At 38.2% G+C, this 144,179-nt stretch overlaps 1 protein-coding gene across 1 annotated transcript; it reads left to right on the forward strand.

Annotated features, from left to right (window-relative positions):
• The first annotated feature begins 18,412 nt into the window (after positions 1–18,412).
• Positions 18,413–110,074, forward strand: PCDH19 (protocadherin 19). The gene is made up of 3 exons (XM_066356561.1): positions 18,413–20,824; positions 79,212–79,384; positions 109,490–110,074. The coding sequence occupies exons 1-3, from the start codon at positions 18,606–18,608 to the stop codon at positions 110,065–110,067; spliced, it is 2,970 nt and encodes a 989-aa protein (XP_066212658.1). The 5' UTR covers positions 18,413–18,605; the 3' UTR covers positions 110,068–110,074.
• The last annotated feature ends 34,105 nt before the right edge of the window (positions 110,075–144,179 follow it).

Raw genomic sequence — 144,179 nt, forward strand, 5'->3', positions numbered from 1 at the left:
ATTTGAAGTCAGACAGACTGGGTTTGAGTCTTGGCTTTCATTTACTTCCTAGCTAAATGACCTTGGACAAGTTTCTTAATTAGTTTAGCTCAGTAATGGGATTCAGATAATTTAACAACTGGTTCTCTGCCCTAAATGACTGCTTTAAGTATAAAAAAGATATACCAAAAGGTAGTTTATTATTTATCCATTTAATACTCAAATAAGAACAATAAAGGAGGTACACAAAACTAGATTATGATATGAGTGTTAAAATATTAATAAAAATTAATTAACTAATACCTGGCAAAAAACAATACAACTGTTAAGATATTTTCATACTGCTTCTTGATTAACATCCTCACTCGCAATTTGTTTCATCCATGTACAGATGAACATTGCTACAGGTGCTTAGATTACACTGTTGCGCAGATGAACGTTAAAAAAGACTAAGAAATGCAAATTTGTGATTTCCACATTGGGTTGGGTGGTTGCCCAGGCACCCACCTTAGAGAGAACCTTTATTACAAGTGCCATTTTAACAACTGGTTTGCCGAACTCAACAAAAAGTTAGGTATCAGTTCTGTCGAACTGGTGCAAACTGGCTGAATCCCATCACTTCGGTTTCCTCATCTGTAAAATAATATTCTTTATATTATCTCACAGTATTGCTGGGAGTGTTACATGCAACCATGTATGTGAAAGTGTTTTATAACAATAAAATTCTTAAGAAATATAAGATTATAAAGAGATCATTATTATTTTTCTGCGATACTCAAGGAATTAGGTTTAGTCCTGATTACTTCCTTATGTCAATTTTGCTTGTGGTATTTCTGTATACCTTTCTTTTTTTAAACTAGGGAACAGGTCAATTTCCAAGAAAATAACATTCCTCCTTGGCATGAACTGTCTCTACTTTCTAAGTCAAGTCTGGAATAGCATATCTTTTGTGAGATGAGGATTTTTGGTAGTGAAGAAGAAAAAAAAATGGCATTTTAGCTCTTCTGTGGGTTCGACTTCACCTTACCACTTTGAGTAGGTCTTTTGGAAGACCGTACATTATTTTTTTTAACTTGAGAACTAAGGGTGGAAGAATGGAGCCCATTCAAGGATAAAGAGAACTGTTCCTTCTCTTTCTTCCATGTCTCCCCTTTCCCAGATTTCTATTTCTTCTGGGAGCACCATTTATTGCAACGGAAGTCTAAAAGAAAAGCAAAAAAAAATCTCTGGCTTTTCTAGGAGACATGAAATCATTGTTGGGTTTACTTAGTACAGGTATTCCTGCCATTGAATTTAAGGGCCTTGGAGAAGCTATGTTTGGATGAGAGTAGGGACAAGCTTGAAGGAACCTCAATTATAGCCCTACATCTACTTTAGTCTGACTTGATCACTGCTGGGACATTCCATTTCCCTTTTTACCTAGTTATTTGTTACTGCTGAGTTGCTCAAAGGCTTAGCATGAAAAGGTTGGCCTCAGCTTCCAGAGCCAGAGCTGTGATGCCACCATTTAAAGTTGGAGGAGATTTCAGCAACAATGATCCTCACTCCTAGTAGCCAGTCACCCAAGACAGAATGTTGAATTTACTCTCTTGCCTGAGAATCCTTTTCTCTGAAAGCTTCCTGGTTCCTGGGGAGATACTTGGTTATGGAATGGGTTTTGATATCTGGAGTGCTGAGTAAAATTTACAAGGCTGACAATCAAATCTTTAAACAGACTTCTTATACTCTTTACTAGCCAAAACTATCCATCTTGATTAATAAAACAGTGAATTAGTAATCTAGGTCTGACCAGTGCTAGGGCATGATTAATCTTGTGGCCCAACACTTTTTGTTAACTTCTTGCCTGAAGACATACAGTTATCAAGAGAGATTGAGGATCTTCCTGTTCATTACACTAGGAGCCCATAATCAGTGCTTTATAAGACCTGGAATGTATGGTAAAGCTGGCTGGCTCCTCTATCTTTCTATTATTAACATATTTTGAGAGTCTTGCCACTCCTCTCCTTGGTTCCACCTACACTGATGTTTGGGTGCCAACATTGTCAATTCTCATGGCAGACTTTAGTTATGAGTCTTGGCAGAAGATAAAAATGAACTTAAGTGCGTGATCTGTTACATTTTTTTGTGGTCAAGGAGAGAATGGAGGTTACTTTTCTATGGATAAGTGAAACCTTGTGCATTGTAGATAATTCTCACAGAAAGGAATGGTCCTCTGAACTTTAAGAGCTGGTTCACATGACAGGTCTATGGCAATCATGTGGATAACACCAAGAATGCTATGATTTTCTAGATTCATTCTCAAAGTCAGACTTGTTTTATGTTCACATGGAAGAAGATGGTTGTCAGAATTTGTCATCTGGATGTTCTTAGACACACTTAATTTTTATTATGCTAAGGCAAGGCCTAAAGAGAGTTGTCATAAACCTGGAACATACCATTCTTCTGGTGCTGTTACGAAATGTGACAGAGGTGAAAACTGGGAGTACATACAGTGTTCCAGTCCCTTTCATTCCCCAAGAGTATACAAACCATAGTAATACATGTTTCTACAGGTATACTGTCAGGATTCCCAGAATTAATAATTTTAATTTCTACTAGTAGGTTTTATATTAACCTCTTAGCTTTTTCTTATCCTTTTTTTTTTACCTTTAGGCAAATCTCTTACTGCTTTTGCTGAAACTTTCCTGGTCTAATCACTAATAAATATCTTGAAGGAAATCAAGTTTGCTTGACAAGCCATCTCTTGACAATTAGTGAATTATTATCAATCTAGACTGCCTTAGATGGTCATTAGATTTCATATGAAATGTTACTTTCTCAGACAGGCTTTTCTTGACCATCTGCTCTACAATTTGTTTCTCCAATCTCCTCTTTGGTACAGTAGTTAACAAAACATGCTCTAGAGCAGGGGTCCCCAAACTTTTTACACAAGGGGCCAGTTCACTGTCCCTCAGACCGTTGGAGGGCCAGACTATAAAAAAAATGAACAAATCCCTATGCACACTGCACATATCTTATTTTAAAGGAGAAAAAAAAACGGGAACAAATACAATATTTAAAATAAAGAACAAGTAAATTTAAATCAACAAATTGATCAGTATTTCAATGGGAACTATGGGACTGCTTTTGGCTAATGAAATGGTCAATGTGCTCCTCTCACTGACCACCAATGAAAGAGGTGCCCCTTCCGGAAGTGCGGCGGGGGCCGGATAAATGGCCTCAGGGGGCCACATGCGGCCCACAGGTTGTAGTTTGGGGACTCCTGCTTTAGAGCCAGGCAGATCCATTACCTGTCTCTGCCCAAGTCAAGTTACTTATCTACTCTCCATCTCAGTTTCCCAGTAAAATAGTAAATAATAGTATATACCTCAGAGGGTTGTCATGAGGATTAATGACAGTGCATAAAGCATGTAGAACAGTGTCTGGCTATCATCATCATCATTATCATTTCAGTCCATGTTTGTTGCTTTCATATTGCTTATTATAACTTGAAAATTTATAGGTCTAAGTTTACTTTAGACCTATTCAGTTTTTTTCCCCACTGTTCTGAAAGTTTTATGTGGACAAAAACCATGTTTGTGTTTGTCTTGTCCCTTCTTCTTTCCTCAGTAAGAGTTCAATAAATATTTGCCAAGTGAATGATTGATAATTTAAGAACATTTTTAAAACAATCTAAATATTGTTTATTTTCTCCAAACTCTTATTTACCATAAAATCTCTTTATAACTAAAAAGACTCCCAGATCTCAATTAATAGAATTTTTATTTCAAGGAACATCGCTACAAACAAAAGTCCAGGGCAACACATTCTAAACAGTATTTTCTGCCATCCGTTTGTTTTTACTATTGCCTTTGTCTTCTTTAGCTACTCACAACTAGGCTTAGTAATGGGACCCACCTCTAGGTCCAGGCCCAGAATCTAAGTCTCTATCATCCAAGCCATAACTGAGGCATAGTTATTGAAGTTTTAGTTTAGGGTACAAAAATTATGAAGGTGCAAACACATTAAACAACAAATGTATTGTGCAAACTGTAGTTACCTTACTCTAGCACGAAATGTGTTAGAGATGTACCTTGGGTGTCTTTGTAGCCTCCAAGTCATAGATCTTACCACTCTGTAACAAAAAGCTAGATCTCGTGGAACCAGCACAAGATTTCATTTGTGCTTACTATCTTGAATCTTCTGCCTTTTACATCCTGCCTTATTATTCTCTGAAATATTTGGAAACTTCATGAATTCCTTGAACACAATGCCTTGGACATCCAGCTGCCATTGCTGATGCCAGCTTTCTCTGAATTGGTCTCAGTGTTGCTACTCATTGTCAACAGCCCTAGCTCCTGAGCTTACTCTAGTTATACTGCCTTGGTATGTGTTGTACTGGAATTTGACTTGTATAAAAATTACTGAATTAACATAAAATGTAGGCAAACTCTATAGAGGAAAGTAAAGAAAACCATCTGATTTATTATTTACAAGTAAACCATTAATCATAAAAATTATATTTAGTTATTACCTTATTCAAAAGCCTTTGATAACACCACTGGTCTCCAATGTTGGCTCTGATTGTTCATTCTAGCAGTCAAGGCCCTATCTACCTTTCCAACTTTAACTACCATTACCCAGCTGTACAATGCTGTTGTGAGATCTTTCTTTTCTTTAGCCATAGCCTGGCACCTTAAATTGTATCTGGCATATTGTGGTGATCAGTAAATATAACAGCTATAAAGTATTAAGTTACTTACTTTGTTCTAGGCATGTAAAACATAAAGTGATTTATAGATATCATCTACAAGTATCATCTCATGCAATTTCCTAAATTTATGAAATAGATACCATATTGATGTGTGCAAGGTCACTCAACTAGGAAAATGGTAAAAATAGGATTTGAACCCAGATCTGTTTTGCACTAGAGCTTGTGCCATTAATAGCTATACCTGATCACTTCAGTGGTGTTTGTAGAATAAATAGCAATACTGTACTCTTCATTATTTTCCTAACACAATGAACTTATTGCAGCTTATGTGCCTTTACAAACATCCTTTCCCTTCCTAAAATATTTTCTCATAGCTTCTAGGGTCATCAGTCAATTCTTTGGGTTTAAGTTATATCAGTGCTGAGCACTTCTGCTCTGACACATTATAAATAGTTCCTTGCATTTATATATCTCCTTTTATAATATCCACAACTATGTTCTAAGCTCTTGGAGAACAGAATCCACATCTTACACTGTTGTGTATTGTCAGTCATAAGCATCAATTACACTGGGGAACAATTTTTTTTTTCATTTATATTGCATGAGGTTTTAGACCTGTTTCTATATATTTCTGCATTGCTGATTCCAAATCTGAAATCTTTTTTTGGTGCATGCTTTAGTTTTTATGCAATTTTAATTACTTTTTGTTACAGTTAATGGCATGCATTGGTTTTTAAATTGGAGTTAAAGGGCAACGACTCTTGGATTAAACATAACCACAAGGCAATTAATGTTTTGCAAACATCACTTTTACATAATTGTAGTTGTTTTTAAATGTAAAAAAATTATTATCTGATAAAAACACCCTCTTATTTTGTTTTAAGATTGAATCATGGCTTCTTCAAGTAGGCGTAAATGTAAGATAGTCCTGACACCTTCTGTTATATATGTGGCTATTACACACAATGTCAAAGGCACAATATTTCATCATTTGTGATATGTGCATATATTGCCTATTTTCAGCGGTTCCAATTGGTTATTCAACTCATCTGCGAGAAGATTATAATGACATAAAAATTGTCCTCGACTTTCTGAAGTATGAGGAGCATAACTGGATCATTTGTGTGGATCTTAAAGTGGTAAATTTTCTGCTAGGACAACAGAGAGGTTTCACAAAGTATTCTTTTTTTTCTGTATTTTTCTGAAGTTGGAAACGGGGAAGCAGTCAGACTCTCTCATGCGCCAGATGGGGATCCACCCGGCATGCCCACCAAGGGGTGATGCTCTGCCCATCTGGGGCATCGCTCTGTTGCAACCAGAGTCATTCTAGCACCTGAGGCAGAGGCCACAGAGCCATCCTCAGCGCCCGGGCAAACTTTGCTCTAATGGAGCCTTGGCTGTGGGAGAGGAAGAGAGAGACAGAGAGGAAGGAGAGGGGGAGGGGTGGAGAAGCAGATGGGTGCCTCTCCTGTATGCCTTAGCCGGGAATCGAACCCGAGACTCCTGCACGCCAGGCCGATGCTCTACCACTGAGCCGACCAGCCAGGGCCTCACAAAGTATTCTTGCTTTCTGTGTTTGTGGGATAGCCGAGCTCGGGAGAAACACTGGACACAGAAGGAATGGCCGAAATGTGAAGCTCTGGAAGTAGGAATTAAAATATTGTGAATGAACCTGTAGTTAATCAAGACAGGATAATTTTTCCCCCACTTCACATCAAACTTGGCTTAATGATGCAGTTTGTTCAGGCTTTGAATAGAGAAAGTGAATGCTTTCAACATATTATTTCTGCTTTTTCTGCCTTGTCTTTTGAGAAGATAAAAGCAGGTGTATTCTATGGACCTCAGATTTGAACCCTCATACGTGAGAAAGAATTTGCCAGGAAGATGAATAAGGAGGAGAAAGCAGCATGGCAGTCTTTTGTGGCAGTTACAAAGGACTTCTTTGGCAAGAAAAAAGCAGAAAACTGTGAACTTCTGGTTTAAAGGATGCTGTTGGCTTTCTGTAACATTAGATGTAACATGAGTGTTAAGATTCACTTCCTGAACAGTCATCTTGATAAGTTTCCCTAAAATCTTGGAGCTGTTAGTGATGAGGAGACTACTGGTGGAGCATCAAATGAGATTGTCCTCAACAAGTACACAAATGCAAATTTTTGCCTGAATAGAATTTAAATAAGTTTTGCTCAAATTTTATGATTAAAATAAGTGTTTTAATATGTTCTATTTTGAAATTGTAGGCAAATTCTTATGCAATCATATCTTTTAGTGTATTAGTGTATTTACTGCATTATATAAATTATTATATTTTCACAAAGATGATGCCAAAGAAGACATTCTACTTCATTATGTTAAACTAAATATTGAAAATTTTACAATAAGATGAAAATCTAAAATCTTTAATTGCAAAAAAACTGTAGCTTACAGAGAAAAACTAATGTCAGATTTGAGATCAGCACACTCAAGTTAAGTAAGAGCAAGTGTTTTTGTAGGTGCAACAAAAATTTTGTTCCCCAGTGTTATAGGTACTTGAATCTTCTAAGTAATGTTTCCTGATAGGGGTAGTTTAAATGGGGACAAAAAAACCCCCCAAAATTAGGTTCATGATTAATTGCAGTTGACAAGAGACATATATTACATAAAGATGTGTCAAAGCATGAAAGTCTTTTCATGTGCAAATATTAGTTACTAGGATGGAACTAGAATGAACAGGGAACAAATAATCATCATAACCATTATCTTTAGAAGTCAATCTGCTTTAGAGGTTGAATTATCCTGTTATGTCTACCATCTATTTTAGACTAATCTATGGGAACTTCCAGAAAAAAAAACAAACAAACATTAGTTACTTAGGTTGGATGTAAATATTTTTGAATTTATAGATTAATTTACATTTATAAAACTGCTTTGGGATAATTATAGTGTTCACAGGAGATCAAACTGGACTGAACTGGAAACCTGTGAGGATCTTCAAAGGCTTTCTGATGACCAGGGACTGCATATTGTAGAAAATCTTTCATTAAACTCTATGTAGATCTCTTTTTCTTTTTTTTTCTATAATCAGAGCTTTATTCAGAAAAATTGTATTTTCTGACAAAATATATCACAAACATACATTTTGAAAAACTCACACTGGGAAGCTGAAATTTGAGACTGAAATCTCTTCAAGAGATGAAATTTCTAACGGGTCTTTTGCAAAGACTGCAAGCAATGAAAAAAAAAAATTTGTGACTAAAAGCTGTAAGGAGTTTATCATTTTACCATAAAGACGGGGAGCTGGTTTTGAAGATGATGTGTTGGAGTAAAATTGTATAATTCTATTTTGCTAATTTGTAAAAACTAGCATAATTTTTCTTTAATGTGACCTTTTTTTACTGTCCTTTTTATTTCATGTTTTTGTTGACGTTCTCATCTACCTTCACATTATCATTTTTTTAATAAATAAATTTTTATTTTAATGAGGTGACATCAATAATTCAGGATACATATATTCAAAGAGATCTCTTTTTCTTGAGAGAGACACAGGTTTCATTGATGTCCATGTTCTAAAGCTGTTTGTGAACCCTGCTCTTCAGAATGTGTGACAGCTATTTATTTCTTAGAGAAAAGAGAACTAAATTAAGCATCTCTATTTTACTCTCCCTGGCTAGAAAAATCCAATGCTATATTGGAACAAGTTAATGGCCCACTAAGTAATATCCAGAGCCCTAAGTTATATAAGAAGAAAGTCCTATGAGTGAATCTTCTTAATGTACAAGAAAAGATGAGAAATTAAGTGTTATGGATTCTCTTCTGACTCTTGTAGGTGATTACCTGCACTGTGGTTTTAATCTGGTGGTTTAACACAGTGGTCTCCAACCCCTGGGCGGCGGAGCGGTACCGGTCTGTGGGCCATCTGGTATTGGTCTGCAGAGAAAGAATAAATAACTTACATTATTTCCGTTTTATTTATATTTAAGTCTGAACAATGTTTTATTTTTAATTAATTACCAGATTCCTTCTGTTACATCCGTCTAAGACTCACTCTTGACGCTTGTCTCGGTCACGTGATACATTTATCCGTCCCACCCTAAAGGCCAGTCTGTGAAAATATTTTCTGACATTAAACCGATCCGTGGCCCAAAAAAGGTTGGGGACCACTGGTTTAACAGACCATAAGATTAAGTATGCTGTGCTGTTTACACACACACACACACACACACACACACACACACACACACACGTTGACCTAATAGTTTATTCTCTTTATATTAGGAAGAGGAGTCTGTGCAAGATGTTATCATATACATTGACATTGAAGACAGACTATATATATTCCCTCCCCCTCCACCAGATAACCCTGATCTCTGTTATGGAGCATGCAGTTTGATTACCTTAGTAGTGTTCACTTACATTGAATGCCTAACAAAATTACTAATAGCTATAAAAATATTCAGGTCTTTAATGATGCGGCTATTATGCTTCTATCAATGGTCTCTCTCAGCAGCAAATTTTAGGCTGATTAGATATTACACACTGATTTTAATCTTAAATATATTTTCTACTAATTTAATTAAGCCTACTCTTGCTTTCTTGCAATGTCACCAAGAATCAGAAGGGCTTTCCTATCTGTCCCACCACATCCTCTATGGACGTAAGAAATCAGGCTTGACTTTTCTCACTTCTCATCTTCAGGCTGAGTCTGTCTTTTTTCACTTTACCATTTCTTTCGTAATGACCCTGCTCTTGACCCTGGGCGTGCAGTCTGAGAGCTGGAGGAGGATGTTCTGGAGCTCAGTAGATGGATCCCCAGAGCACAATGGCTTACCAACCCTCATGTGATTGTTGCCAAAACGCCTTCCTGTTTTCGAAAGTGTCTAGTCCCCTGCTCCTTTGTTTTGCTCTGCTAGGAGACTGTAGTTTTGATTTTGCTAGGAACCAAATCTTCTATTTCAAGAAAATGCAGCTGCTTACTTTGGTGGGTGGCTTAAAAAAGGGAAATTTTCTATTCCCCTCCCCAACCTCCTTTGTGCCCTACCCCCATGTGAACTCCATTGGCTGTCTCATCATCTCACAAAACATTGATTTTAGAAGCTGACTATTTGCTTTTGATTGTTTGGCTGGGGCTGCAGCGAAATCATTGATGGATCCCATTTTGAGCTATCATCCTGTCCACTCTTTTCCGTCAGCCTTCCAGAACTGATTGTCTGTTCCCCCAAATGAAACTGCACAGCCAGACAACGAGGCTTTCTCAAGTTCAACTGTTTCCCAGGGCTGAGAGCACATAGAGCTGCAAGTGCCTCTAACTGGGCCCATTCTCCTCTAAGATTGTTAGTTTTCTCACCAACCCATCATTAGGAGGAAGACTTAATTTGATCACTGCTGCCTAGGCTGCTATCCCTAAGTGGATATTGCCTGCTACTGATGTCACTGCATTCTGTGATCTTTGCTGAAAAAAAATAGCCAAGCTTAGCCCATCTGGTGTCTCCTATGATACAGACCACTCTATTTTCTTACCCTACCCAGCTTCCAGCTTCTGTAAAAAAAAAAAATATATATATATATATATATATATATATATATATATATATATGATAATGACTCATAGGCAATGAGCCAATATCCTAACTCTCAGACTCCAAATTGGCATGCCTTCTCAGCTGGCATTGTTTTCTTTTCAATCAAAAAAGGTGCATAAATTTTCTGCGGCTAAAATGATTTTTCTGTCACTCCTATATGTCCTCTTGCTAGTGCTCTCTCTGCCTCTTTCTGGAACCTCTTTTTTAAGTTTACTTGCCATTGCCTCAGGTCTTCTCAACTTGAACAAATATTATGCATTGTGCTGTGGGTGCCATATGTGGCATGCTTTTTGTGTTTACATTGCTAGTCCAAGTACTGTAACTGCACCTGTCAAACTAACAGTTCTTCATGTTTATCAATTTTCTTTCTTTTTTTCATAAGTTGACATTGACCAATTAATAAGTTTTTTAGTTCAGTGAAAAATCAGTCAGTGAAGCAGCTGGAACTCCCAGGCAGCTACCCATAAAAAGCTTCTCCTGAGTTCTATGAGAAGCTTTAGAGGAATCAAGAAAGAACTTAAGCCCAGCCTGGTCATCTAAAACTAAAGAACATACAATACACAAAGTCCTTAACTGAGATCATCTTTTGCCCAAGATACGTAGAGAAGAAAACCCACAGAGTTGGCTCATCAGGTTGACTTTTGTGTTTCTCTTCTCACCAGTTCTTTGGCTATTATTATCTAATTGAACTTAATGAAAAAAGAGTTCAATAACCTGAGTACACACACTTACCCCAGTTCCATAATCATATATCTTGAAGTATTGAAATATCTAGCTTGTTTTTTCCAGTCCTGTGGACATTTCCAAAAAGAACTCAACCTCCTGTAAAATAAGACAACCAGAAGGTGTTTTTGTTTGTTTGTTTGTTTTTGTTTTTTAATTTAGAAACCTGATCTTTAAGACTCATCCTATAGGGCTGATATTTTACTTAGAATTTTTTTAATACCCACACCCATTCCTCCCAGTGATATTTCTACTTCTTTTCCTGATCTACTTGAACTACTTTAGAAAGAGCAGAAGGGATTGTGTGAGAAGTCTAGGCTGGGAGTAAAAACCAAACCCCAGTTTGGAGCTTTAATCTGAGAAATTTACACATGGTATAAGGGTCTCTAAGATCCATTTACTAGATTTTAGCACAAGAGTTTGGGAGTAGCAATGCAAAGAAATTTCTTGGCCTAAAAGAGGACACCCCTGATCTTTAAATGTTTAATTGAGATCCTCTTTTTTTAGCATTTACTTCATATACAAATTGGTTTTTGAGGTCTTTTATTTGGTGTTAGTATTATTTTTTCCAAGTTGTCAGGAAGGCATTTTCTCTAGGGAGAATGAAATGTCACTGTTACACTGCTTTTTAGGAGAGAGGCAGAAAGGCGGCAGCAGGATGGTTGGGCATGATCTGATCAGAGTGTCTTTGAAGAGAGAGCTTTCTGTTTTCTGAAGTAGTGATGGTGGGGAACAATAAGAGTTGGTATGAGTCTGCACCTAGGAAAATAGTTTTGGGATCCACTTAGAGAGAAACTTATGTGAAAAGTTGAAGCTATAACATCCTGAGCCCAAGTGGTGTTGTCAGACATCACAGGTAGTCAATGCAGGTTAGTACAGAAGGTGTTAAAGAAGAGTGTCACTTATTGAAATGTATGTGCTGATTTAGCCTTTGCTAATTAAATGGTCCCCACAATGTGTATTTGCATAAAGACAGTTATGAGTTTTATGGCAGTATGGAATCTGACCTTGTAGGAGGTGTCATTCCTAAAGAGAGGAGATAAGCCTGGAGGGAGCTTGGGCATGATTTGTTTAAGGATGCTGGCTTTGTCAAAATGGGAAGGTGTTGGGTGATTAATCACTTTTTGTCTCTTTTTCACCACTATCTTCTACTTCTCTTGTGTTTCTTGAAAAAACAAGCATCAGGGCCATGGAGAATAATTTTATCACTTAAAGAACACTCTTTCTACCCTTTGTTTTTTGCTTCAGCTCCCCGGTTGTCACTGTTATCCTCAGTCACAGTATGGGAATGGGAAGGGAGGGGGTTGGAAGAAAGAGAAAGGAGAAAGTACAAGGGACCTCAAAGACCTTTCTTGGTCCCTTTCCTTAGTCTTCCTAGTAGTTCAGAAATGTCAGAAACAGCATCTAGACTAGTAAAAACTGCACCCACCCTTGCCCAGCAGGTCTGCAACCTTAGCTGTTGCTTTTAATGCCTTTTCTAGTGATGTCTGAGTGTGTGCATGTGTGTGTGAGGGGGAGGACTAATTAGAAATCGGGCAATCATTTTGTGTAGAAAGAAACAGAATTTCAAGAAGTTATCAGCCTGACCAGGTGGTGGCGCAGTGGATAGAGCGTAGACTGGGATGCAGAAGGACCCAGGTTTGAGACTTCGAGGTCATCAGCTCGAGCGCAGGCTCATCTGGCTTGGGCAAAAAGCTCACCCGCTTGGACCCAAGGTCGCTGACTCGAGCAAGGGGTTACTCGGTCTGCTGAAGGCCCGCGGTCAAGGCACATATGAGAAGGCAATCAATGAACAACGAAGGTGTCGGAACGAAAAACTGATGATTGATGCTTCTCATCTCTCTCCATTCCTGTCTGTCTGTCCCTGTCTATCCCTCTCTCTGACTCTCTCTCTGTCTCTGTAAAAAAAGAAAAAAGAAGAAGTTATCAGTATGATCTACCACTCTTATCATCCTGGTTGGTTCCTTCTCTAGCAAAATCTATAGTACACAAAATTATATACTGCTATTAAATTAATCATCTGAATTTAAAACTTCATAAGGGAGAGGACCATTTTTTAAAAAAGAAAAGATTTTTGGTCCCTAATACAATGCTGGGCACACAGCCAGCACTTGTTGATTTCACAAGGGAAATGGTTGAGTTTTATGTAATGAGGTCATCTTGGCAAATCATTAAACTTCTCTGCAGCTCTACTTCCACATCTGCAAAGTCTCTTTACCTTCCAGGGATATTGTAAAGATTAAATAAGATGATGGCTTTAATAATGACACTTCAGGTTTGTACTGTTTCTTCTGTTTCCATTCTCTTATTTTCTTTATTTAGGAATTGTAACCTGAATAGGGAAGTCAGACATGCAGGCTAGAAAAGTTTGACTTTGGTTATTTTTTAAAATCAAACTTCTCTAAGAGAATCTCATCAGGCAGCTGGTCAAAATTGGTTGCATATAATGGAATGCCAATGTAATGCAACAAAAGTCAAGCTATAACATGATCCACTTTTCTGTATCAAAGACAAATGGATGGAGTGTCAAGAAAGGGTTAACTGTGGAAGTTGGGGAGAGAGAATGAAGTTATTTGAAGTCTAATCTTATCAGAGCTTGAAGCAAACCTTTTATAGAACACATCTCAAGAAACCCCCTTAAACTTAAGTGCTACAGTCCTCATATTCTGGTATTTGCTTACCACCATCAGTTTTAACTTTTTGAACAAAGCTATTTACCCTATCCTGATCCTCATTTTGATCTTCCATTGCCACTCAGTGTTATTTCTGTGACATTGCTGAAAATTTAAAGACAAGAAAACCTCCTTACCAATTTTGATTCTGGACTTAGTGACTCAAAGATCTACTTTGGCCCAGAGACTTGGTTCTGACCTCACAGCACTGTAGAGCCTAGTGTTTCTCAGCAAGTGTTGGATCAAAAATACTAAGAATGGTCACTAGATGTCTCTCTTGTGTCTCTAAAGAGGCTGAGGAGGTGGGGCTCCTTTCAAAATTGAGGTAAAAGGAAGCTAAAATGAAACTTTTTTCGTTTTATTATCTATACGCAGAAAGGTTTTATTTAGTTAATTAACAAAATTTTTATCATGAAGGTGTTTTCGGTCACTTATTTACCCAATAACATTCGTGAAATATCTTGATCAAGTGTGCCTATTAGGAATAAAAAAAAAAATTCTGAGAGCAAACAGTAGTAGTAGGAATATCTGTAGAAATAAACTGGGGGGGGGCAGAAAAGCTGTATTTTAGAGAGGAGGTGTGCCTATCACTCTATCACTTTGAGAGTGGGGTGATGGTGGAGAAGGGAAGCAGAAGCTTCCGGAAAAGCGGTATGGTATAGCTGCAAGCACTTAGGATCTGCGTGGAAAGAAGGGGTGCCGCGAATGTGAACAGCAAGCAAGAAACAGGGAAACCGTTACCATCTCTTTAGCGAAGAGAACGTGTGTCTTTGCAAATGCTTTACATGTCTTTACAATGTGACTGCAATTACACAGGTAATGACATTGTACAGGAATTGAATTCTCCTATTTATCTTTAAAAAAAACAGCGGAATATAGACATTCTATTATCACTCCCCAGGTAAGAGGTCCGCAGTCTTATCTTGTGTGCATCTTTTCAGATGCCACGGCAATGTTAATCATTTTACCTGAGTAATTCTTCCATTTCTCGTTACCTGGGGGATTGTTAATGGCCGAGACTACTTCTCAGACTCTTTGCTCCCGCTCAATCAAGCCGTGGAGGCGCCAGTTTACTTTTATTGATCAGCGGGTTCCTGACAGCCTTCGCCACAAGGAAGCAGCATCATCCTTTTTTAACTTAAAGGGGAACAGATCGCCTTAAAGTTTACAGCTAAAAGCCTCTAAGGATAGCATGCAAACATTTTACCATGCTGCTAATTGTTCTGTTTAAATAGCCCAAACAATATTTTAGAAAGCTGTCAAATGCCGAACTCACATCCCGTGATCAGATAGCAAACGCATTTCAAATGCCTTTTTAGGTCTTTTTAATTAGACCAAAATGCACTTCATTCCCACTCGCTGACATCAAAGGTAAATAACTGTGATACATCAAATAGAGCCCTTCCCTTTGCGGAGCCCGCGACGTGCTCCCGCGCTGCCTGCCATGTTGTCACTCTCCTTCACTACTTTGCCCATTTTCTCAACAGAGACGGCAGAAAACCGGACGGGCCACAGGGCTTCCTCCAAACACAACTCTGCTGTCCAGCCGCATCTCTAAATGACCAAAATTAAATTATATTCATTGAGATGCTTCGATTTTCTCCGTGATGTTCTGGGCTGGATGGTATCTTAATAGAAAAGAATGAAACGACCTCCACGAGGAAAGAGGATAAGGTTTCTTGTGCTCCCCCAACCCGCTCCCTCCCGCCTCAGGTCTGGGATGCACTTTCAAGGGTGTCTCAACCTCACCCCTGACAATCTTTCTCTGTGGCAAGAAGCTGTCGCTTCCCTCGTCAAGGTAGAGGCTGCTAAACTAGCTCCTCTTGAACTGATTATTTTTTTTTTAAGCAGCTGGGGTGCTCTCTGCAAGAAGATGGCAGTTTTGAAAAAACCTATCATGTGTCTAAATGCTTTTTTCCTTTTCCTTTTTATTTTTTTTAAAGGGCAAAGTGAGTCTCATTTTAAGCCCCCAGGCTCGAGACAATGTCGCTGGGCTAATTATGAGTTTGCTCACGGAAGACTCCCAAACACATGAAAAGACTTACTCAGAAAGGTTGGTTTACCCTTCTAAGAAGTGTGAATTCAGAAGCCGGTCCACCCTTCTAAGAACTGTGAATTCAGAAGCCGGTCCCTTCCATCCCCAATTTATGATTTAAAAACAAACAAGTTGTTCAAATGGGTGTTTTGTTTTTTTGTTTTTTAATTTTTCCCACCGGTGACCTTAATTAAGAGCCTCAGAACCGGGCGCCTCTGTTCCCAGGGCGCCTTCAGTCCGGAAGGCAAGCAGAGTTTGATGTCAGCCCAGCCACGCCTGCCTTCCGCTTCCCAGCAGTGGCAAACCCTGCGTTCGCGGCCACCAACACCGCCTGAGTGGGGCTGGCAGCCCCCGGGACAGACGCCCCGCGGGAGAGCTCGGGAGCCTCGCCCGCCCGCGCCAAGTCCAGCTGCTGGCGACCCACACGTATTGCGCTCCAGCCCCGCAGCTCCCGCCAGGCTCGGGGCTCTACTGGTGTGGCGTGGCGGTGTCCGCTGCACCCGTCTTTCTCAAACGTGCCGCTTTATTAATAGGGAGCTAAATTTTCCAACCCGCGGGGTGAGACAGCGAAATGTGTCAGATACTCTTCAAGGCTCAGTTCCTGGGCCACCGATCCCATGTGATTAACAAGCGACAGACAAGAGCGAACCAAACCGGGCCACGGGCCCTGCTGGCACCGGGAAATGCTACAATTTCCCAGGGAGGAGGGATGGGGTTGACGGTCGGGGACGTGGGCTGCCGTAATTGTCAGTTGAAGTGAAGACACACCGGCCAACAGCCGGATGAGTGACTACCACGAGGGAGCTTCCCCTCTTTCTCCCTTTTTTTTTTTTTTTTGTCTTTCACTACTGCGAAAGAAAGGAGAGGAAGGCAGAGAAACAGGGCAATGAGACAAAGAAGGAGGGAGGAAGACTGCTGGGAAGGGGAAGAGAAGGATAGGGCGAGAGGGAGAAGGGAGAGAGAGAATATGAGTATGATCTTCAAGATATGAAGATTTGTGAGGGAGATAAACACGCTGAGAAAATTAAATCCTCCTCGCGTTTCCCGCAACCGCTGCATACACGGGAGCTGCGCAGTTCCCGGGAAGGTTCAGCAGCAACGCTAACACGCCCCGCTTCACTCTCCCCTCTTGACCGTGCTTGGCCTGCCCGCCAGGTTTCCACTGAGTCCCGCCTGGACTCTGCGGGGCGGAGGTACACTTGGTCCCGCCAGTGAGTAAGTTTCGGGCTGGCCCCGCCCCCCCCCCCCCCCAGGGCTCCTTGACCCCGCCCCAATCCGGAGCAAGCTGGGATGCGCGCTGATTGGTCAGAGCCTGGCATAGCCCTTCACGGCAGCTCTGGCTCCCTCCTGCTCTCTCTAGACTCTATCGTCAGTAGTTTGCGGCATCCGGAGCGGCAGCAGCAGCAGCAGTAGCAGCGGCAGTGGCGGGCGCGTGTAGCAGACAGACGAGCGGACTCAGACGGCAGTAAATCTCCTGCCCACCAAGCCCGGCTTGTCCGGGGGGGGCACTAGCACCTGCGTCCCTAGCCCAGTCCCGGCCCTTGGCGCAGTGCTCCCCGCGGCATTCCGACTGAGCGGATTCAAAGGAGATCGGACCCCTCCCACCGCGGCTTCCTCATACTCCACACTCATTATCTGTATATCACACACTCACTCTTTCCTTCTCTTCACACATTCACACACCAACTGAGACAGACAGAGAGAGCGTGACAGACCTTCCGAGCGCCAGAGCGCCCGAGAGGGCGGGAGCTCAACGCAGCGCGGCCAGCGCCTCTTTGGGAAGGTGGAATCAAGACGCTCCCGCAAGTAAACTTTGAAGGCGACAGAACCGTCGACCCTGGCGGCTGCTGAGACGGACCACAGCGACATACGACTGAGCTAGGAGGGCTTCCTGTGGCTGCGGCGGCGGCCCTTGGAGTGACACCCCAGCGCAGACCCAGGGAAGAGGAGAAGCCACGGGTACCAGCAACGGCGGCCCCGCCTCTCCTGGCCGGTACTGTTGTCGCTTCCTCTCTCCTCCTCCCCATACCCCATCCCCTCGGGCCATTGGAAGGACCAGGACTTGAATTTTTCTTGGACAAATTACGGACGCCCGGTTTTCACAACTTGACGTGAAAGCTCAGGCTGCATTAGTAACTTTGATTTCTGAGGCGAAACGCCCGTAGTTTAACTGCTCTAACTGCTCTTTCGGGGGGAGTCTGCACCGACCTCTGATCCTGGACAGACACGTCCCCCAAGCCCTTCCAGAGCCAACCGCGGTGAGAAGGAGCGTGATCTCCTCTGGGCTGCCTCTCTTCCACCTTCCTCTGCCGGCCCTGGGACTGCCATACGGCTCGGACAGATACCCGGCCGCCTGCGGCTCTAGACAGCAACTCAGTCTCCCAACTGAGATACCCTTTTCTTTCTAGCCAGCTTTAAAAAGGCCAGTGTGTCCCCCCTGTAACCCGGGGGAGGCATTCCAGGCGGGTCCCTCTCCGCAGTGAGCCAGTAACGCTGGGGGGAGGTCCTTGCGCATGCCAGGTGCTTATACATCGCTGAGCCTTTAGTGCCAGTGCGCTGCGGCTTGAGGGGCAGTGCCTGAGTTGCACCCACACTGCCTTCTGCGCTTTCTCCTCAAGTGCAGTACAGACTCAGCCACGCGTCAACTCAGCAGCTCAGACGCCGTCAGACCCGCAGCCCTGCGCGGCTGCGGTCAGTCTCTTCCCGCTAACTCTAAAGGGGGAAAGCTGAGTAGCTGGGTTGGAAAGATGTGGCTCGGGACTGTGCGGTCCTCCCTCAGCTTCTCGGAGCGCCGGAGATTCCTACAAATCCCAGCTAAGTCTGCTGAAACCTCAGCAGTAGTGCTGGCGCGGCTATCCTCCGCGCGCCGCCGGCTCATCCTGGGTGGGACACGTCCCAAGCCCTCCAGGGCCCCGGGGCGCGTGCAACAGGCAGCCCGAGTCAACCGGATGCTGAGGCGCCGTAGGCTTCGGCTTCGCAGAAATGTGGCGAGGCGAGGCTATGCAAAGCTCCGCAAAGGTAGGGAGCCTTTCCTGCTGCCGATTCTGCTGGTGTTCTCCATACTGTTCAAGGAAGCGAACGCCCTCGTTAGTTTGAAATACACTCTAGAAGAGGAGCAGCGATCCGGGACGGTGATTGCCAACGTGACCAAGGACGCCCGGGCGGCGGGCTTCGGGAAGGACGGACAGCACTCCTCTACCTACCGTGTGGTGTCCAACTCAGCTCCGCACCTGGTGGAATTCAACCCTAGCACGGGTCTTCTGATCACCAAACAGAAGATCGACCGCGACCAGCTGTGTCGCCACAACCTCAAATGCATCATTTCACTCGAGATTATGTCTAACTCAATGGAGATCTGTTTGGTTAAAGTGGAGATCACGGACCTGAACGACAACGGACCCACCTTCCCCGTGGCACGGATCGACGTGGAGATTTCAGAGGCGGCCAGCCCGGGCACACGTATCCCTCTGGACAGCGCCTACGACTCGGACGCGGGCATTTTCGGCGTGCAGTCCTATGAGCTCACACCTAATGACGTGTTCAGCCTGGATATCAAGACGCGCGGCGACGGCTCTCGCTTTGCTGAGCTCGTGGTGGACAAGGGCCTGGACCGTGAGACCCAGTCGCATTACAGCTTTCGAATCCTTGCTCTGGATGGCGGCGACCCGCCACGCATGGGCACTGTTGCCCTCAACATCAAGGTGACTGACTCCAATGACAACAACCCGGTGTTTAGCAAGTCTATCTATGAGGTGAACGTGCCAGAGAACTCCCCTCCAAACACACCTGTCATCCGCCTCAATGCCAGCGACCCAGACGAGGGTAACAGTGGCGTGGTGGTCTACTCCTTCTATGGCTACGGCAATGACCGCACGCGTGAACTCTTTCACATTGACCCTCATAGTGGCCTCATCACGGTTATCGGGAACCTAGACTACGAAAAGGGCCACTTGTACGAACTGGACGTGCAAGCCAGGGATCTGGGACCCAACTCAATCCCGGCACACTGCAAGGTCATCGTCAACGTTCTGGACATCAACGACAATGCCCCGGTCATCACCCTGCTGTCGGCCAACAGCGAGCTAGTTAAGGTGAACGAGGCTACCCCCTCTGCCTATGTAATTGCACTGTTGAGGGTGACTGATGAGGATTCCGGTGACAATGGTCAAGTGAAGTGTAGTTTGGTGGGCGACGTGCCCTTTAGCCTGCGAGTGTATGACAGCTTCTCTGCTATCCAGGTGGAAGGACAGCTGGACCGCGAGCAGGTAGACGAGTACAACCTCACCATCTATGCTAAGGACGGCGGTGATCCCGAGCTGGATAGTACCATGTCCTTTACTGTGCAGATTACCGACCAGAACGACAATGCCCCAAAGTTCACCAAGCCTTTTTACCAGGTCATTCTGCAGGAGAACAACACTCCTGGGGCCTATCTTCTCTCTGTGGCTGCCAGAGACCCCGACCTGGGTGTCAATGGCAGTGTCTCCTACCAGCTAGTGCCGTCGGAGGTGCAAGACATGCCTATCTCCACCTATGTCTCCATCAACCCCAACTCTGGAGACATCTATGCGCTGCGATCCTTCAACTATGAGCATGCTAAGACATTCGATTTCCTAGTGCAGGCCAAGGACGCTGGCAAGCCCCCAATGGACAGCAATGTCACAATTCGGGTTATCGTCCTAGATGTTAATGACAATACCCCAATCATCATGTCCCCGCCACTGATCAATGGCACTGCCGAGATTTTCATCCCTCGCAATGCCGGCATAGGCTATATAGTGACCACTGTCAAAGCAGAAGACTACGACGAGGGCGAGAATGGCCGGATCACCTACGACCTGACAGAGGGAGATCGCGGCTTCTTTGAAATAGACCCGGACAACGGCGAAGTCAAAACCACTAGCACCTTCAACGAGAAATCCAAGGCTTCCTTTGAACTTACTATAAGGGCCCGCGACCACGGCAAGATATCTCTCTCTGCCTCTGCACTTCTCTTAATTTACTTGACTCCCCCTCTCAAACCGCAAGAAACTAAAGGCTCTCTGAGCTTGCCCCTGATTTTCATTTCCGCCCTGGGCTCCATTGCCGGCCTCCTCCTTATCACTATGATTGCCGTGGCGATCAAGTGCAAGCTAGAAAACAAACGAGTCCGGACCTACAACTGCAGGTAGAGCCAACTTTTCTTTCATTCCTCTTGTCTTGGATGAGTAAGGTCGTATCTGTGTCGCTGTGTGAATATCCCAGCGTTTTGTTTCCTACTTAAATGCATGCACTGTATCTACAGCGCTTCATTTTGGAGGGGAAAGTTTGTGGCAGTCCAGTTGATCAATTCTTTTGATCAGACAAGTTGCTGGAAGATCATCATTTACTGTCCAATGGATTCTGTCATATAACGATGATAAGCAGAGAAGCAATTATCATTTTAAAATTTGCATAATTGTCTCTGTGATGTTGTTGCAGGCGGGAGGGAGGAAGGGAGGAAGGGAAGGGGGGAGGGAGGGAGAAAGAGATTTACCACCAAATGCTTCAACTTAATTTCTGGGACACAGTGTTTTGGAGACAGGTATTGAAAGGAGAGAGGGAGTGCTGGCAGCTGCCCTGTCAAGTTGTAGAGATTAAGTGTGAAGAAAGCCTGTGAGTGGAAGTATAAGGTAAGAAACAGAGAATTTGGTTGGGGAGAAGTGAGAACAGGAATAAATGGTGAAGCAGGTGATTAGTGTTTTTTAGTGTTTCTTGGGCTTGTTTTTTATCCAGTCCCCAAACATCTATGGAAAATTAAATTCTACCAGTCATCTATATGTTTTCAAATATCTGGTTGATTGTTGGGATAGAGACCAAACATCCCAATGAGGGCAAGACTGTGCATCCAAATGTTTCTGTAAAAACAGCAAACTTCTGGAGTTGATGGTGCTATCCTCTAATGTGAGACTGCTTCCTACCAGTGGATGTCACTATGGACTATTGTGTTACAGTTTCCTTTGAAGTGTGAGCAGGATATGTTTGTGTGTGAGAGAGGGAGAGGGAGAGGGAGAAAGGAGTAGAAATGTAGAAACTGAAATATCACATACTGCTTTTTAAAAATTTTTCTGATAAGCATATTAGAGTGTCTTGCTGAAGACCTTTCTTACAATTGGACAGAACAAATATAAGTATTTCTTGAGTTCATAAAATTTTTTTTCCAGCAGTGTCTCATCAAAATGATTGAAAAAATTGTTTCTTTAGTTTGCTGAAAATGAATGATGCTGCTATTTCCAACCAAGGTGTGTGTGTGCATTCAACACACCTACACATCCACTGTGTCTTTTGTGCCATCTGTGCTTGCATGTTAATCAGTCAAAATATGTTTCTGTAGCTCTGATTTGTATTTTACACCATCTGAAATACACACTTCTGTAAATCAGAGCCCCCTGAATATGTAACAGCCACGCAATAATTGTTTCCCTTTTACTATTCTCTGTGTTACACAAGTTAGTAGACAAATGCTAACCACACATGAATATCAATCAGGTGCCACAAAAGAGCAGCTGCAATGCCTCATAAATACTTTAATCCTGTTACTACTGAAATGGCTGTGACTTTTCTTTCCTTCAGCTCTAAATCGTTTCAGATGGGCGACATGGAAATTAATATTGCTCTTACCTTTGAAATCTGCAACTGCCAATGGTGATTTTTATAGGAGAAAAGTTCAGGGCTTATAAAATTTTCTTTATATGGAAGTAATTATAGAGAAAGTTCTTTTTAAGTCATTTCCTGAGCATAAAGTAAATTCATGAGACCCTTTCCTGGATAAAAAAGAAATCAGCTTGACATACAGATGTTGAAGGCTTTTCCACCTCTCGGTGACATATAACTAAGAGTGAGACTTCTTTCCTAGAGCTTACTGGGAAGATCATTAAACAGGGAGGAGAGCATTTGAATTAAAAATAAAGTCTACATGCCCTCCAACTTCACTCACTTGTGAATTTTGTAAAGAACTCTGTTCCCTCTGATTTTTTGGGATTAATGAAGTATAGTTTAATTAAATAATTGGTCAATACAGACAAGGCTGCCCAATGAATGCCTCAGCTGAATAATTAGATGAGGCATTGCCAAATTTACCCATCATGGATAAACAAAATGATTAGAACTCCCATTGCTTCCTTAAACAGATTAAAAATGAAAATCAACCCCGGTCCAGGGGAGTTTGGTATTTTATCTGCTCCAAACCCCAGTAACATCAGCTTGGCATTACTGCAAGTCAGCCTCAACACAGAGCCAGAGGATGAGGGGACTACAACTGCTCAGCCCTTGGAAGATCACGGGGACAGAACCAGGATTTTCCTCTGGAGATATGTAATCTCCTTGTCTGCTCAAACTTTTCAGAAACCTAAAGTTGAAGAGCTTGTCCTTTCATGCACTAGGCAGAAGTTTCTTGTTCTCAACATCTGCACAGTTCCTTCCACAAATGTACTCATTTAGGAGACTTGCGAGATGATCTGCAATTGCTACTTGAATTGGGCTCCCTTTTTGCAATTAGACAGTTAATTTTATCGAGTGAGAATATAGGCACAGTCTTTTTATTGTAAATATGAACTTGTATTATTTATTAACGCTATTGTTTTGCTGATTATTGCCCAGAAGTTGAATTTCCCAACAATAGGCTGAATTATTGTGTGCAGGATAATAAATGACTTTGATAATCTGGCTACATTTTAATGCATTTCTTTTGACAAGTCTCTTAATGTTTGGTATCTTTGGTGCACTTTGCAGGAATCTGTGTCAATGTTAATTAAATTGAGCTCTTTACGTTCCAGTTGCAGCACAGCTGCTTGTAGGTACACCTGAATGGAGAAGGATGCCGAATGCACTAACCTTTAAATTCCTTTGCAGTAATTGTTTAACCATCACTTGTCTCCCGAGCTGTTTTATAAAAGGACAAAACAGCAAGTGTCAGCATTGCATCTCGATTTCTCCCATTAGCGAGGAGCACGACAAAAAGGCTGAGGAGAAAATGTGCCTAAGGGGAAAGAGGTAAAGAGGCATTTCCCCTCATTCAAATGGGTTCTCCATTAGATTCTAGGAGAGGCTGGTGGGGTGGAGAGTGGAAGGGAGCAGGGCTAAAGCAGAGGAGTGGAGGGTGTGGAGGAGGGGGCTGAGGATGTGTCAAAGGACAGGATCGGGTCTCCTACCCCAGTTCAAAACTCATCAGGTCTATCAGAGAGAAACCTGATTGAGGGTGTTGGTTACATGGCAAATGCCTGGAGGAACTAAAAAGAAGGTTATTTTTCATATCCTTCTACCTCCTCTTCAGTTTAATTACAATTTGCTTCCTTTTTTTCACCCAGAAGTTCCTTTGGGTTCCAAGGAACCTCTAGATTTGAGAATTTTTATGATTTACCTCCCATAGACTCAACTTCCCCCATCCCTCTAACTTTGCAAAATGACCACTGACACGGAGAGATTCCAAATCCTAACTAAATACAAAAACTTTTTTTTTGAGGGATGGAGTGGGTGGTTACTATGTTTAATATGAAAAGTTTATGGCCCTCAGCTTGTTTTCCAATATAAAAAGCACAAGGAGCAATTAGGTGATATAGTGCACCCCTATAAGAAGTTGGAGTAAAGACTGGGTACAACTTCTGGGGTGCTAAAAGTTTATTAGTCAATGCATGGTTTGGGAGGGCGTTAGCGATACATGCTGCCTTTTCTGTCACATAGAATCGCTGAGTACTCCTATGGGCATCAAAGGAAATCAAGCAAGAAGAAAAAAATCAGTAAGAATGACATCCGCCTGGTACCCCGAGATGTGGAGGAGGCAGACAAGATGAATGTTGTCAGTTGCTCCTCCCTGACCTCGTCCCTCAACTATTTCGACCACCACCAGCAGACGCTGCCCATGGGCTGCCGCAGCTCTGAGAGCACTTTCATGAATGTGGAAAACGAGAGTACCTGCAATATCAGTGCCAACCATATCTTTCATCACTCTTTTGACAGCCAGGGTCCCCAGCAGCCAGACCTGATCATCAATGGTGTGCCTCTGCCAGAGGTGAGTGCAATTAAGGGTCTCTATGAGGTCCACCCAAAAGCTCATCCCCATAATCCCCTACAGTGGAACATTCCCTGGCAAGAGTAGAGAGAGCTTCTCTGCCTGAGACCATTTCCATAACCCAGGTTTGCTATCAGTGCTTCTTGAGGCAATAGGTAACCCAACATATTCGGCCTCTGTAGGGGTGGACTTTGGGAGTGAGAGCTCAAAGGGGATGAGCCTTTGAAGTCCCTGTATGATATTCTCGCATAGTAAAAATCGGCTCCACCTGTTGCGATGCGGCATGCTTGAAAGCCAGTGGTACCCTTATTCCAGTTAAAGTGGCAGCGAAAGAGTCAGCAAGTAATGTTGAAAATGAATGAAGCCTAGAATGCTCAAGGGCCAGTTTCCCAATGTGAGAGTGATTCAACCTCCTAAATCCCCTTTTGACTTTTTCTTTGGTTATATGCATGCTTTGCTGAAAATATGGGTGTGCTGGTTAAATGAAGGCTAATTGTTTGAAACAATTTTGCCATTTCTTGGTAGTTTTTACGGTGATGTTTGACAAATGAACTTAAAATTATGAAAATTTCAAAAATTAACTGTGCATTTGAATTAGTTCTGTTTGCCTTTACTGAGAATGAATGTTTTAAAAGCAAAACATTAAAAAAACTCTATATGGTTCAGTGTTTGCTGTCTATTTAAATATCTCAGGGTTGTAGTCTGAAAATGTGATTGATAGAGGGTAGATGGCTTGGTGAAAGGCTATAAATAACAGTTCTTAAGATGATTTTATATTTTCATGAATTGCTTAAGTCTCTCTTTGGTTGAAAACTTGATGCACTGGGAGGCATATGCCCCGTTCCAGGCCACTAATGAAAGGAATATTGCCTACTTGGAGAGTACTTTTGATTTTTTGAAGCACCTTTACAACCATTGTCTCCTTTGATTCTTGCAATCAGGTATCTTGGTACACTGACCTTCAGTAGATGATGAAATGGAGACCCAGAGATGCTACAGAACTTGTTCAGACTCACAGAGCAGGACATTAAGAAAGAGAGAGGACTAGATCACAGGGCTCTATAACTTTTTGGCAAGTGCTCTTTCAGTGTCACTTTCCTGCCTCAGAAATAATTCAGCCTGACATACCTGAGCTATGATGCATATAAAATGGCCTCATAGTATTTGTATCAATTTTGAAAGGCAAAGGCTTTACGATCCCTTGCATTGATTGTTTCTCCTAATTCCTAAAAAAATAATTCTCCTCAGAATTAATGGAACCAAAAAGCAGTGGTTTCAGTAAGAAAATGACGATATTCTGCCAGCAAGAAAAACACCTAATACTTTTAATCTATAAATCTATAAATGAGAATTTATTGAAAAATCTAATATTATGTTTAAGAAGGCTTAGTTACAATTATGAGTGTCAATGACTAGTACTAAGGACTAGACTACAGACTTTTTGAAGGACTACTTGCAGACCCCCAAGAATTCAGCAATGCAGAGGAAGAAATAGTGCTATGTAGTGGAATTAAATAGACCATGATTTTGAATCTGGGTAATACTTCTTGCTATGGAATCTCTCTGAGTCTTTCTTTCCTCATCAACAATATGGGCACATCTACCATGCAGGATTGATACAAGGAATAATATGACATTGCACAATGCAAAGGGTCTGAATAGGACAATAATTGCAGAATCACTGTTGTAATGGCCTGTACACCTAAGTGTGACTCCCTAGGCACTTATAACCATAGAGAAATTTAGGCTGGTTCTATATAGGTAAGAGCTACAAAGTGGTGTGGTTATAGTAATCATATTGGATATTTAAACAATGAAAGCAAAAGGTTGTGTCTTCAGGTGCTAACTGACTGATGTTGCTTATGGAGATGGACAAAATGATTGAATCCTGAAGGTTTGGTGATTACTTATGGAATCAATTTAAGGCACTAGAGAAACATGAGCCTAGGTGTCTATGAAATCTTGGAGGGGACAGGAGACATATAACTATGTCTGCATGGTTTGCCTAAGATTTTGGTGTTCTTTCTAAAATTATATGGCAGATTTAAACAAAGTATTGCTTCAATTATTTAGAAAAGCCAGTGAAAGTCTGAATTTTGATCCTATCCCTTGACTTCAAAGCCAGATGCTCTCCCCTCCCATTTTTTTTAAAACAAAAACACACAGATCTAGTATCTAGGGCTAGTCAGGCCAAGACAGTGTGCACTAGACACAGTGAGGTTAAGTGTACATTTCTTTTTTTTTTTAAGTGAGAGGAGGTGAAATAGACAGACTCCTTCATGCACCCCAACTAGGTTCCTCCTGGCAACCCCCATCTGGGGCCCATGCTCAAATCAAATGAACTCTCCTCAGCTCCCCAGCTGACCCTTGAACCAATTCAGCCACTGAGAGAGGGAAAGAGAAAGAGAAGGGTTAGAAGGATAAGAAAAAAAGCAAATAATCTCTTCTCATGTTGTGTCCTGACTGTGGATCAAACCCAGGATGTCTGCATGCTGGGCCAATGCTCTATCCACTGGGCCAAGAGTGTGTATTTCTAATACACAGTCCTGGATAATTCAATGGACAAACCCATTTATAAGGGGAAGAGACCCCCTCACAGCCATGCATGAATCAGGAAATTTAACCCGCATCTGTCACAAATTCCTGCACAAAGGACACCTACCTGTCTTTTTCTTTCCATGCTAGCAGCCCCTCAACATGGATTAGGTAGGATATTTAAAGTACAGTGAACTTTATAGAAGAGCAGGAATGATTGATTCATACATTTAGCTAATATTTGTTGAGTGTCTACTCTTTGTAAGGTAATGCTCTGGTGTTTGGTGTTAAAGAAATTAAAAAGTTGGTCTCTTATCTCAAGGAGTGTGCATTCTAATGGGGGAGACAAGCCGATAAATAAGTAATTTGTATGGAGTGATAAATGCTCATATCAGTTACGATGGGATATTTGCCTTTCCTGGTATAGTATATATTGATGTATTTCCTACCTTTTCTTTATATTTTTCATTAGTTAATGAATTAATTCAAGAAACCAACATTAATTAAACAATTATAGTGCAGAGTGATAAGTACTACAATGTGACAACTGTATGATTCTATGGAAATCTTTGTATTAGACCTTATGTCACTTATTTTTTCTTCATATTATTTAATTAAACCATTCTTAATTTGTCTATTAATTCAACCTAGTAGCATTTATTGCACACTTTGAGTATACCAGGCACTTTAGTACTTGCCAAAGATACAAAAATAAAACACTTTATCCTTGACCCCAAGGACCTTACAGGGAGACAGAGAAGTAACAGGTCATTTCAATTCAAGATAATATTGCTTTCTTAAGCATATGTTACATTCTTACTCTCCACATTGGGACCAAAGGTAACCACATATTACGTTCCTCTGTTGGTCTACCTTGTGACAAACCCCATTCCCTTCATTAGCTGCAGAATCAGTTCCAAAGCTTACTCGCAATGGCATTATAGGGGAGACAGAACTGCTTCCATCACAGAACTCCACCACACTTTGAAGGTTATTGCCAGGGGATTAGATCAAATTGGTAAGCATTATTTGAGTATATACTGTGTGCTTAATTGTATGGTAGGTACCATGGGGATCCCAAATAAATGTAAAATGTAGCTTCTGACATCAGAAGGTTCATAGTCCAAATGGGGAGCTAAGATCACCCACATGATTTTCCTGCAAGCAATACAAGAGTTTTTGCTTTGTAGGCCCTTTGATATTATCCTTTTCCTCCTTCCGTGGTAGCCCTGCCATCACATATATGTGGATTAACTGTTGAGCTCACAAAAGTTGCTGTTGATTTGGGGTATCTTTTGCATTAGTGTGCAAACCTAGACACAGCTGAACATTGTTGGATCTAGAAATCAACAGTGTGACTTTAAATGAGGTTAAGTAAGTAAAATAAAGGGAATGGAGCATTAGCCTGGATAACTGAAGGTCAGCCTTTAGTACTGCAGAGATTATTTTGCCTGGATTGTATATCAGTATTTATCACTCCTCTGATGTTGGTCAGGACATCAGTTACATAGAGTTTTTGCTTTTTCCTGCAAATTTGAGGAAGGAATTTGGAGAATGCCCTTGCTATTTACAGAAGAGTTTTGTAGAATTAGTGATATCAGGTATCTCTTAAATATTTTAAATTGAAAGGTGAATATTCATTCCTTGTCATCCTGGTTTATTTAGTCCAAAGACTTAGCATATGTATAAGTGAATATGTGTGAGAGAGAGGGTTGGTCTTTGAGGTGAAGAGAGGGAAAAGGAGGTTAAAAAAAAACAGAATGGAGAAAGAAGTAAGTTTGTTAGTTTGCTAAGATTTTTCTAAAAACATTCACATTTTTAGAGACTCCTTGGTATGTCAAATGATTTTTATTCCCATTTTATGAAACAGAAGTATGCTTTCTGGGCACTTCTGGATACTGGAAAATGTAACTTCTTTGTATATCAGCATTCCTGCATTTCCCTTTTTGTCACCAAAGCTGTGGTCATTGCTAGAGGAAGAAAATAACACTCATTTTCCTGGTAATGGAGACCGGGTGGGACCTTTTTCCTGCCTTCAGAAGGGGTGAAATGGCCCAAACACCCAGTGTCTTTGGTGTGGCATTTTTAAATTTAGTTTTCTAATGTTAAACTTTCCTAAGTTGACAGCTTTAAGAGAGTGGTAGTGGACAAGAGCTTCTTCTGTCCAAGAAATAATAATCATAGGTGTATAGGGATTTAGATTTTGGTTTCAAATTCAATCTTGAGTTTTCTCTTTCTATTTTTTTTTACCTTTTACTAGCAAACTGTAGCATCTTTGATATGAGACTTCTTAAGGGTGTATACATACTCTGCTGTGGTCACTCACCAAACAATTTTACTAATAGCAGTGTAGGAAGAGTGAGAGAGTTTGCAGAACAAAGATGTATGTGGCAGATCAAATTAAATGCTTCCAATTATTCTACAGAAAGTCTCAATGCATGTTATCTTAGTGCAAAGAATGAAACTAAAACACCAGTTAGGCTTTGAAGAAAATAATAAGAAAAAAAAATCTCAGCATGCTTTGTTCCCTAAAACAGTTTTAAAGTTAGGGATTTGCAGTCATTTGAGTGAAAGTAAAGGCTAAGAAACTAAAAATGCAGCCACAAACCTGTCATATGTCAAATTCAAAAATCACTGGAAAATTAATAGATATGTTGAGGCTGGCTTGGATAGCAAGAAAATAACACAAAACACCACTTCCAATTTAAACAGACCAACAAACCCTTCAGTGAGCGTTATTTATTTTACTTTTCTTGTTATGACAGGGTCTTGGAATCATCTAAGTAGTATCCCTAAGAGTCAAAAGTTATCCTCAGGCTGCAGAAAGAAGCCATGGAAAACAGTGTAAACCATATATTTTCCAGCCTGCTTAGTCCAGTTTTCTTTTGCACTTTGGGTGATGAGCACGCAATGCTATATAAAGATGTCATATTATAAAGTTGTACATATGAAGTTTATATAATGAAATTAACCAATGTTACACCAATAAATTTAATAAAAAATTGATGGCTCTATTTCTACTAAGACACATTCTAGGGCCACCTATCGCCTAAATTATACCTCACTGGCTGGTTTCACATCTAGCTCAGGTAGTGTGTTTCCCAGCGGGGATCTGCTTGCAAAATAAGTTTCATAATAAACTAACTGTGCCTCTGTCGTCTCCATGCAACTGACATAGAACTCAGTTAGTTTACATTAGTATTTGTTAATTTATTATTACCATTCCTTATTGGCAATTAACTGGTTACCTTAGAGATTGTTCTCTCCCCATACACCTTCCCTAAAGTTTAGCTCAGCCAGAAGCTTGCTAATGATCCTGAGATTTCTCTCCCTAGGGGATTGGAGGGAGAACATTTTTCATAGAGTGCGCTGAGACTTTGAAATTCCTCCCATCAGAGGTCCACTTGTTTTTGGTCCCTGGGGCTCTTCCTGGATTTTCTCTGATTGTAAGTCATACTTATAGGGTGGGAGGAGCTGCAGACCTCTGCCTCTCTAATCTTGCCCTAGTCTTTGCTGTGACTTCAGTATAGTGTTTCTAGAGACTGAAGCTAGGGGCTTGGGGTATCACTTGTTAAGAATTAGAGGACTGAAAAAGGATGAAGTCACCTCTTGGCAAAGTTGGAGTCCTTCAATTACGGCACTGCAGTGGATCTGAGGCATTTTCTTGGAGTTTCAGATGTTGACCCCTCTGCATGTGTATTTCAGCTTCTAGGGCTTAGGAAAGGCCAAGCTTGGCAGAATCAAGTGTCTCAGATGTGGGTAAACGAAATCATTTGTACAACAGGCCTGTGTGTGAGAGGTCGGAGGCTGGCTATAAAGCGGCCATATTCCCCTACTGAGAGGAGCTTGATTTCTTGATGTGTGACTGGCTGGCTTTTAATGTGAGCCTCATTTACTTGGAACAATTGAGAAGCTTGAAGTGAAAGTCCCAGAGGATCAGTTGTTTGTAGAGGGAAATGTTCTTCAAGTTACATTTCCTCTTTGGCTGTTGTGTAGTTACCAGTGGCTTTTGTGTGGACTGCATGGTGAGGGTCACTCCACTTTCAGTGGTGTATCCAGGCTGTTAGTGCTTCCCTGTGTCCCCCTGGGGAATGATGACAAAGTACTGGAACTATGTGAAGAACTACTCTGCCAAGTCCAGGAACTTGGGCTCCTATAAAGAAATCTCATTTGCCATCATTCAGCATTTTGCTTAAAAATATTGCTTAGCACCACACAGCTCCCTAGCACTCCTGAAAAAGGTGTTTAGGGGACAGTATTTCCACCACATAATAACAAAATAAAGTTACAGAGAAGGCAAATTACTCATCCAGGCACACAATGGGACTCCATTTTGCTTGACAGAAGTTCCTCTGCTGAAGCTTCAAAGTGTTGTCTGTCATATAACAGCAAATCTGACTAGTTTTCACAAGAGGACTTGTGGATATAACTTCGAATAGTAGTGTGTGCCTGAAAAGTTGTGCAGCAAGAGAATGCTTGTTTTATAAATTAGACTCCATGTTAACCACACCGGTGGCACTCCTTATTTATAGAAACACTGTGGTGAATTCTTTCACAAAAGGAAGGGCCTTTGTGTAATGGGGATAACCAACTCTTTACCAATTTCCTTTGTATATAAGTCTGGATTTTTACATATCTTATTTGCTTAAAGTGAGATTCCTCATTTTGCAAGACTTACTAAACATTTGGAAGATGGGCTAATTCATTATTCCTTTGAATTCTCACTGTTTAGTTTTCCTTATTGAGTTTCATTTAATTAAAAAAAACAAAACAAATAATTATGTAATATTTAAAATATATGGAGTCCAGAGAAAACAGATGTGTGTCTCCCAAATTTATAACACTTCATATTTGCTCCTGATTTTAAAAATTAAATAGAAGGTTACAGACTCCCTCCCCCCATCTTATTCCCCTCTCTCCACACTTTGTATGTCTGTCTGTAGCTAGAAGGACAGAATCATCTCAGAAATGCTTCGATGTCTTTTGTGATAGCCAATTGAGCTTTCTCCTGAAAAAGATGGCTCTTACATTGCTGCCCCAAGTTCTAAAAGCTCTCCAAGTCAATAAGGGATTCCTGAATTAAGTAGACCTTGAGAAAACTTTGGAAAACAAAAGTGCTCTCTTAGACTTTAAATTCAACTTTTGGGGAAGGAGAAAATTCCTTTTCAGAAAGAAAAAATAGAGTGAGATTTAAACAAATTGACAGACATACAGGTGTTAAGGTCAGCTATCTTGAGCTTTGTGCAGACCACTTGAAATTGAAACAGGCAGGAAGCTTGGTGTGAGGCCTGCATTCTCCTTGTTCTTTGTGGACTAGCACCAGGGCTTCTTCATGTCAGGTGCTTAAGCACTGCCTTGATATGCATAGTCTTCAGATACTACATTAAGTCTCTGAGTGCCAGGGTGACCAGTTTTTAGCATTTCCCACAGGGCCCCATCTGGCCACAATTCTGTGGCAAGCTGCTCTCACTCACTGCCACTAGCACTAGCCTTGGAAGTCTCTGCTTCCTGGATTATTTTTGCTCCTAAATCTGATTTCCAGTGCATAAAAGGCACCTCTTCTCAGGCTCTGTAGTTGGCTCTTCTGGATAAAACAAATTCTGTGTGTAAGCTGACAGGAAGATAAGGTCAATCTAAAGGGCAGACTCTCCCTTTAGGTGAGTGAGTGTGTGTGTGTGTGTGTGTGTGTGAAAGAGAGAGAGAAAGAGAGAGAGAAAGAGAGAGAGAGAGAGAGAGAGAGAGAGAGAGAGAGAGAACATTATCTGCCTTTCTTACCTACTTACTCTGCCTCTGTAGTGATGGAGCCTTTTGGGGCTGGCCTGATTCTACATGGTGTCTATGAGCTTGGGTCTTCAGAACCTTCCTCTACACCTTCGACACTCAGGTTGCTTTCCTGAGTGAATGCTTATAAACCTAGTCACAGGAAGGTGTGATGCCCCAAATGTGAGGTTAGGGCATCCCAAATTAGTAAAGCATAGTGACAGATCTCATGGTGACTATTTTTAATTGAGAGCTCTGAGAAGTAAGCAGCCAAATAATTATTGTTGTGCATACAACTCAGCTTAAGAAAACCTTATAGGAAATTTCATTTCTTGGACATATTTTTTTCTGAGGCTCAGTTTCTCTTTTATCTCTTTTTGGCACTACTCTGTTTTAAGCCTTTCTCTTCCCCTTTAATTCACTTGGCTTGAGAAAATACAGTTTGGGTGCCTCTATATATAGAGGTACTTTGCTGTAAAACCATATATTTTCTAAGTAAAATGTATGAGCAGGGAGACTAGATCACACTATATTAGAATGATGAACTTAATCTTTAAGCAACTTTTTTTTTTTTTTTTTACAAAACTAAAGATGTCTGTAATTTAGTATTCATGTCTGAAACTTGATGTGCCTGTGGAGACAGGGCTCTGGAAATGCAGGGATGAGCAGAGCCATCTGGCTCCAGGTAATGGTGAACAACTTGGTGGAAGACTGATATCCCCCTCTGTGCTTCCAGTTACAGAGGCCCTAGTGAGCACTGAGGCATGCCACACTAAGAAAACTGGCATTGACTATGATCTTGGTCATTTCTTTAGTTTGTTCATTTCCATTTCGCCAAGTATGGACTTTCGAGTCGAGTGTGCTAATGGCAATATTTGTTTCTAAGAGCATAGGGGAGAGAACACGATGGCATTAGTATTAAATAATGGCTTTTTCATAGTGGGGTTTTGCCAGGATTTTAATAGCCAAACAATTTATGATACTTATGGCTTTTTAAACACAAATTTCAAATAGTACATATAAAACACCAATTTTCTGTGTGGCTTGTGAGCTTGCTAATGGAATGTGTATTCTTACACCTCTAGGTCACTCTTTCTAATTTTTCCTCTACTGGTAATTCTTTAGAAATAAAAAAAAAAGGTGCGTGCTTGTTGCAATAAGAAATATAATAAGGCAGTGCTTGAAATGGAAAGTAAACTAAATTGCTTTTGCACAAACTATACATTGTGTAGTGGCCTCATAGAGCAAAATCTTATGTATCTGGTAAGCCATAAATACTATGGCACTGGACATTGTTAGAATGACATCAGGGGTCTTGATCTTTGCATACCTGATCATCTGAAGCTTCAAGAAAAGATCATGGAAGGTGGAGAAAACCCGGAACTGCAAAGGTTTGTGGCTGTGAATGGTATCATATTTAGTGGCACGGGATAAAATATATGCGTGATGCTTGAAATACAGTGCTCTCTTTGCTCTTTGAGCCCAACAGATTCCACAAGGATTGTTATCTCTAATGTGTGAGTGACCACGAGTCACTATGCTCCTAAAAATAACAATCTAGAAAGCTGTAATTCTGAGATTGGGGAGGAGGGCACTAGCAAAAAAAAAAAAAAAAAAAAAAAAAAAAAAAAAAAAAAAAAAAAAAGAAGATAGAAAGAATTAGAAACCTCATAAAAGAGGAGTTTTAGTTTATTGAAAACTATTATTACTAAGGAAATAAGACTTTAAGACATCAAGGATTCTGAAAATAATCTTAACAATTATGCCAAATTGCATGAAACCTGTAACGTTTATGTGAGGAGATGAGTCAGAACATCTTCAAGTTCTCTTGCAATTCTGAGTGTAATTCTGTGAATTTTGCAGCATTGGTATGAGGGGCTTCATACAGCATGAAAGTTTGAGTCCATGTAAAGACAATGGCTTCTTTGTAGGTGGTATTAAGGGTAAGGGACTCAGCTAAGGTAGGTGATACAATAGGTATAATCCTTGAACTTTTTTATTGAATTTATTGAGCTACAGTTAGTCCTTTAACTCTTAAATAAGGGTGATACATTTTGTGTCTAAGGTGAGTTGTGAGTTTGTACATTAAATTTCGGTAGCCTCCCCATTCAAATAAGTTTCCATATCCAATGTGAGTTTTGTTATAAAGGCAGCAATGAGTATACTAACCTTACCTCAGTTGGTCTGTACTTGTTCTAGTGATAAGTGGGAAATACATTCCCCTTGTCTGGAAGACTAGGCCTTTCAGAACAACACAGATTCACTTAAATATAAATTATTTTGATTATCACACTACCTCAAAATTCACAGAGCTGGAAGTCACTGAGATCTCCTTTTTAAGTTAGGTATTCTTGAGAACTGTTTTGCATATCATGATAAATTATCTAATCTTTGATACTGTTGAAGGCCAACATTATGGAAATAAGCAGATTTTTATTCTATCCTAAGGTCAGTCTAATCAAATTATACAACTTGTAATGCAATTTCTTGAAGCTTCCACTTTGAAAGATTTCCCCTTTTAATACCTTACAACAGAGATAAATATTTTAGTTACTCTTTGTGCTTAGCAATATATTTAACTGATTGTCATTCTCTTTGTGATATTAGTTACCGTAAGAAGCAATTCACCACAGCCTTGCTCATTTTGCTGTTTGCTATAGATCAGGGGTAGTCAACCTTTTTATACCTACCACCCACTTTTGTATCTGTTAGTAGTAAAATTGTCTAACTGCCCACCGGTTCCACAGTAATGGTGATTTATAAATTAGGGAAGTAACTTTACTTTACAAATAAAATTTATAAAACAAAGTTACAGCAAGTTAAAGCATAAAATAATAATTACTTACCAAGTACTTTATGTCAAATTTTCGCTAAGTTTGGCAGAATAAATCTTTATAAAACAATTTACTATAGTTAAATCTATCTTTTTATTTATACTTTGGTTGCTCCGCTACTGCCCACCATGAAAGCTGGAACACCTACTAGTGGGCGGTAGGGACCAGGTTGACTACCACTGCTATAGATAATCAGCAAAGAGGCAGAAATGAATAAAAATATTTTTGTGTTATTTATTTCAAGCCATAGAAGGCTAAGTGAGCCTTACAGAATCAATATATATGGGACACTTGGGTTTTACAGGAGAGCCAAAAATGAGGTAGATTTTCTTTTAAAGTAGATTTGATTCCAAAGTTATTAAACTCAATGCATATTGGAAGCTGATGGATTGCATTTAGTAGGATTTGGGGCACTGTCTGTAACAAAGCAATCTATTTTTTTCAGGAAGTAAATGTTATTTCAGGGGGAGGGGTGTCAGTTGGGAAGTCCTTGGAAAGCTCTGTTTTACTTTTAAGCCCCATAAAGTATTTTTCAGGGGTTCCTTAAGGTAAGGATAATTCTATGTAATTCCTTTTCTATGGTGTTGGGTGTTACTGATTATGTTTTATAATTGATGAGTTTCTAAAGTGGTTATGGTTCCATACTCTTGAAGGGTATTCTAGGTAAAGCCTGGCCCTCTATGATGATTTGCCTCCAGACTTTAGTGAATTGACATATTGTTTAGTTGTTAGATTCTTTAAAACACACACACACACACATATGTATGCTGGCTTGAAACTATCCACCCATTCACCTATTCTCCAAATATTTGTAAAGAATTCTTTGCTGACCAATCTTGTACTCAGGTCTGAAGGATATAGAGAAAGTATATATATAAGCAGTACCTACATTCATGATTTATATTGTCACTGAGAAGACAAGATAAATTAATTGTACTTTTAAAAAGCAAAATCAATGGGTAAAGTAAGTATTATTCACTAAGTGGTGCCATGTAATTGATTAACAACTGGAAAAAAGTATGTTTTTTTTTAAAAAAATTCCATTGTATGAGAAAATAAATTTAATATGGATTATGAGTTAAAACTTTAAGATGAAAAGTCAAATAACAAAATTATTAATAGAAAACATAAATATTCATCTAATTTTTAAACTGAAAAAACTTCAGAAGCATAGAAGAAACAGAAATGAATACAAAGAAAAATACCAGAGCTTTAAATATATTAAATTTTAAAAAGCCTGTATGTCCAAAAATATCACAAACTAAGTGAAAGATAAATCACAGTAGACAAAGAATCTATATTTATTAATTCTATAAATAATTATAGGCCTCTATTATTATGTGCTAGTCAGTATATAAAGTTCTGGGGATACAATAGTGAACAAAATGAAGTCCCTATACCCATTGGATTTATACTTTTATGGGCACAGACAAAAACCAAGCAAATAAATATATAATATGTTATGGATATGGAGAAAAATAAAAAGGATAAAGGATACCTGTTATGTAAGGAATGAGGGTTTTCTAGAAAGGACAGAGAAAACATCTTGAATAAGGAGACATTTAAGCAACACGCTTAATATAGAAAGAGTTCTTAAAATTCAATAAATAAGACAAATGCTACAATAGAGAAATAATACAAAGACCACAAGTATATAGGTAGTTCATAAATAAGCTGTACAAATGACCAGTATATATGAAAATATTCCAATGTTAGTAACCAAATAATATCAATGGAATGATATTATTAACTTTCAATTACAAACACTATGTACTCTTATTAAAAATTAAAATAATACAGGAGTGTATAAAATAGAAGTTAAAGTCTACACAACTCTCTCCTCACTAATCCATTACCTCAAGGGAACCACAGACAACAATTTGATGTGCAAAATATTATTTTTTTATTTATCAAATTAGTAAAGTGTTAAAAATATACTAAGCATTGATAAGAGTGCAATAATTATACACTGCTAAAAGGAGTATAATTGATAGAATTAAACTTCACACATACTAAATACTGCACTTAAATGCTAAAGTTTATTCAGTGGTTCTGTGTAGATATCAGAACTATTTAGATATTGTTAATAAAATTCTTATTAAAAAGCAAACAAAGAAACAGATACTTTCCCCCCACCCCATAGCTAATAGATGAGAATGTCATCTGTACGATGTCACTCTGATTGTAGGTGAAGTGTTTGCGTGCTACAGAACATCTGTGTCCTAATTTTGTAGTCTGTCCTTTGGATAAATGGAAACTGTGGCCTTCAGTAGGACTGTACTTGTGTGTGCAGTCATGTTTACTAGACACATTTTAATTCAAATTATATGTTATAACATGGAGCATTTGATAGAAATAAAATATCTGTCACTTCTTTTGTATGTGAGGAGAAAAAGAAAGGACTAAAAATTAAGGGAAATCAAGGGAAACTCCACTGCTTTCCCTACAGCCCCCTCTTTTAATCTCAGTTGTTTAATGTAAAATTCCTCATATAAAGAAATATTGAAAATGCTTGAAACTTGATTATGAAGCAACTTAAGATTCACATTTGGTCCTGTTGGCTCAGCAGTAGAGAATCGACTTGGCATGTTTGATTCCCGGGTTTGATTCCTGGTCAGGACACACAGGAGAGGTGACCACCTGCTTCTCCCCACCTCCCCTTCCTCTCTTTCTCTCTTCTCGTACTGCAGCTATGGCTTAATTGATTAGAGCACATTGGCCCCAGGCTCTGAGGATGGCTTCATGGAACCTCCTCCTCAGGCACTAAAATTAGCTCAGTTGCTAGTCATCCCAGATAGGCAGAACATTGGCCCCAGACAAGGGTTGCCCAGTGGATCCTGGTCAGTTGGGGCACATGCAGTAGTGTGTCTCTGTTTCTTTCCTACACTCATTAAAAAAAGAGAAAAGATTGACATGTTTCCTTTGTATGGTTTAAAGATGAGATTATTTGGGTAAGAAAAACAATTTCCAAGAAATTAAAATATTTAATTGATTTTAAGGCATGATTTAAAAGAAAGTAACATGACAAAGCAGAGTGTTCTGAGAAAAATAAAATGTAATACTATGTAAATTCATATCACCACTAAGGTGAGTATAAAACTCCATAACGTGGTGAGAAGATTAATAGTAAAGAATTCTGTTTATTCAATTCTGAGCTTATTGGCAGTTTCCAGTTAATGGGGTTTTGGCACATACATTGTGTAGGATGTGAGTGAAGTTGATACTGAACTTGCTTATTGACATTGGATAGACTTAAAGACTTGAAGTTCTCCCCACCTCCCACTCTCCTTGGCTGCTATTGCCTAGGACCCATGGACAGAATTGATTAGGTATTGTGGCTGAGATGTTCTTGTTTACCAGTGCCCTTATGAGGGAAATTGAGCCAACTAAGGAGATAGAGATACACAAAACCCTCCTGCAAGAAATGGTAATCTAAATGAGTTGGTATCTTTGAAAGTACATCTGTTAATGTCCTGAGTATTGTACTCTCTTTAACTTGAGAATTATTAAGAAACCTGATCCTGTCTGGTGGAAAAGTAGACTGAGACCCGATGTATTTTATTTATTTGTTTATTTGTTTGTTTATTTATTTATTTATTTATTTATTTATATTTTTAGTGATTACTCATTATAAAATCAATTCATTTATATTGTGAAAAAGATGGAAAAGTACAGAAATATTTGAAGATGTGGGAAAATCATCCACAATTCCACCACTCAGGAACAACTACCATTAACTTCTGTTCAGTGCATGGAACAAAATAAGTGTTCAATAAAAGTTATTGAATTAATGAACCTTTACATTTATACTGTTTTAAAATTGGGATCATTTTAGTTGAGATCATTCTGTTTCTTTTCTTGTCTTTATATTATATCATAAGAGATTTTTCTATATCATTAGAATACATTTATAATCAAGATTTTTTAGTGGTAGGGTAGTATTCTGTTCCATAGATAGAATTTGTTTTATTCAATCTCTAATGCTGAACTTTTAAGTTATTTGATTTTTTGTCTTATTATAAATAACACTATAATGGATATCCTTGTGCATAAATCTCCTTGTGATCTCTGATTTTTCCTTTATAATAAATTCCCCTAGAAGTAAAATTGTTTTAGCTGAAAATTTATATATTAAAATATATTAACTAATATTAAAAGTCATCTAATATATATTACCCCAGAAAAGTACCAATAAAGTCCCACCAACAGTGTTAAGAACCTATTTCATTGTACTTACAATGCATAATTATAATTTTAAATATCATTTCCAATCTGTTGAAGCCGTAGAGAAACAGTCAGACTTGTTGTTGGTTATATAAATTGGCACAAGTCCCATGGAGTGTAATGGGGGACACGGGGATAGAGGGTGAGGGTGTTATATTGAGTGGGACACTTGAATCCATGTTAACACTATAAATAATGAATAAAAATTAAAAAAATAAATAATGTACACCAACAACTCCTAAAAAATACTATAGATATGCTTGATCATGTAAGAAATAATGTAAATGCAAGGTTATTGTATTATTTAATACAACAAAAATGAAAACAATTTCCAGCAATGTTTTTAAAAATGAATGTCTTATATATTGATATAAACGATCTCTAAATATACTGTTGCTTGACCTGTGGTGGTGCAGTGAATAAAACATTAACCCGAAACACTGAGGTCACTGATTCGAAACCCTGGCTTTGCCTGGTCAAGGCATATATGGGAGTTGATGCTTCCTGCTCCTTTCCCCTCTCTCTCTCTTCTCTCTAAAATGAATAATTTTTTAAAAAATGAAAAAATATATATTGTTAACTAAACAAAAAGAAGATTCAGAAAAATATACACGTGAACTATCATTTGTGTAAAAAAGAAGAAAAAAGAGAGTATATATTTTATTGATTTATATTGGCATGAAATTCTGTGAAAGGATAAACAAGAAATAATAGAATGGGTACCTATTTAGCAAATGGCAAATGAAAGGACAGGGCACAGGTGTTGAAAAGAGAATTATTAGTTCTATAGATGAAAATGGGTATTTAGTTTTAGTTTAAATTTTTATTTCTTTCAAAATATGTATTTCTACTATTTAATTTATTGCAAAGACTTTTTTTCACTCTGTTTTATGACTTTTGATTCTGTTTATCCTTAATTTTTTACTTATAGTTTTTTTGGAACTATTGTATAAAAATTATCAGGTTTTTAATGTGATATTTTTTGTTCCTTTTAAGATATGAAGCTTTCTCCCAACTTGTGATTTTCTATGTATAGTATATATAATATGTATATATGTATATGCATATATATCAATATATATCACTTTTCCAGTATCCTTATGAATTAATTTTTATTCATTTTTAATTTATTAAGAATTTATTTTGTCATATGGACGTGACAATGCAAAAAATTATTTTTCTAGATGGTTAATTGATTGACTTTGTACCATTTATTGTTTATTTCTCATTCATCCCCATTATTTTCTGGTGTCTCTTCAAAATATTTTAGATTTTTTTAATGTAGAGTAAGAACTTTTCTGAGTGACTGTTTTTGCACTGATCTGTTTTTCTACTCTTGTGTCAATGCCATGCTGATTTAATCATTGGCACTTTATGGTAGGTTTTTTTGTTTTTGTTTTTTTGTATTTTTCTGAAGTGAGAAGTGGGGAGGCAGACAGAAAGACTCCTACATGCGCTCGACCATGATCCACCCGGCATGCCCACTAAGAGGCGATGCTCTGCCCATCTGGGCCATTGCTCTGATGTGACCGAAGCCATTCTAACACCTGAGGCAGAGGCCATGGAGCCATCCTCAGCACCTGGGCAAACTTTACTCTAATGGAGCCTTGGCTGCAGGAGGAGAAGAGAGAGATAAAGAGAAAGGAAAGGGGGAAGGGTGGAGAAGTGGATGGGCGCTTCTCCTGTTTGCCTTAACTGGGAATTGAACCCAGGACTTCCACATGCCAGGCTGATGCTCTACTGCTGAGCCAAACGGCCAGGGCCTTTTAGTAGGTTTTAATAGATGGTAAGGTTAGTTTTTTTCTTAGTGTTTTTCATTTCCAGAAAGTTTTATTTATTTATTTTTTTGTATTCTTTCAGATAAACTTTGAAATCATCTGAAGTTTAAAAATTATTATGTTGGAATTTTGATGGGAAATTTGTCAAGCAAATACATTTAGGAAGAATGGACATGTGTATAATGTTTAGTCTTTTATCTAGGAACATGACGTCTTTGCATTTATTATGTTTCATTCTAATCTCATCAGTAAATTTATATAATTCTCCTGACATTTTTTGTTAACCTTATTTCTAGGTAGTTTATAGTTTTGTTGTTATTCTGAGTGGTCTCTTTTTTCATTATATTTTCTAACTGGATAAAGATGGTACAGTATGTAAGAAAACTCTTGACACTTGCAACTATATTTTGTATTTAGCCTTGTTTTCTCAGACATGGCTTTCACTTTTGTATTTGGGAGAAGATAGGCAAGTCTTAGACTTACATATCTGAGTGACCTTAGGGAAGCTCCTTCCTCTGCCTCAGCTTCCTCATTTGAAAATGAGACTAATACTACTTATCTCAAATTCTTGTGAAGATTCAGGATGAGTATTCAAGCACCTAGAACATAGTAAATTTTTAATAACTATTAAGTAGCTATTATTGTTATCATCTCTTTATGCCTAAGAAGATATCTAAATCTGTACTTCTCAATTTGGAAGGAGGGAGTCAGATTTTTTTTTTTTTTTGCAAAGGGCAACACAGTCTAATTTTGAAATTAAGGAAAACTTTCCTTTGTCTATATTTAATTATTACAATTAAATTCCACCCAGCAGCCTTTTTTTTTTCTATGTTTTTAGTTACATGAAGACCCCTTTACATGACAATAGTCATTCTTTTCATTACTGCTTTCTTAAAGGTTTTTCATTGTTCTTTACTATCATATGCATCTCTAGTTCAACTGTGAAGTTGGATCAAATCTTACATGAATCAGTTAGTTAGATGTCCTGGTGGAAGAGCAAAATGCCCTTCTCTGATGTTATCCTTTTGTATTTTCTTTCCAGAGTCAGTGGGTATCAATTTAGGCCGTAATCTGGCTTTTTTTTTTTTTTTAACCTTTCTCTTGCTTGAATCTGTGTTGGGCATCTCCATCAGCTAGGAGGTTCTAGAGATGGCAATTTCATGGACCACTGGCTTGAGGTTGTGACCTGCACTTTAATAAATACTGCCCCAAGCCTTTCTTCTCTTGTGATCTGCTGCTTCTGCAGACCTGGGCTCTGTTTCAGGGCCACTGCTTTTTCTTTTTTCTTTCATGCAGCTGACTTACAAATGAATTTTAATAGCCAGTTCATGGTGAGGAACATTTGAATTCACATTCTCAGAACTGTGCTTTGCCCCAGACATGCCTTTTTTCTACCCAGGAAACCAGTTCCTGGTGTCTCTTATCTAGAATATTTTATACACTTTTCTCAATTTTGGGATGGAATGTAGTGGACTGGGGCAGGGACTTCAATTCCACTTTGGCTACTTGGGAAACAATTTATACTTTGAGGGATTTTATAAGAATGACAGGAGGTTGATGGGTAGTGAAGAGAGAACAAAAGCTTGATTCTCTATTACAGTATTTAACATGAATGAAATGTGTGAAACCTGGCAAATATGATCTCACTCTAAGTCACTAACAAAATAATAAATAGCTGGTTACCACTATTTTCAATCAGATTGCATATAGCCGTGATATAACAGTTTGCTTTTTCAAATGACTAGATATTGTCCCCCTTAGAGTCAGCATTTGAGGATCAATCTCTTTATGTTTATTTAAGTACAGGCCAATCCTCCCTCTTGCTTATAGAGTTTTAATCCATGCATGTTCAATTAAAATGATATCCGAATACAGCTCAGGGTTTCCTTTGAGTTAGTAGTGGCTTTGGTGCGTAGAGAAGGTTGTTGCTTTGCTATAAATTACAAACCCAGAGTAAACCTCAGCTGTGCTGTAGCTATTTTGGACAACAAGTTTCTAGTTGCTTGTGTGTAATTGCCCATGTTACATCATCCTAAGCATTGTGAAATGTGCAAAATACAAAGCTTATCTAATGATTCACTTCAGGTGGACATTTCTTTCAAAGAAATTATAGAAGTTGTTCCCCACACGAAACAGATTCCCTCCTTTGTTCTTGCTTTCTTTTTCAAGATGAAAGTAATTTAGTGATTGATAACAATGTACTAGAGAGAAGTGAATCATATACATTGTGCCCTGTAACCTTGACAACCTACCTAAAATGTTCCATGGGAATGTAGTTTCTCTTGGTGCAAGTAAAGAACCAAGGTGAGCACAAGTCCCTCCATATCAAATCAAAGGAGCATTAACCCCAAATGAAATTTAATTTTCCTATCACTAAGCAGCAGAGGGAGAAACATCAATTTTCAGTAACCGTAAGAAATTTGGATGCAAATTGCACACTGGTCTTCCTGGGGTTTCAGTTTGTCAGATTATGCTATCTTTTGTGATGGTAGACGTATGCCATATGAAGACTTAAAATATCTCTGTTGGTGGATTGCATTAGCCCATCTCTTTATTATTAATTTACTTTTTAAATTTATTGTGTTGATATGGCTTTAAGTGTACAACCCGATATAACAGCATATACACACTGCATCATGCCTCACCTTGTCCCACGAAGAGTCTCTTTTATCCACTATTTCTCTCCCTTTGCCCTCCACCCTGACCTCCACCCCCCCTTCCTTTTGGCATTGCTACTCTGTTGTTAGAATATATGTGTTTTGTATGTATGTTTTTCATGAATCCTTTTACCTTCTCTGATCCCATCGCCTCATCCCCCTTCCCTCTGACAGCTGCCCCTCTGGTCCCTGTGACCCTGCCTCTGCTTCTATTCTGTTCCTCAGTTCACTTTGTTCATTAGATTCCACATATAAGTGAGATCATTTGATATTTGTATTTCTCTGCCTGCTTATTTCATTTAGCATAATAATCTCCAGGTCCATCCATGTTGTTGCAAATGGTAAGATTTCATTCTTTTTACAGCTGCATAATATTCCATTGTGTAAATGTACCACAGCTTTTTATCTACTCATCCACTGATTGACACTTGGGCTGTTTCTAGACCTTGAGTATTCTGAATAATGCTTCAGTGAACATGGAGATTTATATCTTTTTTTGAATTAACGTTTTGGGATTCTTAGGATATAGTCTTAGAAGTAAAATAGCAGGGTCAAAAGGCAGATCCATTTTATTTTTTGAGGAAACTTTATACTGTTTTCCACATTGATTGCATGAATCTGCATTCCCACCAACAGTGGACGAGGGTTCCCTTTTCTCTATAATCTTGGCCAGCACTTGTTGTTTGTTGATTTGTTAATAATAGCAATTCTGGCAAGTGTGAGGTGATATCTCATTGTGGTCTTAATTTGCGTTTCTCTCATGTTTAGTGGTATTGAACATTTTTTCCTATGCCTATTGACCATCTGCATGTCCTCTTTGGAGAAATGTCTATTTGAGTCCTTTACCCAGTTTTATAGATTGGACTGTTTGTCTTTCTGGTGTTGACTTATATAATTTCTTTATTTATTTTAGAAAGTAACCCCTTATCAGATGTATAATTGGTAAATATGCTATATTGTCCCATTCAGTAAGTTGTCTTTTTATTTTGTTAATGGATTCTTTTTCTGTACAAAACCTTTTGAGTTTAATGTAGTTTTATTTTTTTTACTTTGTTTCACTTTGCCTGAGGAGATATATCAGCAAAAATATTGCTATAAAAGATGCCTGAGATTTTACTACGTATGCTTTCTTCTGAAATTTTTATGGTTTCAAGACTTACATTTAAGTATTTTATCCATTTTGAGTTTATTCTTGTGTATGGTGTAAGTTGGTCATCTAGTTTCATTGTTTTGCATGCAACTGTCTAATTTCTCCAACACTATTTATTAAAGAGACAGTCTTTAGTCCATTGTATACTCTTGCCTCCTTTGTCAAATATTAATTGACCACAAAGGTGTTGGTTTCTTTTTAGATTATTTGTTCTATTCCATTGATCTGTATGCTTGTTCATATTCCAGTACCAGGCTGTTTTGATTAAAATGGCCTTGTAATATAGCTTGATATCAGGTTGTGCAATACCTCCTACTTTGTTCTTCATTTTTTTTTCTTTTTTTTTTTTTTTTTTTTTGTATTTTTCTGAAGTTGGAAATAGGGAGGCAGTCAGACAGACTCCTGCATGAGCCTGACCGGGATCCACCCAGCATGGCCACCAGGAGGCGATGCTCTGCTCATCTGGGGCGTCGCTCAGATGCAACCAGAGCCATTCTAGCGCCTGAGGCAGAGGCCACAGAGCCATTCTCAGCGCCCGGGCCAACTTTGCTCCAATGGAGCCTTGGCTGAGGGAGGGGAAAAGAGAGACAGAGAGGAAGGAGAGGGGAAGGGGTGGAGAAGCAGATGGGCGCTTCTCCTGTGTGCTCTGGCTGGGAATCAAACCCAGGACTCCTGCATGCCAGGCCAACACTCTACCACTGAGCCAACTGGCCAGGGCCTTTGTTCTTCATTTTCAAGATTAAATTATATATGTGAAATTCCACTAAGTTAAGACCTGGCATTTTCTTATCAATGTTAAACCTTTGCAGACTAGGTAATAGGTCATGTTTACTCATTTATTAGTAAGAAGAGGGGCTTAAAATATCAATAATAACAGTTATCTTTGGCACTGGACCTCGTATATCACACACAGAGTACAGTTTGGTAAATATTTGAAAGTGTGCAAAATAGATTGTTTGGACCCAGAAAGGTAAAAAAAAAATGCATCAAATAATTCTGGACATTTTTATTGCTGAACAATGGACTTTGTAAATAACATATATGACTATTAGATCAAATGACAATGCATAGAGTTCAATATTAGTTAGTTTAGTATTAGCTGATTGCCCATTTGCAGGAGACAATGAAATTATATTATCAATATAATGTTTTATCGATTCCTTGGTTTACAAAATTAAACAAACATAGCATAAACACTTTCAGCGGTAAATTGTAGCAAGGAACAGGGTTTTGATTTGGAATTTGAAAACAGAATTAAAAATTTTGAGGTGGAAAGTAAACTGTAGCATAAGATTTCCGCCAGTACTTCAAAACACAGTATATTTTTGTTTTGGGAGGAATAAGAACAACAAAAAAAAAAAAAACAGAGACTTTGGGGGGAAGAGATCTAACATGCTTTCTTAAGGATGACTTCAATATTAGTAACTCTTATTGTTGAATAGTTTAGCTTGTTTTGATATGGATATATTCATTCTTTCTATTATATATTTTTTCAGTGTCTTCTTTGTATTGTTCTAGATACTGGTTAAACAAAGATGAATGAAACTGACACAGTCTCTGCCTTCATGAAGTGGGGAGACAAAACCCCACTATAAAATTATAATGCTGTAAAAGAAAAGACCATATTAGCATGAAAGAGAAAAATGGGGAAACTTGGCCCACTCTAGAGAATTAAGGGAGTTATATTTTATTTGACACTTGAAGGGGCAACAGGAGTTAGTGAAGCAAGAATATTTTGGGAGGGGAGACTTTTGAAAGGTGAGGAAGAATAGCATGTGTGAAGAGCCTGAGGTAGTAAAAAGCTTGGTGGAACTGGAGTCAGAGTGCCAGTGGACTCAAAGCAAGTAGATGAGTAGGAAAACATTGCATTCTGTGGCTGTTGAGGTATGGCTTTGGAATTAAATCTTTGTTCACATCTCAGGAGTGCTGAGGTCTTGAATCTCACAAATAGATGTTGCTTAAAAGAGTGGAAAGGGCCCTGGCCAGTTGACTCAGCAGTAGAGGTTGGCCTGGCGTGTGGAAGTCTCCGGTTCGATTCCTGGTCAGGGCACACAAGAGAGGCGCCCATCTGCTTCTCCATCCTTCCCCTTGTCCTTTCTCTCTATCTCTCTCTTCCCCACCAGCAGCCAGGACTCCATTGTAGCTAAGTTGGCCCGGGTGCTGAGGATGGCTCCATGGCCTCCACCTCAGGCCCTAGAATGGCTCCTGTTGCAATGGAGCAACACCCTAGATGGGCAAAGCATCGCCCCCTAGTGGGCATGCCAGGTGGATCCTGGTTGGGCACATGCAGGAATCTGTAGGTCAGCCACTCTCCACTTCTCACTTCGGAAAAAAAAAAGAGTGAAATGGGACTGAGGCAGAAGGGTGGTGGTGGTAGTGCACCTGTGAATTCTGTAAAAAGTAATTCAACTTCAGAAAAGTAGCCATGAATAGAATCAATTTCAAAGTAAAGAAAGAAACAGACTGCTTTTGATGAATGGTTTGTAGCTCAAGTTCATTCTCCCAGTTTCTGCTTAATGGCTTTTTTTTGTCCATGTTGTGCCCATACACATTAGTGGGTGGTGTGCAGATGAACTCTATAAGGTGATGCTTGCGACGCATGCCAGGCTTCGCTAGTCATATTCACGTCATGGAATAAGTAGTATCAAGGCAGTATTTACAATTTTGTTTTTTCTCGGCCGGTCTTGATAGAGAAGACAAAGAATTGCTCCTCTTCATCTTCTCTCCGAATGAACAGACAGAAGGCCTCAGAGATAAAAAGACTTTTGCCTGTTTCCAATCTCCACTGCTTCTTTTCTCTCTCTTCCCATTCTTTTTTTTTTCCTGTGAAGTTTTGACTAATAGTCAGCAGAGGGCGCAAAAATGCACTAAAATTCAACATTTACTTTTCTGGCCACAGTAATTTCATTGTCTTTATCTCTTTATCTTTATTTACATTCTTCATAGACGGAACTTAACCTTTTTTCTCTTTGTAATATTTCCATCAAGGGCACACATTCCCTACCTATTTTGTAAAGATGAGCAAAAGTTACTGTCTAGATTAAAAAAAGAAAAGATTGTATTCCTGAGATATGAGAGGAAATGATGTGTGTGTGTGTGTGTGTGTGTGTGTGTGTGTGTGTGTGTGACAGATCTCAGAGTTGCTGGTACCTTGCGTCACTCATTTGGAAAATACTCATTTTGCCAATAGCAAAGGAGACAGTCTGGGCTTCTGTTCTTTGCTTTCCCTGGGCTGTTGTCTTCATAGCAGCTGGCCCACTTCCTGACATATCTTAATAATGAGGATGATGTGGCCAGGGGGAGATTAATCTTCTTTCCCAATCTGACTTCATTGAATTTGCTCCTTGTTGAAGTCCAGAGAGAATAGTCTCTTCTTAACTGTGTGCTTTGTTCACTCTGTCCAAGGTCAGAAAATCCAGCTGTGGCCTGTCTCCCTCCAATATCACTAGCCATAGACAATGTTCCACATATGTTCATGACAGTTCTGTGTGTGATGTGTAAGAAGTAGAGGACAGCTAGGTCAAGCTCCTCCAAAAATGTCATGACATGCCAGTGCTGTCAAAAGTGGAGACTCGTTATGTCAATGACATAATCATAAAGGACATCCTTGACTAGTGGCAGAGAGTGAAGAGGTGTGCAGCTTAGTACACAGTCTTTTGACAAAAGCCCACATACATTTATCTGCCCTCTGTGCCAATCTTCTAATATCTTAACCTGACTTTTGTTCTGGTTTGTTCAAACTATTCTGGTGCCTTAAAGAATTGCTTGACGGGTGGTAGTTATACTGGCTAGTACATTGATACAAGTGCAGTACACTTTATAACCAATTAGTCTCATGCAAATAACTATATACAAAGATTAAGCAAGGTTTAGTTTAGCATATTCTGCCCATTGTAGAGCATCAGGCAGAGTTATTACTATTTTTTAAATTTTATTAAATGGGAGGCAGGGAGGCAGAGATAGACTCCCTCATGCAACCCAGTGGGGATCCACCAGGCAAACCCTCTATGGGGTGATGCTCTGTCCATCTGGGGCATTACTCTGTTGCTTGGCAAATGAGTTATTTTAGCGCCTGAGGCCATCGAGCCATCCTCAGCGCCTGGGCTAACCATTTGAGTTATGGCTGCAGGAAGGGAAGGGAGGAAGATATAGAGAAGAAAGGGAAGGGTGGAGAAGCAATTGACCACTTTTCCTGCGTGCCCTGACCAGAAATCAAACCCAGGAATTCTCACATGCCAGGACAACCTCTACCACTGAACAAACCAGCCAAGGCTGAGTATCAGGCACAGTTATAGCTATTCATAAATAATAGTGATTGTTCCTAGAGGCCATTTTTTTTCATGTAAATTTCCTTACTGTCAGCAGGTTTGGAAAAGAGTTGTATGGAAGAAAGGTTTACTTTAAAAGTGGAATTATTTCTCAATAAAATACTTTTTAGCTTTTCCCTTTGGGGCTCTGTGGTATCCTCTTTGTCTTGAAGAACCACGTGGGCAGATTACATGGTAGCTTGAGAACCCTGAAAAGGCATTCTTACTCTCCATGCCAGTAAAACACTAATACTCTAGACACAAAGGACATTTTACACAGCAACTATTTCAGATAGAGTGAGTGGCACTGTGAGCTTGCTCTCTCTTGAATGGCTTCTGTACAATGGGAGTACATTGGGAGTCAGGCCCAGGTTACTCCTTGGTTTGTGAGTTATAAATGATAACTTTTAAAAAGTGTGTGTTTAGTCAGAGTCATTCCTGTTCTTTCTTAATAAACCTGTTTTCCTGGGCTGAATACTTATCCAGTTTGTTTTTTGTTTGTTTGCTTTGTGTGTGTGTGTGTGTGTGTGTGTGTGTGTGTGTGTGTGTATGTGTGTATGTGTACGTGTCTTTAGAACAAGTGAAACTTCCAGTGACAAATCTGGTTAATCACTAATTCTTATTCCCACTTCCCTACTATTCCATGTTGAGTTTTCTTCTACTTTAGTACATTGGATTGTCAATCACATCAAAAACCTATGATGTTACCTTCCATTCATAGCAGATTAGATTCCCTTACACCTCACTGCCTAGCAGGATTTTCCTCTCCATAATGTATAAGTATTAGATTCCCTGATATGGCTTGCTGATTGTTAAGTTGTGTTTGGAGCTGCCTAGTATCAGATTCTCTTTCTCATCATTACTCACTAGGTTGTTAATTACACACTTGCAGATTCACTACTCTTGCACATTCTCTAATGCACAGCTCTCCACATGCTCTGACTGCACACTTCAGTGCCTCAGGCAGTCATATCTCTTCACAGGTTCAGTTCAATTCAGATGCATGGTATTGAGCACCTGTGCTTCAGTCTGTGCTACGTACTACAGGGTTTGCCAGAGTGATTGGAGAATCATTCTTGCCTTTAAGGAGTATACAGTCTGCTGGGGTAAGGACAAGTCAGGGTAGTACATGAAGCAAACTACGTGCATGAAGTATAAGAATTAGTTTTATGACTTTCTTAGTAACAATTTATTACATGGCATATTTAAAGCACCTTTGAAGGCAACCTGTGACTTATAATGACATTATTGCCGTTTTTCTGTTTTATAATGATAATAATAATAATAATAAAAACTATGAAGCACAATGTGGGAAAAGTGGACAATTTACCTGGAACCATTGCAAGTATTAGAGAATTGTGATAAATCTCTGAGGTGTCTTAACATGCTCAGTCTTGTTTTTATATGTGCTTAGCATGATATTAGAAATCATGTGATTTTAACAGATACCTATCTGGTATAATAGGGTAATAAAAATTCATATGTGAACTGCTGTATAACATGTTTTGACATTACATACAGACTAGGGTCAATTGGTATGTTTTTTCTTTTGACACCAAAATATTGCACAGTTTACTCATTTTTGGAAATGAGGAACTAAAAATAATACAAAGTGGTATGAGAGTCATAGTATCTTACAAGCAATAGAAAAGAAGGAGGGACATTACCAGTTGTGATCTTAATGTTCAAGAGTTTCAGTGTGGTGGCAGAATTGCAATCTAGTCTCTCACATTAGTGTAAATACTGCCTAATTCCTTCCTCATATGGCTTCTCATTCTTTCAACACCTACCACATACCAGGCACTGTTGCAGGCATCTTGTTGCAGTATGTCAGTAATTGCTTACCATAAACAAAGCTTCACTACATTTTCTGTCAATAAAAAAAAATCCGCCCTGGCCGGTTGGCTCAGCGGTAGAGCATAGGCCTGGCGTGCGGGGGACCCGGGTTCGATTCCCGGCCAGGGCACATAGGAGAAGCACCCATTTGCTTCTCCACCCCCCCTCCTTCCTCTCTGTCTCTCTCTTTCCCTCCCGCAGCCAAGGCTCCATTGGAGCAGAGATGGCCCGGGCGCTGGGGATGGCTCTTTGGCCTCTGCCCCAGGCGCTAGAGTGGCTCTGGTTGTGGCAGAGCGACGCCCCGGAGGGGCAGAGCATCGCCCCCTAGTGGGCAGAGCGTCGCCCCTGGTGGGTGTGCCAGTTGGATCCCGGTCGGGCGCATGCGGGAGTCTGTCTGACTGTCTCTCCCCATTTCCAGCTTCAGAAAAATACAAAAAAAAAAAAAATCCAAGTTTATTGGCAACAAAGGGATGTCTTTTGCATCTCTTTCTGCCAACTCAACCGGAGCCTTTTATTAATGCCAAATTTTTAATTTGATGTGAGCAGTACTTATAAGGTAGTCTGAATCTTGAGAGACATACAGTGATCTTAAAAGAAATGTAGTTTAGAAAAAGAACCAGCTAATAAGAGTAAGATTATTTGATATAGGAATGTAATTAAAAACCAAACTTCGATTTAATCATTTTTCTTTGATACCCAAATATTATGCCATTAAAAAAAATCTTTGGAAAGGAGGGAGTAAAAGTAAGACAAAGTAGAAAGAGGTGACAGCAACAATGTTTTTGCAATTTATTTAATGTTTTCTAACTGGTGAAATGTATATAGTGTGTCTAAAAGCAGAGTAGGATATCTGTATTTCTTATTCTAATTGTGTAGCAAAAAGAGATATTACTAGTATGGGAAAGTGACAGTAACCTTCAGAACTCATTTTTCAAAAACGTGTTACTATTCAAATATGTGGAGTATAACACTGTTTCATTAGAATAAAACATTGATCTTTCAACTGAAATGTCCTACCTGTTCACTTGACCAAGGTCATCAGTAGTTGTCAGGGAGCTTTTTCTTTTCTTTTTTTTCTGAATTGTGTCCTTTTTCCATAGAGCTTAACATACATACTTAGATGCAGACTTTATTATCCTTTAATACTGTCTCCAAACCTTTAGTGAGGTCCTACTATGTGTAATGAAACATCTTCCTACCCATTGAAACTCTCCTACCAGGGTATATGTACTTCCATAGTTTGACTATTTCATATTTTCTTCTCTTTTGAATCTAAGACTTGAGACCGCGATTTATAGATTATGGCTTCAGAGAAACAGTTGGTCACAATGGATCCTACTATTGCTTGGGCATGTCTTATTCTGTAGTGCAGTTTCACCTTTTCCCTTGGTGGTCATTTTTGCTGTAAAGGTCATAGAATCAGTCACTACGTCAAATCTTGCCACCCCTTGAGGTTATTATCGTAATGGTGAACATTCAGCACATTGCCCACGATTCACATAATTGCTATGCAAAATGCATCATTCATAAATTGTTTAGTACGACCTTTTGCACAGTAGCACTAATTATTATTATCACAAAAGCCCAGTAAACTAGACTGGTAATTATCAGGGATTTATTTGAATGGACAGCTAAGTTATTCTTGGCAAGGTAGTCAAAGCTGTTGTCATGACATCCATATAAATATGTCTTTTGAATTGGGTTAATTAGGGTAATTAATAACTGTTATTTGGCTCACTTTTACCAAAGTATTAGCTCAGATTTATTAAAAGTGGAGTAGTAAATTTTTTTTAAATTTACATGGCTCTTCTAAGAAAGCTACTATTTAAATCAGTAAAAGCTATCCAGCCTCTAAAGATGACTCTCCTAGAGAAACCTTTATTTTTATGGGATCTTCTACTTTTGGAGGGAACAGAGTCAGCCAGCATAAGCCACACTGAAAAGAAAAGTATTTAAAAAGAGATGCTAAATAGTCACTTCCCTGAGGCTGCTGCTTTCCTTTCAGTCACCTGTGAGAGCACGCCAGGGACCCTCCCTCTGGCTGCTGCATTGGGCAGAGCCCGGCTTTGTTTTTTGCTAATCAAAAACTTTCTTGCTTTGCTCTCTAGCCTGTTTGTTCATTGTATCAGTTTTTTTCCTCTTATTTTCCCCTCACATGGAAATTGTGAGTTTTTCTTGCCTGGATTTCTGCCCTTCTGAGGTTTACCAGGCTTTGATTCTGTCAGAGGCCTTTAAAAAAAAACAATGAAACTTTAAATTTACATTTTTAACTTATTTTATTTTTTTACATAGACAGAGAGAGAGCCAGAGAGAGGGATAGACAGGGACAGACAGACAGTAACGGAGATATGAGAAGCATCAATCATTAGTTTTTTGTTGCACATTGTGACACTTTAGTTGTTCATTGATTGCTTTCTCATATGTGCCTTGACCGCGGGCCTTCAGCAGACCAAGTAACCACTTGCTCGAGCCAGTGACCTTGGGTCCAAACTAGTGAGCCTTGTTCAAACCAGATGAGCTCGCGCTCAAGCTGGTGACCTTGAGGTCTCGAACCTGGGTCCTTGGCATCCCAGTCCGATGCTGTATCCACTGTGCCACCACCTGGTCAAGCTTTAACTTAAATTTAAAAGTTTTTTTAATTTAATGCCTGCTGGAGGTTTGCTCTTTTTTATTATTTTTTTTAAATTTTTAAATAATTTTAATTTATTGTGTTAGCATGGATTCAAGTATTCCAGTCAATATAACACCCCCATCTCGTGTCCCCCATCACACCTCCTTTCCCCCCTCCCCCTAACTCCCTCCTCCCTTCCCTTTAAAATTTGCTGTCCTGTTACCTGTATCTTTGTGTTATGTATATATAATTTCACTAATCCCTTCACTTTCTCTGATCTCATTCCCTTATCTCCCTTCCCTCTGACAGCTGTCCCTCTGCTCTCTGTGACCCTGCCTCTGCCTCTATTCTGATCCTCAGTTCACTTTGTTCATTAGATCCCACATATAAGTGAGGTCATATGATATTTGTCTTTCTCTGACTGGCTTATTTCTCTTAACATAATACTCTCCAGGTCCATCCATGCCATCGCAAAAGGTAAGAGATCTTTCTTTTTCACAGCTGCATAGTATTCCATTGTGTATATGTGCCACAGCTTTTTAATCCATTCATCTACTGATGGACACTTGGGCTGTTTCCAGACCTTAGCTATTGTAAACAATGCTGCAATAAACATAGAAGTGCATATCTTCTTTTGAACCAGTGATTTGGTATTCTTAGGGTATATTACTAAACGTGTGATATCTGGGTCCAAAAGCAGTTCCATTTTTAATTTTTTGAGGAAACTCCATACTGCTTTTTATAGTGGCTGCACAAGTCTGCTTTCCCACCAGCAGTGCAAGAGGGTTCCCTTTTCTCCACACCCTTGCCAGAACATATTGTCTGTTGATTTGTTAATGAGAGCCACTCTGACAGGTGTGAGGTGGTATCTCATTGAGGTTTTAATTTACATTTCTCTGATGATTAGTGATTTTGAACATTTTTTTCATATGCCTATTGACCATCTGTATATCTTCTTTGGAGAAGTGTCTATTCAATTCCTTTGCCCATTTTTAAATTGGATTGTTTAGCTTTCTGGTGTTGGGTTTTAGAATTTCTTTATAAATTTTGGTTGTTTTCCAAAGAAAGGAAAAGAAGCTAGCTCTGAAGAGCTTTCTTTTTCTCCTCTTTAATAAAGTAAAAGGTAAAAAATCCAAGTTTTTTCTCTGTGCATCTCAACATATTAAATTGTTTTCCTTATTATAGTGCAAATAATAAATAAAAGGAGAGGTTAAAATGAAACTTGTTTTCCACAATGATGTCATTCTTTCAGAAGATACTGTTACAAAAAAGAATTTGAGACTTTTCATAATGGTTTTGAGAAGCAAATTGATTTCCTCATTTCTTCCATAAGACAAGGAGAAAGGATGGATCCAAGAAAGGAAGGGACCTGAAGACATTAATTGGACACCAAATCTATGTCAGTTTCTGGGATTAATGTTTTTCATATATTAACTAATTTTCCTCACCACAGCCCTGTAAGACTGGACACAATATTATCTTAGTTTTACAGATGAAGAAACTAAAGTATATAAAGGTCAAAGGTCACACATAATGAGACCTTTAACTCAAGTCTTTCTGACTCAGAGTTCTTTCTTCTACACTAGCTAGAACAGTTTCTCAGAAAAATGAGAAGCTTCTAGTATTTTAGAATTCTAGATCCTTTGTTTGTACTCCTATACTCATTGACTAGAAATGTCTATTTTTTCTTACTTCTCTGCCTCTTTGCAAATTGAGACTTCTATGTCAGGGGCCAGCATTCTGGTTGACTCATAAAATTCAAGTTTAGGGACAATTTTAGTAAAATAACTTTTAGTAAAAATCATTAGGCTAATTCCTTAGAAATGGCTACAACACTTTTTTCCTATGTCACACTGGAGTTTTGTGATTAGGAAAAGCCAGCTTCCTTTTCTATTTTATACGCAGTTGCTCTGTTAAGAAAAGAAGGTGTTGTGTTGCCTAAAGTGACTTGGTGATGGTTGGAGGCTGCACAGGACACATTAGAAATGGAGGTGGTTAAGGTCCTCTGGGTATCTCTATGTTAATAAAACAGGACCATATTCTGACATCTTGGAGAGCTGAAAACTGAAAAATTGGGGACTCTTCTAGGTCTATTTCTCTGGTGTGGTCTTATGAAATTTAAAAGGGTACTGCACATCTGCACATTTAGTATTAATTTTTTTTTGTGTGTAGCCATTTGCCTAGTCCATAAAGAACATTCATTCATTCAGTAAATACTTACTGAATACCAACTTCCTGACCAACACTATATCCAGGGTTCCAAGAACATTGAACAAAACAGACAAATATTCCTAATATCATAGAGTTAACATTCTAGTACAGGGGAAGAGATAATAAACAAACAAAATAAATAAATATATGGTATCTTAGAAGATAAGTGTTAGGAGAATAATAAGGCAGAAAAGAGAGATTGTGAGTATTGGAGAAATTTTTCAAATTTAAGTAGGGTGGTGAGGTAAATCTTCAATGAAATTAAATCTTATTTCTTATCAGTTCACACACAGGTTCTTCTCCAACCAAGCTGATAGTTTATTTGTTCATTAATGCATACCCTACTTACCATTCATAGTATCCAATCAAACATGAGATACACATTTCACAACAAAACAGACATTGCTATTACCTTTATGGAGCCCAGATTATAGTGCCGTAGATATACAGTAAAAAAAATGATTACACAGATAATGACTTGCAGTCAAGATAAGGGTGACAGAAAGCAGTACAAAGTACAAACTTGTACCACACATGGAGACCAGTACACAGCTACTAACTCTATTAGACAGACCACTGAATATTTGATCTCACTAGATTATAGTAGGAAGAACCATGATGACATGATGGCAAAACAGCAAGTTTCATTTGACTAAGTTGCGTCTAAGGATTCACGACTGTGATTTCAAATATCTGATTGCCATAGATAGTCGCGTATAGATTCCTTCAGCTTCCAACCTAACTAATTACTGGCATTTTATTTTAAACACACACACACACACACACACACACACACACACACACACACACACACTAAGACTATGTTTTCCTGAAAAATAAATAAATGATTGCTTGAAGTGGCAAATTGTGGGCTGCTAGAAAACTGACTTAAAATAAGTGAAAGCATTAATGAAGGTAATGGCTGATTTTTAGGGTTCCTATTTTCTTCTCTTTTTGTTGTGGCTCCAAAGCTTCAAACCCCCTCAAATAAAAGATTTTAACATTAAATGCTTCTTTTTTATTTATAACCCATGAAGAACAAAGTGTTTTAATGAGGAAATATATTGTATTATGATCCTACAAAGTAAGGGCTAATAGCCTGGAACTGGTACTTTGGATCCCTAAAATGTCCAACAAGACAAGCCAATTAAGGACCCTGAAACATTTTTATTTTTAGTTCCTTGTAATAGCAATTCATTCTCTGCTATGGTACATAAACTGGGAAACAAGTTAAAATGAGAGTTTTGGCACCTTAGAATAATGGACTATATTTACCAAATTGTTAATAGTGCAGATAGGCTAGTCAGGGTGGGGGGTAGAAGAACAAACCAACAGGCAGGGGAAACATGCAAGCAGGAGAGCATGACTTTCTATAAAGTAATGACTTTTAGATTGACATCTGTGGAACACCGTTTAGCTATTTTTTTTTCTCTTAGTTTATTCTTCAAGTAGAAGCTTTGGTTACATATACTAATTTCTGCCTCTAAGTGTGATGTGGTGTTACTTTGGTGACAAGAGTAATTAGCTATTTACAAATGAAGAGTACAATTGGCACAGCTGTGATATTCTTCTCCATATCACAATCTCTGGCAGTCTTTAATTGTCCTCTGTATATGGGTGCACTGGTAATATGTTAGCTGGACTGTTTCTTTTCCTTTTCAGTAGCATTTCTTTCTTGGGGGGAAGTATGCTACTTTTCCTTTTGGTTTACTCTTCCTTCAGTGGCTCTGCTTGCCTATCTAGCGGTCTTTTGAAAATTCCAACTCAATGCCAGTTTGGAATGGAGCTAGTCGTGCCAAAGTGAAAGAAGTTCTTGGGAAGGATTGAAATTTTTTGAGGGAGGCAAGTTGAGGCTAAATGGACTGCTAAAACAAATGTAATCATAAGCGTCATTAACAAAGTATAGTTCCATGATTACTGGAGTTGTTAGCCTCTCTGAACCCTCTACTTCTCTGATTACATCTGGAGTATAATACCCAAGTTTGGATGCCTTATTTTAAGTAGAACACTGGCAAACTGGACTCAGTTTCAAAGAAAGTTAAGAAACTAATAAAAGGACTGGAGACCATGTAATTTATGGAACAACATTGATATTTCTTAGTTCCAAAATAACTTTTGGAGGCCAAAAGTCAGTTTCATGAAGCCAAAATTATTATTGGTCTGCCCTAGGTAAATGTGTTGAAAAGAAGAGACCAAAACAAAATGTCATAAAACCATAAACATTTTTCTTCTTCTTAATGAATTGTGACTTGGTTACTTTGAGTAAATATACAGGGTGGGGCAAAAGTATGTTTATTCTTGTGAAACACAGAGTTTATTCTTGTATTATTATTTATTAATTATTGTATTATTTTTCATATGAAAAACTGAAAACCTATATTTTGTCCCACCCTGTATAGACAGTAGTTTCCCCTTATCTATGGAGGATAGATTTTAAGACCCCCAGTGGATGCCTGAAACTGTGTATATTACCAAAACTTTTTATGTTTTTTTCCTATACATCCATATTATGATAAAGTTTAATTTATAAATTAGGCACAGTAAGAGATTAACAACAACTAATAATAAAATAGAGAAATTATGACAATATACTATAACAAAAGTTATGTTAATATTGTCTCTCATTTAATAATCAACTTCATAATGTATGCAACTATTAAGCAACTAATGGGTGTGGAGTGGATAAAGCATGGACCCACTGGAAAAAATAGACAATCTGTGTCTCAGATTGTCGGAGCGCACAGCACAAGATTTCATCATACTGCTTAGAATAACGTGCAATATAAATTTTGGATTGTTTAATTCTGGAATTTTTCATTTAATATTTTCAGGCTGTGACAATAGCTTTTACATACTCAGCATGGAGAGTCAGTTCCTAGGTTTAAAATCAAAACCTGATGTATCCTGGATAATCAGGGGAATTTCCCTTTCCCTTGTTGAGTTCTCCATATTTAACCTTCTCATCATTAAAGACCAGGTGATCACTATGACCAGAGATTGGGTCTTAGAGAAAATCAACTAATAGCTAGTATGCTGTCTTCCATCCTCTTGACACCCTATGCAGTTCTGCAGTGGTATGCTACTAATGAGGTTCAGAAGGAGTTAATATCGTGAAAGAACCTTAGATGTTGCTTACCTTCTTCTTGGGAATATTGGGATCAATATACAGTGGGACATTTTGAGATTTTCTGGTGTTTTAGACTCTTTTTCTAAAAAGCATTTCTAAAAACAAACAAACAAACAAACAAACAAACAGTAATGTTGTATTACCAAAAATATTAACTTCAGAATATAAATTTTCAAAAGGCAAATTTTATGGAATGGTTGACTTCCATAGGATCCTCATTATTTTTACAACGTATTAGAAGAGGTCATTCATACCTTTATTAATTCTCCATTTTCTAATGCCTTATTCATTTATTTATTAAAGCACAAGGGAGAAAACTTTCTGAGGGAAGAGATAAAAAAAATTGTTTGCACAGAAACACAACGTGTACATTGTTGGCTTAAGGCCTGTAGTAGACAGAAAAGTCTGGCTTCAGAGTCATCCGTGCCCTGCTATTTAGGAGGGAAGACTCAGAACCATTGTTCTCATATCAGAGACAGTGTTTCTGAACAAGCCAAGATTTCCCTTGTTTCTTCCTGTGATCTTCCCTCGCTGCTTGGGATCAGGCCTCCAGGGATGGCACACATTGATAGGGAGGAACAAGGGCTCCTGCAACACCTGAAAGCAGGAAAGTGACCCCAGTAACTTTCAGCTTCTTTTGGAGAAAAGACACAGTGTCAGTTGGATCAAAGAAGGAAACAAGCATAAAATCTGCATCCTTAGACTCCATAAAAGGATTAAGGAAAGCATTTGCTCTTCTCCTTACCAAGTGTGTAAATTTTATGGTAATCCCTTTTGATAAGGCTAAGAGCAAGTGAGTTTGACATTCTGAGGAAAGTGAAGGTCTCCACCTACACGCTGCTGCAGCGAAGAGTTCACTTCCTTTGGAACCTCAGACAAGTGGACTAGAGAAAGTTTTAAGAAGCTATTCAAGCCAGGGTCAACTTGTCTCAGGACTCATCTTTATGCAAACAAAGGCTGCAGAAACAGTTTGAAAGTCATGAACATTTGACCACTGGAGAAAACCTTTATTCATTTAAAAATAAGTCTCTATGGTTTAATTAACTACCCCTTAGGACACTGATTTTTCTATCACTTATATTGAATAAACTTGTTTTTTAAACTTTATGGAAGAGCCAACCCAAATCCAGCTGGATTTATGGCTGTAGAGAAGTTGCTGAATTTTTTTAAGCATGGCTTATGTTCTGTCTCTCCCCTGACACTCACATGTAACTTGCAGAACCAAGAATTAGAGCAGGAGAGAAGCAAACTCTTCCCTCCAAAAAAATGTTTTCCCTAGTTCCATCCCCTCTTAGAGCCCATGTGTCTGAAGTCAGTTCTCTTAGCAAGTGTTACTACCTGGGCTTGGGAGTTTCTTGGTTGCTCTATCCTGTATGATTCCTATATATACCGTTGTCATAGCACAAAGCCACATTACAATTGTCTCTTCGCTTACCTTATCCCCAACACTAGAAATGTAAGCTCCTTGAGGGCAGGGTGAAATCTGATTCATCTCCATATCCCTACTAACTACCATGGGATCTGGAACACAGTCTTAAGAGTATTTGTTAAAGTGAATTGAACTATTTTTGGCTTTGAGCTCTACCAGCTGCCATTTGTTCTTCAACAGGCAGTTAAGGACAGCCAGGGAATACGAGGCAAACCTTTTCCATTGTGAAGATGGCTTGGGATGATCTCTTTTTCTTTGCTTTCTACCTTCTCTCATTGCTCCTATTTACCATTTTCACTACTGGTTGCTTACTGTTTGTGCAAAGAAAGGTCTTAAACATTGTTCAGGATTTCCTGTGACTTCACTGTCTTTTGACCTAGGGCTGATGGATTTGTCATTTCATTCATTCTCTATAGAGTCCAACCAAATCTGATTAACTGAGACTAACTTGGGGCTAGTCAGAAGTACAGATATAAAAAAATGACATTTTATTACATTCAAGTTCATAAAGTGATAAGAAGTAGACTAACAAAGCCCTTGCCAAGAAGTTTTGCCAAGCAGAAGTCCTTGGACCTGCTTTAATGAATAAATAAAAATGATGTGCAATTAACTTATTTATTGTTTGCAAATTGCTTCTAAACTGCTTAAAAGCAATTTATTCCCTTAAATAGTTCTAAACACTTCCTTAGTAATCTTGTTTACACCATAATTTTCCCAGAAAAGCATCTAAAAATAGATACAGCAGCCTAGCTCTATGTGAATGATCACCAAATATGAATTAGTGATGCCTGAAGTACAAAGGTATGACTCCAACACATTGAAACCAGTAAGCCTGGGAATAATGCTCTGAGGAAGTGAGCAGAGTAGATTCCTCCTTTCCTATTTAGTTGTTGTCACAGAGGCAGGAGCTTAGAATTAGTTGCTCACTCTTATTTAGGGAAGAGAAAAGCTCCCTCATCAGGAAACAATACTTGCCATGATTCTAGCCCCCCTCAGCGATCCAATGCCAGTTCCTACTTAGGCAGTAAAAATGAACAAATTTACCTTTTGGATAATTTCACTATGAACAAACAATCCCCAGTGGGCAAAACTAATAGCAGATACATACTGTATTTTGATTGCAGTTTATTTCTAGCAATTATAGATGAGCAATTTAAGTGGCAACAAAGCAAGTCATTTGCTAGAATGAAGCTGTATTTCACAGAGCTTTATCATTGAACTTTCTCCCAATCACTAAGCTAAAGGCAGTCTGTTTCCTTGGATGGATCATACATTCTCTTCATATAGATACTCTTCTTTTTTTTTAATTTTTATTTTATTTATTCATTTTAGAGAGGAGAGAGACAGAGAGAGAGAGAGAGAGAGAGAGAGAGACAGAGAAGAGAGAGACGGGGGGGAGGAGCTGGAAGCAGCAACTCCCATATGTGCCTTGACCAGGAAAGCCCAGGGTTTCGAACCGGCAACCTCAGCATTTCCAGGTCGATGCTTTATCCACTGCTCCACCACAGGTCAGGCAGATACTTTTCTTAATAATAGGATATTAATAAGAAATGATTTACAAACATCATTTGCACTTAATTTCATTTTTTTTTCCCATGACAAATTTAGTTGATGAAACTGAGAGCATATTGTTTTATGTTTCTGAAACTTCTTAGGAGACGTAACAGGAAGGAACTGGGTGAAAGAAGAGGGATTAACCCTGGCCTGGGTGTAAGACAAGCTGAGTTCTAAACCCATGCTTGGGTTTCTAATAACCAGCTATGCTGCTTTGGAAGCTGTGAGCTTCCCTGAGCCTGTTTTGTTGTCTTCAGAATAGTATGTGTGTGTATGTGAGTGTATGAGAGAAAGAGAGAGAGAGAGAGAGAGAGAGAGAGAGAGAGAGAGAGAGAGAGAGATTAGATATACTCTAAGGTCTTGTGTTTTAATGTTCTATAGGGTTACGATTCTGTGATAGTCATGAGCCCCAAAAAGAATTTTTCAAACCCTGCAGTGGACAGCATAGAATTGTCAGATTGCACTAATGATTTCAAGAACCTTTAAAATGACCACATTTAGCAGTAGAGCAACTGAAGCCTCTATCATGATCTGAAGAAATAATTAATATTGCCAAGAATTGGCAGAGTCAAAATAAGAACCTAAGACTCCTAGGGAGGGTTTTCCTTTAATTTGGTGCAGATTTCACATTTCTATCGTCTTTTGTTGCTTTCCAGTGACTGGTCAAAAGTGCTCCATAACTTTACGGACACACTGTATAATTTAGTGGAAAAGAATGGACCTGCTCAGATTCTGGGAGTTCTGGGCCTTCTCCGAGCCATAAGGGTTCACAGATTGGCTGGATTCGGAAGAGCCCATACTGTGATTTCCTGTGCCATTGCTTGTGGAAGGTCTTCTATTGGTTTCTTATTGTCAGTTGTACAAAATCGTAGCTTCTGAAATAGGAGATACCCCTTAAGTCATCACTAGTCATCTTAGGTCACACTGTAAAAATACTGCCCAATGTCTTTAAAGGACAATTGAAATGGTCAGCAAGGTTCTAGGGAAGAAAGTGGTTCATTTCTTGATCCTTTGAGCTATGCAATGAGGCCCTCCAGCTAGGTCTGAAGAACCATCTTCAGTCAATGTGCACCAAGTTTATCTTTGCCCTTCCTGCTAGATTATACTCTCCTGACCTAGTCACTGAAAGTAGCTATGAAAGTCATTCTAAGAAAAATAGGTATAAAGCAGGCTAATCACTTTCCTGTTATTACCATCTTGTATTTGCTTTCCATCTCTGTAGTGGTTAATACCAAGACGTGCTCCTAGGTATTTTTCTTGTTGTCCTTATTTTTGTGGCATGTTCTATCTTAGTCAGTATTTAATATAGCTATAGCACTTAACTTCTGTGTTTATTTTCGTGGCTGTTTAAAAGGGGAATAACAGTTAGCACCTGCTTGTAAAGTACTTTGATACTTGGGTATAAAAGACACTCTGTACCTGAAAAATAGCTTTGATGTGTTATTTGAAAATGGTTATTGGACTCCAGGGTTTGTTTCACTGGCAAGTATCATTGATAGCTATTTATTTCTCAGGTTGAGTTTCATATATGTAGGTTGAAATAGTGTGAGTCACGTGATTGGATTCATAATTTTATTTGCTCTTAAGCTACTTTTATCCACATTGAGAGATCTTCTTGATTTTGTATTTGTACATAAAATAGGAATTAACTTGTTTCTGAGAGCTTTTTATTAAATAGAAACTTGTCTTCAATTAAATTAAGAGACTTGTGTAACACAACTGCATAATATCTGAACACAGTAGAATAGCAAGAACTTTGGAAAGTGAAAATTGCATGAGTACGAAGGGAAATACCAAAAATAAGCCAATTTGGTGGTCCTTAAGATCCTTGGAAAGGCTGAAGAATCAGATGTAAATAATTAGACTAAAAACAGGAGGATTGGTTAGAATTCTGTCAAAGAAAAGTTAGAGCAATCCTTCCCATCTCGTGGTTGCTCTTTCCTCCAACCCAAAGGAACATGAAAAATTTATTTGTTTATTTAATTAAATCAAAGTGGATCTGACTCATCAGGCATAAAGAAAGAGAAAGATTGCAGTGAAAAGAGAGCTCATAGTCCCTTTTTTGTCTCATTCTTCCTATCAGTAATTAGGAACTTGAATGAGTTCATTCTTTTCCTCACCTAGCTCTGAGAATGCCTGAAACAAGGCTTATACTATTAAGCAAGAGGATGTTGGGTTTTCCTTTGGAGACACTAGAAGACCCCCAAATTAAGACCTATGACATTGACACTTAACACAATCACCAATTGAAAGCCTGACTTAATACTCAATCACTATACAGCAAAACCATTGGTCCAAAAGCCATAGCAATGCACAGGGAACTTTATGCCTGCCTTTTTAGTGTTTCACAATGAAATATGAGAGGCAAAGATGCCAAAGCAATTTAACTGGGGGAAAGGTAGGTATTTTGAAAATAAGTTTTCCTGTGACAACTGGATATCTACATGGAATTTTAAAAAGCTCAATTATTACTTCATTCCATCAATAAAAAGTTGTGATGGATTATAGATCTAATTTAAAAGAAAAACTATGAATTTTTTAGGAGACTATCTTTACTAATTTTGGGTAGTGGCAAATTTCTTAAAGAGGACACAAAAAGCACAATTGAAAAGGTGAACACATGTGTTGTGGAATTGGGTACCTGAAACCTGTATAATTATGCTAATCAGTGTCACCCCAATAAAATTCAAGTAAAAGTACAAATAAAAATTTTAGTTGAATATTTTTCTGACATATACTATAATTTCTTTTTTCAAACAGAATCTAGGTTATGTTTTACTTTTTTCTTTAATTAAAAAAAATTAGTTGATATACAATATTATTTTAGTTTCAGATGTACAACATAGTGATTATACATTTATATACTTTGTGAAGTGATCCTCCCAACAGGTCCACTACTTGTCTGACAGCATATATAGTTACTACAATGTTATTGACTATATTCCCAATGCTCTGCTTAACATCTCCATGAATATTTTTATAACTGGAAATTTATACTCCTAAATCCCTTCACCATTTTTATCCAGTTCCACAACCCCTTCATATCTGGTGACCATCAATTTATTCTTTGTATCTGTAAGTTTGTTTCTGTTTTGAGAGTTTTTTTTGTTTTATAAGCAGACTATTTTAGAGTGCACTATGCCCCACAAGGGACATAGAAAAGCACCTCAGATCCTTATTCAGAAGATCTTACTTATCTATTTAACGGCATGGTACTTAGCCTGGCCTTTTAGCAGCTCCTTATCTCTGAATTGCATGGATTCCTGAAAGCTGACCGGTTTGTCAAGGAAGTCTTTGTAGTAAAATTTGCAACTGGGTTGCTCTTCTAAAGGCCTGACTTTGACCCAATCAAAAATGAGGGCAGAAAAGCACTTTTCCTAGGCAGCCTTTGTCACCTCCAGGTAGTCTGATTACATCAATGGTGTCATAGAAATTTAAGAGTGATGATAAAGTCACCAAGAGTGAAACCCTTTAAATTTGGCTTCTTGGATATTAACCATATGGCCTGTGTTTCCCAGTGATAGCCCTGTTGGAAAACCTCTGGAATCCTAGAATTGTTTTCTACATGTAGAAAAGTAGCTGCCACACTGGTAATCTTTGCATCAGAGGTCTCTAAATCTGGCAAAGCCTATCGTCTTACAGAAATTTTACCTACTCTGGTTTGGAAACTTCTTGTGTCACTACTGTCATTCTTGGAGATATGGCAGAACTGATAGATTTAGATGGGTAGAAAATACCTAACTATGTTGTTTTATTCCTGGTAGTTATATCCAGACTACTGTGTATCTATAAGGTAATAGTTGGGAGTAAGTACAGACAACGAATTGCAATTACAGAATACAATACGCAGAAGGATGCTTTCTGAAGAAACAGGACCACTTTAGCTTAACAGAATTGGTTATTTGCTTTAATTGTGTGATAGGTAGCCTCATTATTAACTTCTACCTCTTTTCTGGTCATTCATTGATAACATGAATACCGGCTAAGTGTCCAGCATTATGGCAAGAGAGCTTTCAATCTAGTTAGAGAATGACCTGTTATACTACACAGGAAGTTATCATAGAACCTGAGAAAATACGTAAACATACTTATGTTGCACAGCCTGTACACAAAGTGCTGAGAAAAAGCTAAGCAATGTGGAATGGTCAATGATGTAGCTATATTGGAAATGAGGGAAACTAGAAATGGGGAAAGTAGAAGACTTGTATTGGATAACTGTTCAACTAAAGATTTGATTTAGACTTTAATGTTAAATGCAACAATGGCCTATGGTAAAGGTTATTTGAATTCATGAAAAGAGAAATGCTGTGATGAAAATAGTGGGCAAGAAAGGTTATCCACATATCATGTTACAGAATGGGTTAGAGCAAGGGTAAATACAGATGAAGAAACAGTGGTAAGGTGATGAAGACTGTGGGAATGGAGCCGGAGGACCATATACATAAGCTATTTTTAAGAACTTCAAGAATTTTATAACTCATTTCATAGGAGAGGGAGGTTCCCTGTATTTGTGATGTGGGTTTATATGTGTAACAAATATAAAGGCCAAATCCTCTGATGTGAGTCATCTACTCTCATCCAGTTATTAGGGTGCTATTTAGCTCTATAAAATAACAATATAATTCTCCAAGTTGCATTGTAGTAGCTGGTATACAAGTATATGCATGTATCTTCAGGTAAGTATATGCCAATCTGTGTGTGTATGTACGTGTCTGTGTATGTATCAGTTTATATTTCATGTTCTTCTGAATGCCTGACATTTTAATCACTTCCGATAGGAGGTTCATTAGTTTGTGACTTCCTTGTGGGTACAATCTATGTCTTTTTTTCATTCAGTGCTTTCTTCAGTGCTTGGGTTATGTTTATTGAATGGATAAATGAATTAATAAAAGCCATTTTGTTTTAGAATCTAGAATTTTTGGAGCTTGGAGGAAGCATTGACACCATTTGAGTTTATCTCTTCATCTAATAGATGGATAAATTAAGGCCTTGAGGGATAAAGTGACTTATTCAAGGCTATCATTAAGTCGGTGACAAACAGAGGGAGGGAATCCAGGTCACTCCACTGCAGCACATCGCTTACTGTAATCATTTGTTTGTTTGTGTGTGTGTATGTGTGACTTAGGGCTGGGGTGTGTGTAATCATGTTCAGTAGGACCTTACTTGGCTTGGTTTCAAGTTTAGGCAAATATGAGCTATGGAGTGATGAGAGCTTGGAGATGATGCCTTTTATTTCATCTTCACTAATTCCTGCTTCAGCTGTTATTGTTTGGATGCATGAGTCTTTGAATATACATTCTAGCTAGAGGCATGTTGGCTTTATTTTTATATAGAATTTACATTTTCATTTTTATATGCTGGGATAAGAAGCGAGAAAAAAGCCATTTTTTAATTCATTTTTAAAAAACTTCTTTGTGAGGAGATGCCATTTGAACACCTAAAACAGCATTCACTTTTAGAAAAGGTTATGGGTCTTTTCATCATTGATTAAAATAATAAGAACAATTATTATTATTAGATGTCAGTAGTTAAGTAAAGGACCAACAATTTGAAATCACTCTGCTATGCATCTGATTTGGGATTCCAGCTTTCTTGTTTATATTGTTAAAATGACTAAGAGTTAAAATTAAAACAATTAACAGATTGCAGTTATAATGTTTTTCAGTTTGATGGAACTTAAAGTGTAATTTAAAATAGCTGTTCATTTTCAAATAAAAACTTAAAGTCTTGAGGAATCAGTGTTTTAATCTCAGTGTCTGCAAACCTTTTTAGCTAACTATTTGTGCTACTGGGCAAATATTCTAATCCTGGATATCTGCACTTACTGGGTTTCTTTCTCCTTCAGGGTTGAAGTCTCTCCTGGTGATGAATGTGGTTCTGGGAGAGTAACAGTCACTCTGCCAAGATACTAGGGCACAATTCAGTGAACTTTAAGAGTAATGCAAAATGACAATTAAAGTAGGGCATTCTGATAACTTGGGGGGCTGACAAAGTGAAATTATTTCAATTTTGATGCACTAAACTTATTAACAGAGAGACATTATAACATACCACCCACTAAAATATTTAATTAGAAACATCATATATCCAGAAGAGAGCTGAAATAGAAATAGAAAATAAGCAAAAAAGACTTTCAAGGTGGAAAAAACAAACAAACAAAGAAACAGCAAAACACAAAATATTGTACAAAAATCTTTATATTAGAGAGCATGTAATTTCCCTCTTGAAACAACAATATCTCAGCTCTCTATTGAGAACTTAATTCTTATTTCCTAGACCATTCTAATAAATATTAGTATATAGCTTTGAAGAACACAGTAGGATAGAAGTATCAAACTTGAAATGGACGAGAAACTTTTTGATTTAGTAATAACACTGAGAAGTAACAATACTGAGTGTTAGATAGTAAGTTGGTAGTGAATATAGGTTAAAAATTAAAGGCAAATTTTTATTTTTTTTAAAAACATAGCACTTTGAGTGAGTAAATATAAGGGCAAAACCTGCATGGTATAATGATTGATGTTCAGAAAGGTGCCCCTAAGTAACCAGTAAACAACTATGAGGTACGCTTTATACACAAGGCAGAATGCTTAGGATTTTAATAATTTTAGTCCTTATGGGGGAATGCCTTAAGCTATCTAAAAAATGCAAGTGTCGAGAAGTATTTATTCTTTAAGTTTTCAGAAAGTCAAGATTTTGTTAAACCTAAGTCAAGTGAGAAGTCTGCTTTCAGTGAATTCCTAGTCTTCTAATTAGACAGAGGATTTGGGAGAGAGATATTAAATGATGAGAAAGTGACTCATTACCACTGAGACTTAAAATAAAAGTTTGTTCTAGACCCATTTTTAATGTAAAAGTTACATTTTTCAGAAACAAATATTGTTCTTGTCTTCTTGCTGTGTTCCTATGTTAACGTGGCTATCTAATTGTATGTGGGGGGGGCATTTCCTAGTCAAATTAATGTAACATTTAGAGAAAAAATTTTTCCAAATGTTGCATGTTTTTTAGAATACTTAGAGGGGATTGGAATAATGTGAAGCAAGTTTTGATTAAATAGGGCTAAACAAGAGCCAATACATTCATGCAAAAAAGAAAAGGTCTTTTATTATTTCTTAAAAAGTGTATCTGTGCTGTGGTTCTGTATTCTATATTGAGATAACTTTGGCAGATAATATGACAGAAGAGGTGCCATTTTCTAAACAGCTGGGCTTGCCTTTGAAAACACAGCACATCAGGCTAAAGCCTGTAGCTAGTCCTTTGCTGAGGGCAGTTCTCCACTCTAAATGTTCATTGGAATTACTTGGAAAGCTTTTAAAAAAATATCTCTAGGCCTATTACTTCAGAATCTGTTGGGATGGGACCTTAGCAACAGCATTTTAACAACAAAGACACCTCCTCCCAAATTTCCTAGCTGATTCTAATGTGCATTTGGGGGTGAGAACTACTGGCTTAAGACATACAAAATATTCATTTAAAACGATTATTTCTGCCTGGCCTGTGGTAGCATAGCGGATAAAGTGTCAACCTGGAATCCCAAAGTTGCCAGTTTGAAACCCTGGGCTTGCTAGGCCAAGGCGCCTACGTGAAGCAACTACTACAAGTTGATGCTTCCCACTTCTCTCCCCCTTCCCTCTCTCCTCTCTCTAAAAATCAATAAAAAAAATTAAAAGATTATTTCCTTCTTTCTGGTGGTCTGAGTATCATTCTTTGTTTCATCTGAAGTGTAAAAGAAATTTATTCTTTCAAGGCACAGGAATTGGGTTTGAACACCCACCGTAAATCAGTGTGAGCAAGAACACTTGATGTAAGTAACACAGACCCATAATAGGCCATGTTATTTATATATTCCCTGAAGAGGTTGCAGGGTCAGTAGCCAGGCCTATTCTAGGGGATACTTGTGTCAAGTTCATCTTGGTCTGCAAGTGAGAAATGCACCATAGAATCCCAGAGCCCTAGAGAGATAGCAGGCATCCCTCAGGCTGTTGCCCAACTATGCCTTAGTTTCTGATTCATTCATTGCTTCCTGCCCAACAGAGAGATTTCCCTTATATTAGACAGTTTGGCTCTTTCCATGAATCATTCGTATAACTTTTTAATCTTTTTTTTTTTCTGCATTGCAGATTGAAAGCTTTTCTTTTGACTCCAGCTATGTGAGCAGACGAGCCTATTTAATGAGAAGGTATGTTGGTTTGATTGCCTGTTTTTACAACTAAGTTTGATTTAATATAAAAAGCAAAAGAGATTAAGTTTTTTAAGGGTGCCTTTTTCCGATTTTAAAATGAATACCCATCTGCTTATGGGAGGGTATTTAAAAAGTTCAGAAAAGCATGAAAAGCTAAATAAAAATCACTGGCACCCTGGCCAGGTGGTGGGTCATGGTTCAGTTTCGGTCAGGGCACGTAGGAGAAGTGATCAGTGAGCACACAACTAAATGGGACAACTAAGTGGAATGAAGAGCTGATTTTCAATCTCTCTCTCTCTCTCTCTCTCTCTCTCTCTTTCTCTTTCTCTCTTTCTTTCTCTCTTTCTCTTTCTTTCCCCACCTCTCCCCCCTCAAATAAATGGAAAAATTGTAAAAATCACTGGCAATTCTACTACCCCAAAATAAACACTTTTGGCATTTTATCATATTTCTTTACATTTAAATGCATACTTAACACAAATTAAAAGATAAAATTGGCATCATTATAAAATACAGTTTGATGTGATGATTTAGAAATCTTATAATATTAGAGAACAGATACTTTGAAAATCATGTCAAAATTCTGGTTGGTCTTCACTTTAAATAAAGAGGTATTAAACATTTTCTCTTGTGGAACTTTAGTTAACTTCAAGATTATTGTTAGTTATTTTGACAATTTTGAAATTATTTTGAAGATATCTTGATGACAAATAAACTAATTCATTATCTTTAAAACACTTTGTAGATAAGAAAGGGAAAGAAAAGAGCTTTGTCTGATTCAATGCTTTTAAAATATTTGGAAGTGTTTTAAATGAAGGATTCAAAGTTGAGATTTGTGTGGTTGTTAGTCAAAACTCAGTTATTCAGAAGCCACACATAAGTGAATACAGAGATAATTACTACCAAAGAAGATTCCATCTGGTGTAGTGGGCACCAAGGTGCCCAATGGGAGCAAAACAAGGGGTTCAGGAAAACCTATAAGGAGGGAGAACTAAGCAAAGTAAGAACTTGTGTAGAAAAACCAGTACAGACCATGCAAATATCCTCTTTGATGGTCCAGTGGTTTACTCTGAAGATAAAAGTGAACTCTGAAAGTGTTTTTAAAATAATAGAAATGAAATACAGGCACAAGCAGGGTATGTTAGAACTGCAGTAGAGAAAACCTGAAAATTCTGTTATTTCGCTGGTTCTAACCCCATAAATTTATATCACCAGAGGAGTAGAATTTGAGAAATAAACCAGCTTGTTGTACAAACAATTTTAATTCATACTTAGTTTGTTTCTCAGTGCTGTAGTACCCCGTGAAAACATGCTAGGTTTACCTTATTGGTTTGAAATCACTTGTTACCTTAAGTGATAATCATTAATATCTGAAAACCAGTATCTCAAGATTACTATCCTAGCACAGCTTGATAGCTTGGATGTTTTTCTTTCTTGTTTTTTCTTTTTTTTTTTTTTTTGAGAGGGTAGGAGGAATTTATTCTTGGCCCACAGAATAAAAAACAACAACATAAAAAGAGGAATTCAAAATTATCTGGCTAATTTGTTTTAGAGGAAAAAAAATAACACCTTCTTTTTGTACACTGATTAATTTTGCAGCAGAAATTTGCTTTGTTTTCTGCTTCACAACTGTTATTTCAAAGGTTCTTTTCTTCACCCTGGGTTTTCTTTATTTATTTTCAATTAAAGTTTATATTAAATATTATTTTGTACTAGTTTTAGGTGGATAGCGTAGGGACTAAACAATCATATACTTTACAAAGTGATCCCACTGATATTTCCAGTGAGGACTATGTAATCGAGTACAGTTTTGTAGTTACATAATAGTTACAAGGATGTAAAATAATGCTCTTTCTTTTTAAACTTCTGGTAAAGACACAGTCTTGCCTTATTCTCACAGGTCCTTTAGGCTAGCTCTGGGTGCCTGGGAATTCTATGACCAGGTTAAACTGCTAGCATATGCCTGATTTTCATATCATAGTAGAGAGCTAAGACTCCTGGGGACCCTCACCATCTTAAGTCATTCAGACTTAAGTCTGAATATCCAAAGTACATACAAGGCAGGCTGACGAGATGAAAACTTATGATTAAACATTTTGCTTTAGGGACACAAATATTTCCACAGCAGCTTTGGGACTCACTAGGAACATCTAATTTTGATTGATTACTTTATATATTTTTGTTTACATATACATACACATAAAAGACACAAGCTAGACTTACTGGGCTTCCAGTGGAAATGTCTCCTGATGTTGTCTGAAATAAAAGATAGTAGTTTTTTTATTTTTATTGCAGACCAAGTTGATTAAGAGGAAATATCTGAAAGCTCAAGAATACATGCATTTTTGCCAAATTCTGTTTCTGGAATTTGATGGCTTCAAAAAACCACAAAGGCCTTGGAACTGATAGGATCAATTGAGTTTAGACAAAGCACAATACCACAATACCTGCAAATATACAGAAATCTTGTGTGCTATGCTTTTCTGGCGACTAAAAATTTTAAATAAAAAATGTGTGGAATTGTTAAAAGGGAGTGCTATCACCAGATGATAAAACTCTGCAAACCACGTTTAAATAGCTCACAGCAAAGTTTGAAAGGGGTCTTGCCCTATGTAGTTTCTTGAGTACCCATTTTTAAAAGAATGAGTTAATTATTTTATTATTTTAAAAGAAATAACAGCATCATAAAACCAAAATTGAAGTTGAAAGATTTTATCTCTAGTATTATTCAAAAAAAATTTTTAATTTAGAAAATTAAATTTCACAGGGTGACATTGATGAGGATCCATTTACATGCCTTGACAAAGCACCTGGCCTAGAAATTGTGAATCTGATTATCAGTTTTAATTTTACAATCAAGTCCCTGTTTCTTTGAGTGCTAATCCAATTTCAGGTCAACTTTGAAAACTCCTTTCCTATCCATTTTCTCTTCCTCTATTCACTTTCTACTCATCCAAGGATTCTTCTTGGGGCTTTGGTTGGCATTCTCCAGCAGTTGTTAACTAGTTTGGTCAGACTGCTTACATGCAGGCTTATTTTTCTCTCCCACATATACCTCAGTTAAAACAACAGAAATCCAGAGGGCAAGTATTGCTTCTAGAACAAATCAAGGTTGAGTAGGGTTAAGAGTGAATCCAGAAAAGAAAAAAGACGATATATGGCACGTTGCACATAATGATATGCACAGAGGAATCTAGCGCTATATTTCTTTATTTTTCCCCCCAAGAATGTTAGTTACAAACTGCAGATGTACCCAAGGCTTATATTAGAATCTCAGATTAAGAAGCCAAGACAGTTCAGGATTTTTTTCTTTCTGGATGGACTTCCTTCCTGCTATGTTTGTTTCCTTGCTATCTTCTCAGAGCAAGGAAAGCCAACAGTGGTACTTTGCCCCTGCTGCACCACTTCCTTTCTCCATGCCTGCTTTCGGTGCTGCTGTCTGATATCCACTCCTGCAGTGTTTTTGGAGCAATATCAAGCAGAGCATGAGGCTGTAGTTCAAAGAAAGTAACACAGAAAATGCACAATGTACTGAAGCAGTGTGGAAAGAAAAATGAGCACTGGCTTCTAAACCATGCATAGTGATTTCCTTTTCTACCCAAATTGTCTTGGGGGTTTGCAGCACCTGGTATAGTGCCTTGCCTATAAAAAAGTGCTGGTACATGCTTATTGAATAAACACATGAAGAAATGGAAGAAAACCTCAGCATTTTTCATTGAAAACTAGCACTAAACTTTCCTTCAAGCCAGCAATTTCTGATCTTTAATGTGCATTAGAATCGCTTGGGAGGCTTGTTAAATGTAAAGTTTCTAGCTCTTTTCTTAGAGGATCTCCAGTATTCACAGGCTCTCAAAGTACAGTTGGTCCAGGAACCACTCTGGGATGCTCCTAATGTTTTTTTTTTTTTTTTTTTTTTTTGTATTTTTCTGAAGCTGGAAACGGGGAGAGACAGTCAGACAGACTCCCGCATGTGCCCGACCGGGATCCACCTGGCACGCCCACCAGGGGCAACGCTCTGCCCACCAGGGGGCGATGCTCTGCCCCTCCAGGGCGTCGCTCTGTTGCGACCAGAGCCACTCTAGCGCCTGGGGCAGAGGCCAAGGAGCCATCCCCAGTGCCCGGGCCATCTTTGCTCCAATGGAGCCTTGGCTGCAGGAGGGAAAGAGAGAGACAGAGAGGAAGGAGGGGGTGGGGGTGGAGAAGCAAATGGGCGCTTCTCCTATGTGCCCTGTCCGGGAATTGAACCCGGGTCCCCCGCACGCCAGGCTGACGCTCTACCGCTGAGCCAACCGGTCAGGGCCTCCCAATGCTTTTTAAATATAGTTACACTACTTTATTTTTTTCTCTTTCACTTTCATTCCCTTCTAATTTTTAGTCTCATATGGCATTCCCTGGGTATGTGATGTCACCTACCAGAAAGATGTGACCTGTTTCCTTTCAGATTGTTCTGCCTTTTGGCAATACTTTTAATATTTTAAGGAATTGCATTGTTTATTCATCAAACATTTTCTGAGTAACTATTATGTGCAGAATCTTGTTTTGGGTGTTTTCAAACAAATCTGTCCCTCTTTTGACCAACCAGAGCAGTAAGTAATAGAAACATTCACATTTACAATACCATTACAAACAGATACCCCTAATTTATTGTCCCACAAAAGTTTGTTCACAAGTCTTTTATTTCCCAAAGGGTACACAAGTACTAAAGCAAATGAAATCAGCATTTTTTAATGTCTGGCATAAATTATTATTTGTTTTGGGTGAGTAGCCATTTGCCAGGCTATTTTACAATTTGCAGCATCTTGTTAACTGGACCTTAAACTGCCTTACATAAATCCATTCATTAAGCTACTAAGTGTCCTTACAAGATCAGAATAAGTGGTACTTACTTTGTCAGATGGGCAGACTGATTCTTTAAAGAGTTAGTTATTCCAAGGTTTGGGGGAGAGGAATATACCCTTTTGTTTTTCCTTTCGAGAGGCATTACTTGTTATGCTCACACTACCAGTCCCTTAGTTCCTAGTGGTCAACTACTTACTATTTTATTATTTCTCTGTCTCTATCTATAACTCCAAAGCCCTGAGGTGGTTTATAATATTCAGATGAATATAAACAAGAATAATCAAATTTTACAAAGGCAGATCCAAAACCAATTAGGAGGAGCTACATCCCTGTCATCCAACTCACTGCAAATAAACATTGAATTTACCTTGAATTTTTGGGGAAGTCAAGAAAAAATGATAAGTGTAACAGAGCATATAGTTTCACTTTTCAATAAAGAAAGGGTATACACTTGACAGAAGAATATTTTTCCTGTTTCAGAATTTTGGAAAAAAATGAACATAGTGGACAAAATTTGACTATAGTTTATGGAAGATATAGAAACATCCTTCAAATACATTTTTCTATATCAATCCTATAAAACGACTATGGGCATAATATTACATTGTAGCTCAATGAAAACATTGCCATATGGAGTAATGATTGTAGTAAGTAACTTTCATGAACAGTATTTCATCAAGTCCTCAAAATAGCCTTGTGAAAGAGATTTTAGCAAATGCATTTATAGACAAGGAAATTGAGGCTTCAAGACATTAGATATCAGGCCCAGGTTCCCACAGATGAAGTTATAGACTATGGCTTATAATGACTCCAAGTTCAGTGCTCTTTTCACTAGTCTGGAAATCTAACAGGTCACAGGAACAGTTGTTCTCCCCTGGGGGTCATTTGGCACTATCTAGAGACATTTTTGTTTGCAGCTTCTGGGAGGGGCACATAGTGGGTAAAGGCCAGTGATGCTGCAAAAATGTCAATAGTGCTGAGGCTGTGAAACTTTATTCTAAAGGATGGTTAATTGCATTGTCCTTAGACTATATATCCCTCACCATCATATATCTTAAGCAAGTGTTGGCAGCTGCTGAAATGCAGTAATTTCAGGGTTGAAATCTCTGGCTTAAAGTAACAATTCTGTGTTGTGGTTTAAAGAAACTTTCATATGCTTCAGATACCATTGATGCAGGTCAAAAAATTAGTATTTCTTATAAAAGTGGAGAAGCTAGTAATATCACCCAGACAAGTAATTTCCTTTCTCCCATGGTATGGGAGTGCATGTGGGCAGGATCATTTTTTTTCTTGAAAACAACAACAAACTTTGAATCTGTTCAAGCAGTGGGATAAGTACATATTTATAAGAAGCTCCCAAATCTGTGCCATAAAGCCAGAAATGATGGCCACATTTAAAACATGTATCTCAAATTGGTCTTCTTAACCATTAAAGAGTTATAGAATGATTGGTTTTTGGCTAGAATTGCATCCTGTTGCCCCCTAGAACTGAATAGCTGCATGACATAATTGGAAGGAACTGAGCAAGTTGCCATTTTGAGTGAATTTATTTTTAATACAATTAATGATCAGTTATCTTTTCTGAAAATAATTAGCAAACAGGACAACATTTCACTCGCTTGCTCTTCATTTTTCTTATAATTATGACTTTCCAGTTACTACCCTTTAGATCTTTTCATATTCAGGGCAGCAGGCACTCTATATCTAGGTTGATCATATATTAAAATTTTCTGTGATTTCTTTTAACCAAGTGTGGAGAATGACAATATATCGATTGTATTCATGGCATACCTCTTCATCATATGTATTGAGTGTTTTTATCAAAACCTCAAAGAGCCAGGCTTGTGGATGTTCGAGGTTGAGCAGATCAAGAGAGTCTGCAGTGTCATCTCCACAGGGCTTCTCTTTCAGAGGTACTGTAGGTCTGTTGGGACTTGTCCTAGTTCACATGCGTGCCACCCTCCCTTGATAAGACAACAGCACCTTTTCTTGAATTTGCCTTTGCTGCCTTCTCACTGACTAGGGAATGGATTCCCCATTCCCTAGGTGTTTTAGATGCATAATTTATGGTCCATGGTGTAGCACAGCTGCAGATTCTGTCAGGACACACGGTATTAGAAATAGGTGGGGCCTCTATGGATATACATTATGTATTGTTGTTTAGTTCATGAGAAATGGTGTGAGGTTTTTGAAGAGTATACTTAGTGCATTGTATGGTAGATTGATTGAATAAATGCAAGAAAAATTTACCCACAAACTCTTGAACTGAAGGTTTCCTAGCTTTTAGAATAATTACACCCATAGTTTTATTGGAGCCCACTTTCTAGTTCAACTTGTTCTCTTACCTTCCATGCACCAAAGCTCTCCTCTTCTCAGTTCCTGCCTCTCTTCTTTTTCTTTGAATCTGTCCCTCTTTCTTTCTCCATTAAAACTGACCTAAGTTCTCCGATTCTGATAATCCTTTCCATTTTAATTACGTTATCTCAAATAGTGCCACTTCCATTTTTTCAGTTGATTAGTAGACATTTTTGGAGAGGCAGTATACATAGTCGTTAAGGGTTCAGGCTCTGGAGCTAGACTACCCGGGTTTGATTATAGATCTGCTAAATTTCTATAGGATATGTGACTTTGCACAAGTTATTTAACTTCCATGTGCTTTTGTTTTTTCACCTGTAAATGGGAATATCTATTAACATATTTTCTCTTATAGAGTTGTGGTGATTAAAAAAGTTAATTCAGCCTGACCAGGCGGTGGCACAGTGGATAGAACGTCGGCCTAGTATGCTGAGGACCCAGATTTGAAATCCCAAGGTTGCCAGCTTGAGCGCGGGCTCACCAGCTTGAGCACAGGGTCGCTGGCTTGAGTGTGGGATCATAGACATGACCCCATGGTTGCTGGCTTGAGCCCAACGTCGCTGGCTTGAGAAAGGGGTCACTGGCTCAGCTGGAACCCCCAATCAAGGCACATATGAGAAGCAATCAGTGAACAACTAAGATGCTGCAACGAAGAATCGATCCTTCTCATCTCTTTCTCTTTCTGTCTGTCTGTCCCTGTCTGTCTGTCTGTTTCTCTCTCTCTTGTTAAAAAAAAAGTTAATTCATGTCAAGTGCTTAGAACAGTGTCTGATGCATGGTAATCCCTCAGTAAACATTGGCTATTATTATTTTACTTTGACTTTTTAATAGGAAAACAACTAAAGTAATTATATTGTTTGCAGGTGGTTGTTTCAGATTTGCAGCTTCTTCCGCCTTTTCTGTAGTAATGCATTGAAGATAAGTGAATGGAAGTATTAGCTGCATCAGCATCCATGAGTGGGAACCTCCCTGCTAATTTAAAGTTCCATTGTCTTTAACCCAAAATTTCTCTCCCTCTTACCCTGTTGGGAAATCCATTTACTTTTGGCTTTACCCAAGAGCTAACATCATCCTGGCTCTGAAAGATTTAAAAAATCATGCCTATTGCAGTTGTAAATTATCATTCTTTCTTTAACCCAGCAATTCCACCTTCAAGGACATAGAGGCCAACAGCCAAAGAGATAGTGGACACGAGGGGAGCGACCAGACTGACAGCGAGCATGACATCCAGCGGGGCCTGTATTGTGAAACTGCTATCGACGATGTGCTGAACACCAGTGTGATCTCCATGGGTTCTCAGATGCCTGACCATGGTAAGGGCTGCTTGTGGAAACTGCAAGCATAGATTCCAAAGAAACCAAAATGCTTGTAGGAGTACTCTACCACTTTACTATACTGAGTGTGCTGTTGAAGTGTACACTGTGCTCATGGCCCAGCAGCTACTACAGGGTTTTCAGATGTCCTGATACATGACCAGATCCTTCTTTATCTTTCCTGGATGAGTCTTCTGGGATGGTATAATATTCAGACATTTTAAAAGCTGACCAGATATATAAAATAATAAATTCTCTAATAACTGCATTGAGCACATTGGAAATGAGCAGATGCTTTCTCACGAGAAATGTCCCTTTTGATTTAGTACATGAATTTAACTGAACAATCAAGTTGCATAAAACCCAGCACTAATGAGACTAAAGGAGTGGATTTTATTTCCAAATTGGGCTTTGTCTAGAGAGAGACCCTGTTCTCTGACCACAGATTCCATACATTTTACTGAGGAGGGAAAGTGCTAGACTTCCTATTATGTTTATGGCACTGCTTTGCCAGATCTCTTTGATTACCACACAAATCCATGCCATTGGTTATAGGAAATAACAGGGCATAGTTGACTCAGTATAACATCTGGTATATGTGAAAAACACTTCAAAGTACATATCAGGAGTAGCATTCTCATGTTATGAAGAAGAGTCTATTTTTGTGAACTCAGCCACACATGCTTTAGCAAGAGGAGGTATTTAAGACTCTTTTAGGCATAAACCAGAGTAGGGGAGGGGGCAGCATTAGCAGAATTCAGCTAAGGCAGAATGTTCAGATGGACTTGGGCACAAATGTCATTTTCAATGTTTTACTGCTGCAAACATGCTAGGCGAACAGCCTGTCTTTTTCAATTAAGAGCTATGAATCAGCTTGGTGTTTAGGTTCAGTGAAGCTTCAGAATGCTTGACTATGTCTTGAGAGAAGCTAGACGCAAGCTCAGCTGGAAACCCCTCTGCTAAAAGACTTAAAGATGAGAAAACAAAATATGGTGATTATGTGCTTATCTTCAGCTGTTTCATTTCACTGTAAACATCATTAAATGCTTTTGTTCTGGTCTTGTAAATGAATCCAAAGGGAAAAAAATGCACAATCCACGAAACAAAATATTTTCTATGGAAAAAAATATTAGTCATTGTAGATTTTATTAAATTGTCTAATCCATTCCTCCCCAGTAGATCCAAGTGTCAAGGTCTATAATATAGACAGGTCACTACTGATTGTGCACTGCTGCCTTCCCTAATCAGTGAGTGGTGATATCAGCAGAGATAATATACTTTCTGGGCAACCTTACTAAGACTAAAGTTAAAAAAAAATCACATAACTGAAAAAGAGACAATTTAATTCTCAGCGAATTAGCAGTGTGCCACAGGACACAGACTGATATGTATCATTTACTGGTCTTGTGTCTCAAAGAAATGCTATTTCATTTATATCAGAAAGGGTTTTAGTTAGATGCTCTCTAAAATAAAATGACTCTAGGGAAGGAAATAGTCATAATTGATTCTCACTTTATGCCTGGCTAGAACATCTGCTTTAATTTCTTGTCACATTTGTCTAGGAAAACAATATCAGTGGACTGCAGTTAATTTTTCCTGAGGGAGTGTTCCTTACCAATGGGATGTATATATAATGTGTAGATTGTATAATAATGAGAGTATTCTAAAGTAAATGTGTGACATTATCTCAAGACTTCCACATAAAAGATAATGATTATCCATACACATGCATTTTTTTCTGTTTCATTTTGGCAACACTTTCACATTTTTTTCTTAATATTCTATTTTTATATATGTATCTTCAATGTTTGCATTATTCCAACAGTGGCTAAACTTTGAATCAACCCCTGGATTTGTTCTTTTTAATTTGATTGAATCATTAAAGTTCAGGCACAAAGGAAATTTAGGTCTTGCCTATATCTCAGGTTCTTCCTTATTGCTCAGTACTTCTGAGCTTTCCATAATGATACTTAATTGTTGTATCTCAGGTTAACCCTGGCTAGCTACCTAAACTGTGTCACCAATTTTCTTGAGTTGATTATTTCTACCTCAAATAACAGCAACAATTTCAACAATTGACATTTTTTAGCATTTTACTATCTCAAACCTGGATTCACATAATAATTTTTTTTATCATAAGGCACGGTGGTTGAAAGGCAATCACTGAATTAATTTACCATGCATGCCTGATCTTGTAACAATTCAAACTAGAATAGTTTTAGTTAGATTCAATCTAGGGCAATACGCTATTGTAGTTTCTGAGGACTACCCGTTTAGAAAGTTAAGGAGGAAAAATTAAATCTCCTCTAGACTTTTCCTAGAGGAAAAAAAATAGTTCCAAGTCTTTTTGGTTCATTGATTCTGTGATGGGCATCTCAAACCCAAATGCCCTGAAATTCTGGGAGTTTCAGCGGTGAGATACTCTTAAGATATGAGTAGATGTCTCTGAAGAAGAGCAAAGGTTGCAACGACTTTGTCAGACTAACTTTGATCCTGATGTTATTTCTTCTGGCTCTGTCAGAACTACTCCAAAGTTGGGCCTAATATACCCAATAGAGTGTACGTTACATCTTTGTTTTGGGGAGTTTGGCTCACCTAGGATTGCATGTCTGTAGCTCTCTCTGTGATGTTTCTAAGTTAGATATTAGCACAGCATCCTTCTTTGCACATATGTGGACACATGATTGATAGAGAATCTTAGGATTTTCAAAATAAAGATAATTTTCTGCATCTGTTGATTTTTTCCTTGAGCAGGAACAGGTTGTTCAATGAGCTAATATTGTGTTCCTAGTATTTGAGGAAAAGGTACAAACTCTGTCTGCTCTAGCTTTCTGAGACATCTGGGCCCAGTGATTCTTCACACTGCCAAAAGATTCTATGGGCTTTGTTCTTACAACTTTACTATAGTAAAAGAATGTTCTGCGTGAATGTCAAGGGTGCTTTGTGACTCTTAAAACAAAAGCTTAAATTCTTTAATTTTCAGCACTCTTCTTTGAGAACACATTTCTAGGGTTGGGAACCTAGAATCTCCATATTCAACCAAGCAATGAGAATGGGTGGAAGGCTTTTGCACTAAAAGGGCAAGAGTTAGGGGTTTAGCCACTTGACTTTGGATTGCATTTTGATTGCTTCCACCAAACACATCCATGACCTGGGTCAGGAATCCATGCTTTCTGGATTATTATAAATCCTGGTATTATTCTCTACATGCCTAAAACCAGGTCAGTGGGCTGATGAACTGGTTGAACTGGGATTCCTGGTTGCCAGGTGATTACATTACAAATTCATTTATCATTTGTAGTTTGAATTAATACATTTCAGCTTGTCCTTATTACCATAGTTCTTGTTCCCAGAAAAGAGGGTGATGGGAAATTCTTTATCCTATACTTTCTGCTGGTATATGACACTTTTTGGAATGCTATTTCTTTGCAGTTTTCAGAGTGCCTTGAAAACAAGTAATGTTGTCACTCAGCAGATTTTATCACCTGGTTTAGTTTCTGAGGTGATTTGATGCTGAGTTTGGGAGTCACATTCAAGTATTTTAACCAATGCTTTCCTTCCCTAAATTCAAGTGATTTGTTAAAATGACTACCTTCAGACAGGGACGATAATTTCTGCAATCTCTAACAAGAGTAACTGACAAGTAGGGCAGTCATGGGTTTGTTGCACAAGTGGGGGTATCACTGGGCTTGAATCTCTTCCTATCAGGGTTATAATGCACCTGACTTGGAGTTCACTACAACACTGAATTGGTGTCCTTATCATGCTAATTGATACCAAATGGGAGCAATATACAGAATTTTGCAATAACATGTATCTGCTTTTGACATCCAAATACACCCAAATGCAATATAATGATTACTTTATTTCTGGAAGTGTAGGTTCTACTGCATTTTACTAACTTGTTTATTTGCTAGTTTCACCACCTGAATATCATTTAACATGTTTGTTGTGTAAAACAGATTTAAAGAACTTGATCTGTGCCTAAAGCAACTGCTGTTACAAATTAGCCATGAAAATGTTCTGTAGGCTGCATACTATGCATATTCTAGTTTCAACCACAGGTGTATTAAGATACTTACACTTTTAACACCATACCAATAATGTGTAATTTCATTTCCTATAGTCTTTTAATGAAATTATAATTCAGTGACTGAACATCCCTTCTTTATCCTTTTACTTATTTCCCGACTCATCTCTCACCTTACTAAATTTCCAAACACTCATTTCAATTAGTCTCTTGGCAAAATAGGGAGTTCTCAATGGAGAAGATTTTGTGACATTGCAAAGCAGTATGCTGCTGCTTTCCAGAAATGGTAGCATGGACCGGATGTTCTTAGAGTAATTGAAAATTTCATTTTATCAGATTAGCATTTGCTGTCAAAACGGTTTTATCTTTACTTCAACAAGGAGGTTGATTAGATCCCCCTGGACCTGAATTAGCATCTTTGAGGCTAGTTATACTGTTTTGCAATTCATGCGGTTATTTTTCCCCTGGTTTTCCTCATATAGAATCTTTTGAAATGTCCTCAGCCTCTTGTAAATATACCAAGTGAAATGTTTAATTATTTGAAGACAGGAATGTATCTATGTGTATATTTATATATCTATATATCTATATGAGTGACTTTCAACTTTTTTTAATCTTGCATCATGTATACAGTATTCTAATACCAGACAGGAATAATCAATATTCAAATATCTATCTTTCTCTTGTTCAACATTATTTTTATTTTTATTTATTTATTTATTTTTCGTATTTTTCTGAAGCTGGAAACGGGGAGAGACAGTCAGACAGACTCCCGCATGCGCCCGCCCGACCGGGATCCACCCGGCACGACCACCGGGGGCGACGCTCTGCCCACCAGGGGGCGATGCTCTGCCCCTCCGGGGCGTCACTCTGCCGTGACCAGAGCCACTCTAGCGCCTGGGGCAGAGGCCAAGGAGCCATCCTCAGCACCCAGGCCATCCTTGCTCCAATGGAGCCTTAGCTGCGGGAGGGGAAGAGAGAGACAGAGAGGAAGGAGGGGGTGGGGGTAAAGAAGCAAATGGGCGCCTCTCCTATGTGCCCTGGCCGGGAATCGAACCCGAGTCCTCCGCACGCCAGGCCGACGCTCTACCGCTGAGCCAACTGGCCAGGGCCAACATTATTTTTAAATGCCCACTATGTGTCTGGCTCTAGGAATTAAATGTGTCAACTACTGCTGTTTTTGACTGTGAATGTTAGCATCTTTTTGGTTTTGCTTATCTGAGGTTTACTGAGGTGATTATGTTCAACTCGATGAGATGAATAATTTTGATTTTAGATGTCATTATAAGAATAGAGCTTGAGACTATTAAAAACCTAATTAATATTGTGCCAATAAAGCAAAAGAAAGAAGACTGTTAGAATCAAGACTTTATTTTTATTAAGAGTATCAGGAAAGATTCTTCCTTGATTTGTTCTAATTTGAACAATGGTAAATGGTTTCTTTTTAAATCTGTCTGCTTTGAAGTTGAACTTCCTGTTCACTTTTACTTAATGTCACCATAAAGTGGTACCTTTAATCTATGACATGCACAGTTACCTTGTTTGTTTAGAGATACTCAGTGGTACTTAGTGCCCAGTCTCCCCTTTCTGCTGCTGTCTAGGACCTTTATTCATTCTCAGTCTTAGCAATGTCTGGGTAGGTGGGAAGAAAGGTGACAGGTGGATTATTTTGTTTATTTCAACTGAACCAGATAATTGGACTTCTTCCAAAGCATTATTTACATTTTATTGGCAAGACAGTGACTAGGTTGTTTTGCATTCTCAAAAAATTCATTGAACTATTGAAATCATTTTATGCTTTGAGTCTTTCAATCTTTTTAACATTATTTCTGACCTAATCATAAGACGTTAAGAGCCATAAATAAACTCTATCAGGATGGGAAACTTGCCACTCAAATATTTATGAAGTATATTTTTTCTGCTCAGCTTCTCTTTAACCCCTTTATTATAAAATAAATATGAAGAATTGAGTCCAGTCATAATTTAAAGAGCAATTTCAAGAACTGAACAATCTTTCATTATTTCTTTATTGTTTAGGTAAAATACTTGTGAGATGGCTTTCCTCTCTTACCATAGATGCTTTTAGTCATCCAGGGTCAGGTTTTTGCCCAGATACTTTTTGGTCAGTATCTTCACCTCCAGCCAAGGAAAGCTAATTTGACATCCACTTTGGAACTATGGCTTTTGACATGGAAGTCTTCAATTTCTCTTCCTATAAGGCTTATCCACAATAAAACTGCAGCCATTGAAAAATCACCAAGCACCAGATTGGAGAAGGCTTGAACCATCAGAAAAACTGCTTTTTAGGGGCTTATGCACAGGCCATGGTAGATAGACAAAACATATTCTTTTGCAACTAGGCAGAATGAAGCCCTATAAGCTAATTATTTTGCCATTATGCAGAATACAAAGAAGTCCTCCCTGGATTGAACTAAAAATATTTTCAATGAGATAATAGTCTCTAGAGTTGTTTTAGAGCAAATCTTTTGCGGCTCGATATTTGTGTACAGGTGACAGAATCAGAAGGGTGTTATGGGATTTTAGGTTTAATGATGGACATTGGACTTCACTCCAAATTATGTGAGTCAAAGATCAACTGTGTAGTTAGGAATATTTACGTGAGATGGTATGTAGCAGAGGTGATTTGAAAGGAACTGAATACAGAAGGGACCAAAGGCATTTATCAGAAAATGAACTCTTAATGGCTGAATTCATTTAAAGTTTTGTCTCATTAAGGTGGGCTCATGAGAAACCCTTTGCCTTTTGATGGCTCCTGGTAATCGGAAATAGTACTTCTATTTCATTATCTTTTATAGTAGTATAGACAACAAACTTGCAAGCTGTTAAATCTGAAGCAATAGGTGACACCATCTTACAGAGAGTTCTTTTTAACCTTAGTAATATCTACTTTAATGGCAAATGAAACTTTTTAGTTTCCTGTCTTGGTTTAAATCTTAGGAAGATTTTAAATTTGATGAAAATTAGAATCTTAAAATATCCAGTTAGTTAAATTAAGCTTTAGTTCTTTCTAGTTCATGGTCTAGTACCTAGACTCTCAATCATGCAGGACGGCAACTGTGACCTGCTTTAACATAAGCATAACTTACCTTGTTTCTTCCCTTTTAAATTGATATCTATAAATAAACACTGCTGTAACCATCTGTAGAAACTTGGTAACCTTAGTTAATTATAGCTAAGAAGCTTCCCATCCATGAGCTTACAAACCCAAATCCAGTCCCAGAGATACTCTTTATAGTTTTTCTCACCTCTAAGCTCATAGAGTCTCTCATTTCTAACCTTAGTTTAGATAAAAATAGATGTTTGACCACTTGTTGTCTTCTCTCCTCTTTTATCCAGTATGGAATTTCCAACCTACATGAACAATAGAATATTTTCCTTTTAATACTTGCAAAAGAGGGAGGAGAGGAATGTTATATGTTCCAAGATATTTAGACTGGTCAAACTGTTCCAAGGCATCACCACCTGCTGTTTTTAATCATTAATGAGACTGTCAGTTGCTCTAATCTGGGAGATGAACCAAAATAATGGTTTTGATTTTATTTTAATTTTAAAACAAGCTTACTGAAAAAGAGTGTTTCCAGCTTGTAAGAGTCACATTGTTGATAAACCAAAGCAAGTCAGTTACAGAAGCTGAACCATCATTCATATGTAAACAGTAACTATTTGAAACTTGCAGAATTATTATTATTATCACTAGCTAAAAATTTTAGTCCTTTTAATTGAAGAAATTATTTTATTCCAGAGACATGCTTCATATATCTGTTTCATTTTATTTTCTGGAAGAAAAACTGATGCACCAAAGTGTTTAAAGAGTATTAATGTCAGAACACAAACGATTGCAAAGTCCAGAGTGAAGCCCCAATCGCAAATTCTTTTGCTTGACACACTGCCCACCAATCTGTTCATATAATTTAGAAGTCTAGTGATTATTTGTAAGTTATCTATACCCTACCAAGTCTGTATTTTTGTACACTGGATGATTTTGATTAGTGGCAAAATGAGAATTGAGAAATACAGTGTTTATTCACAAAGTGTATTTTAAAGACCTGGAGCCAGAACTTAATTTGTATTGACTTAGATGTAATTGTAATTTGTATTGAAACTTAGATGGTTTCATTATACCTCTCGGAGCTTCCCAAACACTTTTAGATTTATAATTGATGTCTACTGAAGGTGCAGGCAAAGAAAACTTTCCTTCTTTGACTACAGAAAACATTACCTTAATGTTGGTCCCTAGTTAACTGTAGGGTAGCTTGTATCCAATCACACTAGCCTGCTAACACCGCAACAGAGCCCTCCTGAATTCAGCTTCTAATCAATCTATGTAGCTAATGAGTCTACAAACAGACTGAACTGCTGGAGCTGGCACCAGGAAACCACCATTATAAACTAACCATCTCTTATTAACCTTTTGGTGTTTCCTTTGAGATGCTAATTAGAGACCCATAAAAGTATCTGCTTTGGATCTTTGGTTTAAAATACAATGTTCAAAGGAACACAATCCACTTTAAAGCTTCGGTTAGTGTGGAGTTTCCCCTTGTGAAGGAAAATGAGTGACTTGATATTTAAGTCAGGTTTGTGTAATTAATCTGTAACATTCTGGTAATTAAAATACCTGCTTCTATAGTTGGTATACTTTACAATATTCTCCAGATTCCAGTGGTACTGAAGTGGGCAGCACATGTTTCTGCCAACATTATATGTTGATGGTCTGAAGGTACTCATTCCCAGGCTGAAGCCTTGTCCGCCATACTGCCTGTCTGCCTTCTGCTTTGGATTAAATTCCTCTTGATTGCCTGAGGGGTTTAGAGGTGTGTTTTTCTTTCATTTTTTTTTCAGGATGATGAGTCTAGTAATGAGGATTAGGGGAAGTCTTCTATGTTTAAGAGCTGTTTAGCTCAAAATGATAGGTTATCAAATGGGCCCACTCAATATTCAAACTATCATATTTACTTGATGAAGATGGTGGAGTAACATTCCTTGGTGCTGTAGTTTTCTATCTCATTCCCTCTTTGATAGTTTTCACACCCAAAAGTAAGTGTTTCATTGAGCAAAGAGTATTTATTGTGAGATAAGCGCTCAAGACATGTTGAATCCATGTCTCATCCTGTGCTTTTGTTTATCCATCTATAGCACCTTTAAGTGTCTCATTTTTTTCTCATTTGTCCTAAATAAAAATTATCTAAAATAAATGGTGTATATGCTCCTAGGGGACATAATCTTTAGATGAGGGATTGGCTATTTATTAAATAAGTGAGCTTTGTTGCAAAGTTAGACATTTTTAAATTTGATTTAGAAAACCAGGGTCAGAATCCAGAAACCTAATATTAATCATCTAAGATCCTTTAGAGATTAAAACACCTATACCAGAAATGTAGGCACAGAACCCAATATTCTACTTGCAACATTTCTGAGAGCCCCTTTGATGTCTTAAATTTCTACTGTCATCAATATAGAATGTTCAAAATCATGAAAAGTTCCTGAAATTATTATGATAAGGAGTGCATATTATATCATTTATTCCTTGCAGCAAACTTGAGAGGGAGACAAGCATAGAATTCCAAAAAGTTAACAGTAGAGTGGCAGCTATTTAAAGTGATACTCGAAGTCAGAATCTTAGCTGATTGAGAAAGTTAGAATGAGGAGTTAAGAGAGAATTGAAATAAGATGCAAATATCTATGGTTGAAACAGGGATTGGCCCGAGTATGAGTGGCATAATCCAGAATTCCTTTACTATGTACTATTTATCTGATCCTCATAAGTCAACCTCAGAATATTTATTAGTCTTTTAGACAGGCAATATCCCATCAATTCAGGGACAATGTTTTTACCCTACTACATTCTCCTGAAGACTGACGTCACTAGTCAGCCTGTAAATCCAAAGGGAAACATAGCATTATAGTGACCAAGAAGACAACTTTTGGAATAAGACAAATCTAAGTACCATCCTAATCTTTGCCACTCAATAGCTATTGACCTAAGTCATATTAGTTATTTTCTTGAACCCTTAATATTCCTAGCAGCCAGATGGGAGTAAAAATAGAAATTATCAAGGTAGTTGTGCGATGATCCAAGTAAAGTACTTGGTGTACTACCTGGCACAAAGTAAGTGCTCAAAAAAGTGCCGTTATTGCAGAGATTCAGTCAGTGAAATACTGACTTTGCATGATTTTGGGGCTACCACCCCACTGTTCAAAGCCTCTTTTCTGCATGCTGCTGTCTATTATCCCTTTAACAGATAGTCAGGCATTTCATTTTACAATTATAGTTCAGATTTCAAGCAGCCCTTGAGAAGAGGGAATGTATTTATTCAAATTCACACTAAGTTGAGAGTGGCTTCTATTAGACTGTTTCTAAGTTTGGAATTTGGTGGTGGTGGTGGTGGGGTTTCCAGAATATTAAACACTAAAGTCTCGGGGCGGGGGGAGAACAACAAATCTCATGAGTTTGCCCAGAGCTATCAATGTACAGAAGAATATTGGATAATTATTTGACTTACTCACTGTGAAATGTCTGGATGTTGAAAAGCTGCTTTCACTATCAAATCATTTTTCAGAATTAGCCTAGACTCTGGTTTGAGTGATTATGGGATATCCACTAAAGGTTCTTGGAAGAGATATCCATATAATCTACATTGTGAAATGCACATATATTTGAGAAGCTGTCGTAAGACAAGCAAAGCTGGACTTCTTTTTTGGTGGCATTGATGCTGCTTTGCTTTCCCTATGTAACAATGTGCACCACCCCAATCTCCAAGGTCCCTATCCATCTTTCCTGCTGTCCCTTCACTGCTCTTAAATGGCTAATGGATAGCAGATAACATTCTGATTCTCCTTTTTGTTTCTACTTCATGCCAGACTTTTATTAAAAAATAAATGAGGAGATATTTTTTTATTTCTAGTTTTCCTCTAAAAAATTCACCCTGCAAAAGATCATTTCTATTCTTTTTTTTCTTCCTTTCTTTTTTTTTTTTTTTGCCTATGGGCTGAAAAATGCTCAACTTCCAACTGCAAAGTCTTATCTCTTCGTCATATTAATAAGCTTACAGCAGGTCCATGGGGACAGTGTTATCTGAGTAATGATGTGAATTTATGTTCCTTTGGATTTCTGTCTCTTTTTGTAGTGGAAGAAATGAATTTGTTAATGATAGAAAAAACTCAACCGAAGCCTTTTATAAAATCCTCTTTATATAAATGTCAAGAGAGAGCCACTCAAATCCATAGTTGATAAATGAAATTTCTTTTTTTTTATCCTGGTCTTGCTTAGAGCTGTTTGTCTTATATTAATATAAGTCAGCTGTCTCATCTTCACTGGGTATAGTGTGTTGAATTTAGTGAGCAAGCTGTGGTTTTGTGGCATAAAATACTTTGGCTTGTAAAGGACCTTATGACATGTTTGTGCTTGTCAACAAATGGAGATGGAGAGAGAGGGAGAGAGGGCACAAAGAAGACATGACAAGAGAGAAGGGATCTAGGGTGGGAGATTGTATACACACAGAGGGAACTATGTGGGATTAGGGAAATGCAAAAAGAACTTACAACATAGGGACAAGCATTGTGTTTTTTGAAAGATGCAAATTTTGGGAAAAAAAATTAATTTTTTTTACATAACCATTTCATGATTAGTGTAACTGGAAGTACATAATTTTTGACTTCCTAAAAAATCCTAATCTATGTACTATATGCAAAATAGTAAAAGATAATTATAATACCCAAAGAACTTCATGCTATATTGCCTTGGGGAAACTGAATTATAGTTTTCACTGTATTATTTATTCATTATAAAGTCTTGGATAAGTCTTTAACTTCTCAAAATCTCAACTCATATATTTATAGATGGGTTGATGAACAATGTTGTAATAATGTTGCTTAAACGACCAAAGTGATATTTATATGTGTATAATACCTTTTTTTTGGTATAATATAATTGTGAATCATATAGCTACTTTTCCCCCCGTGTCCTCCTTGACCTGCTGTCCTTAGTGCTTTATTCTTAGCACAGTCTGGTTTAGCAGAGACAAAAATTACCTGAGAGTCAGGGACTTTAAACTCTCAGCATATTCTCAAGGTGGTTTCAGGTATTACACCACACTGGTTCCTCCTTCATCATATTCCACAAATTAATAGCTGTGTGGAGGTTACCTGTCCTGTTCAGTCTTTGGATTTTTCATCTGTAGAATGGAGGACCTTATAGGGTGGTTGTAAGATTAAATGAGGTAATGCATATAAAACACTTAGATAATGCTTACTCTAAAGTAGACACTCAAGAGGAATAATGGTAAGATAAATCCAATGAAGTCATTCTTCTTGGTTTACTTTCTGTCTTCTTCACTTCTCCATACCTGTTTCTCACTTAAAATCTTTGGCAGAATTTAAATTCTATAAAGAAGCCTCTCTTGACTAACAGTTTACTCTGTTCTTTCCTTTATTTGGCACCTCTTTAACACCTGTGTACATGGTTTATATCATGTTAATTTGCTTCTGCCCATTTTTAAATTAAAATGAGGGAGTTGATAATTGTTACAATCCTTCAACTTCTAAACTCTTTTATTCTGCATTTTGGGTTCCAGTCATACTCTTTTCAGATTCCTGAGCACACAACCATTTGCCAGTGGATCTGTAATGAATGCCATACTCAAGTTAACAGATGGTATGGTGTATTTGCTTTGAGGGTAAATGCTCTTTCATCTTAATTTCCTTCCTTTGGCATTCCTTTCTTGGAAGCTGCTCAGTGGCAATGCCATGAAACATTGGGTGAAAATCAAACTGAAGTAGTAGGTCACTTGTCTATTTCAGGAAAGAAAATATACTTTTAAGAACTAATGGCTAGTGAAGTTTTACCAAAAGAATGCCTTTTTGCCCTAGTATTAGGGGCCAAATAAGTCTATGGGAATAATGAATTTAGGATTGTTCATTCCTTTTTTTTAAAAAATCTTATTTTTATTAATTTTAATGCAGTGACATTGATAAATCAAGGTACATATGTTCTGAGAAAACATCTCCAGATTATTTTGACCTTTGATTATGCTGCATACCCCTCACTCAAAGTCAAATCGTCCTCCGTCAACTTCTATCTGGTTTTCTTTGTGCCCCTCCCCTCCCCTCACTCCCTCCCTCTCCTTCCTCGCCCCCTCCCCACCCCTCCACCCCACTCCCTGTTACCATCACATTCTTGTCCATGTCTCTGAGTCTCATTTTTATGTCCCATCTATGCATGGGTTCATATAGTTCTTAGTTTTTTTCTGATTTACTTATTTCACTCCGTATAATGTTATCAAGGTCCATCCATGTTATTGTAAATGATCCGATGTCATCATTTCTTATGGCTGAGTAGTATTCCATAGTATATATGTACCAAAGCTTTTTAATCCACTCGTCCTCTGACGGACACTTAGGCTTTTCCTAACCAAGGTGGCTATTCTTAGTTGGTAACTATTTCCATTTTACTTAAAGTTTAAGAAATCTCCTCTCCCTGGCTAATACGTCACACCTCTCACAGTTGATCTAGTCTTAAAATCTAACACTCTAAGGCAAATCTCATGTCCCTTCTTCTATAGTCAGTTGTAAACTGCTAACTTGACTACAGATTTTCCATTCCTCTTCTCCCTCTCCTCCTCTCTTCACACACTTTTCTTCTTGATGTTTCTTATTTAGCTCTTCTTCTGACCCTCCTCATTTTAAGCTGAGGTTGGTTCTATCCTCTTTCCTTCTAGGGACAATTTCTCTTTCATTATTGTACTTTTACAAAAAAATAAGTACAGATATTTTTAAATGACAATAAGAATTGCTTTGGTTGTAGAGTTTGGTGTTCCCTTATGGAAGATTTTAATGGCTTCTTTTCATTTGTTACAATTGCCTTTTTTAATATTTTATCTTTCATTTCACACAGCTCATAATATACTACTATGAATGGATAAGACCCTCAGTGAACAAATGTTGATCAGTTAATTGCTCTTAACATGACCACACAAAAGATGATAACCACCAATGTTTAATCCCCTGGGAAGTTCGTATCCACCTAATTTTATAGATAATGGAAGTAAAACGATTTATTCTATGACATAGCAAAGATGAGAGAAGAGTTTGCATTTTCTGAATTTGTGACGTGACTTCAAGACGTTCTGGTTTTCCATTTGAAATCTCAGAGGCTAAGAGACTGATAGGAAGTTTTCATTCCTGTTACAAAAGGAATGCCTCCTTCAGTTGAGAAGAGATTTTGCTTAGAGAAACTGCTGTAGAACTATCAGTGAAGCCAGTAAGAACAGGGAGTCAGAAGTATTGCTGTGAGAATGAATGAAATAATTGGTGTGCCTAATCAGGGGTCTCAAACTCGAGCCCGCGGGCCGCATGCGGCCCGCCCACCAATTTTGTGGGCCCGCAGACTAATCAAACTTCGTGGATTAGTCTGCAGGCCAGTCTGCGGGCCGCACAAAATTGGTGGGCGGGCCGCATGCGGCCCGCGGGCCCGAATTTGAGACCCCTGGTAGTCCAGGGGACATGATTGATAGTATTCAGGATTGTCTACAGCACTGGCATCTGTGTAGATATTGGCCTTGCACTTTGTTTTTCATTTTTTACTATTTGAGTTTTCTTGCTGTCTTATCTATGTCACTGGCAAGTCCGATGGCCAAAACGCTTCAATTGAATCACAACTGAGTCTTCTTGAAGTTTCCTTTCCTCTAACCTTGCTGGTTTCTTGCTTATATTGTGGTTTAAAACTTTTTCTTCTAAAAAATGCCTGTTGAATCAACTCTTGAGCTTCTGTTTCTCTCATAATTTCCTCTGATCTGGGCTATTTTGGATTGGATGTTTTCATTAAGATAAATGTCAGAAATTCTATCAGATGGCTCAATTCTGTTTGGCTTATTGGACTGCAAGGCAACTGAGGCCCAGTTTGTTTAGATTGGCTTTTTCAATTTGGTATTGTATGGGCATTTTGGTAACGGCTATTTCTCAAAGATGATCTAAAAAAGCATTTTCCGTTTTGTTAAAACACCTGTGGTCACTCCTCTCAATAGTTTTTGAGGTGTTTCCTGTTTTTTGTTTGTTTTTATTGGGGGTTTGGTGTATAGAGGGGAAAGCCCTGATTCAGGAATCTGGATTCAAATTCTGATGTTACTAACCCCATTTGTGATCTCAAGGAACTTACTTCCTCTCTTTGGAGGAAATAAATAAAGCATTTGGACAGGAATGATTTATAGGGCTCATTATTGCTAGTAATTTATGACTGTTCATTGTTCATTGACTAGGAAAAGATTATTGGAGAGTGAATGGCATTTTGGCTGGATTTTCCTCTGTATTCCTAAAGAGCAAGGCAGGATGGGAAATTTGACTCTTAGGGATCTTTGGGTTATAAAAATCCTTCTATCATGGCAAGGGAAATTAGGGTGAAACATTGGTGGAGCTATGTTGTGTTAAACATTCTGAGTTCCTTCTCTTTGACTTCTATTTGAATGTATTTATTTTAACTCTGCTTTAAAGTGTGTGAATTTTCGAGAAAACAGTTCTCCTTTCCTTTTACACCTATTTCATGTTCTCCTAATCCTTCCTTATTGAATCATCCATTTCTAAATAGTTTGTAATTTTCAACTCAATTACCTCTTTCCCCTAAGTGAAGAACACAACTGTTCCCTCTTTGGTGCTTTTGCAGCTGCCTCTGCTTTTCCCAAAATGGAATGTTTAGCTCTTTCCTTGGATTTCCTAGCTGGTCATTAGTTCAGGACTCGTGGCCCATCTCCTGGTAATGGAACTCCCTAATCCCATGGCTGGAGTTGTTTCCCATTGCCTTTGGTGCCTTTCAATCTTTTGTGGGATTAATTTATATGAAATGGGGGATTTAGCAAGGTTTCAGAGCTTTATTTGCCTCATTATCTCCAGTAATTCAATTGTCCAGCCTTTGAGACACTGATTCATCTATGAGGGGAACCTAGCCCTATGTCCCTGTTGTATTTTGATGGAGAAATAGAAGATTAGAAGATACTAAATGTACTTTGTTCCTGAATTAAATGGTCTTCATTTGTCCACTTCATAGATTGTCCATTTCAATTCCAAAGAAGCTCTCTTAACAGTTGGTCTTTTTGTTTTACTTTTATGTACCAGCATTTCAGAAAGTGATTGCTGTTTTTCCTTAGGTGCTTTGACTTTATCTACCTTTCTGGCCTTAAACTTTATGGTAACTCACTTCCACTGTTAATTGTTGGGGTTTGCACACATCATACTTTGCTATCACAGCTCAGAAGAAGGTATCAGCTTCTTCACTCCTCTTCAACTCCAAAACTTTCTGTATTGTTGGATTAGTACTGTCATTCCAAATGTGTGTGGTGCAGCCTGTTTTTGTTTCTCCACTCCAAGTGCCTCATTCAATTTAATTCCTCATATTTAACATATTAGGCATCTTGTCACTATTCCCTTTCTGAGGTCTATTGTTGTTGTTTTTTTTTTGAGGTCTATTGTTTTTAAAAATCTGAATGCATTCTGTGTGTGTATGTGTGTGTGTGTGTGTGTGTGTGTGTGTTTTAAGTGATGAGATCTGTAGCAGAATCAGAAGTAGCTCTATGGCTGGGAGGAAAGAAAACACAGAGGAAAAGAATATTGCTCACATTCTCAGAAGGTATCCAAGGGAAAATTCTTGGCAAAATTGTGTCTTTTTTGTCACTATATATATTTGCCTGCACCTTCTCATCCATTTGGGAGCACAGGCATCCAGTAATCTCCTTGGGTTTTTCTACTTTCCTTCACTATTATTTCTTCTAGTCAGGACCCTGCATTCCCAGGATTTCTTTGTTTGCTTTCTACTTCGCACATATAACTTATTTGTTCTGTTTCATTTCCTTAGGGTCCTAATTATTCCAAGGGACCTGTTAAACTTACTGATCTTTTTTTCCAAATACCATTTGAAATCTTAATGTGATGATAATATACAGGAATAACTACTAGTGGCATTTGGGTCACCAAGACAACCTGATGAGGGTGATAATCTTTAACACGGGTCTTCCCAGCAGCCCTTCCTACATACTCCACCAGTAGTTGGCTACATGGTTTAAGGATAAGGACAGTTAGGGCTCCATTTATTCCAGAGTTAGAGCTTTCTGGTGGATAAATGACACCTAACATGAATTGAGTTCTTTCTTTGTATCAGGCACTGATTATCTTGCTTTATGTATATTTCCATTTTTAATTGTCTGAACAGCTCAATGAAGTCAGTGTAATTTTTTCTATCTTGCAGATAGGGAAAAAAAAGGCACAGAGGATAACTTTATTTATTTATTTATTTATTTATTTATTTTATTTTTACACAGACAGAAAGTGAGTCAGAGAGACGGATGGATAGGGATAGACAGACAGGAACGGAGAGAGATGAGAAGCATCAATCATTTTTATTTTCGTTGCAACACCTTAGTTGTTCATTGATTGCTTTCTCATATGTGCTTTGACTGTGAGGCTACACAGACTGAGTAACCCTTTGCTTGAGCCAGCGACCTTGGGTCTAAGCTGGTGAGCTTTGCACAAACCAGATGAGCCTGCACTCAAGCTGGTGACCTCAGGGTCTCAAAACTGGGTCCTCCGCATCCCAGTCTGATGCTCTATCCACTGCGCCACCGCCTGGTCAGGTGAGGATAATTTTAACTTTCATAGGATAGAGCTGTTAAGTGGTACAACTGGGACTTGAATCAGGCTGTCTTACTCTAGAGTCCACAGTCCAGAGTCTCTGAGAAAAAGATGATTCCCTTTTCAAACAAATACTTCACTGAGAGGAACTGACTTCAGATGTAATTCAGGATAGTAGGCTTCTTTTTTTGGCAAGGAATAGATCAACTCTTGAGTTGTTCCAGTAGATCCGACTTATGTATTCCTCATTCTTCTTGAGACAGTTTCCGTTTTTGATCTGTTACAAGCAAACATTGTGCTGCAGCCCAAAGTTTTGCCATTGCTTTTCTGCCCCTTCATAATTATCAGCATTAAGAATGTTCTTCACCAGTCCCTCTGGCTTTAGGTCCAGGAATGGTTGCCAAATGCCTAGGGCCAAGCTTACATTTTAACTTTTCTCTATTTTTGGAGCAGGTATTTCTGCAGGATGACTCTCCTTGGTATTGGTGAGCAGAAATATACAAACCTAGGGCAGTGGTTGCGGGAAGGGATAGCAGACTCATCCATACTCTCAGGGCCAGAATAGCTACAAACTCCATTTAAATGAGGTAGTGCCAGTATTTTCACCATAACTAGTTTTTTCAACGTAATCATACAATGAATTGTTTTCTGATATGGATGGTTGTGCTTCCTGTTATTACTGTTTCTCCTGAACTGAGCTTTTATTGGCTTCACACCTGTGGGCTGCTGCAATCATGGTAATAAACACTTCGCTCAGGAAGGGGAGATTTTTCTCTCTCCCAGTAGCTGATAGCTCTACATAGGGAATTTAATACATCCATTTATTCTTCTTTAGATAAACAAGATTAAATCCAGAATGAAACAGGAAGCAATCATAGCCCCTTATGTGCCTTGCATGATTTTCAGGGCCTGTACAGTTCTAGCCGTGTAAACATGATTGAAGAATGTAGGTATTCTCTATTGCAGGAGGACTGCAATTTGGGAGAGGCCCACCATAGCTGGGCTGGAGCCAGACATATTTCTACCCACTCCACTCCACACCCTGCAAGGTTGGCTTACTCAGCTCCTAGAGTCAGAAGTGAAGATGGGACAGCTGGTGTTAATTATTCTATTGTACAGCTTCTTATCAGTAGGGGTTGAGAACTAGGCAAGGGTTAGGGAAATCTAAAGCCGTGTAATCAAGCTTGCTCCAGTTATGGTGCTAAGAAACAAAGAAATGGAGGACATTGGACAAAATAAAGAAGACACAAATATTTAATATGACAGTAAAAATATCTCTTAAAATTGTAGCTGTATTTATATTTAGAGTTTTTCTATGCTTACTGGAAGCAAGGGTAGATAAATATTATTTGAAAGAACTGATTTTTTTTCTGATGTTTGGATTCAGCTTTGTCCTTGAGATTTGTTTAATGATTAGCTCAATAATATTGAGAACTTTTAATATATGAGCAGTATTGTTGTGGAAGGAAAAGTGGTTTCTCCATAACAAATACAAATATTATGGATTATATAATTTCTCTACCCCACTTCTTACCCATAATTTGTATAAACTTGACTCTGTTCAGTTCTGTAGAGCCTGGGACCTAGTAATTGTTCCGTCTCTCTAAATTGGTACATGGCCATGCATATCCCTGAGCTCCAAGGTATGGACTTCTTAAGATAGCAGGTTTCTATACCTTGGATTCTTCAGGTTGTACTTGGAGGAGTATCAGTGATTGCTCACACCAAGGCAGTTGGCCTTCCATTGGACGTGAATGTCAGGATAAGGTCCTAATCCAGGAAGAAAATAAAGCATTAATTTTAAAATGCATTGAGATGCTGTTGTGTTTCAGGATAACCCAGTAAATTATATTCACTCCTGAAACAACTATTGAAAAATTATTTTCCTGAGCAGCTCACTTGAAAGCAGTATCTCTGAAACAGAATATTATTTTATAGGTTTGAGATGTAAAACTAGTTTCATAGAGAAGTGAGTTTAAATCATATTGGAAGTGCTGAAGAATATAAAGGGTAAAAAAATTAAAAAAATACCATTTGATGCAATATTGGGATGTCAGGGAAATAGAGATTTCTAGCCTATTATGTATACACATGTATTCCTTTGTACACTACCTGCGGGAGTCTGGAGAGGCAGAAACAGTACTCCAGATTAGCAGCAAGGCATATGGGAATCACTACATCTTTGATCATATTTAACTGAGGAGAAAGGCAATCCTGTCAAAACCGTTCATGTGGTGCCCCTGGAATTTGAGACAGGGCTATTAGTGCTATGCTGAATGCTGTAATTGTAGCATGTAAGGACCATCCCATTACACTTTGTTCTTGGATGCTTATCTGAATCATTAGTTCTGAGCATTATGGGTGCCATAATAGCAATGGAGTTCCTGCAACTAAAATGGAAACACACTTGGATTGTACTTCATATACAATTGCTTACACTTAAGCTGTTGACAGTTGATTGGTATCTGTACGCTGCTGGGCTTGTGCCATGGGACTTCTAAGCATATTTGATGGGTGGAACAGACAGGGAGGCTGTAGATTTTGGCAATCTGTAGTTCCCATTAGTCAGGCTGACTGTATCTGACACTAGAGATTCTAATTCACCAACATGAAGGTTATTTCTCTTTGCTCTGGCAGATAGCCCAATGATATTAATGTGAAGGACATGAGAAGACCAGTGTTACATTAGACTGTGAGTTTCCAATGAGCAAATAGTTGAGTAATTTATTAAATAGCCTGTTGACTTTTTTTGGCAGGCATCAAATTCGTGTCAATTTTTTTGGAATTTGAGGGAATTTTAAGTTTTAAAAATTTATTTCACAATTAATGTTAACCATTACTAATAGAGAAATATGGGCTATTTTATAGGGTGTCCAGATGATGTTTGTAGTTATACAGTTAATATTCCTTGCCTCAAGTGTTTCTTGTAAGTGGTACTGGTAACACACCCTGTTAAGGAAATTCCAGACACAGCTGTTTCTAATATTTGGAGAGGCTCCCACAGAACCATCAGGCTTACTCTGATGTTTCCTTGGTGGGAAGGAAAAAATGTCTCAGAGAGTAGGTCTTTTCCTTATTAGTGAATTTTCTTGGCCACTGCTCTTGTTTCTGATTTCCTCCTTGTATCTTCCCTGGAGGTATGAGTTTCTAGGCAGAAATATTTGATGTGATGAGGAAAGGTTATGAAGCTGAAGGGGGAGAGATGAAGTATGAACAGAATAATAAAACAAGAGGATATATTGGGGATGGCAGAGATGAATTAAAATACTATGGAATAGAGAAAGGGAGATGAGATGAGAAAAGAGGAATGAGAAGTAATTCATGGCAGCACTCATTATTTATAGGTAGGAATAAAAGACCCATGAACTCCAGAGAAACTTTTCTTCATACAACGCTTGTAAATAGGTTGAAATTTTGTAAAGGCAATTCCATCTTAATGCATTGTCAGAGCTGATGAGCTGCAGTTAGTAGGTTATTATATCTAATGAATAATCAATCTACTATCTCCCTGCCCTGGACAGTCTTGAGGGTGCTTAGGAGAAAGTAAATAGAAGATAGAAAAGATTTCCTCCTAGTAGAGTACAAGGGCTTCTTTAAACAAAGGAAAGATATGAACATATCATTTTACTCTCCAAACTACTTTCCTGAGAACTACTTTGGAAATTCTTTGGCTGCCTTACAGTTCCCAAGTAATTTCTGAAACATTTAGGTACTCTGATTAATTTTACTTTTATAATAAAAATTGGCTTGTACTAAGAAAAAATTACCTGGACACTCTGTGTATAGTTGGGTGGTGCAGAAGAAAGGTGAATTACTGTATCAATCTTTATTTCCTCTATAAATGCAGATGACCAGGAGGAAGGTTGTTATTAATGATAATGCAGACCAGAAAAATGGCTATTATTTTCAGTCTGTTGAACAGTACAAAACTGCTTCTCAAGCACTGTGTTCAGATGTTTCTTTTTATTAGCTGTCACACAAGGAATTAGACTCATTTCAAACAGTTTGTTTTCCCACTCTTATCTCTGTAAAATCATTACTCATGAGTGGTTTCTTTGTTGAAATACTGCTTATCTCTCATATTGGAATGAGTAACAGGGTGCTAAACATACAAACTTTCAGTTTGCATAAACTCTGGGAGAAAGCGTGGGGAGGGGGTCAGAGATTCCCCGGGAGAATAAAATCATTTCTCAATGTCTTTTTTTGATAATGTTTTATAAGTATGTTATCCAGGAAGCTACATCAGCATTTTTATTCTGGTGTGTGTGTGTGTGTGTGTGTGTGTGTGTGTGTGTGTGACAGAGAGAGAGAGAGAGAGAGAGAGAGAGAGAGAGAGAGTGTGGGGGGTGAGTGTGTGTGTGTATGTGATTAATAACAGCAGAGAACTTTTTGAATACCAAATATCATTCTTTATCTGCTCCACTCTTTACTCCTTTCCAATTTTTTTCTATCTCCTGCCCCCAATTCAGGATCATTAGGATAGAATGAGTAGTTTGGCATATCTTACTATATGAGCAGATGATCCTTAGCTCTTCAGCTAGCCACCGTTTACATTTTACCAAAGCTGATTATTTTATCTGAAGTTTTAATAAGAAGCTAGATTATTTGCTATTCACTAACTGATAGAAGCAAATAAAAAAACTTGCAAAGTGGAATTAAGGGGATAAGAAAACTCTAGGGCCAAAGAAGGCTTTTTCTTCAATAATTTCAATTTACTCTTAGAATACTTTTATGGTAGAGTCCAATATCATATATTAAACAAGTCTGTATCCTCCCCCTCCATAATTGCAAAATAGAAATTTCAGAGAGTAAAAAGCTTGCAGAGTTGAATAAAACTTCAAATCATCTACTCCTAGTGCTGTCTTGTTTTCTGAACATAGAACTTGACTCCTCAGGACTTCTCCAGACACAGCATGGCATTGCTTCATTAGCTCCATGTTTCACACACCTAGCCATGAAAGATTGACATTTTAAACAACAAGGAGCAAATGCAATAAAACTGAAGTTCAGGAGATGCAATCTTTTGGAAAAACTGATTATTCCAAGGATGCAAAGATACATGATTTGTACTAAATAGACAGAACATTTAAATTTTCCAGACTGCTTTTTAAAAAATAACATTTTGCTATGTTCCACTGATTTTTCCAGCTTTATTGAGATAGAATGGGTATATAATACTCCATTGTTTTCCCTTGTAAATGGAAATGAGTATTTAGGATGATGAGGGCTGTTGTTGGTGGTGGTGAGTGTGTGCGTGCATGTGTATGTCTATGATTTTTTTTTAATTTTAATTTTTATTTTTTTCTGAAGTTGGAAATGGGGAGGCAGACAAACTCCTGCATGCGCCCAACCAGAATTCACCCAGCATGCCCACCAAGGGGTGATGCTCTTCCCATCTGGGGCATCGCTCTGTTGCAACCAGAGCCATTCTAGCGCCTGAGGCAGAGACCACAGAGCCATCCTCAGCGCCCAGGCCAACTTTGCTCCAATGGAGCCTTGGCTACAGGAGGGGAAGACAGAGACAGAGAGGAAGGAGAGGGGAAGGGGTAGAGAAGCAGATGGGCGCTTCTCCTGTGTGCCCTGGCTGGGAATCAAACCCAGGACTCCCGCACGCCAGGCCGACGCTCTACCACTGAGCCAACCGGCCAGGGTATATCTATGATTTTCGTAATGTGTGGCCATAATCCAGGCTTACTGTACATCCTCTTATGTAGATTTTCCTAGAGATATGTCGAGTGTTTTAACTCAGGTCATCTCAACCAAAAAGCCTTCTGCTACTCTTATATTCAGAGTTTGAACAAACTCAGAAAAAGCCCTCACAGCTGTGGCCCAGAGAGATTCCAAGAATTTCTTTTTGCTTAAGATGGAACAGCCATTCTTTCTTTCAAAGAACAGTTGGACAAGCTAAAGGCCAGGGAGGCATCATACTAGAATGACCATGAGCTAAAGGTGTAAAGGCATTTTTCTTTCTAATAAGAGCAGTGGGACAAGCATAGGGTGCCTTCAAATTACCAGTTCTCTCTCAATGAATAGATTAATTAGCCTTGCTTCTGAATTTGTCTAATTGCTTTTGAGGCAGCACCCTGAAAAAATAAACTTTCTTTCTCCTCATATGATTACATAGACCACTGGAAAAAGAATAATACTAAATAACTCTAAGGAAAAGAGAAAACAAACAAACAAACGAACAAAGAGAAACAGCATTGTCCATGAGAGGTGGATAATGACAAGTAAACATAGAAGGTAGTATTTGATCCCTTCAGTTTTGATATTCATTATTCATAGTTATTATTCATAAATTCCAGCACAAATGTTAGGCCTGCACCCCAGTGACACAATTACATTTTATTTTAACTTGATTTCTACCTGGTTTTGAAAACAAGTATTTAATGGTTTTAGTTGTCTCTCACTCACCGTATGTTGCTCTAGCTTGTCTTTTTCACACACTGACTTCTATTCCTTTCACACTCTTTATCTCTGTCATCCATCTCAGCCATCCAAGATTCATATTCTCTCTTTCTCTCTCCCTCTTTCCCTCTCTTTCTTATTTTAGGAAAAAAGATTTCTAACATGGAAAAGTACTATTTGAACAGATTCCCCTAAGGCAATCAATTTACTTTTAATTTGTCTGGAACTAAGCTTTTCTTTGTTGCAATGAGGAAGGATTGAAACTGCTGTAAAATTTATTAGCTTCCAGGAAGATATTTGAAATGAATTTTTAAAATTATTGTGCTGTTTGCTGTACCCAGAAGCAGTGTCATTGCAATTGCAGTATTCCAGATGGTTGCTAGAGTTACACTGAAATATCAAGATAATGTAAGACTTTTCTATGAGGCTTTGGTTAGTAACAAATAGTCCAATTTAGGTAGTTAATAAACAGTAATCCTTCTGACACTCCTGTTTGCTTCCAGTGATTATTTCTAATGATTTCTACCTAGTTGATGACATGCACATACTACTTTTTTGAATCATTTAAAGAAACAGTGATTGGTTTACTGAGCACTTTTATTTTTTTAATGTGAACTAGCCAATGGGGAATTACTAATGTTTCTTAGCTTTCCCACCCAGGACCATGAACATTGTAGCCGTCAAGAATTTTAAAAGAATTTAGAAGTTGCAGTTGCAACATTTTGAAATGACTCACATATAGCATTGCTTGTTCTACAAAACTGGATGTCCTGGGACTTGACTGAGGGAAGTGTCAGTTCCTCTTAAGAGGAACACCAGCTGCTGGCCGCCTTTTTCTTCCCTCCAACATTAAATTTTCATTAAAAAAAGGAAATATTTTTTCTCCTGGTTAGCATGCCTATCTATCTCCCTTGCTTTCTGCATCAGCCTTATTTGTTCCATCTTTACTATATATTCTGTCCAACACTCAGAAACTCATGATCAGCAAAAGAGTGTCTTTTTCTTGTTATTGATGAGTTCAAAATTTCTTTATTTTCCAGAAAAGAGTGAAACCAAATTGATGATGACTTTAGGTTAAGCGCTCTTTGTAAATATCACCTGAAGGATCTGTATTCCCTGCAGCATAACTACCTGTAGAATGTGTGAAAGAGTCTGACTATTTTTAATCGAAACCAAGTCCAACAACTGGTTTAAACTCTTCACAGAAATGAATAGATACCATAGGTGTCCAACAGATATAGGCTTAGAGACTTAATTTTGTGGGTATCTTAGAATGAAACTTAAAAATGGTCCCACTTTTCTGAGTTGCTATATTGCAGTAGTCCTCCTTTTGGGGAATAGTTCAATAGCCTTCTGTGACACCTCATATTTTATTGTAAAGATGCTTGTCAAATGGTTTCTGAGCGCCTAGATGAAGTCCCGCATTTGTCAGGGAGTTTTCTCCACCATAGATGACAAAATACAAAGATGCCAGTCTAGTCAGTTTCTGTTTATCTCAGTCGCTGTCAGCACCTCTTATTTCTTATTTTCCAGGCAGCCTTCTGCTTAATTTCCTTGCTCTTCATGCATCAGCATAAATGATTTATACTTATATGCATCTTGAAATCTCTTTATGGATTGAATTGAATTGAACCAAATACAAAAATGAAAACTCCAGGAACTATTGCCCAAATTGCAACTTAGATCATATGACTATACATGATGCCCCAATATCATCTATCATAAATATTAAATTCTCAAGCACTTATACTTCAATATGTTTTAACTTTGTCTCTTTGATCAAATAAACACTGAAGGTTCCATTGACAATAATACAATTACTCTGAATTCTGAAAGTAGTGTCTTTTAAATCTATTTTCATGTTGCACTGGTTGTAAGTGAATTTTAGGTGCATAGACTGTGAATGAGGGGAGAGGCCAATGTATCACTTGGTATCACAGAGGCCAAATATTGGGTGGCACTTGCTAACTGATGCTAATTGAATGGTCTAAGAAAGGGTTGGGGTTCATCAGTCTTTTCATTTATCCTCTGAAGCTAAAGCTACATCCCCAGCCACAATACTAAATAATGGCAGGCACACAATTTCTACCAGCTTTTGCAATGCCTGAAGTAGTCCCTTTGCTTTTATAACATATGGACTGTCTTCATTGTTCTCCTTAAGGAACTTTGTATTGTGATTTACTCACTTTTAATACAAACTTAATTTTCTTACTAAATTGAAGTTTTTATTTTTAAAGAGTAATTCATTTTCAGTGCATTTATGAAGGTAAGTTACCTTAGGCTGGGAAGATATTCTTCTATATTCATCATGTTTTCTTTCATATTGATATGGCTATAAACTCTGGTTTATACTGTTACCAAGTTAAACTTGGTTACCTTTTATATTAACTGTATTCACATGAATGTCACTGAGTGTTATTTGATACCAAAAATTATAAGCAACAAATTACTGCTCTTGGTAAAGTTTTAAGAAAATAAAGATGTCAGATCTCAGCCAGGGGTGAGACACTATGAGCAAAAGACTCTCTTAGATTCAAGTCTTCACTTGCATGAGGTAACAGCTGTGCACATAATAAGTTCATGTAATTAATCCAATAAAATTTCATATTATTCTAGTTCATATAGGGCTGAAGTAGGCTTAGTGAGATTGGTGGATAGTCTTAGACTGATTGCATTCCTGGAAAATTGAGTGAGTTTACTTTTTCCTCTTCCTAAAGAGTGATTTATTCACTTAGGCAGTGGGTAAGCTGCAAGCAAGAACTGTCTTGCAGATAAGCTTTTGAGAAGACTGAGTTCCGTGCTCTGATCTTCCCAGATTCATAAGATCTTTGAGTTTTCTGTCCTTGGGGTCTCTGCTCTCACTCTGTGTGCAGGAGTTCCAGGTCTCCTCCCACTGTTTATTTGAAACAATTTACTATAAGGAAGGGGCACTGTACTTGCAATATGGGGTGACTCATGAATGGCATTTTCCTACTGAATTGTGTTTAAAAAAATCCTGTATCTCCAAATTTTTATTTTTATTTTTACTTTTGTATTTTTTTTCTTTTCTTTCTTTTTTAAGATTTCTCTCTTTTTTTAAAAATTTTTTTTATTCATTTTGAGAGGAGAGAGGAAGGGAGAGAGAGAGAGGGAGAGAGAGAGGAGAGAGAAGGTGGGGAGGAGCTGGAAGCATCAACTCCCATATGTGCCTTGACCAGGCAAGCCCAGGGTTTCGAACCGGCAACCTCAGCATTTCCAGGTCGATGCTTTATCCACTGCACCACCACAGGTCAGGCCCTGTATCTCCAAATTTGAAGACAGCCACTTGATACTAAAAACTTAAAAGAAATGAGAGCCCATTGAGATGATTCATTTAGAATGTAGTTTACCATTGCTCTGCTTTAGAAGTATGAGGAAGTGGCCAGTAAATGAATCTGAATGTTAGCTAGGATTTTCTCTTCATAGCTGGTCACATGTCTGTGATTCCACGGCTCAAAGACTAAAGCCCTCTATATCTTTGTATTCTAAATTAGGGACAAAAAGGACAGGGATACCACAGTCTTTTGTTGTTGTTGTGGTGGTGGTGGTGTTTTTTTTTTTTTTTTTTTATTGACTTGCAGGGGACACTTGCTCAGATTTGTAGAAACAGAAGTTAAGTTTATTATTGAACTGTTCCTTCACTTGTACCTCTTTATTCTCTTTTCCCAAATGAACAATCACACTAATTCTTTAGAGCTATTATTTGGAAAGTTATGAGATTGGCCTCATAAAAGATAGAGAGGAAGAAATATATTTTTGGAAAATTCTAAAGTTGTGAATTCTGTCCTACTGGAGGAATCTTGGGGCCTGCTGGAGAAAGTACTAGATTTGGATGAAACTGATTGTGCATAAATCAGCCATAGACTCTACCACTCATCTATGTCTACACAAATGTTTCCCTTACTTTTATACTTTATGCCTCTCAGGAACATAGGCATTTTGGAGGATAACAGTCTATCAGATAGATAACAGTACTATAAGTTTGCAGGGAAGAGGCTGAGAAACACTTTATTTTGCAAAGGGTACCATGCAACCCTGGTGAGGAACTGTGCTCAAGTTTTCAGAAGCATTGTGTTATCTATATGGAAGGTGCTTATCTTTTTGGTGACAATGCTTATTTGTTATTTGGTTCCAGCTGCAAAATTCTGAGTGTTTCATTCTTTAGCACTGAAATGGAGCTTAAAGTGGCCATCTTAAATATAAGTTGGCAAATTGTGTCCAGGTTCCAGGAAGAAATCCTACCTTTGGATGGCTTTTCAGTAGTTTAAACTAGGCCACAAGCCATTCCCAGAGTTGTCTTAAAATCTGAACTCTGCCTGGATTAGCTGATTCTAATGTCTTTTCTCAAAATTATGAAGAGTATATCCTCTTATGTGCCCCTTTACTAAAATATCCCTTGATGAATGAAGCCGAGAAGTGCCCTTTGATATGTCATTTACTTACTAAAATCAATCAAGAAACAATAACAACAAAAGAAAATCAAGAGTATAAGGAAGGTGTGTTATATATAGACTGATATCAGGCAAAACTCTGAATTGTAGACTTCTCCCCCTGCAAAAAAGCAGCCACAGCATATATTTCTAATATTTTGGGGGTGAAAGTATGTACTTTTTGACTTTGTAATCTCTCCTTGTCTCCTTACCTCCTCCAATCCTGCCCCATAGTTTTCCATAAGTGGTAAGCTGCTTATATTTTGATGCATTGTACAATATGACAAACATTTTCATTAGGTTAGCCTTATGCAAGAATGCAACATAAATATAAATGGATGTGTAAAGTAGGGGTATAAACAGAAGCTTGAGATGAACTGTTCTACCAACTGACAAGCAGAAGTTAACCCGGGCTCCATGCTTTGGTGAAGCCCATGTAGAAAGCCTCTTTGAGAGCCAAACTAAAGCCTTTACCCTAAATGAAACCGATATGAAAAGAGAAACATATGTCTCACCAATAATTATGAACTCTATCTACTGAGATTGGCTATAAAAGGGCTAAGGTAATCATGGACAATTTTTTTTTAAGAAATATTACCTTAATGAACTGCAGATAAGGAAGATAAGGAGAGATGGCTACGTGGGTATATGTGAGTGATGTGTGCAAAGGGCCAATGAAGCTTAAGGGCAAAACGGAAGGAAGACAGTTCAGTATGTTCATTCTGATAGGAAATTAAGTTATGCAGATGGCTTAGTGAGGAGATTGGCTGATGGGACTGGTGATCAAAAAGAAGTGATGCAATTGGGCTTTCAAAGACAGCATGCTACCAAATTAAAATTAAGTACTGTATATCATTCACAAGTAGGGTAGAAATGTGGTTGGCAGTGCTGTTGCTCAAAAATATGGCCAAGATTTCTCAGATATACTGACGGACTTCCTGCTTCCACTTCTTCTGCCAGAACTAGTCTTAAGTACAGTTGATTTTTAGCAAGAGTTGTTGATAAAAATGCTGACTCTCAGTACCTTGACACTCAGAATAAACCTTTAAACAATATAGTATTTTTTTCATCATAGCATATTTAAAAAAATTATTGCATTTATTAGTGACATTGGTTAATAACATTATATAGGTTTCAGTTGTTCAATTCCATAATACATCATCTATATATTGTCTTGTGTGTTCACCACCCCAAATTAAGTCTCCTTTCATCACCATTTATCTCCCCTTTATCTTCTTGTACCTCTCTCCAACCCCCTTTTCCTCTGGTAATCACCATACTGATGTCTGTGTCTATAAGATTTATTTTTCTTAATCCATTCACCTTTTTCACCCAGCATTCACCCCCCCTCCCCTCTGACAGATGTTTCCCTTTAGGTTTTTAGTTTTTTCAGCAATAAAAACAGCAACAAAACTAATAAAAAAGCATGGTGTACAGGGGAAGGTGTACAGCCTTTTAAAATTCTATTTCTTCTGAAATAAGTGCCATTTCCTAGAAGGGCCTGTGGATACCTAAGAAACAGAACGCTAGGGTGTATCAATGATTCCTGGGAAAAGCTGATGAAATTGACATTCTATTTTCTCCAAACAGATGACGGATTTCACTGCTTGGATGAATGCCGCATTCTTGGCCACTCTGACAGGTGCTGGATGCCCCGGAACACCCTGCCTAGCCGCTCCAGGTCCCCCGAAAATGTGAGGGATATCATCGCTATGTCCATGGAAACTGCTGAGGTTGAGGTTTATGACCACGGCCGCCCCGCCAAGCGCACCTTCGCAACCTTTGGAAAAGATGTCAGCGACCCAATTGAGGAGAGGCCCACCCTGAGAGGCATGAGCATTGCTGATGTGATCGTCTGCGACCCCAACGTGAATGGCAGTATCCGGGAGGCAGGCAATGGCTGTGAGGCTATTAGCCCCATCACTTCCCCTCTGCACCTCAAGAGCCCTCTGCCTACCAGGCCTTCCCTGCCTTACACCACTGTCCTGATACCACCGGCCCGCAATCTGGAGCAGTATGTCAGCAGTGCCAGTGGCCCTTCTCGTCCCTCCGAAGCTGAGCCTCGAGGAGCTGACAGTGAGAGAATCATGTATGAGGTCAACCCCATTCTGAAGGAGGGTCGCGATAGAGAATCTGGCGTGAGGCGTCTGCAGGATATCATTCTCTAAACCAGTCTCGGAGGAGAGAGAAAAGAGGCTGGTTAGCAAAGAAGCAGAAGCTGATCTTTTATTTCATTTTATTTTATTTTATTTTATTTTATTTTATTTTATTTTTTAAGTAAGAGGAGAGGAGATAGTGAGACAGACTCCCACATGAGCCTGACTGGGATCCACCCAGCAACCCCCATCTAGGGCCCATGCAGGAATCAACTGATCTATCCTCAGCTTCCGGGGCCAACGCTCAAACCAATTGAGCCACTGTCTGTGGGAGGAGAAGAGAGAGAGAAGGAGAAGAGAAAGAGAAGAAGATGGTCGCTTCTCCTGTGTGCCTGACCAGGGATCAACCCCAGACGTCTGCATGCCAGGCTGATGCTCTATGGACTGAGCCAGCCAGGGTGATTTTTATCTTTATTTTTATTAATTGAATTTTAAAATTATTTTATTTTATTTTATTTTAAGTGAGAGGAAGGGAGATAGTGAGACACACTCCCACATGCACCCCCCTGGGATCCAGCGGGCAACCCACATCTGGGGCCCATGTGGGAATCAACTGAGCCATCCTCAGCACCCAGACTGATGCTTGAACCAATTGAGCCACTGGCTGAGGGAGGGGAAGAGGGAAAGACAGTGGAGAGACAGAAGGAAGAGAAGTAGCTGGCTGCTTCTATTGTGTGCCCTGATGGGAAATCAAACCCCGGATGTCCATACGCCGGGCAAATCTCTAGCCACTGAGTCAACCTAGAGCTGATCATTTTAATTGCTCACCAATGGTTGGTTCTTGAGTGGCTGTATTTCAGAGCTTTCTCTAAAAGTATTGTTTATAAATAACTCATTTTGTGACAATCTCTCTCACTTCATCAGGCAGCGAGAGTATTCAGTTGGAGCAAATTAGCTTTGGCTTGAGTTGTTCATGGGGCCTTGATGTTGGAGAAACAGAGACAAATTCAGTTGTGAGAAGTATTATGTATAAGTGTTTGAATTTATATATTTTTCTATGTCAAAACTATAATATAAATTGCCATTGTGGAAAATTACATTTAAAAAAGCAAAAAAAAAAAAAAAAAAAAAAAAAAAAACCCCAAAAAATAGCAAAAAAAATAAAAGCAAACAAAACAAAACAAACTCTGAAACTTTTAATAAGCTTGCCACTCTTTTGTAGTGTAGGCAAGTTAATGGTCATTTATTGTGTGCTATTCATTGATTCAGTGATGTGAAATTGAGCCTCCAAAAGGTTGTTTCTGAAGCTTGAGTAATTTCCAATGCCGCTATTTTGCTGTGAACACCCCTGCTTTAAGAACCCTTTTGATAGCTGTGCTATTGTTGTATTTGATATTGCTAATTGCTGTGTGTGGTGATGGCAAAAGACTTTTAGAGGTTGGTGTTTTTTTCTCTTAAAAATAAAACTATAGACATAAACAAAGCGCTAACAACTGAGATGGCAAGTGAATGAGCAATTCCACACATATAGATGAGTACTTGGTAGATATTCACTCTTGGAAGACATTCATTGAGTGATTGCTCACACCTTGCCGAGTATTTTGCCTGCCTTTCAGTCTTCTGCCCAGATCTGTGATAGATCATTGCAGAAAGTCATTTTTGGATATTCTGCTATCTGATTTGCAGTTGTCAGAAATGCTATGCTGAAAGTTTTATGAGATCAATTTTTCTAATTTTCAGGCCCTGAACAAGAAAGTTGCTCCTGAAGTTATCATTGTCCAGGCTTAGAAATACCCTGTCTCCAGTCATCTAAAACTGAAAAAGACTGAATCTATTTTGAGATCTAAATTAGCATTTTTTTAAACACACATTTCCTGATTCAGTGTTTCCCACTCACAATTAGAATTACACTACAAAGCATGTCATGGGCTGAAATCGAAAAGTCCATACTGCTCTGTATTGTAGGATTACAATTTGGGATAGTGTAACCAGTAAAAATAAAATGTACTTAGAAAAGACAGGTAACAGCATCACTAACCCAATTACTGTGCCTTCTATATGGAGACACTTGGACACTTGAACTCATCTTTTTATGACTAAAACTTTTTTAAAATTAAAAATGTGAACAGCAAACTATTAAAATAAAAACTTCTTTAGATTTAGCTAACTCTTTGCTGTAGGCTAGGAATACACCTTTAATTAATAACTTTGTTATGCATATTTTGTTTAATATTCCTCCAACTCTCCCCATTTATTAACTGCCTATTAATATTCACTAGCCAAAATAGTATTCTTGCAGCTTAAGAGTTTGTTATTTAAAAATAAACAAATGTTTTCTTTGCTCTGCCTTGGTCTTAAGAGAGTTGTTTCTAGAGAAACAAGCTTTATGGTTCCGTTCTCATTTGTTTCATTTTCTGAAATTCAAGAGTAACCAGAAAAAAAAGGCTTAGAGGTTAGAGCACTAGAATGTAAAAGAGAATTTATTTTCTTAAGTTTAGGTAGATAAATCAACTCTTTAAAAAGTTTTAGTTATTTTTGCCTGAGTTTCTGGCTGTATACATTACTATGAATATTTTCTTTTATGGGGGGAGGGTTTTGAGGGAGGGGAGGGTAAGGCAGTGGGAGTGGGGTTAGGTAGGGGAGAACATTTCTGAAAAAAGAACCTATAATGAAGCTACAAATTTATCCTTATTTCTTATTCAGTGATGAATACTACCTCATGCAAAATATTGGTGTGGCTGCAGATTACCCTCTGAAATTAAAGTAATTAGAAATCAATGACCATAGCATCTTCATCTTGGATAATTTTATTCTCTCTGATACACTACTTTTTACCCTTTTGATCCATTATATTTTAGTAATGGATTCTAAATTAGATATGTTTTTCTGTTTGCAAATGACTATTTGATTAACACACTAAATATTAACCCCTTTTCACTTTGAATAATGATAACTGCCTGTAGAATCAACACTTTTCCTCACCGGATCCATCCTGATATTATGTTGTTAGCTATAACCCCAAGGTCACTTTCAAGTCAAACTTGACTGTTTTGGTACAGGTGTATTTCTTACTATGCTCAGTAGGAATAAAGGAGCTGAATAGATGTGGAAAATGGGAATATTAAATGTTAGGTGGCTGTTGAGCCACAGAGGCCACTGGCTACCATGCCTCTTACCAGCCAAGTTTAAAATAGTTAGATTAGCAGTGGCATTGATTTTGCTTTTTTTTATATATCCAACCCCCCCTTTCCCCCCCAGGATTCAGTATCTAGCAAGAGACTATTTTCTTTTCCTATTAAAATACCTTTTTTTTTTCAGTGAGCCGTCAGAGAATTTTGACTTTCATACCCTTTATTATGTTCAGATAATTTGCCTTATTAACAAAATATATTTCCCCCCACAATCGTCTGATGTATACATCCTCCCAGAAGCACAAGTGCATCCTAGGAGGGCTCTGTAAGCTGGTTTTATAGGCAGGCTGTGCAAGGATCCTAAGTTTCCCTTTGGCTCATATTTTTCATCCCTTCTTTCCAACATGTCTGATGAGAAACCACAAAGGCCGAAAGACCAAATATCCTTCCTTTTCCCTCTCTAAATATGTTACACAATTAAATATGAGGGAATGATATTATTTCCTAAATCCTAGGGAGTTCCATTCCATTTATTCCCATGTCCCTTTTGGGGAAGAGTTAGTGTTGAAGCATGACTTGTTTTACTAACAACTGCTTTGGGCGTGTCCCTGGACAGGTACACTTTATGTGATATTAAGGGTTTAGTTTGCATTGATTGATTGTTTTCCCCCAAATATGGGAATATACTATATACAAGGACTAGGAAGAGGAATCTCTTTATTTTCTATACTGACTAACCTTTGAATCTGTCCAGAATAAAACTTACTATCCCTTTGATCCTCTTAAAGCCAGTAGAGTAAATTATGGCCCAGTTTATTGCCCAAATAGGTAATGGTCCAAGGGATACTCCAGTTCCTGAAGGACAGTGGTTTCCAAAGTACAGTCCCCAGTTCAGCAGCAACAGCATCACTTGGGAACTTTTAAGAATGATCATTCTCATTTCTAACCCAGACCAACTGAAGCAGAGACTCTGTGTGTGGGGGAATCTAGTCATTCATATGGATCAGATCTCCACTAAAGGTTGAGGGGTTGTTAAAGCACAGATTGGTGGCCTCACACTTAGAGTTTCTGATTTGGTAAAACTGGGTGGGACTTGAGTCTTTGCTTATTTAAAAATTCCCAGATGATGCTGATGCAGCTAATCCAGGGGTCACACTTTGAATATCACTTTTCCAAAGTAAACCTGCCTAATAGAGCTAATTGCACCTAAGGTGCATACTTAAACTAATTTATTGACATGGCAACCCACTGATCACTAATAAAATAAGGTTAAAGGAATACAACTTAGATCACTGAAAACTAAATCCACCCAGAGTATCATCCCAGTAGTGTTACTTCAGGATACAACTTATTGTATGAAGGGAATTCAGTTGAGCTTTTTATATAGCTCTATCATATTAATTAGCAAAATAAAAGTGGTCCATTTGAAGCAATGAGGACAAAGGGCAGTTGTAGGAGAGGCAGAGGTATAGGGAAAAGCTGGACTGGGTATCCAAGATGAAAAAATAGTTCTTATTGTACATAACAGAAGTTCTGACTGGAATTCCAATTCCTTTATGGGGATCATGTTGATGTTGAATATTCCCCAAAGCATCCTGACAAGTCTGGTCCGCTTGGCTCTTTACCCAGGGTAATAAAACCCTAACTGACTTTGAAAAAGTGGCATAAATTAGCTTAAGAAGTCCATTGTATACAGTCCTAGTGTTTGCCTTCTCGGTAAAATTACATTTAAGGGTGTCATTTCATGAGTCAAATTGTATCTGCTGACACTGAAGTGTATTGAGATGTTGTTCTTTAGTTTAAATATGTAACAAAGTAATATTCAAAGGGGATATGTGTGTGGGGAGGGGGAGGGAATGAGTGGCTTTATATTGATAATGAAATATTCTAGAACAAAACACATTGTCTTAATGAAGTTGTTGCAGCTCTCTTTGTTTTCTTGTGAGGCTGGAATTGGCCTGTTGGTCACTTGTTGTGCAAAAATGAATTAATTTCAAATAGAATTCATATTGCTTTTGTCAAAAAAAGAAAGTCAACCACCTTGTCTGAAATATATATTGTGAGGCGCTCTTGGTGAAGAACAACCCACGGAACCTGATCTTGATTGGAAAGCACTGTAGGTCATTAGGGAAACTGATGATGCTGACTGTCATTCCAGCTGTGTTGGCAATTAAAGATAACCTTGCTACTAACTGAAAGTTGCTGTCAATCTTAGCAAACAAACCAGCTAACACCATTACAGCACTGGTTAAGTAGATTTTTACTAGCATTGGCCAGCGTTCAGCTGAAGAAGGCTAGGATACACTTTAATGACCAGGAGCCAGACTAGTTCAAGCTAGAGATTCAGCAACAAATACCTCCGTGTGCTATTGGAATGCTAAGGTATTGTTGCAAAAGGTTTATGCCTTCTCTCCTCTAGCGAGGGGAATGAGCCTGATGACGCTATTACTGTTTACCTGTCAAACCAGGGTGGTAGTTTAGAGGGATGCGAGTACAGTATGTCTCATTAAGCAGTCTCTTTTTCTGATTATATGAAGATGGAATTGTTGTATATGCTGATCTGTATGCTCTGTACATTTTCACAGTGATTGAATCATTGTAAAAAGGAAATAAAAAAGACAATTGCCACTCTGTCTATTTTATGAATATGATGAAACAGCTTTATTAAATTATTACAGTTATCTTCTAAATGGTGTTACCTGCCATATTGTTTCTTCTATCTGGTGGTTCTCTATTTCCCCCTTAAATGTGTTTTCTCTGCTTCAAAAATTTAATGCATTTATTAATAAAGGTTATTGTGGAAAAATTATTCAGTGTTTGGTGAACTTTGTCTTGGAGAATGTTGCTTGGCTTTGGGGTGGGGATAACTATTAGGCATAGGAGGTAATCAGCACTTGGTGGGGTCACTGGTGTTCAGGCCCATAACATTACCCTTTCTTTTTCCATTATAAACAATTGCCAACTCTCCAACTAAGAGGAGACTCTCCTTCAGCAAGGCTTCAGTCCTTTTGTGAGTACCTTACTTGTTCCCATCTCTGTCAACACCTTTATCTTCAGAGGAAGACCCATCCATATTCAGGATGGTAAAGCCTTTCCTGGGTAGTACTTTAAACAAGAGCACTAAAACCATTCTTTAAAATAAACCATTTTGGACCAACTTCACAGTGGGACTTTTCTGAAGAATTAATTTTAAAAATGTGAGAAATAGTAGAGGCTGACAGCAGGGGAAAAGAGAGTTTAAGACAAAGATGACCTGGCTGCCCCTTTGATACCTTCAGGTTTGAAAGCGGAGCAACTAACAGGAGAGGCTCTCACTTTGCACATAACAAGGCTGCAGTGAAAGCCTTGACAAGCTTTCTTTATTCAAACTGTTATTCTCTTGGACTTAGCACTCAGGCTGTAAATATTCATTCTTGCAGAAAAAATATTCATTCTTTCAGAAAAAAAAATCAAAGTGTGTGTGTGTGTGTGGGGGGGGGGGGGTTGGGAGGATGAAGAAAGGGGCATGACAAAACCTTTCCAAATAGGGCTTTTAGTGGTTAAGGCTAAATTGCTTCAGCATAACCTATTCTCTCTGGACAATTAAAGGGTCTCAAGGAAATCCACTATTTCCCTGGACTCCATTTCTCATTATTTCTACCCACCTGTATTAAACTGAGATTGCATCTTATTCCCAGAATTATCCCTAAAGCCACAACAGACAGCTCTTTAGTACTGTAGTTTAGCAGGTGTTATAACAGAATGTAAACACAAACATGCTAGGATATATGAAGTCACATACACTGATGTATGTGCAGATGTTCACACAAAGTCAAAATTTTTCATAAAAATGTATAGCAAGGAGGCTGGTCTATCACTGGTTTGAAGGCCATTATGTCATTGGCCATTATAAGTGCTTCTGGTTAGCTCACACCAAAGTGCAAAAACAAGAATTTTTGGTACTCAAAGAGAAGGGCAAGTCTTCCTTAAAATGGAATCCTTCAAGGGACAGGAAAGAGAAAATCAATTCTCACATGATTAGAGGCATTTATATATGCAACATAGGTATATCCAAGGTCATGGACAAGTATTGTAACTCTGCCTAAAGTGCGAGAATAATCACATTAGAATAACCTCGCCTGACTACTAGTGGTGCATTTGATAGAGCATCAACCTGGAATTCCAGGTTCAAGACTTTGAGGTTGCCAGCTTGAGTGCAGGCTTGCTAGCTTGAACACTGGGTTGCGGACGTGAGTGTGTGATCATCAACATGATCCCAAGGTCACTGGCTTGAGCCCAAAGTCATTTGCTTGAGCCCAAAGTGACTGGCTTGGGCAAGGGGTTACTGACTGGGCTTGAGCCCCCTAGTCAAGGCACATATGAGAAGCAATCAATAAACAGCTGACAGCTGAAGTGATGCAACTATAAGTTGATGCTTCTCATCTCTCTCCCTTCTTGTCTCTCTCTCTCTCTCTCTCTCTCTCTCTCTAAAAAAAGGAGTATTAACTCAAATCCATTCAAATTTATAAAACAAAACACCAAATTACTAAAATGATTCAATACCTCATTTTGGTAACAATCTGCTTGTGACTCACCTTATGTGTATCACTGATTTGCTGTGTGTGGTAATTGATAACTGAGAGGGCAGTTTCTGATAAGAGGTGACAGTAGCTTCAGGGACTAAATTGTTTTTATTATTCTGGTTTAGGGGTACAGATAAGCTCTAGAGAGACAGATAAGAAGGTCATTTGTAAGGGGATGGGACCCTTCTCCCCCCAACCCAAACAAAATTCTCCAGGATAGAAGCAGAAAATTGTTCTCTGAGAGTTTTAGGTTTAAATCTTCCTGCATGTTGGCAAATAGCCTACTTTCATATGTCTGATAAATCCATTCATGCACTACAGCTGGCTTTTGATGTGAAGAAAGAGGTCCAATGGGAAGTGGCACAAGATTCTCTCAGTTATATGAAATTCCTCACTCACTGCATTTAGCCCCACCACACCCTCTCAATGATCAGTACACTGCAAGGTGTCCACAGACTCCTGTTGGGAATCCCTGCTATTTCTGCTTGGAGGTGAGAAGAAATCTGTGCTAATGGTCCCAACACTTCCCACCTTTCCTTCTTTTCATGTTTTAGTCTCTTGATTTTCCCCATGTGCCCAAATTCTCAATTTCCTTTAGCTATCTAGGTTCTCTTATATGACTGTAACTCCACAAACAGAGCTCTCCCTTCTCTTGTGTCTCCCCTACTTCCCTTTGCACTCTAAATTATCTATAACATTTAGCTGTATCCCATTTCCTCTAAGTTTTTTTCTCTGTTATAGTTTAGGGGGAGCCAAACTGTTATTGAACACCAACTATATGTCAGACACTTTACAAACATCATCCCACTTCATTCTCACAGTAACCTTGTGTGGTAGATGATATCTTCATTTTATATACAAACAGAGGCTTACAGAGCTTAGAAGACTTGCCCAAGGTCACACTGTTATTACATAGCAGAGCTAGGATTTAAAATTATGTTATCCAATTAGAAATTATTACTCTTTTCAGCTACTCTTAAGGGACAGTTAATCAACCTGATAAGTTCTTCCTGACTAGCATATTAAAAATGAATGCTAATGTCTTCAGGAGTTTCTCCAACTGGAAACATATTAACATTTTAACTGAGAATTTTGAGAACCCAATGTCATGGCCCAAAGAAGTGATTATGACAATAAGATTTTTAGGCCAGGGGGCTTTTGATCACTCTCATAAGCATCTTCCCACTTCTTCTATACCCAATTCCTGCCTTTCAAGTTTCATTAGTCATGCATGACAGGTCTATGACTCCTTTTAGGGTCTGTTCACTTTAGCTAGTCAACAGTCCTTGAAATGAAGGTCTGGTAACCCTATATTCATGTGTCCCTCTGGATTGCAAGCAATCTGCCACGGATGTATTCATGTGTAACACAGATCAGTCCAGCTGGAGTCGATCCCAATATATGTTCATAACAGGCCTTGGTGACTTATTCAGATCCAGAAAGTTGGTTGAGGGTGAGGGAGGTTGAGGGATAAAAGGGTGGTAGTGGTAGTGGGGAGGGGAGGCATATATAAAAATGAAATTGAAACTCCAAGCTGTTGCACTGAAAGATCTCAAGGAATAATAATAATAAAAATAAGATGGGAAAATGGCTGAATCAGTTGTGAGCACTTTATCATCAGAGGCCTAGGAATTGGTTTTCATGCCTGCCTCATAGCTCAGGTGGAGTTGAAGAGGTGTTGATAAGCCCTCAAAGGCCCTTTCTCTGGTCCTTCTCAGTTGGCAAGGACCCTGACATGGAGGTAAATTAAGAAGTGAAGTCAGACAAAGAAAATTGGGAAGGGGGAAAGAAATGACCTCAATTACATGCATAAAGTCTTTGGTAATGAATATACCAGCTGCTGCAAAGGAAACCTCAATATAAAAAAATTAAAGACCAATTCATTTTTAAAGTCCTGTTGTCAAAGTGTTTTTGGCCAATTTGCCTTGGTGGCCCAGGACTTTCTCAGTCTGGGATATAGTTCTCAAGGTTTTGGATGTCAGAATTGAGGTATATGCAATGCTAAGCACTGAGATGCTTTGAAAATACTATTTTAGAATTTATTTATTTTTTCCTTTTAGCAATATATATGGAGTGTCAGAGACCAAGACAAAGAAATTTTATGTTCCCAAATTAACACATAAATACTTTCCCAAAAATGTCTGATAATCTTTCCTCGTTCCCACTGTCACCACAGTGGTCCAGGACACAACATCTCTTGTCTGGATGACTGAACTAGTATCTTAATTTGCCTTCTCCCATTCATCCTGCCTTTCTTTATCACATTCTCCACACCACCAGCCAGAATGATCTTGCTAAAATGCAATGCTGGATAAATCATGACTCTACTTAAAACTTGTCAATTGTTTCTCCTAAGATGAAGTCCAAACTCTGTAACATAGACTACAAGAAGGTTTTCCAGGTTTTTTTTTCAGATTGCTCCCTATAGTAAGAAATACATTCTGCATTACTACTCAATATCTCACACACATAACTGAAACAAACATTTCACAGAGAGTACTTATCCTTGTTACCTGCAATGCACTTGGAGATTTTCTATTTGACTCTGCCAATGGTTAGCAAAAATTTATCTGTAAAGGGATAGATGGCAAATATTTTAGGCTTTGAGGGTCATAAGGTCTCTGTTGCCACTACTAAACTTTACCATTGTAGCAGTCTACACAAATACTTTTGTTTACAATTTCCAGGACTTGTGCATCCCCCAGACAAAATTCCCTCAGTTTTCAGATGCAGAGCACCCCCACCCCCACCTCAAATAATAAATGCTCTAACTATAAACATTTCAGTATCACACAATGCCTTACTCACAGGCCCAAATCTTGAGTGGCTCCATATGAACTTCCCCTTTGTATGCCATACTTCTTTTTATTTTATTTATTTATTTTTTTGTATTTCTTCCCCTGGAAGTACAAATGAAGTATTTATCTAACCTTGATTAGCAAACAATTAGCTAATAATTTTCACAATCACTAAAGAAAGAAAAAAATATCAATGAATCACAAAACAAGCTCTATCTCTTTTTTCTTTCTCTCTCTATATAATGCTCACATGTATGAATGTAAATAAGTACATGAATATATGTCAAGTAAATAACAATTTAAGAAATTCAATCTTTATCCGAATTCACAAAATAAATCTTTTCAAAGATTGCAACTCTGAGGAAGAAAGAGATATCCTTGTTTCTTGTACACTAGGTCGAATTTTCAGATTATGTCACCTATGCACATTACAAATTTTGAGGGAGAATGCTGAAGATGGAATCTTATAGCTAGGTTTGGTTTTTTTTCCAACTCTTATCATTCTAGTGTTACCATCATGTCAGGACAACTATTATCTTCTTCTGTCTGACTCTTTTTTTCTTCGATCTTCAAGCATTAATACACCTCCAAACTTTACAAGAAATCTGTGTTCACCCTCCTTCTACTTAGAGACTCATATACCATAACTATCTCTATAGTTTGGGCCTATTAACATGACACAAGCTTTGAGGGGTCTGGGAAAGCATCATTTCTGAGTGCTTGCTGAGTACCAGAATTTTTGAAGTATGGATTGATAGGGGGGTGGACATTGGATAAAATAAGTGGAAAACACTTGCTAGGCACAAATTGTGAGGAAATAAATTAGGACAGTGGTGGTGGTACTACAAAGAAAAGTTATATTTTATTATATGATTAGAAATAAAAGGGCAAGAATGAGAGAAAAGATCTGGAATATAGGAGAATTTATAATAGCCTGATTAAAGGGAAATGCTCATATAATACTATTTTCTACCCCTATCCCTCAATCTATAGTCCCACTAACACACACACACACACACACACACACACACACACACACACACACCTATTGTAATTCTTAATTGGTTGATTCAATAAATATTAATTGAGCACTTACTACCTGATAGATAGTCTACTAGGTGCTTGGAATATAGTAGTGAACAAAATAAACAAAATTTTTGTCCTCATGAAATTTACATTCTCTGGGGAAGATAAACAATAAATAAGATAAATGAGTACAATAACTATTATGTCAGATTGTGATAAATGCTAAGAAAAAGAAAACAAGAAGGGAAAGGGGATAGTAAATGTCTAAGGTGGTACTAAAATTTTAGTTAAGGCAGCCAGGGAAGGCCTCACTGAGGAGATATGTTTTTTACTTTACTTTTAAAAAGTTTAATGTATTATTAAGGTGACTTTGGTCACTAAAATTATAGAGGTTTCAGGTGCACAATTCTATAATTCATCATCTGTATATTGTATTTATTATGTGGTCACCACCGTAATTCCTAAAGAAACTGAAATACTAGACACATAGATATCTGATCCAGAGAAAGGAAACATGTCTAGCTTTTGAGCAGAGCAATATTCTAACTCAGCATTGAACAGTATCAGTCTGACCAATGGAATGTAGAGGATCAAAGGCAGAGGCAAGGAGACCAATTAGGAGCATACTTCAATAATTCAGGCTAGAAAAGATGGTAGCTTGAACCAGGGTGATGGCCATGGAAAAGGTCAGAAGCAATTCAATCTGAATTTATTTTCACTGCTTCTTTGCATCCAAAAATGGGCATAGTGATATCAATAGAAAATTAAGCCTGAAGAGTGGCGAGAACAATTGTGAAAGGCTGGGTACGTATGAGGCCCTGGTAGGTAAGACAGAATAGGGAGGAGAGATAATTATGAGAAACAAAGATAGGGCCATGTGGGAGAGAAAACGCAGGTAATTATAACATGTTTAAAATTAGTTTTTAGTATCAGATGTTTCTAATTACATAGACTGGATGATAATCATGCCTTTTTCAGTGTCTATTTTCTTGTGAGGTAACATTATTTGAAGCATTTTGTAATAATGAACTTGTTCATTCTTATATGTATGGATTAGGAAGATACTTGTTCTTCTCTAAGCTAAATGAGACAAAAGAAAATTTTGATTGACTCTGGGAAAAGTAATTAATGGGTCAGAATAGTTCCATCCATTTTTTTCTTTGAACAGTACTCCCTGCATGGATGGACAATAGGGAAAATCCCCTCTCTTGTCTGTTCTCCAATCATCAAGTGTGTGATGCCACTTCTGGAGCTCAGGATCAAATAGGCAACTTAAAATTCCATCCTGTTGGTAGAAGACTGGAAGCAGAGTAAATTGTATCTTGAAAATGTTTTGGCTTTGAGGTTTTCAAATTTATTATGAAAAATTGTCAGATACATAGTAGTTGAGAATAGTGTCATAAACTGTTCCCATCAGATAGCTTTAATAATTGTCAGTACAATTGGGCTTTGTATTTCATTGAGAATAAAAGGGAATGGGAACCCTGGGTTAGACTCTGTCTTTTGGAGTTCTAAAATTTTGATATCCCTGCAATCAGATGACTCAGAGTATAGTCTGGTCTAGAAATAGGAAGCATCTCTAGGTTTTGTAGACTGAAAAACAGGAGATGGCAGAGGAACAACTTACCAAGGACAAGTAGAAAACCCTGAGCTGCTGGTGGAACCCAGCACTTCAGAGGTTATGGGGTTAGTGTAGTATGGTTAACTTCTTTCTCTCAAAAGTTTTCAGTTTAGTTTGTTTATTTGACTTGTGGTTTTTCCTCTTTCCTTTTGATGAAACTCTAATTCACTGTTATATTTCAGCACTGAAATCCATGGAAAAAATAATCTATTTGCCAATACATTGTTCTTCACTTGTTTTCTCCCTCTCCCTCTCTCTCTCTCTCTCTCTCTCTCTCTCTCTCTTCCTTCCTTCCTTCCTTCCTTCCTTCCTTCCTTCCTTCCCTCCTTCTTTCCTTCCTTCCCTTTTCTTCTTCTTCTTCCTCTCCTCCTCCTCCTCCTCCTTCACCTTTTTCTTCTTCTTCCTCCTCCTCCACCTCTTCCTCTTCTTTTGTAATGCATTGACTTTTTAAAATTCAAGCTCTATGTTTCTTGGAAGAGGAAAGATCTTTACAGTTTTACTGTAGTATTTTCTCATAGAATAAATGTCAAGCTTAACTTTGCACCATCTTCACTACTCTTATCCCTGAACCTTGATTGCATTGGAGACAAAAAGGTGTAGGGGTGTGTGTGTGTGTGTGTGTGTGTGTGTGTGTGTGTGTGTGTGTATCAAAGCCTTTCAGAGATTATGGAGTTGGGGTGAATAAGAAGGAGGAATGCTTACAAATATTTCCACTCATTTGGTCAGTAATTGTTGCCAATAGGGGATCAAACTGATAAACAGTGGTATAATTTTACTTAAAAATTAATTAGTTTAACACAAAGAACTGTGCCATATGGTTATTATATCTGGGAGGCTCAAACTTATTTGACATAGACTGGTCGGGGAGTTAGTGGTGTGGAGGCCTTGGTGGAGCTTCAGAAACTGCATTGGTTAACAGGGATAGGGGGCTGGAAGAGGGGAGTAAAAAGAGACAAATACACCAGTGACAGAGAGTGATTTGAGTTTGGGCGATAGGTATACAACATAATCAACAGTACAAATGCTATAGAAATGTTCACCTGAAACCTATGTACTCTTATTGATCAATGTCATCCATTAAATTTAATATCTAAATAAAAATTTAAAAAAAAGCTGAATGTGGGTGGAGCTTGAGTTGAGCATATAGTAATTTTTCACTTATTTTCAGGTGGCAGGTCAAATATTTAGCCTGGACAAATATATCCAGAGGTCTCCAAAAACAGCTGAAGATGTTTATCTTTATTTAAATTTTAATTGAATTTAATTGAATGACTGATTAACATAGTTAGACAGGTTTCAGGTGCTCAATTCTATAACACATCTGTATATACTGTATTGTGTGTTCAACACCCAAGTCAAATTTTTTTCCATCACTGTTTATTTCCCTTATACCCTCCTTAACTTCCCCCTTGTTGGCAATCACCACACTGTTGTTGGTGTTTGTGAGTTTTTTTCCTTTTTCTTTTTGTCCTATTTTTTGTTAAATCCCTCCACCTTAATTATCCAGCACCCCCATCACAGCCAACACCCTACTCTCTATCTGTGAGTCTATTTCTATTTTGCCTTTTAGTTCATTTTGTTCATTAGATTCTACATATGAGTGAAATAATATAGTACTTGTCTTTTTCTGACTAGCTTATATCACTTAGCATAATGCTCTCCAGGTCCATTTATGCTGCTGTGAAAGGTAAGAGTTTCCTCTTTTTATGGCTGAGAAGTATTCTATTTTGTAAAGGGATCACAATTTCTTTATCCACTAAATAAGATGTTAAAATCCCCCATGACTATATTGCTGTTGATCTCTCCCTTTATGTTTATCAAGATTGTTTTACATATTGAAGTGCTCTCACATTGCATGCTTAAATATTTATAAAAGTTATCTCCTGTTGTTGGATTGCTCCTTTTATTATCATGTAGTACTCTTCTTTGTTTCTTAAAATAGCCTATATTTTAAAGTTTATTTTGGCAGATACAAGTATTACTACCTCAGTTGTTAGAGGTTTTTTTCCATTTGTTTGGAATATTTTTCTTTTCTTTTTAATTTTTGTATTTTTCCAAAGTGAGAAGCTAGGAGGAGGCAGAGCAGACAGACAAACTCCCACATGCGCCTGACTGGAATCCACCCAGCATGCCCAACAGGGGCAATGCTCAGTACCTCTGGGGCATTGCTCCGTAGCAACCGGGGCCATTCTAGTGTCTGAGGCTGAGGCCATGGAGCCATCCTCAACACCCGGGCCAACTTTGCTCTAATGGAACCTTGGCTGTGGGAGGGGAAGAGAGAGATAGAAAGAGAAAAGAGAGGGAGAAGGGTGGAGAAGCAGATGGGCACTTCTCCAGTGTGCCTTGGCTGAGAATTGAACCCAGAACTTCCACACTCCAGGCCAAAGCTCTACCACTGAGCCAACTGGCCAGGGCTGGAATATTTTTCTATCTTTTTAGTTTTAGTCTGTGTGTATCTTTCATTCTGAGGTGAGTGTCTTGTACACAAAACATATAAATATATGTCTTGCTTTCTTATCTATTCAGTTACCCTATGTCTTTTGATTGGATCATTTTAGCCATTTACATTAAAAGTCATTATTGATAGGTGCATTATTATTGCCATTATATCTTTTTATCTAAGTTACTCTGGGTTTTTTTTTTTTTTTTTGGAGGGATATCTTCTTCTTAAGACAGGCCATTTACATATCTTGTAATATTTGCGTGGTGGTAATAAACTCCATCAGCCTTTTCTTGTCTGGGAAGTTCTTTGTTTCTCTTTCAAATTTAAAGATAATAGCCTTGCTAGGTAAAGTAGTTTGGTTGTAGTTCCTTGCTTTTCATCACTTTTAATATTTTATGCCAATCCCTTCTGTTCCAAAATGTTTCTGTTGAGAAATCAGCTGGAAGTCTTATTAGAGCTCTTCTGTAGGTAACTAACCACTTTTCTCTTGCTGCTTTTAAGATTATTTCTTTGTCTTTAATCTTTGCCATTTTAATTATGATGTGTCTTAATATGAACCTCTTTGGTTTTATCTTATGTAGGACTCTCTATGCTTCCTGGACTTTGTGTCCTTTTTCTTCACCTGGATAGGAAAATTTTTCGTTATTGTTTCTTCAAATAGTTTCTGTATCCCTTTCTCTCTCTCTTCCTTCTGGTACCTCTGTGATATGGATGTTGTTCTACTTCGTGTAATCCCAAAAGTCTCTTAAAATATCCTTTCTTTTAATTATTTTTTTTCTTTCTGCTGCTCTGATTGAGTGTTTTTTCCTACCTTGTCTTTCATATTACTGATTTGATTCTCTGCTTTATTCAACTTACTTTCATTCTTTCCAGTGTATTTTTTATGTTGTATATTTTTGCCTTTGTTTTTTATTTATTCTTTATTATGATTTCTATGTATTTTTTATGCTTGCTTTCTCTTGGTTGATGTTCTTACTTTGTTCCTAGAGCATTCGTTTTTTTGTGTTTTTTTTTTTTTTTTCTGAATTTGGAAACGGGAAATCAGTCAGACAGACTCCTGCATGCACCCGACCAGGATCCACCCAGCATGCCCACCAGGTGGCGATGATCTGCCCATCTGGGGCATCTCTCTGTTGCAACCAGAGACATTCTAGCACCTGAGGCAGAGGCCATAGAGCCATCCCCAGCACCCGGGCCAACTTTGCTCCAATGGAGCCTTGGCTGCGGGAAGGGAAGAGAGAGACAGAAAGGAAGGAGATGGGGAGGGGTGGAGAAGCAGATGGGTGCTTCTCCTGTATGCCCTGGCCGGGAATCAAACCCAGGACCCCTGCACACCAGGCCGATGCTCTACCACTGAACCAATCGGCCAGGGCCTGTTCCTAGAACATTTGTACAACCATTAATTTGATCTCCAGGTCTGAGAAATTGCTTATCTCCATTTCATTTAGCTCTTTTTTATGGTAAAGCCCATAATTTACCAGCAGAGGGGCTAGGGCAGTTCAGCAAAAGTACCAAGACATCTTAAGATCTGCTTTTCGTTGCCTCTGCCTGCTAGCTGCCAGTTAGGTTCAGTCACTGAAGGACCCTCTGGTGGAGTTGGAAGTGTGGAGGTGGTGGATCTCCCTTGAGCAGGAGGTGCTGGTTCAGCTTTGAGAAAGTTGGTGTATGTGGCCACTACCTTGGAGCCTCAAGTCTCAGTTTGTCCCATATTTTTCCCACACCTCATCAAGGAAGAGCCTTTTAGGTTCAGTTGGATGGGATATATGGAGCCTGGAATTTGGCTCTGATGGCAGCCATGAATGTAGTTCTTTTGAATCTTTCATGAGGCGGAAGATCATTCAGATTAAGGGGAAAGTAGCGAAAATGATCCCTGCCTCAAAGCTGAATAATTGAGTCACTTTCACTCCTTTGAGCCTGTCTAGACTTCTACTTCCTGTCTAAAGCCACCGACTCCTTTGTAAGACCTAATCAACACAAAATAAAATAAGAGAGAGTTCTAAGGGTAGGGTAATTGCTTTTCCCTATGCTGATGCCACATGGAGTGGGGTACTCCAACCAAGATTGATGGTGAATGCAGTGTTGGACAATGACTCAACACAGAGATCTTGTTGGCTGTCCCCCACATGTCTCTTCCTAGAGATGAAAACCTTTCACTGTCCTCACACAACTCTATTCTGCTCACCCCTCTCTGTAACAGAGCCCAGAGTAAGTGGCTGTGAAAGAGATTTTGTGCATTGGCCTCCTCTCTCTTTCTGGCAGATAGAAAACTTGCTGCTTTTCACAGTCAAATGTATATAGGCACCTATTATTCCTGGCTCTGGTGCTGGACTGGGGAACCCAGATTGGGGTTTAGACCTCACCCTTCTCAGGGGGAACCCTAAGCAGCTGAGAAATCCCTCTGGAACCTTAACTGCTGTTCATGAGAGTTGGGACAACACTTTTTATATCTCCATCCTTTCTACCATTATCGATGTGGCTTCTGCTGTGAATCCTTGGTTGTAGGACTCCTCTTTATTTAGTATTAAATTGATTATTCAGGATTATTATTTTTTAAATTTTGTTGTAACTCTAATCTTGTCCTGGGAGGAAGTGAGTGTAACATTCACCTACTCTGCTGCCACCTTGGATTCCATGAAGTTGTTTTAAATCCCTCCCAACACTTTGTCAGGAAGCTGCACCTGGCTTTGATAAACCAGAGTACTGTGATCAAATTAGCAGCTTCTAAAAAAAATTCCAACTTTAATCAGAAGGCAATGAAAACAAAAATGCTTTCTTTCTAGGACAGCATAAGAAAAAGAATTGCACATTTTAAATCCTCAAGGAATTTAACACATTATCTTGGATTGCCACTTAGTGGTGGTGGCACTTCTTAGTTAGACCTTCCCTGAATATCCTAAGTAAAGTTTCAGTAGCCCCATTGGATATTTACTATCCCCTTTCTCCGCTCAATTATTCTTGACTCCTTAGCTTTTATCACAATCTGACACAATATACAGATGTTGCCTTACAATGAGACACAGATAAGAAAGCTTAGCAGGATCAGAGGTCTTTTATTTGACAACTCAGGTCCAGTCAAAAAGAGATGAAATCCAAGGAAATTTCAGGAAAAAATAGGTCTGATATGCAGATTGGCCCTATTTAACATCCAGCAACACAGTAGGCTTTATGGGGAGCAACTTCTCATGTGAGACCTTACAAATTGCACAACATATAATGACATCTTGAATAATATTAGCTACAATTTTTTGAGCATTTAGTATGTGCTAAGTACCATCAAACTAAAATAAATGTATAAATATATTCTCATTTAGTCCACCTAACATGATAACCAGATAGTTACTACAGTGTGGGGCAAAAGTAGATTTACAGTTGTATGTGAAACACAGAGTTTATTCTTTTTATTATTTATTAATGATTGCATTATTTTCTGTACGAACAATTATAAACCTAATTTTGCCACACCTTGCATTATCATTATTCCCATTTTGCAGCTGAGAACCTTTATTTGATTTGGAGAAACTTTATTTGATTTAGGTTCAAATGGCCAACAAGTATCAGAAATGAGGTTCAAATACAAACTACCTTATCTGAAAACTCATGATTTTAACCAGTATGTTATATTTTATTTCTTTGCTAAAAGACAATTTAGTGGTCATTCAAATCCTTAATTTTACAGATGATGGAAAGAAACCATAGATAAGGAAAATGACTACACTATAAGATTTAAAGTTCCATAAAGGCAGGCATCATAACTATTTTGATTACCATTGTAAGATACATTACTAATCACAGGATCAACTATGGTAGATATCCAATAAAATAATATTGAATGAATATAGAATAAATTAGCAAAATAGAGGTCTTGTATTATGGGTTGATGAGATGTCTTACATCTCTGACATTCTATTTTATTTGATTCTTAGAAACTTTTTATACTTACCGAAGGTATTTGCATGGTACATATATGATACAGGTGAGGGAGGTAATGGGCATAAAAGGTCAAACTTCAACAACATCACTGTTGTCCATGATGGAGGCTGGCCAAGACTAAAGAAACAACATTCATTCATTTACTTTACTAATATTTCTTAAGAGCCTAACCTGTGCTAAGCACTGTAGTAGTCTCCAATGGTGCAGATGTGAATAGAAGCTAACCTTCATATATCTGTACAGGATCTGTTCTAAGACTTTTATGTAAAACCATTCAGCATATTTGTATTGAACATTTATTGTGCCCAAGTACAGTCATGCTGAGGTTACGTGGTTGAACAAAACAGATGAGAAAGCATGTCATCATAGAAATTATACTCTAATTTCATGACATATTTATAAGGTTGATTCTATCTTTAGGCCCATTTTATACATGAGGAAGCTGAGACACAGAGAAATAACCTATTCAAAATCTTACAGGCATGAAGTAGCAGAGCCAGGTTTATACCCAGGTTGTATGGTTCCTAAGACTGCTTTTAATGATTGCATTCTACAACCTTTCGAAGCTGGAAAACAACCACAATAGTAGTAGCTGACACTTGTTCAGTGTTTACTCTCTCCCAGTCTTTATGTTAAGGGTTGGACATATTTTTGTTTAGTCCATCCCCTTAACAACACCAGAGGATAGGTAACTTTATGTGCCTCATTTTGCACATAAAGCAACCATTGGACTTTACATTCCATGTCCTTAACTACTGTAATATAGTGGTCTCCAAATAAGAATTTAAATATATTATCCACAACCCAGCTTACAGAATAAGAAAACTGTGACCTCCCCACCCTCACTATTTGTTATTACTTACTTTCAAATTACTAATACAATTATGTCAATCTTTGATACCTTGTCCAATACTAAAGGAGTTACATACTTTTCTGTGAGAACCTCTGAAAGGCCACCTAAGTTAGCTGCTTGATTTCTGAGATATTGCCAGTCTAATGTATTTAGAAGGCCTACTGAGTTTATGTTGGTGATTCAGGCTGCTGTTACCATAGTATTTTTTTAAATTTATTTATTAAATTTAATGCAGTGACATTGATAAATCAGGGTACATATGTTGAGAGAAAACATCTCTAGATTATTTTGACATTTGATTGTGCTGTATACCCCTCCCCCAAAGTTAAATTGTCTTCTGTCACCTTCTATCTGGTTTTCTTTGTGCCCCTCCCCTCCCCCAACCCCTCTCTCCTTCTTCGCCCCCTCCCCCCTCCCCCACCCCCACCCCTGTTGCCATCACATTCTTGTTCATGTCTCTGAGTCTCATTTTTATGCCCCTTCTATGTATGGATTCATATAGTTCTTAGTTTTTTTCTGATTTACTTATTTCACTCCGTATAATGTTATCAAGGTCCATCCATGTTATTGTAAATGATCCGATGCCATCATTTCTTATGGCTGAGTAGTATTCCATAGTATATATGTACCAAAGCTTTTTAATCCACTCGTCCTCTGACGGACACTTGGGCTGTTTCCAGATCTTTGCTATTGTGTAGTATTTTGTATGGCATTTCAATAAAGGTGGTGTGCTTGGGTGAAGAAGCAGCATGGTGTAGTGGCTAAACGTCATCTTCAGATTCATGTCGCCTAGAGTTCAAATGCAGTCTTGCTTCTTTTCAGTTTAGTAAATTACTTACTTTCTGTACCCTAGTTTCCTGGCACTAAAAGTAAATTCTTCTAGAGGCTTTAAAAGAGAGAAAAAGTCTACATTGAATAAGGATTAGAACTACTTATTTTCCAGTGCTTTGCATGCGTGTGTGCATGTGTGTGTGCCTGTGAATATAAAAGTATAAACTTAATCTCATTGCTCTCAATCTCCCTAGCCCAACTGACTACAATATAAAAATATTTTTGGCCATTCATTCAGCCATTCTTTATAATATTTACTTTAGAAACTGCTATATAATAGAATCATATATAAAACTGCATTTCATATGTATCCAAGAGTTCACTTGGACCACACTTGCTAAGATGAATATCAAATAATGATTTTCCACTTATTACCAAATGTTAACCAACTTTATATCAACCTGTATTTATCATGTAACAGTTGAATATTAATATATATTGCTAGATGTTAGCAATTTTACAGAGCTTTGTTAAAATATTTGGTTTCTCACATTCTATTAGCACAAAAAGTGTAACAAAGCAGATGACAAAAGAACAGATTATAATGGAGTCTGATAGTTCATCTTTAAAAAAGAAACCTATTTCCAGAGTTAACATCTGCTCTTAATGCAGAGTACAGGACCATAGCTGAGGTTGCTATACTTTTAGCAGATGGAATGGATATGAACTAAAAATTCACAGAGCATTGAAGACTGAAGTTTGTCACCTCACCAGATTGCTTCTTGGATAGTTTATTGTCTAACAGCTTTGAAACCGCAAATGCCAAATGAGTACACATTGTCCTCTGAGCAAAAAGAACTTCCCATGTGTTCATTTCAACATTATTCTTGTTGGGAGATCCATGGCTCAGATAGTTACATGTTTCCTTGAACTGTATATATAGAAAGATCGAATGCCCTGGTCGGTTGGCTCAGAGGTAGAGCGTCGGCCTGGCGTGCGGGAGTCCTGGGTTTGATTCTCGGCCAGGGCACACAGGAGAGGCGCCCATCTGCTTCTCCACCCCTCCCCCTCTACTTCCTCTCTGTCTCTCTCTTCTCCTCCCGCAGCCGAGGCTCCATTGGAGCAAAGTTGGCCCGGGCACTGAGGATGGCTCCATGGCCTCTGCCTCAGGTGCTAGAATGGCTCTGATTGCGGCAGAGCATCGCCCCAGATGGGCAGAACATTGTTCCCTGGTGGGCATGCTGGGTGGATGCTGGTCGGGCGCATGTGGGAGTCTGTCTGACTGCCTCCCCGTTTCCAACTTAAGAAAAATACAAAAAAAAAGAAAAGATCGAAGTCCATTTGTCTGTATATGCAAATTCAGTATATAAGAATTGAATGATAAAGTCATGGCTATCACATATGGAAAAAAACTATCGGGACCAGGTCAATTAATTCACTTTCTCCTAATGATGACAACATTGTTCCCTCAACAATCAGTATGGCCTTTGTGCAGTTTCACTTTAAAGGAAAAATATTTGCAAAATTCCCTTTCACATAAGACCATTAGCCTCCTGATTTTAATATGCTTTCTTTCTTCCCTCTTTCCACCTGGTTTTTGGTCATAGTTCTCTTAATATAAATAAAATCCATACTGTATTAAATTGCTCAGAGACCTAAAAGTAAAACTTTATTATAATATGACAAGACTGTGCTAAAAGAATATTATATGTTAGTAACTTTCCATTATGTTAACTTCCTTGTTAAAAACTTTCCTTGGAAAAAATCAGAGCTTTTTAACAATACAACTAGTTTCTTTAGCAGCCACACTTAGAGGCAGGTAGTCGTGGTCTGAGAGTTAAATTTAACGCAGTATACTCATATTTATTAAATGACAGTAAAAACATGATATGGGGCCTCTTTAATTTTGTGCCAAAGTGCCATTCTTATCTCTAACAGGAAAGGACAATATATTTAATTTATTTGGCTTAGTATCCAGGGCTGGTGATGGGCTAATGGACACTAGAAATATGTAAAGGGATAGATTTAGTTAAGAGAGACTAGTGATTCATGTTCATTTATCAAATGATGTTTCTTGCAGAGTTACGAATAAGCCATAATAAACACAGTGCTATGATTTGTCATTGAGCATCAATAAAAGAAGATAAATATGAGTAGTGAAAAAATAAGCAATATCCAGAAGATATCCAAAAATTACTGTAAGTAAAAGACTTTTCATCACTTTCCCTGTGTATCTCTAGAAACAAACAAAAAAAAACTTTTAGCTTTTATTTTTAATCAGTAAAAATAAAAAACATGCATTGGTAATAGTTTTACATATTACACCTTAAACGTGTAAATCCTCATGGAGATATAAAGAACGTTATATTTTTCAACAGCCACAAAAGCTTGATTAACCACTTACTCTGTGGATAATACTGTGCTAAGAGCTATGAGAAGAACAAAAGGGTATATCATTAACTCTTTCATATGTAAAACGACAGATCTCATAGTCCTGACCAATATGCATTCTTGTCCATATCCCCTTTATATTTTATATTTTTGACAATTCATCAACATCTGACAATCAAATATCAAAGCACACCTAAAGAGGCTTCTTAAAAGTAACATAATTTCAATCTAGAGAGACAAATAATGGTGCATATATTTGTCAAGCCAAAAGGACATCTTTCGAAGTGATGTCCTGTGAATCTATTCAATAATTCATCTTCTAGGGCTAAAGACAAGAAAACATCAGAAATATAATGCAAGTGCACAGGTACTTCCACGGAGCCAGGATTTACTTTAACTGCGTTGCATGAATTATTTCACCATAACTCTGTGATTTAGGTAATAATATTATCCCATTTTGAATGTGAGGCAATAGAGGACCAGAGATATTAAACAATTTGCCTTCCAATTCACAGTGTTAAGTGGCAAAGCTGGTTGTCATACTCAAGTAATTTGGCTTCAGAAACTAAAAGAGTAATCACTTCATGAAATTGTCCCACCACAGGAACAGACCTGAACATTGTGTGACCTGGTTATTGGTATTTTAAAAACATCTCTCTTTGGGATGCTGATGAGTTTCCATGGTTTAGAAGCTCTGTCTGAAAGTACGCTGACTTCACTTCTTTGAAAAAAAGCCAGTGTCCAGATCTGAGGGACAGAGGGAGGCAGACAGCAAAGATGCTTATAAGTCATTGGTGATAAAATCCCCACTATATGTTCAAAATAATTCCTGCTGCCTCCCAGTGAGAGAAGCAGACACTTTACATATGAAATGTACTGTTTATTTTCTTTTACAGTGGTTTCAGCTCAAATTAAGTGTTTCACATCAGACAAGGAACTAATAACAAACGATCTGCTCCCACAGTGGTGTAGTAACAAATATGTAGTCATTTGAAAGCTGAAAAGAAAATTATTACTCCCAAAGTTGCAATAAAAATATGATATATTTAGGGAGTCCTTTGATGAAATGAACACTGAAGGTGTTGCTAGCAGTACTTCTGCTTAAGAAAAAAAACCCTATAGTCATAAAGAATAATAATAATAATAATAATAATAATAATAAAAATAAGAAGAAGAAGAAGAAGAAGAAGGGGCATTTAAAAATGCTTGTCTGATCTGTCAACATTTTGTTAACATGTAATACCTCAAGGACACAACTTAGAAGTAGAATCTCCAGTGAAGCAAAAACTCATTTCTTCTTCATATCACAAGAGAAGAAACCGGCAAGAACAGCCAGGCATAACATTTCTCAATTTAAAAATAACTTAGTAAGATACTCTGCTTCTGCACCTGATTTTTAATTTTTTATTTGATTAAAAATTTTTTTATTTATATATTGATTTTAGAGACATAGGAAAGGAGAGAGAAAGAGGAAAATGTAGATTTGTTGTTCCACTTATTTATTCATTTATTGGTGGGTTCTTGGAGGTACTGGTGTATGGGAACAATGCTCTAACCAGCTGAGCTATCTGTCCAGGACCACTTTTTGTTTTGATTGGTCTCTGAAAAGGGCAATGACCAAACATATGACTTTCCTCAGTGAGATACCCTGATGTTTGCCTATAAAACTTCTTTCTATTCCACTCTCAGCACTCAAAGTATTCTGGGAGATGTTCTATTTCTCCTCTCTCTGCCAGGCTCCCTATTTCAAGGACTCCAAGGAAATCAGCCTAATATTCAATTGCTTCTGGCCCTGATCTAAAGCATTAACAGAGGAAAGAAAGATGTTCAAGGCAAGGACTAACAACTGCTTCTAATGTTTAGTCCCTAGGGAGAGTCCAAGGTCATGTCTCTGCAAAGGAACATGCCTCCCTAACATTTGGCATAGCTAACCTTTCTCTGCCAAGTAAGCAGGGTCTCACAGTGAAAAGCAGCAGCACCCCATGTTAAGATTAGACTATCACTACATATTTTTTTTGTATTTTTCTGAAGCTGGAAATGGGGAGGTAGTCAGATAGACTCCCGCATGCACTCAACTGGGATCCACCCAGCATGCCCACCAGGGGGCGATGCTCTGCCCATCTGAGGCATTGCTCTGTTGCAACTAGAGCCATTCTAGGGCCTGAGGCAGAGGCCATGGAGCCATCCTCAGTACCTAGGCCAACTTTGCTCCAATGGAGCCTTGGCTGCGGGAGGGGAAGAGAGAGACAAAGAGGAGAGGGGGAGGGGTAGAGAAGCAGATGGGTGCTCCTCCTGTGTGCCCTGGCCGGAAATCAAACCTGGGACTCTTGCACGCCAGGCTGACGCTCTACCACTGAGCCAACTGGCCAGGGCCACCTCATATATGTTTTTGAAATATAAATAAATTCACAAGTTGCCAAAAATGTACAGGCAGGTCCATTCACTATTCACCCATCCTTCTTCAATATTATCATCCTGTATAATTGTAGTAAATTGTCAAAACTATTAAATTGACATTGGTACAATTCACAGAGCTTATTTAGACTTCACCAGTCACAGATGCACTCCTTTGTATGTAGTATTATGTCTACATAGTTCTATCACATATATACCTGTCCTGATCTCTGTAGCTACATGTTAGGCCTCAACAGAAGAAAGAATATTTTTTCCCTCAGTTTTTTAAGGAAAAAAAATCTTCCATTTCTTTTTCTATCTCTTTTCTCTTTCTATTCTCATTCCCATCAAGAGTTTACTCATAAGCAACATCACCTATGCCCAAATCGACTATTGCTAAGAATCTATTCTATCTAGTCTGAATGGAAATAGTACTTTTTTGAGGTGAACTGAGGAACCAACTTACTCTGGAAGATCACCAGGTGTACACCTTAAGTTTTCCCTAGGAAAGAGAATAAAGCAATTAGAGAATATATTTGGTTTGCTTTATTTACTAACTCTAGAAATGTACCTCTGAACATCTCAGCCCAGAGGCATCACCAAAAAGCGTTATCTGATTATTGCCTCTATGTTTTTTCTTTTTCATTATGAAGAAGCTGAAGAAAATAGGAGTTAAACTATTGGCTTAATAAAAAATAAAAAAAAATCAGAGCAAAACAAAAGAAAAAAACAAAACCCTCTAATTTTGTAATATGGTCAAGTGATAGTTTGAGAAAAAATTATTTTCTGCTGATCTGGTATGATCTGGGGAGCACACCAAGGTGTCTTCAGTTCCCACTGTTTCTCCCCAAACTCTGATGAGTAATGTACCACTTCATCCCTTTAGCATAACATTTTAAGTTCCTATAACATGCAGGCATCACCAGTAAGGCTGATGCTTTCAACACTTTTTGATAATTTACATCTTAGTATGGTTATGTGCATTTCATCCTTTCTTAATGCCGGATTTTTGTGGGGGAAATCTAATGGAGTCAGAGAAGGGACCAGAATAAAGAAGTCAATGGTTCAGAGAAATGAATTTGTTCTGATTATAGTGTTTTCTAAAGCCAACTTTGTCTTAGACTCTCAGCTTTCTGAAGCAACTTCTCTTTCAGTTAGATGGTTATCATTACAAAAACAAAACAAAAACACAGTTCTATCTTTGTTCTTCCTGTACTCTTTGTTCTGTTGATCATTTGGTTATTCTTAGGTTGTTTGAAGCACTTTGAAATAGATACTTGGAAGGCTGCCATAAAAAGCGTAAGGAAAGACTCCATTTAATACACATAGACCGAAGAATTATCTTTAATTCATTTTGATTACATGTGGTTCAATTCAGTTCAATTCAATTCAATTCAATTCAATTCAATTCAATTAAATTCAACAGTTATTGCATGCAAAGCAAAAGCCAGCCACTGATCTATGGTGCACAATGTGCATGCAAAATCAATAACAGAGAATCATTTTTGTGACATACATGGCACCAAAACCCAAGTCAGTTACTACACTCTTATGAGGACAAAAAGCATGCTTTTTGTTTGTTTGTTTTTCCTAATAAAGACAAAAAGCAGGTAGGTTATCAACTGAAAATAAAAAAAATGATTTCTTGTCCTGGCTGGATGGCTCAGTGGTAGAGTGTCGGCCCAGTGTGTGGAAGTCCCTGGATCAATTCCCAGGCAGGGCACACAGCAGAAGTGCCCAACTACTTCTCCATCCTTCCCCCTCTCCTTTCTCTCTCTTTCTCTCTTCCCCTCCTGCAGACAAGGCTCCATTGGAGCAAAGTTGGCCTGGGCACTGAGGATGACTCCATGGCCCCTGCCTAAGGCTCTAGAATGGCTCTGGTTGCAATGGAGCAACACCCTAGATGGGCAGAACATCACCCCCTAGTGAGCTTGCCAATTGGATCCCAGTCGGGTGCATATGGGAGTCTGTCTCTCTGCCTTCCTGCTTGTCACTTGAAAAAAATACAAAAATAATAAAGAAAAAAGAATTTCTGAATGGAATTTACATCTCTTTGAGTCAAACTGCAACATGTTCCCTGGAAGGTAAGTCCATAATTTTCTGGCTTTGCCTTCTCTGACATGTCAGCAGTGAATCAGAAGGCTGCTGAGAGAAGGAGTGGGCTGGAACACGATAGTCAGACCAAGGTAGTATGATAATGAAATATTCAGCCTCAAAGCAAGCATCTATTATTGGGATTTATTCCTGAAAATGGTTGTGGGTTAATGCTTCCATTACAAGCTTCATACTTTTATTTCAGTGAGCTGCATAAAAGAATGTTCATTATGCTTTAAAAGAAATGCAAGCTTTTGCCCATTTTATGTCAAGCTGGGTAAGTGCAAATGGGATTGAATCTTAAAACATCTTCAGCGGCTCTTCCTATCATTTTGATCTATTGTGGTACCTCACTAGCACAACAGTAGCCTTGTTTCAGAAAATGATGCTAGTCAGTCTTTGGATCCAAATAAACTTTGGTAACTGAGAAAAGGATTTGAATTCAGCAGAAGTGAATTTCCATATTATATAGCCAACCAGCTTTAAGTTTTTTCTCAGGCTGATTCTCAGAAGTCAAACACCCTCAAATGCAGAGATGCCTGAGGCTGTCATCACCTTTGTGCAGAAAAGTCATGTAGCTGGGCTGAGATGGATAGCCACTGTGACAATTCTGGCTAGTAAGCATACCAAACTCTTAGGGAATTGTAAGTTGGAACTGGTGAAGGGGGAGTCCAGGTCCTTTTCCTGGCTCTCAAAGTAACCTGAGAGAAGCTCTATTTCCCTCCCTCTAAATTCTCCTAGTGTAGCTGGTGATGTCAGCTTAAATCACACTTCGCGATATGTCCCTGACAACTGTGTGGGTATGAGGGAGGCAGCGTGAGAGGCAGGTGTGAAAAATATGTCAGATCTTGATGCACAAATACAGCCAGTCCTGCACTCACTAAGAGGGAGGCCTCATAGTAGTAAGTAAGCTTAAAAGCAGGCATGGTGACTGATTTAACTGTCTATTAAGCAAGATCATCTAAGTTGAGATTTCCAAAGCAAGCACTTCTGGCTTGTTCTTTAACACGCTGCTTACAGGTTATGTTTATGTGAATCTTAAAGGCAGTGGGAAAGTACCTCACTTTTTGCCCCCCTCAGAGGTAGCTCAGTCAGTAACTGGGATGTTTCTGGGGGCAGACCTAGAGGCAGGAAACACTGTAATAAGGAGAACCTTTAACCAATTATTTGTATAATGAACTCAAATTATTTAGTAGTCATCTTGGGCTTTTGAGGATTTTTCAGGTCATTATTTTTACCTCTTCTAGTCTTCTGGGGACTGCTTCCAGGGTAGGAGTAAAGGATGTGTGAATCATTATGATCTGTAACATGTCAGCATTGCTGATCAAAAGGTTCAGTGGGAACATATGGGGAAAAAAGTTTAGCTTAATTGGTAATCAAAGAAATGCAAATTAAAACATTTAGACTTTCCCCCATCAGCATAGTCAAGGAGAGAAAATAAAAATACTGGAGTCAAAAAAGGTATAATGAATTGGGCACAGTCAAATGGTGCTGGTGGGAGTAGAAATTGGTACAACTTTTTTGGAAAATAAATTGACAGAATTCATACCTTTTCATGAAATAATTTAACTTCTGGGAATATATATACCCTCAGTGAGTAATATTGAGTAAGTGAAATTGCTAGCATAGATATACTCATTGTGACTTATTTATTTTAGCCAAATATAGGACAAAACCGTAATGTATGAGAATGTGGGAATATGTTTAAGTATATTATAGCCTATCCTCATGATGTACTACTAAGCAGCCATTTAAAGATGTGCTTATAATAACATAGGAAAATTATGTTGCAATATTAAACAGAGGAGAATAGCACAAGCCTTTACATATAGAGTGAACACAACCATATTTAAAATATATATAAATGCTCAGTAAAAAGAATAGAAGAAAATAGAACTGAATGGTAACAATTTTTGAGTTTGGGTGGTGACACTGTGACTGATTTATTTCTTCCTGAAATTTATTTATTTTCCCTCAGATTTTCTACACTGAACTTGTATTACTATGTAATTGGAAAATTATTCAAAAATATTCAGTGGGGTTGGGGTGGGAATTGAAAATATTGACAAAAAGGAATTTGGGATATTATCTGGGGGCTCTATTTGACTGCATTATTCCTATTTCTGTTTAGCTCAGAGAGTTGAGAAGTAGTTAAATTTAAGTTTCAGCCTGACCAGGCAGTGGCGTAGTGGATAGAGCATCGGACTGGGATGCCGAGGACCCAAGTTCGAGACCCTGAGGTCGCCAGCTTGAGCGCGGGCTCATCTGGTTTGAGCAAAAAGCTCACCAGCTTGAACCCAAGGTTGCTGGCTCGAGCAAGGGGTTACTCAGGCTGCTGAAGGCTCGCGGTCAAGGCACATGTGGGAAAGTAATCAATGAACAACTAAGGTATCGCAATGCGCAATGAAAAACTAATGATTGATGCTTCTCATCTCTCCATTCCTGTCTATCTGTTCCTGTCTATCCCTCTCTCTGACTCTCTCTCTGTCTCTGTAAAAAAAAAAAAGTTTCAGAATATGTGACCCTGCACAGCTCATTTTACACATTCTTCTGACTCGTAAATGGCTTTGCCCTGGGTCTTCTATTAGAGAAAAGAAAAATACTGATAGTTATCCCTTATTGAATGTTTAATATATGTAGGTTATTAGGCTAAATTATTGGCATTTATTATTTCATTTAAAGCTTATAAAAACTCTTAGAGGTAAGTTATGTTATTGTAACTATTTTACAGACATGAAAACTAAGGCTTAAAGATGTTAGGTAACAATATAAAACATACAGCTAGAGAACAGTAAACTAAGAATTCCAATCTATATCATTTTTTTTGGTCTTAATTATTTACTTTGTTTGGTACACTTCTTGCTTTCAGTAAGTGGATGAATAATAGGAACTATGAAACATTTTTCAGATTGCCTGAATGACTATGAGTCATGTTTCAGGTTGCTTGAATGTACCAGAAAACTCTACTAACAGTAATTAAGCCATAAAGTCACTATTCTGTTGCTTAACATTAAGCCTGGTAGTAGGTGATTTTAGGGTTGTTTCAGCAGGTCCATGATCCCTTGACAGTGGGTAGTCATCTGAGGAATTATTCTTTCGGTCTCTCCTCAGAAATTCAAGATGGCTACAGAACTATTAATCATCATGTCATCACCTATAAGTGTTCTAGGCAGGGAGAAATAAGAGGGGCTCCAGTTTTTCAGCTTTTTCTTTTTATTATCATGAAAATCTTTCAGAAATAACATCTACATCAAATTTCTACTTATGTCTCTGTTGGAAGACAATTCTACAATGGTCACTTGCATATCAGCATGCCTTGTGAGCAGAGGCCATGACTGATTTTTTTCTGGACTATTTATTCAAAGATGTTTGTCTAGTAAATAACCTTGGAAGATAGCGATATTGTCTTCTTCAGGGCAAAGAGCAGGACTGCTTACTGACCATTACTAAAGATTTGTGCTTCCTAAATTGGTGTTCCTCTCCTGTAACCTAACTCACTAAGTCTGCCATTGTCATGTGGTTCTTTGTGTCATCATGGGAACCGGAACAGGCACAAGAAAATGCTGATACTCTGATCACTCCTGCTGTGAGTGATAAAGTCCTTTGTCTCTGGCTGAGGAGTCATGTGTCTCATGCCAGCATCCATAACACTGTTGCAAGTTAACTTGTTAGCTTGAAAGTAGGGTAAAATTTCAGATCCTTCACTGATTTGACAGTTTGATTGGTCAGATTCTTTTCCATGTGGCCACCTTTAGCTGTGAGGGAAGCAAGGATTCAGATTGTTTGGCTAAAAAAGATAGAATAATCACATATGACTTACATAAATTAGAATTTATTCACTGGAGCTGGGCATATTGCTACTCCAATCAAGAAAGTAGGGAAAATGGTTTCTGAGTAAGCAACAAACAGTATTTGCCCACAGAAATGACCATCATAAAAGAAGAATGTAACATGTACTTCAGGGCAGTTGAAAATCTACTTTCAAATATATATATATGTATGTTTTTGTTTGAAAATTTGACATTAAAAAGGACTTCATAAAGAAAGTGATACTTTATATATGCCATGAAATATAGTTGGAATTTTGATAGACTGTGATGAGGATTGCTAGTTTGATAAAAAGATGTTCCAGGCAAAAGAATAGCATGAGTAAAGGTAGTGTGTGAAGTGAACACACAACATATTCAGTGAAGAGGAGAAATGAGTTAATTCTTATCCTAAAGTCCAATCTCCTAAATAGCCCACAGAATAAAGATGGAATATTGGAATTTATAATGAAGCTCTGTGAATTTAGAGAAGTCATTTTGCCATTGCCCCTCAGTGGTGTCACATGCAAGATGACACTGGATATTTAATTTGTGATCATGGCAAATAATATAAATAGTGGCTCTGAAGTTACATGGGGGAGAAATGGTCAAAGATATGTTATTACTATAGTTTATGCAATATAAGGACAAATCAGTTGAGAACTGTCATTACATAGTCTAACCTCTAAAAGTCCCCATCTTGCATAGAGCAGAGAGATACTAGAAATCAAAGGTCTGGGTTTGAGACATAATTTACTTCCTCTTTTTTTTCTTCCTCTCTTTTTTTCAAATGAAAGGAAAGGAGATAGAGACAGACTCCCACATGTGCCCTGACCAGGATCCACCTGGCAACCCTCATCTGGGACTGATGCTCTGCCCATCTAGGACCATGCTCGCAAATGAACTACTTTTAGCACCTGAGGAAGAGGTTCCATGGAAACATCCTTAGCACTAGGGGTTGATGTGCTTGAACCAGTCAATCCATGGCTGTGGGAGGGGAAGAGAGAGGGGGGGGGAAAGGGTGGAGAATCAGATGGTTGCTTCTCCTGTGTGCCCTGACTGGGAATTGAATCAGGGACATCGACATCCCAACCCTCTACCACTGAGCCAACCAACCAGACTGATATTCCCTCTTTTGATTCATTTTTTTCATCTATAGAATAAGGATTTTGAGTTCAGGTTTTTCAGGTCTGGTATTTTATGTATTTCTAGATCAAAATAATTATGCTTAATCATATACAAAGAATCTGCTTTTGATTAGCCCCACTTCTACTTAGCACACAAACATATCATATGCTGGCAATATGATACATAAACATGCTAAGACATGAACTTTGATCTTACTAAATAATTTTATGTCAAACTATTGTTGAAGCTCTGCCTCCCTGGTAGAGTTTATTTTTAGTTTACTCCTTGTATATGTCAAATCACTATGTAATGCATGATGTGTAGATGGGACTTGGAATTGAAAAGCCCTTAGTTATAGAACTGGCATTTCAGGTAATATCTATTGGGCTGTTCCTTATTCTATGAATTCCATTAAAGTGAAAGCTTATTTCTAGAATTTTTCCTATCTGCTATTTTTAATGCCGTATCTAATTGTGTGACCTGTGATGAATCCATAACTCAACTAACAGAAGAAATAGAATGAGACCAACCTCAAGCAGAGAAATTTCCATGACATCAGCTTTCATTTGGGGGCTTCTCTTTGTCATTTCTTTCAAAAACCTGTCACTGTGGAGTGTTCATTCAGTGCAAAAGGGCGGGAAGAAGCTCAGTCTTGTTTGGAACCTGTCATTCTTTATGCACTTCTTTGTGATAGATAGAAAAAGGCAGTAGTCAAGTAATCTTGTTCTGAGAGTATAGGACAGAAGGGTGGTGGGAAATACATCCAGGACAGAAGTCAGAACTGCAGCAGTGTTTCTTTCCCTTCCTTCCTTCCTTCCTTCCTTCCTTCCTTCCTTCCTTCCTTCCTTCCTTCCTTCCTTCCTTCCTTCCTTCCTTTCCTTCCTTCCTTCCTTCCTTCCTTCCTTCCTTCCTTCCTTCCTTCCTTCCTTCCTTCCTTCCTTCCTTCCTTTTCTCCTTTCTTTATTTTTAATTTTTTTTTGTATTTTTCTGAAGTGAAAAGTGGGGAAGCAGAGAGACAGACTCCTGCATAGGCCCTTATCCACCTGACATACCCACAAAGGGGCAATGCTCTGCCCATCTGCAGTGTTGCTCCATAGCAACTGGAGCCATTGTAATGCCTCAGAGTCTGGGCAGACCTGCTCCAGTGGAGCCTTGGCTGTGGGACAGGAAGAGAGAGAGAGAGAGAGAGAGAGAGAGAGAGAGAGAGAGAGAGAGAGGGAGAGAGAGAGAGAACAG

The sequence above is a fragment of the Saccopteryx leptura genome, chromosome X (genome assembly GCF_036850995.1).
Source record: "Saccopteryx leptura isolate mSacLep1 chromosome X, mSacLep1_pri_phased_curated, whole genome shotgun sequence".
In the NCBI taxonomy this organism is placed as follows: Eukaryota; Metazoa; Chordata; class Mammalia; order Chiroptera; family Emballonuridae; genus Saccopteryx; species Saccopteryx leptura.

Coding starts and splice junctions, on each gene's coding strand:
- PCDH19 (XM_066356561.1), top strand. CDS start 18,606: ATGCTGAGGCGCCGTAGGCTTCGGCTTCGCAGAAATGTGGCGAGGCGA. Junction 20,825..79,211: donor GTCCGGACCTACAACTGCAG/GTAGAGCCAACT, acceptor TCTTTAACCCAG/CAATTCCACCTTCAAGGACA. Junction 79,385..109,489: donor TTCTCAGATGCCTGACCATG/GTAAGGGCTGCT, acceptor TTCTCCAAACAG/ATGACGGATTTCACTGCTTG.